Source organism: Pezoporus occidentalis, unplaced genomic scaffold (assembly GCF_034315485.1).
Source record: "Pezoporus occidentalis ecotype Australia unplaced genomic scaffold, CSIRO_AGI_Poc_V1 ctg340, whole genome shotgun sequence".
NCBI lineage: Eukaryota > Metazoa > Chordata > Aves > Psittaciformes > Psittacidae > Pezoporus > Pezoporus occidentalis.
Genome location: NW_026915377.1, coordinates 1 through 140,663, shown reverse-complemented (window position 1 = coordinate 140,663; position 140,663 = coordinate 1). Strand labels below are relative to the sequence as shown.

The 140,663-nt window shown below is 50.2% G+C and overlaps 5 protein-coding genes and 1 long non-coding RNA gene across 19 annotated transcripts in view; 1 reads left to right on the top strand and 5 right to left on the bottom strand.

Moving 5' to 3' along the window:
• Positions 1 to 37,374, bottom strand: part of TSPOAP1 (TSPO associated protein 1) — a 66,223-nt gene extending 28,849 nt beyond the window's left edge. For 5 of the 13 annotated variants that reach the window (XM_062629702.1, XM_062629703.1, XM_062629709.1 and 2 more), the window contains exons 1-14: positions 36,637 to 37,370; positions 22,972 to 23,079; positions 21,169 to 21,297; positions 19,273 to 19,449; positions 15,807 to 16,085; positions 12,223 to 12,330; positions 11,285 to 11,368; positions 9,807 to 9,896; positions 8,080 to 8,202; positions 7,718 to 7,822; positions 7,308 to 7,358; positions 5,892 to 5,912; positions 2,222 to 2,405; positions 1,683 to 1,903 (exon numbers count right to left, since the gene is read on the bottom strand). In XM_062629702.1, the coding sequence (XP_062485686.1) occupies positions 1,683 to 1,903; positions 2,222 to 2,405; positions 5,892 to 5,912; positions 7,308 to 7,358; positions 7,718 to 7,822; positions 8,080 to 8,202; positions 9,807 to 9,896; positions 11,285 to 11,368; positions 12,223 to 12,330; positions 15,807 to 16,085; positions 19,273 to 19,449; positions 21,169 to 21,297; positions 22,972 to 23,079; positions 36,637 to 36,930 (1,974 nt within the window). In that variant the 5' untranslated portion in view covers positions 36,931 to 37,370. Of the gene's footprint in view, positions 1 to 1,682; positions 1,904 to 2,221; positions 2,406 to 5,891; positions 5,913 to 7,307; positions 7,359 to 7,717; positions 7,823 to 8,079; positions 8,203 to 9,806; positions 9,897 to 11,284; positions 11,369 to 12,222; positions 12,331 to 15,806; positions 16,086 to 19,272; positions 19,450 to 21,168; positions 21,298 to 22,971; positions 23,080 to 36,636 lie in introns of all 13 variants that reach the window. The other 8 variants (XM_062629708.1, XM_062629711.1, XM_062629704.1 and 5 more) reach the window with 6 other exon arrangements.
• A 5,806-nt stretch (positions 37,375 to 43,180) lies between these two features.
• Positions 43,181 to 45,548, bottom strand: LOC134169286 (uncharacterized). The gene is made up of 2 exons (XR_009966852.1): positions 44,136 to 45,548; positions 43,181 to 43,725 (listed from the first exon to the last, which is right to left on the bottom strand). It is a non-coding gene; the product is annotated as an uncharacterized LOC134169286 (long non-coding RNA).
• Positions 45,549 to 54,680: 9,132 nt separating this feature from the next.
• Positions 54,681 to 112,599, bottom strand: SUPT4H1 (SPT4 homolog, DSIF elongation factor subunit). Its single transcript, XM_062629701.1, has 6 exons — positions 112,596 to 112,599; positions 56,267 to 56,335; positions 55,912 to 56,018; positions 55,780 to 55,835; positions 55,532 to 55,585; positions 54,681 to 55,097 (listed from the first exon to the last, which is right to left on the bottom strand). Exons 2-6 carry the CDS (start codon positions 56,333 to 56,335, stop codon positions 55,030 to 55,032), a joined length of 354 nt encoding a protein of 117 aa, XP_062485685.1. The 5' UTR covers positions 112,596 to 112,599; the 3' UTR covers positions 54,681 to 55,029.
• Positions 58,739 to 113,420, bottom strand: RNF43 (ring finger protein 43). Of its 2 annotated transcripts, XR_009966851.1 has the most exons (10): positions 112,466 to 113,420; positions 75,656 to 75,778; positions 71,204 to 71,278; positions 69,946 to 70,077; positions 69,317 to 69,418; positions 68,498 to 68,653; positions 67,641 to 67,743; positions 65,700 to 67,238; positions 59,286 to 59,651; positions 58,739 to 59,060 (listed from the first exon to the last, which is right to left on the bottom strand). XR_009966851.1 is itself a non-coding variant. In XM_062629700.1 (9 exons), the coding sequence occupies exons 1-9, from the start codon at positions 112,700 to 112,702 to the stop codon at positions 59,608 to 59,610; spliced, it is 2,511 nt and encodes an 836-aa protein (XP_062485684.1). In that variant the 5' UTR covers positions 112,703 to 113,420; the 3' UTR covers positions 59,199 to 59,607. The 2 variants fall into 2 exon arrangements, 1 of the variants encoding a protein (XP_062485684.1); XM_062629700.1 differs by lacking the exon at positions 58,739 to 59,060 and having other exon boundaries at positions 59,199 to 59,651.
• Positions 113,421 to 117,528: 4,108 nt separating this feature from the next.
• Positions 117,529 to 125,658, bottom strand: LOC134169281 (heat shock factor protein 5-like). Its single transcript, XM_062629696.1, is given in 8 exon segments — positions 117,529 to 117,706; positions 118,748 to 118,895; positions 118,898 to 118,939; positions 119,576 to 119,717; positions 119,804 to 120,154; positions 121,795 to 121,889; positions 123,695 to 124,054; positions 125,093 to 125,658. Coding segments are annotated over 8 exon segments (1,818 nt in total). The 5' UTR covers positions 125,595 to 125,658.
• A 5,920-nt stretch (positions 125,659 to 131,578) lies between these two features.
• On the top strand, positions 131,579 to 134,339 carry LOC134169297 (acrosin-like). Its single transcript, XM_062629731.1, has 4 exons — positions 131,579 to 131,888; positions 132,381 to 132,646; positions 133,035 to 133,183; positions 133,800 to 134,339. Exons 1-4 carry the CDS (start codon positions 131,710 to 131,712, stop codon positions 134,337 to 134,339), a joined length of 1,134 nt encoding a protein of 377 aa, XP_062485715.1. The 5' UTR covers positions 131,579 to 131,709.
• Positions 134,340 to 140,663: the final 6,324 nt, after the last annotated feature.

The following is a 140,663-nucleotide window of genomic DNA, read 5'->3' as shown; positions in this document are numbered from 1 at the left end:
TCTGAGCTCATGTACAGTGCCAATCTGGCCACTGGGCTATGGGCCATCTTGGAAGAATGACTTTTAAGGTGAAGAAGCAGTAATAAGAAACATCAGCTCCAACTTACAGCTTCAGGACTTCCAGTCAGACATTAGGAAAAATTCCTTGCCCAGGGGTAATGCAGCCTTGGGACAGGTACCCACTGTGGCAGGGAACTCAGAGCCTCTGCCAGGCTAAGCCACAGCCACCCTGACCTAGTGTCGGTGACAGCCCCACTGGAGTAGGATATTGGACTAGAGACTCAGGAAACTGCTTTTATCCTACATACCCCTAACTCAGTATACTCTGTCTCTAAGCACTTTTGTTGAGGCACCTCCCCTCCAGCAGCTGAACATACTTCAATATAATGTTTATGTACTTTCAAAACACTAGAAACTTTTAGTAGCCTGATATGCTGGTTTTAGTTGGCATAGAGTTAATTTTCTTCCTAGTAGCTGGTACAGTGCTGTGCTTTGGATTTAGGATGACAATAATGTTGATCACAAATGTTTTACTTGTTGCTAAGCCATGTTTACACTCAGTCAAGGACTTTCAATTCCTCTCACCGTCTCACCAGTGAGGAGGCTGGGTGGGCACAAGAAGCTGGAAAGGACACAGCCAGGACAGCTGATCCTGACTGACCCAAGGGATATTTCAGACCATATGGATCATGGTCAGCATATAAAGCTGGGGGAAGAAGAAGAAAAGGGGAGGGGGAACATTCAAAGTGGTGGCATTTGTCTTCCTAAGTCACAATTACGCATGATGGAGCCCTGCTCTCATGGAGGTGGCTGAACACCTGCCTGCCTATGGGAAGTGCTGAAGGAATTCCTTGTTTTGCTTTGATCACGAATGGCTTTTGATTTGTCTATTAAACTGTCTTTGTCTAAGCCCATGAGTTTTCTCACTATTACTCTTCCAATTATCTCCCTTATCCTGATTTGGGGGGAAATGAGCACTCACAAAAAACATCCAAGTGCAAAAGGTGCCTCCCATGCCATCACACCCAGCCCCACTCACAGCACTGCTTTACCCTAAACTGTCACATCAAGTGACACACAGCAGAGGGTATGAAAGTCTACCTAAGGGAACCCTACAGTATTCCACAAATGCTCCTGGGGAGCAACAACAACATAGGAGATGTTGGTGACACAAGTAAAGCCTATTACTTTCATCTCTCTGCTTGCACAAACTCAGCATCTTTTCATGATTGCTTTTATCAGTAAAACATAAAAGCACCAGCAAAAAAGTCTGAGCCCCTCACTTACAGCTCAAGGCCAAAAATAGTCTGGACACAGCTCCTCAGCATGCTAAAATTGACAGTCTGTAGTCTTTGTGTGTTTTAATGGCAGCAGAGATGTCACAAGGAAGCTTAGCAAGAGCTTTTCTGTACCACCCATCAATCGACCTCCCCTCCCCACTCCCTCTCCAAGCTCCCAGCTCTCTGTCTAGCCAGTTGTTTCCTCCTTGGAGCACAGCAATACATTCAAATGAGCAATACAGACATGGGCTTCCAAGGCCTTTTATATTTTTTCCTACAGCTCTTCTCTTATTTTTCCCATTCTCTTCAGGCAGCCAGGAGGGAATGAATACATTACTGGTGCTCTCAGCCATTCCTTTGTGGTTAGAAAGCACAGGCCATGGAGGGAACTCCCATACTGACCTCTGGAGTTGGGCAGGATTTTGGGCTGTTCTGCATGGATTCTGATTTTGAAGAGTTTGACTGAGATTCCACTTTCTTGGCTTGCCTCTGAGAACTGGCAGCAGCAACTGGGGAGCCAACAGTGGTATCAGGCGCCTGACGCGCTGACTGCAACTCATCAGTCTCTTCATTGTGAACCTTCTTTGTGCTCTGGTGAGTGAACACTCCAGGAACAGTTGATTCTGCAATAAAACAATCCATCCACTACTTTTAGCTACAGGCAGAATACAAGATCAGCAGTGAGCATCACCACAAGCAAACACTCTTTAGAGCAGCTGATGTGTCTAAAAATGTGACTTATTTGAAAGTGCAACACACAGGACACCCTGGGCTCTTTGGTGAGAGAATGCCAACTTCTCTTTATGACTTCAAAAGAAACCAAAGCTATTTATAAGAGAGAGAGACAGCGATCCCAAAAGTGAATTAAACATTTGCATTATTTCCTGTATACTTTCCAGCTAACCAAAAACCAACTCATTTCCAGCATCTCCAGCAATTACCCTTCTCGAAGTGGGGCTGTGGGGTAGAGCTGCACAGAGCAAGAGGAAGCTCAGAAGTAACCAAGGTCGAGGTGAGCAGGTCGATTTTTCCTGTTTGAAGCCGGAACTGTTTGAGTTCCTGAGACAGGAGGCTGAACTGCTCTGTCTGGCTGCGACACTGCTCTTCTAGATCCTTCACCCGGGCCTGACAGGAAAAACACAAGTAGAGTCACAAACATATATCATGAGTGAGGCTCCAAACAGCATTTGTCTTTACTGCATCTTTTCAGCGGATCTCAGACTCCAAGAAGCCAGAGGTGAGCTCTGCCTAGGACCGGTCATTAGGCAATTGCAGCTCTGCACCTATAGTGTCTTTGAAAACCTGAGACTCCTCAGCCATGAGGAGACTGACTACAGACTTGAAATGCTGGCTTTGAACTTCGATATCCTATCGAAGCCCTGCACAGGACCAGACGACAGAAGTAAAAGATGAATAAGCCTTGAAAAGAAGATTGAAAAGGCTTTGTACATTTACTGGAGAGTCAAAATCATGCCTCTAAAAGGAACTGCTTTCCCAATGCCCTATCTCATCCATCACTCCAGAGGCTTCAGCAAGCTCCCAAAACCTTCCCCTGGCCGCCCCACCATTCTGGGCAGGATGCTTGATTGTCTCTCAAGATCCTGGCTCTCCAGGCACCAGGAAGAGCAGAGAGCATCAGCACCTGGCCCATACTGCAGAACATTTCTTTGCTGCAGGCAGCCCACACACTTTGCCACCAGGTCCTACAGGGATCATATGCTCCAGGAACGATACATCTCAGCAAGATGAGATGCAGGGGAGCCTTGGGAAATACTATGGAGAGGGAAGGACATGTTCCTACTAGAGAATCATTTGTATTTTCTAGTGTTCTCTTTCTACCATCTCTAGATCTCCTCCTCCCAAAATATTGCCGAGTCCTGCCTCTCTATACACATCCCCACATACTCCCCAAGTGCAGGCATATCAATTCCCAGAGAATGCAATTGCTCCTTTCCCTCTTCTCACTGTCCCACCAGGCAACAGCTTACCCTGTCTTCCCAGACAGATATCCTGCACAGACCCTGCTCATGCACCTCAGCTAACAAGTAAACAAAAAGCATTAGTGCTGGATGGGAATGTATCATCTCATCAGTCATTCTTCAACTGAGACAACATTTCATTCAGCATTAATGCATCTGGCTGAGGTGCATACTCTGCCTCGCAGGAAATGACATTTGTTCCCCTTTTTCTCTTTGGACTGAGATCACAGCAGGCTTTGCAGTCACTCATCACTGCATAGGTAAGAAGCATAGAAACACACAGCTGCATTGTGCTCTTCAAAATTTTCCATTCTGCAAAATGTGTTTAAAGTGTCTTTTTCTCCTTCCAACTCAAAAATAAAACATGCCATGTTAGATTGTGAGGGACAAAGTCTGGGTTTGAGGCAGCTCTAAAAATAACACATATGACCTGGAAAACACTTTCTCTCTAGTCTAGAGTACAACAAAGCCTTTCTAACTCACTCCCAACTGACCTACGAGGGTGCATCTTTATTTTATTGTGACGTATCTGTTTGAAACATGTCAGCTTATTGCTTGTTTTCTTCACTACTAGCTACATGCTCTCAGTCTCTAAAGGAAGCCCCGTGAAGTCTCTGAAGTCTGGCAAGAAGTAACTGTCTTGAAATTGAAAGAAAGTATCAGATGCCATGAGCAGCTTCCAAAAGTCTCTGCATTCTCCACTTACTCAACTCCTTATTCACCGAGTCGCATTGTACAGGATTTCTCTGCAACCATGAGTGCTTAAATTTACTTAGTTAGGATCTTTCACATAAATGCTTCTCCCCTATGCATTTCATCTTAATAGAGAAAAGGAACCATGAACAGCCAGAATAGTTGCACTGCATCAAAGCAGGGCTTCCTCTAGACCAACACCTGTTGCCAGATTCCACCTTGGGATGCAGCCTATGACAAGACACAGGCAGAGAAATGCTGCACGACTGGAGAGGTTTTCCCATCTTGTCTAGAGACCTGAGCCAGCAGATGCATCTGGATATTGTGTTTAATAGCATCATAATAGTACCTGGGTTCCCTAAACGCATTAATCACAGTTTTAATCCATTTATATTGGTGGCCAAGCCGATAGGCTGGATAACCCACAATTTAATGCTGAGATACCCCATTAGTCTTTTAGATCTTGTGTTATTCAAAACAATGTACAAACATCCCTTAAGTATTACTGCTACATCACACACGTGTACTTCTAGTGGACTACTTGCAGAGGTTCACACACAACTGAGCAAGCAGCAAGTTTCCAGGACAGGGGTAGGAGGCAGGAGGATCAGGAGGAGGAGCCTAGGGACATTGCCAGGAGCTTCAGGGAACCAGCAGGAATCAAGCCCCAGACACAGAAGAGACAGGAGACTTTTGTGTCTATGTCCAACCCAAAAGGGCAAGAAAGAGGAGCCTCACACCAGCTCAGACTGAGTAGCATGATTACCAGAAGAGGCTGCAAGAGCAGGGCGCAGAGCTTGGTGGGATCAGTTCAGTCACCAATTCAGGAGCTTGCTCTGATTCTCCACACCAAGCTAGATCCAACCACTAGCTCAGCCCTGTCTTCTCTCCTTGGCTGCCCTATTACACTTCCCCTACATGTGACAGCCCCCAGCCAGATGTCCATTGTTACCTTTCTCCAAATCTTCTGCTGTATGTTTTTGAGACCAGAGAATCATGATGTTTCTAGGAGAGACCTCTATGGGACTGCAGTACAAACTCCTGCTCAAAGCAGGGCTAACATGAGAAGGATCAGAGGAACATCTGTAACTCCACATAGATGTGAGTGCTACTTCTTCGGGATGTGGATATACCCTAATAATGTCTTCAGGCTGTTTCAAATTCTTTTCCTAAATGTTCCCAACACAGCACTTGCTTTTTTGACCAAACTTGTGCATAAGGTTGTACTGCATTTCCTGCCCCAAGAGGTAGTTCAGAGCCTGTGTGTGTTCAATCATGGATGCCTCTCCTCCACGTGCACAGTGTTACCTTGACATTTAATCTTCCCATGGCTCCTTGCAGTCAGATCTAACAGTGACTGCAGAAGCAGTTTTCTATCAGCTGTGAGCACCAGCACTTCCATATAAGCTTTCCAAATCATTTGGGACCAGGCCAGACAACACAGCTCCCACACTACAACTTCATCAGTTACTACCTCTTCTGTGAAAACTATTACTCCCAGTCTTTGCTTCCCATCTTCCAACCAATTCCATCCAAAGCCAGCAAGACCTCTCTTTTTCTCCACAACATTTACATTTGCAGTATTGCCATTGCTTTTGGGTTTTGAAGGAAACACTTCACTCTTGAGCTGTAAGTACTTTCCAAAAGACCTTTAAATGTATGTAACACATGGAGAAAGGGCACAGTTGGAGAAGTCTTAAAATGTGGAAGTGTCAACAAAATAAAGCTCCTAAATCTAATTGGTCAAGAAAGCAAAGCATCTAAAGAGAAAAGCAGCTGCTCCATCAAACTCAGCAGGAGCTCCTTTAATTACATTTCTTTCTTGGCGATGACACTCTTGCAATCTTTTCCAGAGTATTGTTAAAACAAGAACATCAAGCAACTGTCAAAGTTAGGACATAGGAGAAAAACGTCCTGTTTGACAGGATTATAGCAGTACCTGCATGCAATCCAAAGTACTCTGGTAGCAATAAGAAAAGCAAAGAGAAATATAAACCCATATCAGCAGTTACACTAGCCAAAACTCAATAATAATGCAAAGTATTGAGTTTAGTAACTCAAAGACAACCCAACCCTCAGTTTGAATGCAATTGTTTTCTCTCTGGCTTACAATGTGTGCCTTGTTCCATACTGAGATTCCCACTTCATTCCCAGAAGCATCTACTTGCTAAACAAAAGCCAAATTCCACATACCAAATACACAAATAAGAAAGCCATGCACTTTTTGAGGGCCTCCAAATCATGGTATGCTTTGAGCCAAAGCACAACATCCTTTGAGTGGCAGCGATAAATTTCAAGCCCTCTTTTCCCAGCACATTTCAAGCACCCACAGAATCAACAGAACGGACACCTGGTGTCCAGACCTTTCCCCAGGCCTGAGACCAAGCAGTGCTGAGAACCAAGCCACAGCTAAAAAACTGGCTTTGACATTATTTCAAGCAGGTAACAGCCTGCTAAGTCATGCACCTTGCTCCTGGTGAGACAACAAACAGCAAAGTTGAGCCAACCCCCCTAATTTTGCCCAACACTGATATTCTGGAATGACTGTGATTATAGTTAAGTTGCATAAATAAATGTTTCTTCACATTAAACTAGCTTTTAATGTCTCTTTCTTTGGTCTTCTTGGTCTCATTGACTTATAAAGCATCTCTGTACCAGTAACATGAACTCAAGAATATTTAACTGATGAGGCCCTTGCAGAATACTACCAGTCTCTGAAACACAAAACGACTGTCCCTTTCTTCCTTTGCACAGGTAGATGTATACTTTAAACCTAAGTAGCTTCTCCAATCTTTCAATGAATTAGTTCAGAAAACATTTGGCAAGCATCAAACCTCCCTTCTCTTAAAGGCTGCTAAACATCAACTGATGTAAGAGCAGCACCCACATCAGCTCTGATCCTGTCTCTGCAGCCAAAGGCAGATGTCCCAGAAAGGATATAGCAGTGGGGCAACACATCATGTCACTTCCCCATGAAATTCACACAGCCTGCAACAATTTCAATCCCATTCAGTAGGAACCAAGCAGTACTGGGTTCTACAGTCAGGCCCCCCTCAAAGGAGATGCTATTTGCAGCCATAGAGCAATCTACTCCAACAAGAACACCTACCGACTTGCTCAACTCTCCTGGGCTCCAAACAGCCACAGCACAGCAGTAAACGCAGGCAATGCAGCCTGCCATCTCTGACTGTAAGTTCCCAGTAGAGACAGGGCCATGGCCTCCTCAGCATAGGATTTCACGGGCCAGGGGTTGTACAGCAAGGCATTCTGCTCAGGCTCAGATTAAGAACTGACACTAAGAACAAAAGATACCAAATCTGCAGCCATTAATCCATCTCATTTTCTTCTGTCTTACCTCTAGAAGCTGTACTGCTCCTTCATGTTCTCTTTTTGCCTCTGCCTGCGCCTAAGAAGAAATAAGAAAGGGAGTAAATAGGGAAGCAGACTACCTAAGTTCACTTCTACTATCATCACCAGCTTGACAGATCATTATAGATTTAGAACAGTGTACAGACTGAAAGTGTCCTTGGTCTTTGGATAAACAGCAGCGAGAGACCAGAACTGCCACTGAAGAGAGAAACCCTTCATTTTGCTCAAGTATCGGAGTTTGCCTAGACACAAACACGCTTCCCTGGTTTACTTTATCCTGTAAACTCACATATACCTCCTCCATATGTTGTACTTCCAAAGAAACAGGGTGCAGGACTCCCATCACTTTCCAAGGATTCAGAGAGTAAAACCTCCATTCCCTTACATACTGCATACCTGCTGCAACCGTCTGACTTCATCTTGCTTCTCCTGCAGGACTAGCAGTGCTTCCTTGTGCTCGACTTCCAACTGCTGTCTCCGCTCAGCCACATTTCTCATGTGCTGCAGAACAAGTCACAGACAGCAGAACGGTGACAATACTGTAACACTGCCCTGTGTCCTATCACCACACATGAACTCAAAGCATGGTCTGTACTTCATGTCATCATCAAGCAGAGGAGAAAGTAAGAAACTCTTACCACAAACCAAAGCAACAGCCAAAGCAAATCCTTAAATCAGTGATGGCCACCTTATTTCCCCTCCCACTCAAATTGCTGAAGTGTCCAAACAGTCCTTCCAGCCATGTGGGTCCTACTGACCTTCAGCACCTGCTCTAGATTCTCCAGCTTGCTTTGCAGTCCTTGATTTGTCTGAATTACTGAATCCCGTTCCTTAGTAACCAAAACCACCTGCAATTTCAGGTCAGCATTCTCAGCTTCAACCTGAAGAGAAAGGATTTTCATTTAGCACAGTATTCACATGTAATCAGTCATAGGTATTCCTGGTATAAATAATGAAGGACAATTTATTTCTGTATCTCAGTAGGTTGTTTTGCAGACCTGATTTCTACTTGTCATGATACCAAAACCACGAACCTCCTCTCCCCGTGGCTTTCACTCAGAACAAATAGACAAGCAGTTGTATCAGTCCTCAGTGTGACAAACACTTGATTTGCACTAAACTCATCTCCCCTCCTCATTTGCAAGGAAGAAGGAACTGGTATATGAACAGGCTACAGACTGAAGTGATATGACCAAAGCACAAAGGTCTAAAAGCTTTTTTAATCCTGGATTGTAGGGTTAAATGTAGAGAACAGTACAGGAAGCTCAGCAGCCTGCTGAAATCATGTTGAACTTTTCCACTTACTGCAGGAAATTCCAGCAACTTATTTTGGTTCTAAAGTGCACTCTGGCTTGATGACTATTAGCAATGCAGATTATCAAGAGAAGACAAACATTTCTACTGAGAACAAACAGTTATTAAATATGTGGGAAACCTTATGCATGGCGGCAACATTGACACACGGGACAGACAAGTGGCTTTCTCGTTCTTGCGGATTACATTTGTACAGAGAAGGAGCTGGGCACAGAAATCCATGGAGTACCAACTCTTCCATCATTCTTACATGCAACATGTTCCTAGAACACAATCCTCCAAGGTGCAACCACCCTCCCCTGAAATCTGCTCTGCTAACTGAACACTGCAAATATCCTGCCTTTGTCCTAAGGCCTGAAGCTTCTGTGGTTTCCATCTGAATTGCGGGGGGGGGTTCCCCTTCCACATCAGCCACCAAAACCCCTATTCCAGCATGACAAACAATGTCAGAGGTGACTGAGGATTTTCAAACACACTGTAAGAACCTTCAGTTCTTAAAAAGGGCCTATAAGAAAGATGGGGAGAGATTTTTAGCAGGGCCTGTTGTGATAGGACAAGAGGTGATGGTTTCAAACTAAAACAGGGGAGATCAAGACTGGATGTGAGGAAGAAATTCTTTACAGTGAAGGTGGTAAAACACTGGCATAGGTTGCCCAGAGAGGTGATGGATGCACCATCCCTAGGGACATTCAAGGCCAGGCTGGATGTGGTTCTGGGAAACCTGATCTAGTTGAAGATGTTCCTCATCATGGCAGGGGGGTTGGACTAGATGAGCTCTGAAGGTGCCTTTCAACCCAAACCATTCTATGATTCTAGATGTTTGCACTACCTGCAGTGATAGGTTCTGCTGTGACCAGTGTATCCTGCTCCCTACCAACCACCTTCTATCTTTGGTTATGAACTAATGAACAAGTTACGACAGGTAAACCCAAGCATGAACTTAAGTAAGGACAAAGCACCTCACTCAAGCCTTGGGAAACTCTAATAAAAACAGGTCAGTAGCTGCTCCGCTTGCAGTTACGATGCAGTAGTGCAGTTGCACAGGACAGAGGTAGGCATATGACCACTACTCAGCTGGCAACTTGAACACCTAAACTGCCAGCAAGTTCTCCTCAGCACAGTTTCACAGAAGCCAATGCTTCATCTGACAAACAAGGACACTGATTGTTACCTGTCCTGCCCATCCAGCCTTTTCGTTCAGCTGCAAGTTCTCTTCAGCCAGTCGTGCATTTTCACTCTGTACCTCCTGCAGCTGGATCTCCTGTTCAGAAAGAGCAGGCATTACCACACCACGGACCTCAGATTAACTCCCCCAAAACTCAGCAGGGCAGCTCCACTATTCCTGTTGACTGATGGTACAAGATGCGAATGAGATGCTGCTTGAGGGGTAGAAGCCAAAAACATGCAGCACTTCGGAAGCAGGCACCAGCCCTGTGGCAGACCATCTTTCAAGTTTCTTCTCTTTTTATGTAGCCTCAAAGCCTAGATAGAGAAAGACCTTTCCTTGTCTCCTTCACAGCTCCAGTGCCACATTATTTACATCTCCACCTACAAAAACTGATCAGTTTTCTCAGTTGGTTCAAGATCAATCTTCCTGACAGATTTCAGTTAAGGAAGGAATATTATTTGGAAGAACAATGCAAAAGAGAGTTCTAAGCTGCAAACTCCAGAGTTTTAAATGCCTGGCTCTGACACCAGGGTCCACTCTGGAGTTCAGCAATAAGAGCTAGCTATCCCTCTTGCCTTAGAGAATGTTGTCTCTGAGCAGACAGGAGAGACATTGACTGATTTTGTCAGGTCCAGTCCATCTGCAGCAGCTTTGTACAGCATTAGAGGAATTCAACAGTTGCATGATTACACGACTCCACATATTCACACATACATTTCCCCATCCCGATGTTTTACAGATCACCAAATATTGTCTGGCTATCCCAAGAGCTAATTCCCTGTGTGCACAGCCTACATCCCAGTAAGTTGGTCCCTTCTTGACCTTGAAAAGGTAGTGTTCCTTAAATGCTCCACTCTAACCCAGGCAATGACACCAAGCTATGCACAATGAACTGCACATGATCTGAGCTGTGCATTAGAACTGACCTGAATTGAGATTTGAGCAAGACATAAAATATCTACTCAGAAGGTAAGTATGCTTGGCTTAAACTATACATTATCACAATTACTCACGCCACCAGTGCTGCTCAGCAAAGTAGAAAAGAAGGGAGAAATTCAGATGCTGTGATATGACGTACAAAACCTCCACGACATTAAACAGAGGTGAGATTTCATCCAACAAATAAGATGCATGAGCAAAAGGCTGTTGGTTTGTGCAATTACCATCTCAAGATGCAGAAATCTTTCGTTACTTGTCTGGAGTGCTTGTGAAAATGTCAAGTGTCTCCTTGAGCTCGCAAAGGCCATGGAGCTCCATCCAGTCATTTCTGCAGCTATACTCAAGCCACAGCTAGCTGACAGACTAAACAAACAATTCCAGCCTCAAGGGCTGGAGCCTAGAGTTTGTGACACTGTTCAAATTAAGAGAAAGGCTGGTGGCTCCTTATTAAGATAAACTGAAGAGAACCCAAGAGAGGCACACAACAACCTGGCTCCTCTTCTACCATCACTCTCACAGCAGCAGTCAATAAGAACACTTACCAGTTCTTTGCATCTTTTATGCTTTTTCCTCACTTCATGCTCAAGGTTTTCACATTTTTTACGCTTTTTCTTTAGTTCAAATTCCTGCATGAAACAGGCATAAGTATATTAACAAGTCACATTCTTGAAGTGTGTGAGAAATTCAAGCCCAGTTTCTCAGCCCCAATGATGCATTAACCAGTTTCATTTTCTTTAGAAAAACTTTGTGGCAAGCAGAAACAATATAAAAACCCAGGGAGATTTTTTAAAAGCCCAAAAACTTTTCCAGTGAAGCAGCTCTTCCCCTCCTCCCCCGAGCCTTTCGTCTTCTGGAAACAGTTCTGCATTTCCCATTTGCACAGATTGCTCCTATTTTGTATGGAACAGTGTGGAGAACAGGATGCAGGGGACAAGAAGACAGAGCTGTGCAAAATATCCAGCCTGAAACGCCAGCTGTGCTATCATAGCTCCTACTTTAATCCAACTGACATCTAACAGAGAGCAGACATCCCTCTGGTTATGTACCTTTAACTGCAGTTTCGTGCTACCACTCTTGGTTCCTCAGATAGATACAAACTGCCAAACCTCCTTGTGTCCTAGTCTGCTGGAATAATTCACACAGGACATATTCCCCACATAACATCTGTCCCAGGTCAGCCATACCTGTTCCCAGTTCAAGTGAGGCTAAACCAAACACAGCACAAAATCTACTGGCATGTTTCCCTCTCATTTTAGTGTGACATACTCCTCCGCCAGGCCAGTACCTGGAGATGCCACCTAGCAACTCTCTCCATGCAGATGGCCTGTGCTTTCTCAAGGACTCCCCAGGCTTCCCACTTCTGCAGCGCTCCTGCACCTAGAAAGACTTCACTCCCCAAGCTCTCTGCCTGGATTGCATAGGTGAAAACCCCAAGGGAAAGTAGAGCACTCCTTCACCCAAACCCAGGCTCACCACTCACCAGCTGCTGTATCTGTTGGCTGCTCTCTTGGTCTGTTATTGCATTTCTGGGAGGGAAATTTTCATGTCCTTCAGAAGCAGGTCCCAGCGGTTGCACACTTGGTTCCACCTGGAAAGCAAGATGCAGAGAGCTTGGGGACAGCCAGGACTGTAGAGAACATCATGCACAGAGAGGGAGAAGAGGGTCTCTTGACAGTACCACCAGAGAGCACAACGCTCCGCAGAAAAACCTCTGCACTGGACATGAAGAAAGGTAAAAACCATGCTAGGGATAATCTCTCAGCCACCATAGGTCTGTGCTGGGAGTTTTCAGGAGCCCAGCACAGATCAACGCAGCTTGATTAAACCACTCACATGCTACAGTGGGCTCTGGAAAGCTCTCAGATCCAAGTTTCCACTTGTGCCTCACCTAACGCCTCTCACAGCCCTCTCCGAAACAATAAAGAAGATGGATTCAGTCCTCTGAATTTTCACTCTCAATTGGTATTTGACTTAACATTGTCAAAAGGGCTGTGATAAACTTTTCAACCCTGAATTTAAAGTTATTTTTGATGAATAGATTTTAGGGAGAGGTGACCTTTAGGATTGCCAAAGCCAACTTGCACAGAGAGCAAGCAGCAGGATTTGGTGACTCCACTTCAGCCTTTAACCTCAGTTGAGCTCTCTGCCCAGCTTAGTCTAATTGCTATTTATCAGCCAGAAAATCTTCTGACAATGAGGACAGACTCTCCTGAACCAGACAAATAAAGAGCATCCATGAGAAACACCATAATGCAGGCTCCTGCACAACAGAACCTGCAGAGTCAGTTGAAAATCAAAGTATGGAAGGGCTGTCCAAGGAAGACCAGTGCACAGCAAAGAAAGGTCAAAAAATCAGAAGTCTGTGCGTCCCTCTTCGTCATGGAGGAATTTGGAACAGGAACTTGGAACACTGGCACAGGGTGCCCAGAGAAGCTGTGGCTGCCCCATCCCTGGCAGTGCTCAAGGCCAGGTTGGACAGGCTTGGAGCAACCTGCTCTAGTGGAAGGTGTCTCTGCCCATGGCAGAGGGCTGGAACTGGATGAGCTTTAAGGTCCCTTACAAATTTAACCATTCTAGGGTTCCTTGATTCTATGAATTTGGAGGGTCAGGGGCCACCAGGGTAGAAATCTCAGACTATGAAGAATATAGCTGAGGATCTCTCTCAAACTGAATTGTCTATAAGAATTGTGGAGGCCAACAATATAAACAGTAACGAATCACCAAGATTAGGTAATATTCACCCAAGGGTTCAAAAACCCCCTTCAGCATGAACTGAATCCCTCACTTCAGCAGTATGTGACTCAAGGCATGCAGTGTGTCACCTCTGTGACACTGCCTTAATATGAAGCAAATGAAAGGTGGCAAATACGAAGAGTACTCCAGTGGAGATCAGCGGAAACACATCTGACATGTGTTCCAGGCAAGCTGATAGAAATCACAACAAAGATTAGGCAGATACTTAAAAAATACCCCAAACAAAAGTATAGTGGGGAACTAGAACCCACACTCACAAATCTGTAAAGAGTTGTTAGCAGACAACTGGGTGAGGGAGACCCAGATCAGTACAGTCTACCTGAGTGCGCTGAACACATGCAGCTACAGTGGTCCAAAAGGCTTCTGCAGACACTGAGCCACCACAGGAGGAGGGGGGAGGTTTTCTATCCGGTAAATTCCTAGTAAAAACGAAAGGACTAGCGAAAAGGCAGCAGGAACCATGCTCTGCATGTACTGATAGCACAAAGAGCCAAACGATGAAGAGGGCCTCATGACACAGAGCTTACAGAAGGCCATCAGACAAATGATGTTTTAATAGAACCCAGTGCTTAGACAAAAAGGCACAGAGATCTAATGGGAGAGAAAACTTCATTATGCCACCATATAAATCAGTGATACTGCGCCCGGGATACTGTGAGCAGCACTGCTTCCCCAGCACAAAAAAAAAAGTACAGAGAAAATGGACACCGGGAGGAAACAAAGATGATAAACCCTGAAAAATCGGAGAGGCTGTAAAGAAACAGCAACTAAAACAAAACACGGCTGAGAGGGGCCTGTAAACTGGGAGTGGCTTGGGAAGGACAAACAAGGAATGAATATTTAACATGCCTTCTATAAGAGCAACGCATGAGCACAGCTGGTGGGTCCTCATACAGGCAACAGCCGTGAGAGTGCCCCGGAACACTGTCATTACCGAGAGCTTCGTAAAGCAACGGGGTGAACCGATACCAGACAAACGTTATCGGCAGCCAGCGGACGCCCCACCCCGGCTCAGGAATCCAGGGACTGCCGGAGCTGGACGGAAGCGGGTGCACCGAGGCCCAGCCTCACGCACCGCCCGCCGGGCAGCCCGGCCCGCCGCAGCGCCTAAGGCCTCCGCCGATCCCGCACCCCGCTAGCGGAGTGCCCTTGCCGAGGCGCCCACCGGGACCGGCCCAGACCTCGGCCCCCGAGGAGGGCAGAACCCGGCGGCCGACCCCGGCCCTCTCCTCATGGAGGATCCCGCCCCGAGAGCCGAGGACCAGCCCCGCTGCCCGACCCCGCCAGCAGCGGAGGCCCCGGCGGGCCTGTCTCGTCAGGCAGAGAGCGGCCCGGCCCGGCCCCGCCCCGCCGCGACAAAGCCGCTCTCAGGAGTACCTCAACCCGCCCGGCTCGGCTCGGCCGTAGCGGAGGCCGCGGCCATCTCTGTCCCTGCTCCCGTCCTGTCCCGACCCGTCCGGGGGAGGAGCACCCGGCCTCACCTGCCGACTGCCCGGCCCGCGGCGGGAAGGCGGTGCCCGCTGACGGCCGGATTTGCCGGGCGGTACCATTGCACTGCGGAGGGGCGGCTGGGCTCAGACACCGGGGCCGGGAGCGCCGCGGCTCTGCTCTGCAGCGCGGCCTGGCCAGAGGCCTGCCCCGCCTCGGGGATTCGCCTCGGTTGGTGCTATCCCGCCGGGAGAAGCGGAGGACGGCGGTGGGGCCGTGCCTGCCGCGGGCTGGAGCACACAGAGCAGCAGGAATCCCTGGCACCGTGGCCATGGGTGCCCACTGGGGGCCAACGTCCAAACCTCAGCAAACAGCCAGGACGCATGTGTTCAGCCAATGCAGGCAAATAGCGGTGTTGCCCTGTTCCCCTGGAAAACAGCACAAAGGCTCAAGTTAGGGACGGTGAGGAGGACTGAACCCTGGCATGGCTCGGTGTCACTGTATGAGTGGGCTGCCAGTGGCATCTGTGTCCCACTCGATGAGACCTGGCCCTAGAAGTTTAGAAACCAGCACAGCACCTATTCATAGAATCCCAGGCTGGTTTGTGTTGAAAGGGACCTTAAAGCTCATTCAGTGCCAACCCCTTGCGTGGGCAGGGACACCTTCCACTAGAGCAGCTTGTTCCAAACCCCATCCTTGGACACTGCCAGGGATGGGGCAGCCACAGCTTCTCTGGGCACCCTGTGACAGTGCCTCAGCACCCTCACAGAGAAGAACTTCCAGATATCTAATTCACAGTGGTGGAAACCATAGTGCTCACGTACTCTAGGTAGTAATAGTAACTAAGTAATTAAATAACAAAAACTTAGATTGCTGACCCACTTGTCTCACCTCCCTGGATGCTCCCCCTTTTAGTGCTGGGTCTCCCAGGCGGGCCTCCTTGGGTAGAGGTGAACCTTTGCTGCAGGTATTTAGCATTGGTACGGGCAGTCCCAAGTGTGTGTCAGCACTCGGCAAAACACCAACTGAACTGGCTTGAGAAGAACGCAGACACTCCTTGAAGTTCTTCAGCGCGATCTGTCTCTGCAGCCGCAACACCTCCCTCTGGGACTCCCGCAGCAGCCGGTCAAACTCAGTGACATTCAGACAGTGAGGGTCATCCTGCCAGAAATGCAAACATGACATCGTGTTGCTGACCAGCTCTAGAAGGTGGAATGGGTCAGGGGGGTGAATTCACATCCATACCCCAAAAGCCTTTCTGAGGAGAGACTGGTGAAAACCAGGTAAAGTGGTATGTAAAGATTTCTGTTTCCTGGGTCTTCAAAGCCTCAAAAGCACATTATTCCTCCAACCTGTGGTGCTTTTGTACCTATAGCTGCACAAAGCAAAAAGGCTTTTCTAAATGTGTGCTTTCTTGGGGCTTGCCAGCAGAGAGCGTGCCGGGATAATGTAAATTCATTTCCCAGCCTAACCCGAGCCTTAACTGTTTTACCGCCTTGATGTGGGCGCTGGCATTCTCTGCAGCCCTAACGGTGGTTGAGGCTTTGAATGCTGGAAAGAATGAAGAACATCTGGGATTTGTTCAGTTGTCACTCAGGATAACGTTTGCTTTTCAAACATTCCTGATTCCTAACTTCTTCAGAGACAGCCTGTGGGAATGGGTGCCTAGCACAAGGGGTCACTCCCATCCACTCTGGACCCCAAACCAGCAGCTTTTGAAGGAAACCAGTGCAATCTTACTCCCACAAAACCAGTAAGAATATGTCACCAGCTTTTAATTTGAAGAACTGTTTAATTCTTCAAAGGTTTTCAAATTGCAGGAAGCTGAAGAAACACGTACCTGCATGTCCATACAGACGTACAAAAGCTGATTGTGAAAACCTGTCTTTACAAATATGCTGCTGGAGGAGACATTGCTCATTCCCCTGGAAAGCTCCTAAGCCAGTGAATTCAATGCACAGTTGGTATCCAGGGCAAATTTAATCTGCTTCCCTGTTCACTTCTTATTCACCCTAAAAATAATGTGTGCTTTATAAATACAATTTGTGTAGAAAACCATGGTTGCTCTCATGCTACAAGGGGGAAACTGAGGCAGCATTAATGGGAACTGACTACAGATTCAAGAAGTGAGCATCTGGGCCTCCAATGTGCCAGACCTGCATTGAGAGTACCAGTGTAGTAGTTCTTTAAAACAAAATTTGCTGTGGCTCTGTATAAAATCTCCCTTCCCCCACCAGAAAAGGCAGCTATTCCCAACAGACAGCGTCAGAAGCCTGGGGGAACAAGAGAGTAGAAAAAAGGCTCAGTCCTGTGCTCACAGTTTCTATTATACACATCCCCTGCAGCTGCCTTGCTGTTCCCTGCAATCCCTCGCTTCCAAGAGTCCACGCTGCAAGAAATTGCAGCCTGGTTTTAGGGAAGCTGGGGTTTAGTTGGAAGCCCATCATGAGACTGTGATCTCAGGAAATCATTTTACCCTATCCTAAGAGCCCTGACTTTGCAAAACAAGGCCAATGCAGAGTGTCCGACCTGCCACTGGAAAGGAGTAGATTCATTTCATAGCTACTGAGAAATCTGTGCTGATTTAAATATCCTAGATTCAAACTGATTTGGTTGCAAGCTCTGAGTGTGCACATATCTCTGCATATAACCCCCTTCAGTGGCGTAATGCCTTTTGCACGCTGCAGACAGATTAGGGGAATTTTGAATTTTAACTAGCTGGAAATTAAAATTTAATGAGCAGTTGCTTGAGAGAAAACTGGGGAAAAAAAAAAACAGATCAGACAGAACAATCTGCTCTTCCTGCTCTCTTCTCTGCAAATTCCCGTCATGCTTCCAGTTTCTGCCTTGGCAGCTACACAAGTGGACTATCTCACCTTGTGAGCCAAGGTGGTCACCCAGGCCCCAGGAAGGCAGTGGCTAAATTCCTCAACCCTGAGGATTGCCCCCAGGTGTATTTCCTTGGCTGGTAATGAATCTTGCTCACCTGCTTTTGTCACATTCCTCTACAATTTGTCACCTGTCCCTGGCAGATTCAGACTGCCCAGCAAGCTCTGCTATGAAAATCAGAGTGCTTTGGAAAGCTCTCCCTCTGGGGGAGGTGTGTATGGGGGAGGGGGTGGTCTGCAATGAGAAATCAAAGGAACAGGAAGGAAATTTCTTCTTGCTGACACCATAGAGCATGGTCAGACCTGGATAACTTTCTCCTGTGATTTAATGCCAGAAATGATCAGTGTCAGCTCTGTACAAACAGCGAACAACACCCAGTCATTCTTGTCCTGACTAGATCTAGGTTAGGGAAAGGCTGAGAATCTACCTTTAAACCCACAGTTAAAATGAACATATGGGGAGCTCAGGGGCTTTCTGCGAGGAAGTATTTGCCACCTAAAGATCATGTAAGATGGGGAGGTAGAAATGTAAGCATTCAGCTCACCTGGGTGCAGGAATGTAGGATTGCATTTGACTACATCTGCATTAGCAAAACAGAGGGAAACCAGTGTCAGCCCCAGTGTTACTGAGCTGCTTCTGAGAGTTTAACTGATCTCAACTGAAAACTTCCAGCTCCTGAGCAAAAGATGTGCCTGATATACCCAGAACAGGTTACTTTAGTTGAGTGGGAATTGTTTCACCTAGCTTCAGATGTCTGTAGAGGCTCCTTTCAGAGTCATTGCAGAGAAGTGCTTTGAGGGAGTGGCATGTCTGACCAGTTTCAGACATCTGTCTTGGGATGAGCTTAATTATCCCTTTTATCTCACCATTTATATCAGCTAGTCTTGTGCTGGTGCTGAGGGGAATGTGGGTTACCACCTCGGATGCAGGAACCCACCCCTGTATAATGATTTGCACCCTTGGTCGCAGTCATACAAGGATGCACCAAGTTATCACCAGCCTCGTGATGGCTGTGAGCTCTCAGAAAGCTGCAGGTTAAGACACAGGATTTAGACTGGTGCTTGAGAATGTGCTGGGTTACTTTCCAAAGACAGACTTTAAAAGGAGGTCCTGGGTTTGCATCTTGCTTGAAGCTCTGCAGTGTGAAAAGCCATCCTGCATCTGTGGCTTCTTGGGGTTTTCCAGGGGAAGAGTTTTAATCACTGCTGAAAATGGCAGCTCAGACCCATGAATTCTTAGAGGGACAACTGGGGTATCCCCGGCACTCTGTTCTGGAGGGGTCTGGGCACTGTCTTTGCTGCACACTCACACAGTGTGCCCCATCCAACTCACGTATCTCTGGTTTCAGTCTGCACTTGGTACTAATTACCCTCACACCACTCCCTGGAGCCTGGTTCCTATCACTGTTGTTGCGCTGCTTGTCCCCAGCCACTGAGTGATGCCCCAGAAAGTGTCTCACCTTCCCTGCGAAGAGTTTAGCCTGCAGCTCCCGGCACTCCTGCTGCAGAGCGTCAATCTGCTTGTCTTTTGCCAGGAGAGCACTGGCCTGCTCTGTCAGGTCCTTGGCACGCTGCTGGGCAAATGCTTTTTTGCACAGCTCCAGGCTGGAGCCCTTCAGAGGCACTGGAGCAGTTACCTGCACCGGAGAGAGCAGAAGGGAGAAAGCCACATGCATTGATGTTCATTAACCACCACACCGTCACCTCAACAGCCATCAGGCAGGGAGACGAAACTGCCAAGAAACTCAGCCTAGCCCCAAAGGACAGACAAGCAGAGAGAGGAGCAGAGGAGACCTGTGGAAAAGTGGGAGGAAAGAGGAAGGGCTCGGCAGAGAAGTGGGTCAGAGAAGAGGTGGAAAGGAAAAGGTGCTCAGCAGATGAGGCCAATGGGTATAGTCAGAATGGGGGGGCTACAGGCAGGGCAACAGTGGGTGGTGTGAGGAGACAAAAATGAGATGAAGGAGGAGAGACAGGAGGAGGCAGCAGAGGAGGAGGGGAGGATGCAAGGAAAGATGAGCATGGGAGCAAGGATGGAGGTGGTCAAACCAGGAAGAAAAAAGGAGCTTCTGTGGTTTTCCAGACAGCTGGAAAGAAGGGTTCAGCATGAATGGGTGGAAGACACAGGCAAAAGCAGAGGCAAGAGAGAGTCCAGCAAGGACCAGCAGAGTCTGGGGAGGACTGGGAGATGTTCAGCAAGAGAAGGAGTTGAGAGTCACATGCTCCCTGCGAGGGAGGGAAGAGGAAGGATGGCAGTGGGCTTCAGGGGGCAGCAGGACAGACAGGGACAGGCAGCAGGCTGGGCGCAGGCTTTGGGGCTGCCTGGCCACAGTCTCTCTGGGCATGGAGCTGCCTTGTCCTGCCTCTAGCCTACCCTCCACGAGCCTTATCCATCCAAGTGCTTTCTGTTCTTGGGAGACCTGGGCCAGCACAGGAGCCCAGCCAGTTGGTACCCCCAGGGCTCAGACCATCACCACCCCAAAGCTTCACTCAGGGAAAAAATAAACCAGTATTTGTATGGCTGCTGGAGGTCTGCATAGCTGTTGGATGTATAGCAGATGATTTCTCTTAACATAGTGTCTGACAAGTCCATCTGGCAGCAACTGCTGCCCTGCAAGTACCACAACCCCATGATAGATGGGCAGCATGGTGCCTGGGGACAGAGAGGGCAGGCAGTGCTAGGAAAATCACCTACCTTGTCTTTAGCAAAGCTTTCACTTCCTCCTTTCTACCCTAAGGGGCTTAAATGCTCCACCACAGTCACTGTTTCCAGCTTACTACACCTTACTCTGCAACAATCCATCTTTAGTGAGTCCATGCAAGTTCTTGTGCCCAAGATCCCACATGCTGCAGCCATCTCCCACCACTCCTGCATGGTGTCAGATAACAAGCTGCTCTTGGGTTGGAGAGAGAAAAAACAATGCAGCTTGCACAGCAATGCAGGCAAGGTATGGATGGCGCAGAGCAGTCTCTCACCCCTTCCTGTTTTGCTTTACCACACTCCTTATTCAAGCACTGCCTGTTTCATTTTTGGTAAAGTCAGATGAATTATTTTCACAACTTGCCTAAGGAAAGCTGAACTGATTACCTTAAACTAACACCTTAGGGGAAGGTCAGCACTTTTACAGCCAGAAACCAAGAAGGAGGAAATTGCTCAAAGCCAGCTCCTCAAGCGCGACCAGAAGCATCTGTCGATGGCTGGGGTTTGTGATTCTTGCCCTGCTAATGTGCAAAGCATGTTTGCTGCAGGTTTAAGGGAAGGGAACAGACAAGGCCTTCCTAGCTCAACAGTGGCAAGTCCCCGTGATAAGGTGCTTTCCTAGCTTAGCTTCCCAGTAGCAGCAAGCCTCTGCGCTCACCACTTTGAGGTTTGCCTCCTGGAGTTTGCGGGCTCTCTCCTCCAGGCGCTTGGCGATCACCGCCAGCTCCGCGTTCTTCCTTTTCAGGTGCTTCACCTTCTCCTCTGTCTGGGGGAAGCAGCTCCTGCGCTAGAGAGCAGAAGGAGAGGTTTGAGGTGAAGCCCCAGCTGTAAGGGGAAGTCAAGGTCCTTGGCCCTGCCTAACCTGCTCTGGGCCCACAAGCTTTTCCCAGCCAGGGCTTGGCCTGTTCTCCTGTAACTATCCCAACCGTTAAACACCAACCTCTCCTATTGTTGTCTCCCCAGTCACTGAAACCTGTGTTTTTCCTGGTATTTTTATTAATGTGACCTCTTGATCCCTGTGAGATGTCTCTCACCCCACCCCACTCCATCCCGCTTGGTCCCTTATCCATCCATAACATGCTTGTTGTAGGCTCTGCCTTTGCTGTCTGGGACTCAGCATCTGTCTATTCTGACCAGCCAACCTTTGGGCTTTCTCTTCCAAAATCATCCTAGTTCATTTCTCTGGAGTTACAGGACTCAACACATCACTCAATATTTGTGCTGCACAACCACTGCAAGCTTGGCCATCATCCTTTCTCTCATGACACCAAAGCATGAGTGGGGGAATGGGAGGAAGCAGCTTAGGACTTCCTGATGTTTGCAAAGAAAATTTCCTTTTTCTTCTTATTGATTCTGCTTGCTCTTAATCCCCTTTTATTTGTTATGTGTCTGTTTCAATAAGCTACCGCTTGCTGATGGCTCGTTCGCTCAAGGTCATACCCACATTTGTTGTGATGTCTTTTCACATCAGCAAAAATGTCAGGTCAGCCAAGCTTTCCAAGGACTTTTCTCCCTACTCCTGTGACATCCCACTTACAGGCGCTTGCTGCTTTCACCGCTTTCCTTCAGCTGGAAGACTGAGGCTGATTTTTGAGAGCAAGTTGTGATGAGAGCTTACACGATACTGCTTTTCTCAGATCCTGATAAGTGATAAGGGTAACCTGCAGCAGGTAGGTCAGACTGGATTTATGCTTCTGGTGCAAGAAAATTATCTAAAAGACACATGTTGAATTTGGTGATATAAATCTGAAATGTTGAGCAATCAAATTTTCAGGGATCCGGGGTGGCTGCATCCCCACACCATGGGGCTGCACAAGGGGTTGATGCTCTGCAGGAAGGATGCAAGACAGGAATGTCCCCTTTTTGTTTGTCCTGAGAGTTCTAGCTGCCCACCAGGGAGGGGGCAGCGGGGCAGAACAGGTGGCCCACACCATGGCAGCCTTGGCTTTGTATGCAGCAGGGCAGCAGTTGGGTGCTGAGCTCCTGTGGGAGCAGAGGGCAGTGCTGCACTGTCACCCAAAGCTGAGGCTGAGTGAATCAGTGTTTCTGCTTTTCTAAATAAAGAGGAAACAGCAGACACTTCCCCCTGCCCTGCCATCAGCTCACTGCCTTGCTCTCTGCCTGCTCTCACAGGCGGCTTTCTTAAAGCCTCTGGTAGCCTTAAAGCCTCTGGTAGTTTACAACAGCATGTAGCACCGGCCACAGATGGGAAAGAGCAGCTCCGCTCTGTGCCACAAGGAAGAGCTCCTGCTTGAGCCATTGACGGGTGCAATGTGAAGGCTCCCAGGGGAACCAAAGCACCCAGGCCCCCTTTCCCTCTGGCCCTGCCCAGCCCATCCCATGTGCCGGCATCTCTCGGAGCTGGCAGCACACAACAGCTCGCCCCAGCCAGGACTCCCTCCCCATGGAGCATCTCGTGCCGGCAGCCGGCCCAGGGCCTGGGGCTGCATCCTCTGCTCACCAGCAAGCTGTTCTCCTCGGCCAGGCTGGAGCAGCGGTGCCGCAGGTCCTCCAGCGCGCTCAGCAGCTGCGTGTTCTGGCTCACGAGGAAACCATAGTCAGCTCCGCTCTGCAAAACAGTGTGGGAGATGCAAGGCAAGGCCCCGGGCAAGGGGGACAGGGACACCCACCCTTGGCAGCAAGCCCAGCCAGGCTGTGGGGGGAAGCTGGCAAGGTCGGGGTGCATGCAGCGAAGGGGTAGGGTAGGACATGGAGGCTGATTTCAGGAGGGAACAAGGGGCTGCATGTACTTTGGAGCACTAAAGGCCTTTAGGGCTGGGCTACATCACTTGTGGGTGACAGTTACCATCTCCATAGCATTAAAGATGCTTTCAGCTTGCACCTGAGGAAAAAGCCCAAGCCCTCAGGTCATCCTCAGCCACTTGTGCCTATTTAACAGGCTGGAGAGGTGGGACCATGTGAAACTCATGAAGTTCAACAAGGTCAAGTGCAAGGTCCTACCCCTGGCTGGGGCCAGTCCCAAGCACAAACACAAACACAAACACAAACACAAACACAAACACAAACACAAACACAAACACAAACACAGGCTGGGGGATACTGGATGGAGCAGCCCTGAGGAGAAGCACTTGGGTCTGGTTGGCAAGAAGCTCCCCGTGCACTGACTGCGTGTGCTGGTTTGCACCTCCAGAGTGTGAGCAGCAGCTCAGAGAGGGGATTCTCCCCCTCTGCTGCACTCTGCCCCCCCCCCGAGTCCTGATCCAACTCTAGGGACCCCCTTTTCCCCTTTTGACAAGGGCCTGTAGGGACAGGCCATGGGGAATGGCTTTAACCTGCCAGAGGGGAGACTGAGATGAGCTCTTAGGCAGAAGCTCTTCCCTGTGAGGGTGCTGAGGCGCTGGCACAGGGTGCCCAGAGAAGCTGTGGCTGCCCCATCCCTGGCAGTGTTCAAGGCCAGGTTGGACACAGGGGCTTGGAGCAAGCTGCTCTAGTGGAAGGTGTCCCTGCCCGTGGCAGGGGGTTGGAACTGGATGAATTTTAGGGCCCCTTCCAACCGAAACCAGGCTCTCATTCTATGATCTAAACTAGCTCCAGTTAAACACTAGCAGAGCTAGCAAGAGCCAGGCAGGCAGAACACAAGCCGTGACACTCCAGACTCATGTGCTGCTCTCCATGGCTCAGGGACTCAGCAGCCTGCAGCACTGCTCAGCTTTTGGAGGTGATGAGAGCACCTTGCCTGCTTTCCCATGCCACAACCCAGGTTTAGCCTAGGAGTCAGGCCCTAGGCTCTGCCCTCTCTATGTCTGTGTCTTCTCTGCTTGGGAAGAAGGCAACACACCAGATTTTGCAAAACACCATCTTAATTTTGTCACATCAAAAGCAGCAGCAGCTCTGTTGAGAGCTCACTTGTATATAGTCTTGTGGTTACTGCTTCCTGCTCAGAGCAGCTCGCCACAGGCTCACTGCTGAAGCAGGCTCCCAGAAAGTATTTTTGTGCCTTAGCAAAGCTTGTAGCCAAGCTATTGCTTCACAGCTGCCATGTGGCAGCACAAGCTGCTCATCCCAGGGAGACCCAGGCAGATGTTCCCAGTGCTCAACAAGTCTTTGCTGGTGCAGCCAAACAGCCATGACCTTCCCGGTGCCCAGCTCTGCTCCTGCAGTATGCAAGTCAAGGCTATGAGAGAAAGATCCCTCAGCTACTGAAGAAATGCTGCCCAAGTTTCTCGATAGCAGGAAGCTGGACAGGCAGTTCACAGCACTTGGGTGCTGGTAAGCTCTAGGAGGTCTGAGCCTAGCTGAAACTCGCTACACTTTTGAACAATACTGTATTTTGGCTTCTAAATCATGTCCATTGGGGAAATAGGGCAGGAGACCAATGCTACAAAGTCCACCCCATTGAATCCCCCAAGCATGGCTGCCATGACCATGCCATGCCTCTCCCAGCCTCTCCCACCTTTATGGAAAAACCTTGGCAAAGCAGGGAGGGAAAACACAACTGAAGGAGGCTGAAAACAGAAGAAACCCCTCAGAAGCTAACACCCAGCCCTGCCCACCAGCCTCACATGGTGTCCCAGGTCCCACCAGACCTCTAAAACACCAGGAGGGGATATTAGGTGCCATGAGCTGTTAGGCCTTTGGCAAGTGGTTTCTAGGTGTCCATCCTGCAGAAATCCCAGAGTTTGAGAAAACTGGAGTGACAAGCCCCATGGAAAGAGATCATGCTGCTTTCCACTTGTGGGAAATCAGCATTATTTTCCCTCTATTCTCTTTTTCCCTGCCTCGGGCACACAGGCACAGTTGCTGCCACAGCACCCCAGCAGCTGGGTGCTCTCCAATGACTCAGGGCTGCTCCTGAGGGTGGTTAGGGCAGACACAGGAACCAAAGAACTCCCCAAACTCAACAACCTGTAGGCATCCAAATGCTCCCTTGGGAGCCACACACCCTCCCTGGTGCAGTGCTCAGAGACCCAGTATGAGATCCTGCAGTATTGGTCCCATCCCTGCAGGAACAGTGCAGTGTCCTAGAGAGTATTTCCCCCATTGGCAGCTCCAGGAACAGCCAAGTGCTTCTTCGGGCTGGGCACCTATGCAAGGGATGCTGTGGGTGCTGATGGGGGGACAGAGCAGGGTGGGTATATGGGGGGGATGGGGGGACAGGGCAGGGTGGGTATATGAGGAGGGGGTCCTTCCAGCATCTCCTGTGCTGTGTGTGACAGCACCTTAGGCTGTTTCACTGCCACTCCCAGAGCCAAGCAGGCAGCCCCTGGAATGAAGTCAAGATGCATTATTTCCATCTCCTTGATGCTGCTGAGAGGCCTCAAGCTTCCTGTCCGTGGTTCCTTGCACTGAGACAGGCCGAGCAAACTTAGCAAGTAACTTCTGTGCTTGGGGTAGGAGCTTGAGAGCTTTTACAGAGGAGGTGATGTGCTCCTGCCTCTCCACATCAGGCAGGCAGGACATCAGGCAGGCAGGACTCTGACATCCTCAGTCTCATGTTTCTGAAGGGGTCAATTGGCACTTCCAGCATGGCAGGGGGATCTTTTGGGGACCTACATTCAAATTTCTGCATTTGAAAAACCATTTCTGTAGCTATAAAACAACATCATCAGCAGGCAGGATGCAAAGACTCACAAGCTCTCACCCCAACCCCAGCAGGCCACTCGCAGCCAGTTCAGCCCAGGTTTTGTGCCAGGACTCAGAGCTCATGATGTAGCAAAGACTGGGATGTCCTTTCCAGTCCCCTGGGGGTTGCAGGCTGCCCGGGTGAGGTGCCGTGGAGCAGGAAAGTGTGGCTGTGTGCTCCAGGCTGGGACCAGGCATGTAACCAAGCCTCCCTGCTGGCAGCACATCCCACTGTTGGCCACAGCTCCTTGGGACTTTGCCTGGAGAGGCACAAGGGACGTCTGCAGCAAGAAGACATGGAGGCAGGAGATCCCTGCTGAGCCAGGATGTCTGTCCCACACTGGGACCTCACCACCCAGGGAAACTTTGCCAAACCTTCTCACCAGCACCAGCTGCATGGGCTGAACTGTCCTCCATGGCCACATAGAGCCCGGAACTGACAGACTATCTGGATGTCATCCCACACTCATTAAACATTCATTTCCTATAATGAAATAGCTTTTAATTTATTGACCACTCTGCTGTTCCTTAAGGTTCCCACTGCATGGTGCAGCCTGGCTGCAGGCCACGCTCGGTGCCCCCACAAATGGTGCTTTTTGAAAGGAGCTGGAGGAAATCATTAGGGAGAAGAGGCAAAGAGGCTTCCCCCAAAGATGGAGGCACGCAGAAGTGCCATCAGGAGCCAAAATCCAACAGCATCCCTCAGTCAGGGAGGTTTTCACTGAGCTGGAGACAGCAGGAGTTAAGGCTGAGCTGACACTAAGGGTCTCCAGGCAGCCACGTCTTCCAGAGCAGGAGCATCCTTGGCCACTGAATTAACCCAAGTGACATGTTCTCTGCCGACAGTGGGAAATGATCTAAAACCAGAGCAAGGCAGAAGAGCAGCAGGGTGCTGAGGGAGCAGACAGCACCTCCCCTGTGCAGCAGGCATATGGCTGAGAAGCATCCTACTAAAGGGAAATCGTCATCATCAGTCGCCTTTTTTGGCAGGTAGAGCCCAAAATACAGTATCTTCAGGATGCACTGAGAAGGAGCGAACAAAGAAAAGCCTCAGCGTGGCAGCTGCAAGAAAGCTGCTGCTTTCTCACCTCAACATTTCACAAAGCACCAGAGCTGCGGCAGCTCTTGCAGGGAGAGGTGCCCAGCCAGGCTGCTAAATGGGTCACGCAGCCAAAATCCCCCTGGAGCACCCAGCATCCAGCACAGCCTTTCAGGTCCTGTGGAAAACTTGCAGGAAGCCATTTGAGGGACAGTAAATCAAACGTTGGCAAGGACAGCCGCTGCCTGCAGCGCTGCACTGCAATGCGGCTGCCGGTGCCTCGCAGCATGGCCTGGCGCGGGCTGGCAGAGAGGGCTTTCCCCCACGCCAGCCCTGGGGAACATGCCAAAGCCTGAGCCAGCCTGGCTCCAAAATCCCTGTGGAGAGCCAGGCAGGGAGGAGGGGTTTACCTGGTGGCCCCATGGGCACGAGGTCCCTGGTGGCCTTGGAAACAGGTGGTCTCATCCGTGATTTTAAAACATCCAGAGTTTCAGGATGTATAGGATATACAAAATGTACAAACATACAGGATGTACAAAATGTCAACGTGTCCCTGCAGGGAGTCCACTGTCTGCAGCAGATATGGGTCCAGCTGCTGTGTTTGCTTAGCAAAAGCAGTCTCAAAACCACCCTCCTCCCTTTGCAGACACCTTGCAGACCTATTTCCTAGGTGAAACTACACCAGCTCTCCTGCTATCTTGGATCTATTAGACCCACCACTTCTCCATTTGAAATGATTGTCACCAAGCCTCCACCATGTCAAAGCCCTTTAGCTGCTCGTTCCAGCTGACTTTGGTAATTAGTTTCCTTAGTATCTCCATCCTCGACACCTGAAAATGAAACCTGTCACTGCCAATCCATTTTCTTCTCTTCCATCAGGTTTCAAGGGAATCAGCTCCCTCACAGAACAAACTCATTTTCCGTAGGCTGCTCTTCTGCAGTGCCCTCACTGCATGTCAAAAGCAAGACAAAAATAGCATCACCTCCTGTTCGGTCAGTGAGCAAGAGCAAATCCAGCCACTGCTGGCCCAGCGAGTGTGCCTCACACCGCGGCAAGCACCATCCCTGCAGAGGTACAAGGGATATTTCTGTTAAAGATATGGAAGAAGTACGAGGCATGCCTGGGATGCCGTTGGGGTTATTCTGCCACTCCTTCTATAGGCTGGCTGTGTCCCACAGTTCTGCTTCCTTCTTTTTGCACCAGGTTCCTGACTGCAGGCACTTCTCTGTTCTTCCGTTGACTTCATGGTACTTCCCCACCAGCTCCTCACCCCGTGAGCTGCAAACTCCCATTTCCATGAGTCAGCATTTTCTCCCGCTGCCTGTCCCTCTTCCAGTCTACTACTTGCCTTTATTTATGTGATTTCCTCCTTTGTCTGATTTTTATCACCCAATGAAACAAATTCGTGGAAGAAAACATCCATCCGAGGCCATTAACTTCAAAGATACAGCCTCCAGCATGGGGTATGCTGGCTCCACAAATTGCAAGATACCAAGAGAATATTCAGAGAAACATTCACTATGTATTTGCGCTCTCTTACACTTTCCCCAGGCTTCCTCTCCTGCATGCTTTCTGACCACTGACAGCTCTTCATGTGTTCCTCACAGTGTATCTAAAATGAGATCTGCAGCTAAAACTGGAGTCTCACAAATTCAGGTCCTCTCTATCTTTAAACCTCCTTATGGAAACACCATCATCAATCCCAGGAAAACAAGCCCAGCTACTTCAGGAGGAGAAAAATCAGCTCAGTAGCCCTGATTGCCCTGGCTCAGCTATCTTTCAATGAGCTCAGCTTCTCCAGCCTCCTAACCAGAGAGGAATGAATGTTCCTGCAAAACTGAGACAAGGAGTAATGTGAGTGGAAAATAAACTTTCAAGCAGAGGCAGAGCATCAGGTCTCCAAAATGCAAGGCTGCAGCCGGGTCCAGCATGTAACATGGTATTATTTCTCACCTTTACAGCAGATCTAGGGGTTTTGCAAGCAGAAGAGAGAAAATGACACTGCAATACCACACAGCTGCTGGAGAAGCAGCTCTGAACCGCTCCTGATGTACTGCGCACATGTTTCCTCATCTTTCACGATCAGACACAGAACAGGGCAGTCAGTGGAGAGGGACAGGGGATTTGGAGAAACCCTTTCCTTCCCCAGGGAGCAGTGCCCAGCACAGAGACTCACAGCAAGGGGTGCTCACAGGGATGGACCTGATGGGGACTCTAACGGAGTGCTGCTCAGGGTACAAGTGCTCATCTGGCTGACCAACTGCTGGTATCATCAGTCCTTGGCTTGCTCCTAGCCCAGCTTTGCAGTGTGGTGCAGAGACCTGTAACCCACACTCCTTCCAGCTGCCTATTTCCTGCCTAAAGCAGAAGCATGACAAAGTGCATGTGGCCCACACAGGCTTTCCCCAGCTGTGACCCAACCTCACTCCACGTTAAACACAAATGGTTTTGCCACCCCAGGATGTGTGCAGTCAGACACTGCTGCTGCCAGCTGCTGGGATAGGATCCATCCTTGGTTACCAGATAACCTGCAGCATGGGGTTATGCAAAGCAAGCTCCTGGAGTCTGACAACAGCATCACCTTCCTGCCCCTGGGCTGCTCTGTGAACCCTGGGCACCTTGTCGGGTCTTTTCCCACCTAACACCCTGTGAGAAAGATGTCTGCATTTCATAGGACAAGAAACACGTACAAAGCCTGTTCTGTCAACTACCACCTTAACACTGGTGTACAAGCTTCTCTCTTTTATCAGCTTTCAGAAAGATTTGGCCTAGCCCCCCTTCAGTAAAGCAGGACTGTACTCCATCCCCACCATGGTCAGGGAACATGAACAGTGTCTCTGTTTCGTTGCATGGAAGTGCATGAAAGCCAGGCTGTATATCACAAAACATAGTTTGGTTGTAAAATTCAGGTGCCAGGACAGCCATAGCAGATTTTTTTAGGTGCTGCTGAGGAAGTCACTGAACCTGCAGAGAAGTGGGCTCAAGCAACAGAATTTCCACTAGAAAAAACCAATACGTGGAAGAAGCAGGAAGTAAATGTGTTAACATCTTCAGTGCAAAACCAGAGAGACTTCGCAACCTCTGCTCCTTGTGTACTCATGCACACTGCCAATCATGTCAGCTAAAACAGGAGTATTGCCTTCTATAGACATTTTAAGGGCTTTTTGTTGTTTAGCTCTGAGCAAACGTTAGCCTGCAGCTCCCAGCACTGCAGGCTCAGGCCCAGTCAACCCCAAGGTCTTTGGGGAGCATCTGGACTCTTTTCAGATGCCGCAACAGATAATTCTATTTTATGAGCTTGCATAAGAAAGAAGAGTAACAACCCAAACTGGGGAAGAATGATAAAATTCAGCTCTTCCCAGGTTTGGTATTTTGATGGCTGGAGCTGGGGAGATTGTTCTCTGATATCTCATCTTTCTTGTAACAGAAACTCTAATCCAAAGAAACACTCCTTAGAAAGGCCTGAGACTGTGCTACTGATGAATGCACTTGGGAACCAAGCAGCTGTCCCTGAGCTGTGTGAGGGCTTCACCCTGGAAAGCCACTGAGCTGTGGTTCAGTAAATCCGCTCCCCATACAGAGGTGCCAGGGCTCTCTAACAGGATCATGGCTTGAGAAGTTAATACCGGGTTTCCTTCCCTCCCCAGAGCCCCAGCAACAATATTTGTAGTCTCGTAAATTTGCTTTATTGAGTGGAGGGACTGGATTACCTCCCATGTGCAGCTTTGAAGAGGCACATGTACTTCTCCACCTTGGAAGATACGTCAAGGAGCTGGAGTGACATTTTGTATGCACAGTTCAGTTTTTGCCCAGATATCTGCTTTGCTCTCCCCCACCTCTTCTTGTTTGCAAAATCACTTGCAGTTTCCCAGGGGCCAAGAGTATCCTTTCTGCTCGGTCACATTGGCTCAAAAACTGTTCTAGATGCCCAGGCTCAGGCATGCCAGGAACAGCATCCCTTGCCCCTCTCAGTGAAGAAAGAACTCATTTGTGGCAATTGCAGATTTTGTCCTGGACTGAGAAGCTCCAAATCTCCAATGGCTTTAACAATTAGCTAAAAGAGAGAGAGTCAAAACTAAGCCCTTGAACCTCTCACAAGGGCCGGAAGTGCTGTCAGTATGGAAATCATAGAACCATGGAATGGTTTGTGTTGGAAGGGTCCTTAAAGCTCATCCAGCTCCACCCCCTGCCACGGGCAGGGACACCTTCCACTAGAGCAGCTTGCTCCAAGCCGCTGTGTCCAACCTGGCCTTGAGCACTGCCAGGGATGGGGCAGCCACAGCTTCTCTGGGCACCCTGTGCCAGCGCCTCAGCACCCTCACAGGGAAGAGCTTCTGCCTAAGAGCTCATCTCAGTCTCCCCTCTGGCAGCTTAAAGCCATTCCCCTTGTCCTGTCCCTACAGGCCCTTGTCCAAAGCTCCTCTCCAGGTTTCTCATCGGCCCTTCTAAGCACTGGAAGCTGCTCTAAGGTTTCCTGGGGCCTTCTCTTCTCCAGGCTGTTTTCCATTGAATGGCAAGAGCAGTGGAAGAGTTAGTAATTGATGCCCAGAAAGGTATTTTCCCAAAACTGCTTAAGCAGATGGCTGGGATACAGAAAGCCTGCACCCACAGCAGGAGGAGGACAGCGAGGCTGCCAGCACTGCACATGACATTTTCCTCATGTTATTCCAGCAGGAAGGAAGGCTACAGCAACAGGACACCCAAAACAAGCAAGCAAAGATATTGGCAAGACCCCTCACCAAAAATTTACAGAGGGTGAAACGAGAAAGATGCTGAGGCGAAAGGTCACAGTGCCACAATGACCAAAACCAACGTGGTGTGGCAACCCTGTCCCAATAACAGTTAGTCATCACCAGTCCAGAGGAGCCAAGGACAGAGTGAGGAGGCAATGGCTCATCCTCCATGTCCCACCAAGTGACCTGGCCAATCCATTTGGACCTGTCTTTGTACAGAGAGTACAAGCTTTCTCAGAAAGACAGTTAAAATGAGAATTACCTTTCCCTTCAGACAGTCTCACTTTGCCTTTTCTTCCATTGATTCCTACAAACAAAGTCCCCCTGGCTCTCCACGGCAGGAGCTCTCTGTGCTTGGCTGTGCAGTCACAGTGCTTGCAGAAAACAGCACTAGGTCATTTGCATGAGGCTGAGCATTGCCAAGACAAGAAAAAATAATTTACTCAGATTTTGAGCAAGATGAAGGACGATCTTCTCCTAATTGGGATTGCAGGACATGGTGTCTGTAACAGCAAGAACTGGCTTCATTGCCCAGGAAGACCTTCTTGCCCTACTGTTATCTTTTAGTCTGCTGACCTACACTTTCTAGTCAAGGGCACAGCTCTACCTCAGACATTAATAGTTTTTCATCTTTGCTAATGGACAAATTGGAGCTCTGGAAAGACCACGAGTTCCTGCAAAAGGCACTGAGCTTATTAAGTGCAGCTTGGCCTGAACACTTGACATGGGGGATCTTTACCAGCATTTTATAATTCTTACTTGTCCTGGGTTCAGCAGTAGCAGCCAGTTTTCTCCTTCTTAGTAGCTGGTGCAGTGCTGTGGTTTTGACTTTCGGCCTGGTAGCAGCGCTGATAACACTGATGGTTTTAGTTACTGCTTAGTAATGTTTAATCTGACCAAGGACTTTCTGAGTCTCATGCTCTGCCAGGGAGGAGGGGAAGCCGGGAGGAAGCAGAGGCAGGACACCTGACCCAAACTAGGCAAAGAGGTATTCCATACCACAGCACATCATGCCCACTATAGAAACTGGGGGCAGCTACCCAGAAGGGTTAGATCGCTGCTCGGTTGTGCTGGGTATGGGTTGGTGGGTGGTGAGTGGTTGTATTCTCTTCCCTTGTTATTACCCTTATCATTGTTATTATTGGTGGTAGCAGCAGTGGTTTGTGTTATACCTTAGTTACTGGACTGCTCTTATCTCAACCCGTGGGAGTCACATTCTTTCCATTCTCATCCCCATCCCTCTGGGAGCAGGGAGAGGAGGAAGGGGGGGGGGAGTGAGAGAGAGAGCTGTGTGGCTGAGCTTAAACCATGACATTACTGTATCTTTATTTTGTGTTATTAAGCCCCACTGGGAGCAACAGGTTCTTTTGTGGATATTTAAATTCCTACTGACTGGTCTAAGCATTGGTTTAAGCATTTTTAGTTGGGTTTTATGGATTTATTGAATATTCTCAGCTCCGTATGACCTCAAGGGAAGCTGAGGCTTGGCTTTTAAGAAATTCAGATCCAAATCAACCTCTTGAGATTGAGAAGTAGTCATGATAGCCAGCTTTTAGCACCCAGAAGTGCTCCTTGCTTATGTGGTTCATGGAGCACCAGAACAGGGATGTGGTCAGTCCTTTCTGGAAGTGCAGCTGGCAGGCTGGGGGGAAGAGTAATCCTGGAAGGGAAGGATGCAGGGAATATGCAGAAAGTGAATGACCTTGCTCCTCTCCCTTCTCCAATTTAGGGTGCCAGAAGAGACCTTTCACTTCAGCAACCTGCTCCCAGACCATCCTGTGTTTCCAGGGCCAAAGCAGATCCCACTGGAGCAGCATTCCATAAGAGATGCAGACAACTGAGCTCTTGTGGGAGGTGCTCTAAAATCTGTCTGACAGCATTACAGGAACTTTCCAGCTTCCAGCCACACTGTATCTGTGCCACTTTAACCCCATTCTTTCTACACAGACATTTTTCTTCTTTGATATTCATTATTCTGACTGGGATCCTACGGCTGCAGTACCTGGAGATTCTCAGCAGGGAAGTAATTTCTTACCTGCTGTGTCCACATAGCGAATTTGGAAAGCAAGACCAGAGCAATTTCAAGAGCCCAGGACCAAGAATACATTTATGACAGCAAGCCACCAGGTAGCATCATTCAGTGGCAGCATAGTGGGACACATGACTCTGCAGAGGAGCTCTGCAGTGAATTGCAGGATACAGGGGCACACAACAAATGGATTGGAAGACATGGGCACAAGTTGCAGCAAGGGAATTTCCCACCAAAACTAAGGCAAACATCCCTCTCCACGAGAGCACTGCAGCCTCAGGACAGGGTTAGAGAGTGGAGGGATCCCAGCCCTTAGAGGTATTCCCACACCTGCCTGGTCAGGCCCTGGGCAACCTGCTCCAGCTCTGGAGCCAGCCCAGCTCGGGACAGGGGTAGAATGGGAGGCTCGCCCAGCCCATCTCTCAGACTCCAGAGTTCCCCTTGCCAGTTCCAAATGGGAGAGGGACAACAGCTCTCAACCCTGTGCACTCAGGAGGGACCTGAGCAAGAAAGCAGAGATTAACCTGACCTATGGATAGTCTGAATTTCTGCCTATGGACTGTCCCTGAGGGAATGGCAGAGTGATAGTGGCATAGGCTGGGACACGCAGCAAGAGCTTCATCATAAAATCAACATCTTTAATCAATTCTGTCAGCAACGAGCCCTCAGGAGGCTCTTCCCTGAGCTAGGAGATTACACCCTGGAGACAGCTGTCCTGTTTGCATAAGGTACCTCTGACATCCCAAGGACAAATGTCCTAAAGGAATCCCAGCTCCAGCAGCAGGACACCCAGTGCCTGCGTGTTCCAGGCTGGCCAGGAAGAGATGTGTTTTTGGAAGGCAGCTGTGTCAACATCCCCTTGTCCCCAGCTGTGACACAGCACCTTGCTTCCCATGAAGTGGGTTTGAGGATGTGGCTTCAAGGATGTGGCTTCCACAGCTCAGCAACACTTGTCCTGCTGGGGCCAGCAGCACTGTGGTCCCTCCTGGGCCTTTCACATCACTAAAGCCACTTGATTTCAGGAGACGATGCTGGGAATTTCTTTTTCTTTTCCAGGAAAAGACAAGTTACCCTTTCTGGGGATCAACATCAGTCCTAAGGATGGCACTGCCATGGTACCACCAGCACTACCACCGTAATATCACGGTACTACTGTGTCACTACCACAATACATCAGAATACCACCAGGTACCACAGCACCATCGCTCTGACAGCATTGCTGCTCTTGATACACCATCAGTACCATCAAGTACTACCTTGGTGCTACCCTGGTGGACTGGTACTGTGATAATCTCCCCATGCTGCTGCCAAAACCCCATGGGAGTGGGAAGGGAAATATTAGTCACCCATCAAGCCAGGACCCTCCAGGATCATGGGGAAACACACAAAGCAGTCTAAGGAACAAGGCAAAGTGGATGGCAGGTGCTCAGCAGTCACCAACGTGGAAACCAAGTGCGATCCTCACACACTCCACCACCACCCATCTGAGATCAGATAGAGCTGTTGCATGGCCCCCACCCCACAGCAGCACCCACAGACACCCCTTTGAACCAGCCACCTGTTCCCAGCCATTCCCAGCCTTCCCACGTAGGCTTCCCCAACAAGGCACAGTCCTACCCATCCCCTGTCAGCTGGCTCTCAGGAACAGAAAGAAGACAGTGTTTGACACAACTGATTTGACTCTCAGGATGGAGAGAAAAGAGGGTTGGGACAAGAAATCCTTCCCATTCTGCTGCCCCATTTTTTGACTGGGGTGTTTCTGGAATGGCCAGAGGCTGTGGTCAGGGGCAGACTGAGGACTGTGTGGTTCTGTGGAGCCTTTCCCTGAGCATCACGATGAGCAGCCCCTCAAAAAAGCCCTATGAGAAACTGTGCTGGAGTGGAACCATTTTCACTGGGTGGGTTTCCAGCAGTGCTGTTTCTCCTGTGGGAAGGTCCAGCTTGCCCTCCAGCCAGGCTCAGCAGCACACCACAGGCTTGGCTCACAAACTTCCTCTGAAAGCCGGATCAGCTCTGCTCAGCTCTTCTCCCCCATGCTCAATAACAAGCCAAGAGCTGTCCCTTAAAAGGAGCTGCTCCAGGGGATCCCAGGAAGATGGCTGATTTTACCCGTGGGAAAGGAGGGCAGGCTGTCCTAAGCAGGGCGAGCTGATGAACTTTTGTGGCTTGGGTCAAAGAGGTGAAACCCTGAAAGAGCCTTTTGTGCTGTTTTAAGAGAGGTGCTGCAAGGGGCCAAGCATTGCATTGCCTCGAGGTACCCCGGTGCTGTCTGCATGGACAGGTCCCCCCGCAGTGGAGATGCCTCAAGCCCTCCTGGGCTACCCTGAGCGAGTATGGGATGCTCTGGAAGGGGGTGGCAGTGAATCGTCCTTGCAGAGCCATTGATGCTGCCGAAGTGAGGAGACACCGCAGGGAGGGCTCGGTGCTGGTGCAAGGGCTGTCTGTAGCAGGTGGGCTCTGCCCTGTCAGAGCTCCGGCGAGACCTGGACCAACTCCAGCTCCAGCCGGGTGGAGGCAGCTGGAGACCCCCGCGGAAGGGCAGCAGAGGCGGCAGCCCCTTTCCTCTCGTGGCAGAAGCTCTGGCAGCTCCCCACGGGGAAGGTGCTGGGGGTGGCTCAGCCCCAGCCGTTCCCATGCCCATCTCGTACCGAGGTTACATCCCCCCGATGCCTCGACGCCTCTCACCCTCAAACGCTCCCACCCGCACCCCGCCTGCCAGCAGCCCCCCGGAGCCACCTTACCTGGGGGTGTCTGTCTGTCCGGTCACCTCCGAGCCCGTCCATCGCCCTCAGCGGCCTAACGAGCTCCGGTGGGGAACGAACTCGCTGCGGGTCCGGCGGGGGGCTGCGGAGGGTCTCTGGGGACTCCTCCTGGGGCCGGGGTTCTGCGGGCCCCTCCGGCTCCGGGGACAGCCGGCAGCTCGCCCTGTCGCTGTCCCCCCTCACGCTTTCACTCGTGCCCGGGTCCGGGCCGGCGGGGACGGCATCGCCCGGGGCAGGGTCAGCGCTGGGCTCCCCGAGCTCCGGGTCCTGCATGGCAGGGACAGGGCTCTGGGCTCACTCAGTCGCGGCGGGAGCTCCCCGTGGCTGCGGGAGCCGGCACGAAAAACGCGAAGGCATCAAAGCAGCGGCGGCGGGAGCAGCCCGGGCCGCACTCCCTCCCTGCGAGGACGGAGGCGGCGGCAGCGGCGGCGGCAGCAGCAGCAGCAGCATCCCTGCGCCGGGGGAGGCTCCATCCCCGCTGGTTCCACCGGCTCGGATCGCAGCCCCCCCCCCGCCCCGTACACCGTACAAAGGCTGCTGCCCGCTGCCCTCAGCCCCCCGCCGCCCCCGGCCCCATTCCCGCCTCCCGCCGGACCGGGATGACGTAGCGGAGGGGCCGGGGGAGCTGCCGGCCCCTCACCGTAGCCTCGGGCAGCCCCCGGCGCAGACGCCGCCGACTCATCAATATTAAACTGGGCCCGGTACCGGGCGGGGGGGGGGGGAGACATCACCGCGCCCCCGGCCTCCAATAGCGGCAGCTCTGCCGGTTTCCATGGCAACGGTGCGGGAACGGGGCCCGCTGCCCGCTGGCTGCGGCGGGGGGAGGTGGGGAGCACCCCGGGGTCCTCGGTGTCCCGCACCCCAGGGCAGGGGAAGCCTCGGGACAGGACCGGCCCCACGGGTGCTCGGCTCTGCCTGAGGATGTTCGGCTTTGCCCCAGGTGATGCTTGCCTCTGCCCCAGGTGATGCTCTCCTCTGCCCCAGGGGATGCTTGGCTCTGCCTGGGTGTAATCGGCTCTGTTCCGGGATGCTCGGCTCTGCCCCGGGGCTGTTCGTCTCTGCCCCAAGGATGCTCAGCTCCCACACTTTCCCTCCGAGGGACCCAAAACTCAGCCTCCCACAACACAGCATGCTAGAAACAACGTGCTGCTGAGCCCACAGGCAGGGCTCGGCCTGCAGCGGCTGTGGTGGACAAGAGGCAGAGGGGAACAAGGAGTCGGTATGATCCAGAGAGACAAGAGCTGACAGCATAAGGCTATAGGAAAACAGGGCACTGCCACCTCCAAGTGGTGCACAGAGCAAGCAGTCATGTGCGCTCTCCCCCTGCCTCATTGTGTCTTTGATGAAGATCACCTCATTCATCAGGCCACGGTGTTCAGCAATGCTCAAGCAAAAGCCACCAGGCCACCCTAGGGGACATCCACCTGCCCCTGGTCCCCAGCCCTGTTCAAAGCTTAACCCAAGCAAGGTTTGATGATCCCAAAACCACAAGGGGCACACACCTCACACCACTGCTGGCAGAGGGGCATTTTCTGCCTCCCCCACGTCCTAGATGTGACAGCAACCTCCAGCCCCACTGCCGGTGCCTCCCCACCGCTGGGGGTGCATTTGGCATTTCACAGCGTGTTGCTCCCTTTGTGTTCATGGCTCCTGCACCAGGAGAGCCTGCTCTGGGCCTCCTGCTCTACGGGGGTGCTGTGCAGGGCACCTTCCATGCCCCCATCAGACACCACTTTGTGAGCACCTCCAAGAGCATCGTCAGCATATCCAGATGTGTACTGTGCAGATGTGTCAGCTCTTGAAATGGATGCCACTGGCTATGTGTTGTGTGTTAGAGACAGCACAGGCAAATCACCACTGAGACAGTTATTTCTCACGGCTGCTGCAAAAGGTGTAGGTGACCCACTTAGATGGAATCCTGTGCTGAGAGGGGTATCACCGGGTCTGTTTCCCATCTCACAGCATGCAGGAGTCTGCCACCCCACCCAAATCCCACCTCTCTGAGCCATCCATTTTTAAGAGCTGGGGGGAAACCCCAAGCTGGTGATGAGCAGTGAATGCAGCCAACAAACCAAAGGGAATATTCCAGAAAACTGATCCCACCTACCTGTGTTTTATGGTACCTGTGTACCTTCAAAACACCAGCTTCCTCTTCCCCTCCAGAACCAGCTCAGGATAAGTCCCACCACCTCCTGCTGCTGGGTTCCCCCCAGTCCCTGCCCATGACTGTCCTGCCATCCCCCCCAGGAGACACCAGGCAGGATCTCCGGGTGCTGCACAGTGTGGAACCAGGCCCAGGTGCTGCTCACTCGCTGACAAGACAGAACAAGTGGGTTTAATTAGCAGGAGGCGAGAGCCAGCAGTAGGAAGGGAAATGCGCTGCTGATAAGATCGCACGGTTGCAAGCAGTGTGCGCGCTGCTCACAGCGCGGCCTCCTTGGAAACCCTGCTCCAACACGTCTGCTTTGGCACTTCCACTGCCACGTGCTGCTCACTGTCTCTGCTCATCTCACCTAGGACATGCTGCCACCACAGCCCCCAGGTAGCTTTCTGCTTCTGCTCCTCGCCAGTGCCAGACCTATGTGGTTCCATGGCATTCCCAAGATCTGCTGCCCTGGAGAAAGAGGAGCCACCTGAGCAAAGCCAGGCACAATTTTGGATCTCCCACCACTGAAGGCCCCAGTTAGGTAAGGAATGTCCATCAGCCCTAGGGAGGGGATGTCCCCTGGGGCCCTGAGCTTGGGAAACTGGAGATGCTTAACTCCTTGACAGCTATTTAGCCAGCTGCATAAGTCAAGGCTGCACAGCATCCTTAGAAAGGAGAAAAGAGAAATTCATCTGGGCTATAAACAAAGACTCAGTGAATCAGGAGCTCCCTGAGTTTCAAGTCAACAAAGTCTTTATGAGAATTATGGGAATGGGTGCTGCAGGCACCCCCAGTCCTCCAAGTCACCCGGGGATCTTCTGTGGGGCTGTTCCATGTAGAGGAAATGGGCCAAAGCACTTCCTAGAAAGACCCTTGAGGCTCTCCCAGGACTTGGGAACCTACAGGCTCAGGGAAAAGATGTGATGATATAAAGCCATCAGTGAAACATGGGTAATTTCGGAGAGCTCAAGATCAACAGCTCAAGTCTGGGAGTATGAAAAAGGATAGCAGCAGAGCCCTCCAGCAGCACCCACTGCTCTCCAAAGGCCCCCAGGAAGCCAGGCCTGTGTATGGTGGTGCAGGGACAGGGGTGCAGTGCGTGGTCCCCAGATCCTCCTGCCCTTTTCAGCTGGGGAGCAGCAATGATTGGGCTGCTGTACATTGGGCAACAAATGAGAAGCTAAGTGTGATCCCAGCACCACAGGGTCCTCACAAACCACGGAGCCATCCCATGGCTTTTGAGCAGGACACTGATAACAGGGTCCCTTGGCAGCCTGGCGTGGTTCCATCTGGAATAGAGTTAACTGTCTTCCCAGCAGCTGGTGCAGCGCTGTGTTTGGGTTTCAGTCTGAGAACAGTGCTGATAACACGCCCATGGTTTAGTTGTTGCTCAGTAGCACTTGCCCTGATCAAAGACTTTTTCTCATGCTCTGCTGGGGCTGAGGGGCATGGGAAGCCGTTAGGAAGCAGTGAAAAGACACCTGACCCAAACTAGCCAAAGGGGTATTCCATCCCACAGCACATCATGCTTGGTATATGAACTGAGGGGACTTACCTGGGAGGGACCAGAAGCTGCTCAGGTTGGGCTGGCCATCAGTGGTGAGTGACTGCATTGTGCATCACTTGTTTCTTCTCAGGGGGGCAGGGTTTTATTATCCCTTTCTCTCTCTCTTTATTTTCTATCACTATTATGTTTTACTTTGATTTCCATCATTAAATTGTTCTTATCTCAACCCATGGGTTTTATCTTTTTTCTAGCTCTCCTCCGCATCCCACTGGAGAGTAGGGGGAATTAACAAGCAGCTGCATTTAGTCGCTGGTACTTTGGTTGCCAGCTGGGTTTAAATCAGAACATAGCCCCAGAAAACATAAGATGAATCAGGACCAGGGACCCCAGCCAGAAGCAAGAGGAGATAGAGCCAGGACTATGGACAAGGCTACAGCATATATATGGGATCCTTTTGGGGTGGGAGGCCAGAGACAAGCTATGTGCAATGTGGATCTGGGGTCCATCCCGAAGATATGGCTGGAGACAAGCTTACAATATCAATTCAGAGGCCACCTAGGAGACAAGACCAAACAGAGGTTTACCTACATCAAAGCTCAGCCAAGGACAGAAGGCCCAGTCCTGAGCTTAAAAAACGCCTCTGGCCTCAAGCAGCAGGTCCAGAAGGTGAGGCTGCTCAGGGAAATTAAGAGCAATTAGTGCCTGCTGGGTCCTGCTGAGCTCCCCCCGGCTCTGGGGGTGGCATTGCTAGGGACTGAGGGGGCTTGTGAGAGCTCCACTGTGGTCTCAGCTGGGGCAGGAGGGGTGAGGACCAGCACCCCAGGGCCATGCCAGCCCTGGGGGTCCTGCTCATGGGTGTTTGGGGGGTGACTTGTATCAGGCCTCATGAGCACCCCCTGATTGGGGTAACTGGTGGGTGCCAACACGTTTCCACTTCCTTTCCAGCAGATCCCTGGGGGTGGCCCCAGCCAGACACCCCTCCGGCCACTGTGCATGAGTGAGCTCATGCTGGCGACCACAGAAACCTCCAGCAACACAAGTGGGTGCCTGCTCCCCACCTCCATGCAACCACCTCATGGTCAGGGGCTTGATCTGACACGTCCTGGTGTGGCTCAAGGCCACGTGCCCGCACTCCTCTTCCCCCTGGTCCTGCCACCCCCAGCAGCAGTGGCTGCTGGTGGGATCGTGCTGTGGAGCAGTGCAGGGACCGAGCCCTGGTTAAAAATAGCCTGGCAGAAAAGGGGATGTGGTGGGCTGGCCCTGCCAGGGTGATGGTGCAGCCTCAGCCACAGTGGCCCGGCACAGCACGGCGTGAAAACACCACTGCATACTCTGGGGCTGGGGCAGGAGAGTCTGGTTCACACCCCTCATGCCGGCAGAACCTGACTGGGTGCCTGTAGCCCTGCCTGTAGCACTGGGACAGGCATCCACATCTTCCTCAGCACTCAGAAGGATCCCAGTCCCAGTCGCTGCCCTGCTCAGGGCATTTCTGGGCATGCAAAGCAGCAGCGACCTGGGACAGCCCAGCCCACTCACTTCTGCCCCATCAAACAGGGGCAAGGACAAGTAAGCCGAGGTCCTTCAGAGACCAGGGGCTCCCCCCAGTAGGCAGAGGACACGTTTCCCTGTGGGAACCTGACAAAAAGCGTTAAGTCCAGAGGGAGGGCACTGAAAAATGGGGTTGTGGCTTGTTTCTTTTCTGTTAAAGAAAAGGAAGAAAGTAGCAGTTTCTGTTCTGCTCTCAGCAAGAAACATGTTTCAAGCGTGTTTCTGCTCTCAGCAAGAAACATCTCTCTTGGCAGTGAGCTTCCAGTGGCTGTAACATCCGTAACCGCAGTATAGTCCTTGATCAAAACCACTCTGTGTTTGTCCTTCCCAACACCTGAATATTCATTATTAGGAAGTGAACTTTCAAAACTTCCGCATGTGAAAACCTTGGACTTGCTTTTCCTTGGCAGCAAAGCAGGAGCTGCTCAGGGCCCTCTCACAGGCTGCTGGGGCTTGGTGGGGGGACGGATGGACGGACGGACAGGGGGTGTTAGCTATTTTCATTTTTACTGTGTAGAAGTTTGCCTCCTTGTGACCATGGCGACAGTTTTGGTTTGATGGTCTTTTCCCTCCCCATCCCCTTTGAACAGTCACACTGCCAGGGAATGGGGGAAAGCTGGGACAGCAAAGAGAAGCAAAACACCCTCCAGTCCTTTCTGCCAGCCTGAGGAGGGGTCAAAGGGAAAGAAAAATACCACGAACTCAATGAAGCCACCCACAGGCAAGACCAGCACACGGTGCTCTACAAAATGGGGAAACTTTCCATCAAGCTTTGGGCTTACAAGAGGGAGGGAAAAAAAAAAAAAAAGTGTGCTTTTATTATTTTTTCCTACTAATTTTAGCTGCCCTCTCCCACGGGAGGAGATGGGGAGTGACCGTGTTTGGGAGCTGATGTCTGGGGACAGGGACCCTCCTCCTGTGTCCCTGGAAGCTGGGCTGGTTTCAGACACAATCCCCCCAGGAAGGAGGAGCCCTGGGTGTGGAGCTGGGGGCAGACACGGGCCACGGGAGGGACTCCTCACTCCATGTGGAGACCATGGCTGGGGCTGCCGCAGGACACGCAGCTGTGCCAGCGCGCCCTGGGGGGGCTGAAGGTGAGAGACCCCTGTGGATGGGCTGAGATTTGCCGGCTCCTCTTGAGCTGTTTCCACCCGCACCCATGATCTCACCAAGGGTTTCCCAGGGCTCTGAGCATGGTCTGCAGCAGTGTGCACGCTCCGTGTGTGTGTTGCTGCCAGACAGCCCAGTGGACCACGGCCCCAGGCACTGCACGTGTCTTCCCTGGGTTTGATTTCCCAGGAGCAGAGTAGAAGGTCCACAAGTCAACACCGAAAGAGTTTTATTCAGCAGCTGCCCACCCTGCTGCACCCAGCAGTCATTTGGCAGCACAAAGCCACTCAGGAGCCCCTGTCCACCTCCCATCCCTCTCCGCGTTGCACGTGGCCATCACCACCCATCTCTTCCCAGGGCTTTGCCACACAGAAAATGAAGGTGGGGGTAGGGGGAAACTGGGAGTTGGAGGCTTTGCTGCCTACCTGGCCTCCCAGAACGGTGCTTGCTCCAACCCAACAGGCCCCTCCACCGCGCACGTGGGGCACCAGGCCATAGGGCCCCTCTTCCCATGTGGCACAGCCCATCCTCCTCTCTTGGACAGCCTGCGATGGGCCCGTGGGTCGCGGCAGTGCTCTCTTCTCCGTAGCCCACAGTACACTCATCCATAAAGTAGGAAACACTACACCCTGCAGTGCTGTTTAGTAGTGCTTTCTACTTTATGGGTGACTGCACTGTCTCTCAGTCCGTGTCCGGCAGTCGCTCTCCTCCAGCGATGTGCTCACTTCCGCCCGCGCGGGGCCACGTCCCACACCCCCTGTGTCCCACGCGGGCCCCCCTCAGTGTCAGCACGGCCAGGGATGCAAATCACAGGGGACACGGAGCCTCTGCAGCATCACCTCCTGCCTTGGGGAGCTATGCCAGGCATGGGCACCGTCCTCGTCCCCACAGGGGAGATACTTCTTTGTGCTCCCTTGTCTCCACTAAAACCCCATCCTGGGCACAGGGGACATCCTCACCTTGTCCCCATGGGCAACACTGTACTTTATACCTCGTTGTCCCACCTCAAGCCCTATCCTGGGCACAAGGGAATTCCTCACCTTGTCCCCAACGCAGAGAACCCACCTAATACCCCATCCTGGTCACAGGGGACAGCTTTGACTTGTCCCAAAAGGAAGGACCCCCCCTCAGACCCCATTCTAGTCATAGGAGTAAGTTTGCACTTACCTCCAAAGAGAGGAATCCACCTAATAATACTCCATTCGGGTCATAGGAGACCACTTTGACTTGTCCCCAAGCAGGTGACTCCACCTCAGACCCCATTCTGATCATAGAGAACCCAATTGCCTTGTCCCTGCTGGTGGGGACCCTTTCAGACCTCATCCAGGGTACGGAGGTCGTGTTTGCTATGCCCCCATGTGAGGCTTCACCCCATACCCTTTCATAGAGGACCCCTTTGCTTTGTTCCCATGCCGGAATCCCACCCTGAACTCCATTGTTGCCTTTCAAACCGCAGAGGATCCCATGAGGACCCCCTCATCTGGATCCCAAAAGTGAGATCCCATCTCAAACTCCACCACTGTCCCTCTAATCCCACCTGCATCACAAAGACTCCCCTTGCCATGTCCCCATGATGGGACCTAACTTAACTGACACCCTGGTCACAGAGGACTCTTTTGCCTTGTCTCCATGGTGGGCATCCTACAGAAAACCCCATTGCCATCACCCTTGAAATGCCCCCATGGGGGACTAGGTGTCATCCCTGCCTCCTTATCCCAAGAACACTTTGCCTCACCCCCCTGCCCCTGAAGCCACAGGAGCTCCGTGGCTGGCGGCTCCCCATGGGACTCCACCTTGCCCCATCTGCCAGTCACATGGAGACACTTTCCATGCTCCCACTGCCCTTCAGGCCATGCGCTGGGGGTCAATCGGGGGTCCCTGCACCCAAAGCCACATGGACCCTCACCCCGCCAGCCTCACCTTGTCTGCACCGCCAGCCTCCATGTCACCCAGTCTTGTCCCCACTGCCACTGAAAACCCCCTGGGTGTCACTTCTGCTTCGGGTGCTTCCTGCCTCCACCCACCCGCCAGTGTGGTGCCTCCTCCCCCCGGCACCCCCCTCCTGGGATGGGGCACCCCCTTACCTGTCGTCGGCCCCCAGCACCCGCTGCCCCCCCCCACAGTGGAATCGGGGCCATGGCCACCAAACCCCAGGAGGCCCCGTGCTGCTCCTTGAGAGCCATGTGGGCACCTTGGATGGGTCCCCCCATTACCAGGTCAGGGCACAGGTGGCCCACGCTGGGTGCTGGTGGCACATGCCAGGTGCTGGTGGTGCATGCTGGGTGCCGGTGGTGTATGCCAGATGCCGGTGGCCCACGCTGGGTGCTGGTGGCACATGCCCGGTGCCGGTGTGGTGAGGTGCTGCATGGAGTGATGGTGGCGGCGGCCAGAGAGCAATGGGCCCCTGTCCGTCGTGGGGCTGCTTTTAACCCCATCCTGCCCACGTGGCCCCAACCACAGGAAGAGCCGTAGCTGCTGAGGAGATAACGGTGCATGGTCCCACCCAGCACCACCCCGCAGCCTGACCGCAGCCAGCCCAGCGAGGGGCGAGGGGTGGCTGCTGCCGAGCACCGGAAGCCGTTGCAGAGCAGCCGATTGTGCTCTCCTGGGCCTTGCTGCTGAGGGCGACAAACATGTTTGTGCAAAACACAAAGAGCAAAAAGGGCTGTTTGCGCAGGGCGACAGGAACCAAATCCACCCCCTCCCAGCTGCGTGGGGGCTGGGATGGCCACGGGGCTCCACCATTGCCCCTCGCGCCATCCTGGTGGTGGGACCTGCACAGGAGTGAGACATTCCTAACCACAGAGAGAGCTTACGGAGGGGTCTGCAGGATTCAGGGTGCCGCCCAGTATAGGGGCAAAGGAGGTGGGGACATGGGTGCCAATGGACTGTGAGCCCTAAACGTGATCTTTCGGAAACACGTTGCCCAAGAGGCGTTCTGGAGCCTCTTACCCACTCCATGCTCTGCAACACTAGACTTCCCCCCGCCCCGGGCAGCTCTAACGGCTGACAGGGATGTGAGGCCCCGGGAAGTAAAGCAAAGGCCAGGTTCGCAGGGTTTGCATGCCGGCTTGCAGTAGCCAGCACTGCTCGATGGCACAGGGGCTGGAGCTCCTGTGTGTCATGGAGCAGGGGGTTTGCACAGCCAGCACTGCACTGCATGCTGGAAGCATGCCCTGCCACAGTGCCAGGTGAAGCTGCCCATGAAACTAGTCTAAAAACTACGAGCTAAAGCACAAAAGGTGACTTTAAATGGGATTGCATCTGCCTGTGCAATTGTTTTCATGTGGCTTTGCAAATGGCTCTTTTTTTTAGGCCAAAATTATTCACACTCCACATTGACAAGCTGGACGGAAATGTAAAAAAAAAATAAACCTATGGTGAGGTTTGCAGAAGGCAGCGGAAGAGCAACGTCAAAAATAACCGAGCAGCAGCACAGTCAGAAGTGATTTGACTTGAGCAGCACATGAGCTGGTAGAGGGGGCTTTGGTGGAAAGGGAGCTGGTTGGGAAATTCTTTTCAAACGGAGATTGAACTGCTCAAAAAGTTTCACTGGGAGAAAACAGCCCCAGACCGTAAGTGGCTGGAGTGAGCCTGTCCGCCTGCCCAGCTGGCCCCAGTGGTCTGCCCTGTCTCCCATCCTTTGCTGGTTCCCCAAGCCAGTGAGAAGTTCAGCAGGGAAATCTAAGCAGGTGATGTCTCCACAGGGTCCTTTGCTGGTGCAGCTCTGACTCAGGAGAGCATCCCTCTGCTTCTGCTTGCGGCAAGCAGCTCCTCACCAGCGGCAGAGGCCACCACATGCACATGTGGAGCTGACCCAAATGCCTTCTGAGCTCCCTGAATTATCCCTCCTGACGACACCTGCAATTGTGAACATCAGTCTGGATGTGTGAGCAGGTTGTTCCCAAACCAGATACTCCCCTGAGACAGCAGCCCAAGTCCAGTGTAGCGGGCAGGTCCCCAGTGGTACTGGGTGCTACCACAGGGTGTCAGAGGTGCAGAGGTACAGGCAACCATGCACCTACAGCAGAGACAAGGAGCCTTTCTGGGGGCAGACGGAGGAAGCTTTAGTCCCAGAGGTGCTGCTGGGGACTTTCCAAGTGCTCTGGGTTCAAGGCCACATTTCTCGTAGCGTGACTTGCTTCAACAAGCCAGCCCCTGCTTGAGAGAGCTGGGGGCAGGGGGTGGAGGTGAGAAAAGGCACATTTGATGCTAACCACATTGCAAAGCAAGATGATGTGTTTCTTAATGGAGGCAGCTGGGAGACACTGCTGCGGAGAGACGGATGTCATGGGCAGGGTGAAGCACGTGGCCAGCGCTGGGGATGCTGCAGGGAAGGAGCTGTGCCCTCCCAAAATGGGCTCTCAGCAGAGCACTGCCCACCCAGCAAGGAGCCGAGGAGGTGTGTGGGATGGCCACTGGCGCCTTCCCAGCAGGGAAGTGGAGGGAGGCAATGCTTCCCCTTTCCCTGGCCCAGCACAAGCAAGGGGACATGACATTCTGGGCGTCCCAGGCTGGTTTCCTTCTGCCAGCAGCAGCCACTCACTGCCTGCACCACCTCTCGGAGAGGAGGAAATCAGCAGATCTGGTTCTTCAGGTCTCTAAGTCTCCAACTGATGATGAACTTCCCACATCCCCCGGCCATTGGTTAATTTTACCAACTGGCAAACGAGGCTGCAGGAATTTCTACCCCCAGTGCTTGGCCTGGTCAAAGGAGCTCCTTGTGTTGGGGACACAGAGGTGTTTTGAAGCTCAGGGAGGCTGCTCTGGCTGTGTTTTCTCCCCGAGGACCTTGTGAGAGCTTCTGGTCCCTAGAATGCTCCTGAGACCCCTCTTCAGACCCTGGCCATCTGCTTTGCATCACCTGAGGACTTGCAGGTGGATCCCCAGGGTGCTGGTTGCTGCTGTTCCCAAGGGTGCTGCTCCCCAACCCACCAGCACTCCTTAAAACAAACCCTCTCTCACCATGGCACTGCTCCCCTGGCTCTACCCTCCCCTGCTCTTCTCTCGGGTCATGCAGATGCAGGTTGGACACCTGCAGCATCCCGGCACCCGGGTGTGCCACTCAGTTTTTGCTCTGTATTGAGCACCGGGGATGCACTGCTGCTGCTGCTCCACAGGACCCAGGCTCCCCCCTGCCCAGCGGGACATGGGCTGTTGCTTTTCCAATAACTCTCCCAGTATCAATGGGCACAGGGGAGTGGGAGCTGGGGGCTTGGGGGGCAGCAAGAGCGCCAGCCCCGGCACAGGGGCAGGGGGAAGGGCCCTTGTCAGGCTGCACAGCCCAGGCGCTGCGAAAGCCCTGATATTTCTTATCGCCCCTTGCAGCAACTTCCCCTCCTCGCCTGCGGTCGCAGGGCTCGCTGCACGCAGGGGAAGTGGTGGCCAGGCCGGCCGCCTTCAGCCCTGTGCCGTGCTGAAAGGAGATGAACCCCTGCCAGTGGTCCCAGCTCTGTGCCGGGCAGGGAGCTGCCTGCTGCCCAGCCATGCCTGTGCAGCTTCCATCTATCCGGCTCCTCAGGGGCCTGAGAGCTGTGCTGGAGGAGGAGGAGGGAGGGGGTGGTCTCACCTGAAGCCTCCCTGAGTCCCCTTCACTGGCTAGTGGGAATGGGATTCTGCTAGCCACTTGCTCCACAGACAGCCAGCAGCGCCTCCTGGTCATCATTCTGCCAGACCCCAACAGAGCTACGGTCATGTCACTGTTAACACTGAACACTAATGACTGCATTCCCAACATATGCCACCACGTTCCCTCTAAGAAGAGGGGACAGAGGCGCACAGATGGGCACAGTTCCCTCTGCTTTGCAGCGCAATGGGTGTCCTCAAGAAAAGACCCCTGGGGCAGAAGGCTCCAATCTGGTGGTGCTCCTGGAGAGCATGGGGAGGGCTACTACTGCTGCCCCAAAGAAATCGGGGGTGCCCAAAAGCTCCTGAGAGTTTTTTGGATGTTCAGATCATTGCCACCATCCTGCTAGGCACAAGGAAGCGCTGCTGGCACAGCCAAGGGTCACCTCTGCACCCAAGCAGGAATGGGGCTGAGCCCCGTTTCCCTGCCAGGCGCCGGGACGCGCTCCCAGCCTGATCCCGCTGCCTGCGCCCTGCCCGTCCCCAGGGAGCGCCGCTGCCGGCAGGGCCGTTACAAGTGAGTCAACCAGAAACTGGCGGTGAGGCGGGCGGCAGCCGAGTGAGCGTGAGGGGAAACCTCAGCGAGGCCGAGCGCCGCGGGGGGCGGGCGCGCACGGGACCAAATTTAGACAGAGCGCGATCTGACCAAATATAGACACAGCGCGGCCCGGCTGCGCCAATGGCGGGCGCGGGGCCGTTGGCTGCCACGCACGGGGCCCGTCACATCCCGTGTCACCTGCTGCAGCGAGCTCACAGGTGGGGGCAGGGGAGGACACGGGTTGGGGCCCGGCACCAGCGCTGCGGCACAGACCGCGACTCCCGCTCTCCCCTTTCCCGCCTTGACCCAAGGGTTGTGCAACGGCACACGGTGGGTGCCAGGGCGGGCCCATTTGGGATGGAGAATCATGGAATCCCAGGCGGGTTTGGGCTAAAGGGACCTTAAAGCTCCTCCAGCCCCAACCCCTGCCACGGGCAGGGACACCTTCCACTGGAGCAGCTTGCTCCAAGCCCCTGTGTCCAACCTGGCCTTGAACACTGCCAGGGATGGGGCAGCCACAGCTTCTCTGGGCACCCTGTGCCAGCGCCTCAGCACCCTCACAGGGAAGAGCTTCTGCCTAAGAGCTCATCTCAGTCTCCCCTCAGGCAGCTTAAAGCCACTTCCTCTTGTAACTCAACAGCAATATGGGGAACGGATGAAGCTGTGCTCTGGACCTTCTGGTGCAGGATGGACTCAGGAGATGTGGGGCTGAGCTTTGTAGTGACAGTCCCTCCTTCCCCAGAAGTGCCTGCTCCCACAGTGGGACAAGGCATGAGGATCTCTGAGGTCCAGAGACCCTGAGGACCCAGGGACAGGCACCAAGGGCTGCCAGGAACATCTTTCCAAACCTGGCAATGATGGCCGCTTTCCAGACCAGCCAGGCCAGGTGGTGCTGGGAGAGCAGCATCGAAGGCCCAGCCTGGCCAAGGGGCTGGTTCCTGTAGCCACCAGCACAGGCTGACACCTTGCCCCATACCATGCACCTCAGCTGTTTGGGGTCTCCCAGAGGAGGTGCAATGTCCTCACCCAGCATGTGTCCAGGACTCTGCTTGGATTCTCAGCAACTCTTCTGCCACTGTCCACACAGGAGGACCATTCCCTCCAGGGGAAAAACCCAGCACCTACTTTGGGAAGAGCCTGGGTGACGTACATCTGGCCAAAAGGAGGAAGGACGAGTACCACTCAGGATGCAGCAGGAGGCCCTGGTAGAGCTGGGGACAAAGCAGATACCACCAGGTTCTCAAATCCGTCCTTTGACTTCATCTGTGGTCTCACTTTGCCATTTGCCACAAGGAACCATGCACCCCCCGCAACCTCCACCGTCAGGATGAGACCCTACTCTGTCCCACCAACCCCTGGCATCTCCCCTTCCCATGAAGCAGAACTGCAGGAGCAGACCAGGGAGGTGAGAGGGCTCAGCCCAGAGGAGGTTTGGGACCCTCCAACAGCTTCTTGTGTCCCCCCAGATGCTAAGACCCCAACTCTGTCAGCATATCAGTGGGTTTAGACGTATCCACCATGAAGCAGCTTAGGGCCGCTTTGCAGGCAGCACTGAACTTGCAGGGGGTGACAGCACCATCTTCACGTGCTCTTTGCAGGCCTGCTTCAGGAACCAACAGCCCACCAGTCTGTCTGTCCCTCTCAAAGCAAAGCCTCCTCCTTCCCTTGTAATTCCTGACAGGCAAACAGCCAGAGGACCCATCATACATCAGAGCTCCCTGTTTTCCCTGCAGATCCCCTCAGCCGGGAACACGTCTCCATTCTTTGCCTACCATTGCTAGAACACCAGGAACCCCTTGGGACGGTGCACGAGGCAGACGTGCCCCACTTCTGCCATGCTTTGAAAGCCTTCATAATTACCTGCACCTCCGAAACCTGTACCCACCCCCTCTGCAGCCCATCCAAACGGCTGCTACTGAAAGCTGGCCATGGGCCCCCTCCTCTTCCCACCACATCAGACACAATCAGGTGCCTTGGTAGCTTCTCCCCATGGGTGCTGACGCAGAGGTGATGGGCAGGGTGGGCCGCCATTAACGGCATGCACTATGGCTTTGCCATCCTCGCTCCAGCAGTGCTTCCCCCCAGCCCTGGGCTGGCAGCACAGGGACCAGGTCATTTTTCCCTGCACCTCAACCTTGCCAAGGTCTCTTCAGCCAGCTTCCAAGGAAAGCAGGGGTTTGTTTTAGTTTATCCCCCCAGCACCTACCCCCAAGGGTCTCCGCACCCCTGCGGTCACCAGCCCCCCTGGCACACAGGGAAGATCTGAGGCTGTGCACTGGAAGGCAGTGAGGCAGCCCCTGAGAGCAGATTTAGGATGAAGCAGCCCTGATGCTGCTGCAGTCAACCCTGGGCAGCACCTCTGCCACGGCATGCACAGAGCACCCGTGGGAGCACAACTGGGGGTGTCACCACACCTCAGCCACTGTCCCCAGGCACTGCTACGCATCCCCCTCCATCTGCGGGCCAGCGTGGCCAAGCTGCAAGACAAAGGCTCATGGCAGGCGGTGGGAGCAGCGTGCAGGGACAGAGCCTCGGGGCCCCCCGTGCAGGTGGGGAGGGCTCAGACAGGCATTTCCCAGCAGCGGCAGCAGCTGCTCTGCGTGGAAGCACCCAGTGCGCTGCGGTTTGGGAAAGTCATTTTTCTCACCCGGAGGCAGAGCCGAGGTATCGGTTCTCAAAACCCGCACCAAGAAAACCCACTGGCTCGTGCTTCCTGCCTGCGCTGCCCGGGGCTGCCCTGGCCGCGGTGCCAACCCTGCAGGGCTTCCAGGCCTGGCTCAAACATTTTAACGTCATTTTGGTGCAGGGGGAGGAGCCGTCTTCAACTGACTCAGATCCACAACTCCCTGCCCTGTTGACGCTTTCTCTCCTGATGACAGCCCAGGCTGCCACTGCACATCTTTTCTATTCCTTCAACGTGAGAGCTCCCTGCCCTACTTTTCTCAGCAAATAAAGATCCAGATCCGTTTGCTTTTTTGCTGCTACAAACTGCTGGCAGCCCCAGGGCTCAAGTCTAACTGAAATGCTCATTTTAGGGTGCTTTGCAGAGGTCCAACGCTCAGCTCTGGCAGCCTGGAAGCAATGAATCACTTGGGTGGCGTGGGCAGGGAGATGTGGTGCGTGTGTGGGTGAGCGAGCAAGCTTGCAGGGAAGAGGCTCACTGATTCAGCCCTATCAGAGGCACCCAGTGCTCAGAAGCACTGTGAGCTGCTTGCAGGCAGAGGAGGTGCAGCTCTCTCTGAAAGCCCACCAGGGCTCAGCCTGTTTGCCTTGATGTTCTGCCTCTTGCACTTTCACTGCAGCACCCCAGTCTGAACTCTATATAACCTGGAGTAGTTGTGATTCCTTCCAAGGGGTGAGGTCCCAGCAGGCTTTAGAAGCCCCTTCACCTTCTATGAGAGGCACAATGACAATGTACACTGCTCCCTGGGGACAACTAAGCAAAGTTCCCAGCGCTGGGCAGTAACTGCATTACTGCAAGACTGCAGCTCCCCAGGAAGGGAGACATGAACCACTGTGCCTGCAGACTCACACCCAGCCAAGCCAAACAAGCCCACCCTGCACAGGTCCTGAACGGAGCCCTCTCGTCACCTCCTCTGCACCATGCGGCCAGGGGACCAGCTGACCTGGGACTGTGGAAAGAGTCGCAATGTGCCTCCAGTCCTGGAACAGCTCCAGCGTGTCCATGCCAATCCCTGGAGCCAGGGAAGGGGGACACAGCCGGGTAAGCCAGAGGGAGGGCATGGCACTGTGAAATACAGCAGAAAAAGCACATGAGCCTCAGGTCTGTCCTGCTCCGGTCCATCTCCAGCAGCTTCCCCTCATCACCAGCCTCCAGCCATGCTCCACGAAGCCGTGCTGCCACCCCGTGGCACTTAAAAGGTGAGGCTTCGAAGCTGGCCATGGCCAGGGTCGTTGCTCTCTGTCATATAATAATGACGAATCATACATTCGTCATTTAAGAGTTTGACGAATAACAGAATCACAGAATGGTTTGGGTGGGAAGAGATTTTAAAGCTCATCCAATTCCAAGCCCCTGCCACAGGCAGGGACACCTTCCACTAGAGCAGGCTGCTCCAAACCCCATCCAACCTGGCCTTGAACACTGGAATGGAAGGGTGATCTGCCCCCACAATCCTTCCAACTTGGCTGTAGCCAAAGCAACACTCAAGATCCATCTCCCCTCAGCTGTAAAAAATACTGCCTATCCCATCCTCCTTGATCCCTTTCATTCTGAACCTTGTCAGCTCTCATCAACCTCACACAATTAGACAGCACTGGCTGCAGCTTTCTTGGACACTTCTGCTGGAAATGAACACAGCCTGGGGGATCCCAGCTCACCCTGTGCTTCTCACAGCACAGCCAATCCAAAATACCCTCAAGGGCCCAGATGTCTGTGCCTAAAATGTCTAAATCAGAGCATCCTGGAGTCAGTCACACCTTTCTCCCCCAGACCTGACCTACCAGGGTCATCTCCTGCCCAGGCTCTGCAACCAAGGAAGCCTGGAGGGTAAGCATCAGGTAACTCAAGTGCTTTGGATGTTCACCAGGGGTGTGTGAAAATCAGATCCCTCCTCTCCCCAGAGGATGTGAACCTGCTGGTCCATCTTTCCCAGAGGAGACTGTAACCCCCAGGCCAGGAGCATAAGCACCCTTGGTTCTTCCACAAAAGGCAGTCAGCTCCTGGAGATGTCTGCTGGACCTCAAAAGCCCACCACCAACTTGACTTAGTCCTGGTCTGCATCCAGCAAATACTCTTCACTGCAACTCCCCAGGAGAAATGTGGTTTAAGGCATCTTTCCCTGCAGTCTTTTGTCTCAACTAGCACTGTGACCCCACACAGCATCCCTATGTTCACATCAGTCTTCTCTACCCACACATCTGCTCCAAACCCCTGCAGGAAGCTGGGTTCAAGTGCTTGGGGCTCTTTTCTGGGCTAACTCTACAAACCACAGCAGGACAGAGAACACATCACCTCGGTGCTGCTGACACTCACTTTGCAACAGCAACGCTCCCTTGATGCAGCTGCTTTCATGCCACATCAGATGGTGCTTCCACCATCTGATTCCAGCCACTGTATTTCACCAGATAGTGATTTTCCACTATTTGTCTACAAAAAAAACAAAATTGAGCTTTCCAGCTACAGAATTATCTCAGGGGGGAAAAGATTATTTCAGAGAGCTACTGATATAGATTGCTTATCTAAGGGCAGAGTCCTTTGTGATCAGCCGGCTTCCACATCCCCTGCACCAGACCACGCAGGCCCAGAGCGCCAAGACCTCTAGATAACCTACACATGAAATACTTAGCATCATCTACCTACTCCATCCAGCAGTGAGCTGTAAGACACAACCCACTAGTCTGCTCATTCCTACAGTGAGGCACTCCGCAGTTCAGCCAGGGCAGGATCTCCCTCCCCAGGCAGAAGTGTCATCCATGGTGTAAGAAGTGACGGCAACTGTAGACTCCAAACAGTCTGGCAGGTGTAGGGGGTGAGTGTGAAACCCCCACTCCCTGCAGTGGGTGAAACTAGTGACTAGAGATTCAGCTCTGAGCAGACAGTGCATTTTATTGAAGTATAAACACAGCTATATCCCAGCCCTTCTCTTTTCCATGCCACCAGTAAAAAATCTGGTGCATCACCATTAAGCACTGCTTCCCCAGACCCATTCATGCCATCCCCCTCGACAAGGGTCAAAGAAAATATCTACAGTCTGTGTGGGCCCACAGTGGTACAACAGAGGCCAGAAGTACTGAGAGAAGCTGAGCCAGGAAGCTCCCTCCACATCAGGCTCTCCTTCCCACATGCTAAAGCTAAAAGGTTTTGGAGCAGTGCCCCACATGCCTGGTGCCACTCCAAACATATCTGGGGAATCCTCCAGGCAGCACAAGAGCACTTTAGGTTTTTATAGCTGTGTCTCGGGACTTGTAAGCCACGCCACGGCTCTTCAGCTCTCTGACGATCCCTGCAGCAAGGAGAAAAACACACTTCAGTATTCCATAGGGATGAAGAGCCCTGAAAAAATCCGGCTGCTCTGTCATGTAGCCTTCACACAGTTTATCCCTGGTACCACAGGGATAGCAGCATCTTTAATGTCAGCTTCTGGCAGGTGTTGTGCTGAAAGACTGCTGGGAGAAACCCCACCTGCATAACCCTGAGAGCACCTCCCATTCAGCATCTCTTTGTGGCACCCTTGCTCATCCCTTCACCCACGCTGCAAGTGCTCTGTTTGCAATACACAGTATTCACTGAACATCCTGATTTTGTCACACAGCACAGCACAATGCTCTGCCCAGTTTGACACCTTCAAAACAACAGCCCCAGCACCTCCTGCACAGAACAATCCCTCAGCTGCCACCTGCGCAGGAGCCTCCCCCATAACACGAGCTGCAGCGTTACCTTGAGGCAGCCGGCCGGTCACTGACACTGCGTACACACCCGGCTTGAAGTTACCTGGGGGAAAGAGAACACTGAGGGGTAGCTGCACGGCAGCAGCCAGGTGGGGCAGCATCCTGGGAGCCTCTGACAGCGCTGATGCCCCCTCATGGGGAGCAGAGACACCCTCTGCAGCCCCAAAAGCAACTCCCGCTGCCCCAGAGAAGGGTTTGCTGAGGAGAAGGGATCTCCGCCCCCAGAAACCCACTCACTGATCCGCTGCCACTTGGAGACCCAGCTGTCCTCAGGGCTCATCATCGCGATGATCCTGTGGGACGGACAGGAGTGAGAGGACGCTCTGCAGCCGAGTGACACCCCGCTGACCACGGGTCGGGCCCACTCACCCGTCGAAGGAGGAGCTGGTACAGTCATAGACCATCTCCCGGTTGCCCTTCATCTGCAGGTACGCATCGCAGTTGTCGCAGCCGTCGTACTCGAACTGGTCGATGGTCTGAGGGGACAGAGGCGTCAGCGCGGGGCCTGGCCGGGACCGGGAAGGGCCGGAGCGAGGGAAGGGGAGGGCTGCGCCGGGCCAGGCCGCAGTAACCAGGCAAAGCTGGCTGGGTAAAGGGAGGGAGCCCCGGGACGGAGAAACGCCCGCGGGCCGAGAGAGGCCCCAGCCCGGCGGCAGGAGGGGAGCAGGGCCCGGGCCCGGGCCGGGGCAGGGGGTGCGGAGCACGGTGCCAGCGCCGGCCGCACCTTGACGAGGGAGCACAGCAGGCAGGCGCGGAGGTGCCGCAGGTCCTTGGGGACGGTCTCCAGCGCCATGCCGCCACGGCGAGCCCCGCGCAGGCGCAGAGCGGGGCTGGGCGCGGAGGACGGGCGGTCCTAGCGCCGGTCACGGCCGGGGCCACCGCGCGGGGGGGGGGGTCGAGGGGTTTGGCAACGGAGCGCGGTGCAAAGAACAAAAGCAGGCGAGCAGACCGGGTACGTGGATAAATATATTAGTAAATAAATATATTTCTGAGCACATCAGCATATTCACACATCTTTTATCGGACATAAATACACAAGTTTGCATAGATATAAAACGTATTCTTCCTTTTTCCTTTCTCTTTTTTTTTTGGGGGGGGGGGGGAGGGGTGGTGTCATAATTTATTCCCAAGCCCCAGAGCCAGGCCGGGCTCAGGAAATGACAACCAGTGACAAAAATCAAACCTATATTCACATTTCCAAAGGATCTGAACATCACAGAACGGAGCAAAGGCTCTGTGTGGGAAGGGGGGAGGTCCAGCCAGCCCGGGCCACAGCACCCACCCCGGTGGGGTAGGAGGCCCTGGGAGGGTGGCAGTCCCTGGGGAATGGCTGCACTTCGGGTTAAGATAGAGGGAGTTTGGGATGCTCTGGCTTCCATCGGTTTTCAGGTGGGACTTTGGAGGCAATGAAGAAAAACGAGCTCTGCTTCATTGCAGTGAGGCTGAAGAAATTCCATGACGGAGCCCAAGGGTCCTGAGCACTTGAATGCATCACCCTGAAGTGACAGGGGCAGGAACTGAAAGGAGCCTTTTCTCAGATACTGCTTCTTCCCTTCCAGGCAGCCAAGGATGGAAGTCCATCTACTGAAGAGGACCTTAAAAACCACCTTCCTGGAGAGTTCCTCCCTCTCCTCCCATCCAAGAACCCACAGAGGCAGACCTGCATGCTCTCATTCGGCTCAGAATCTAGAATGGCTTTCTGTATGAAAAGGAGCAGCAGCATAATGTCAGGAAAGGAAAACAGGAAAGGAAAAGCAGGCATTGCCCTGCACAGCCCTATAATACTGCAGTAGGGAGTGGAAAGAGTGCATTAGTGCTGACCACTTTCTCCAAGCAGCTTGAGGCCTCCTGCAGGTTCCAAGCCCTCTGTTTTCTGAAGGATAAGGAGGGAAAGAGGAGGACTTTTAGACTGCAGACTAGATGCCCATTCTTTGAGGCAGTGAAATGCACCCCTGGAGGTTCGCAGCCTTCTGTTAAAGAAACCAGTGGGAGCACCTGGACTTTGCAACCCTCCTTCCTATGAAGTCATCTGAGTCCTCCAGGATGGTCACGGATGTAGGGAGCTGGTTGACATGGACAACATGCACAGGAAGCTGAACAGGGAGAATCTACATATGCTCCTGTTTTGTTGTTTGGTTTTTGGTTTTTGGTTTTTTCCTCTAGCTTAAGACAGACATCCCTGCAAGGGAGAAAGAAATCTGAGCTTCTGTCTTCTGCCTGCTTTGTAGGACAAGCAAGAAGAGCCTCGAAAGATTAAAATATTGTTCTCCTGGCTTCTTTGATGAAAGAAATTCAACTCTTCCCTAGACTGAAAGGTCCTGCAGTGGTTTGGTCACAGAAGAAATGAACATTAACAAGGGAATAATGTTTTGTTTTAAACAGTGCTATTGCCTGACTTCAGATCATTTGAATGTCAGTGACTGATTAGCAGCTGGGACAAAGATGCCTTTTTCAAAGAAGGGCAGCAAACCCCACAAAAAGCCTTTCTCACCAATGAAGGAAGGCAGAGGTAGGATCATCCTGAACTGGAACTACATAACCCACACTCTCTCTTGTACTGGAGAAGCAGCTGCTGCTTTAAAGAAAGACACAGAAAGGTTACTGAGTACTCAGCAGTCTGTCCCTACATGGGGTTTCAAACTGTCAGGAGTTACCTTCAGCTGCAGTGTTGCATCCTCACCAGTGCCCAGAGTATTAACTCTGGGAACGCTGGGTGCCACAGAAATGGGCACTTCATGTGGGAATCTGCCCAATTCTTTGGCCTGAATGGTCATTGAGGGCAATAAAATCAATACTCGAATTCCCTGCTGAATGAAAACTGATTAGATTCTGTAAGTTTTTCATTTGGGCAGGCTTTATTTTACTTGAATGCCCCCAAATTAGGAGATGTAGGAAATGAGAACTAGTGACATTAAAAAAAAACCCTCCGCAACTGGGAGAGAAAAAAACCTAGTAATAAACCAAGAACTTAGTGATTGATCAAGTTTTCTCTCTCCATTCAAAAAATATTAGGAAAGCCAGCAGAGTATTTTGAAAAATTTCTTTGCAGGATCATTTCAGGTGTCTTAGAAATACAATTAAGGCTGGGTGATGCTCAGCACTTATTATGGATACTTTTGCTGGGAATTTTGCTCTGTCTTGAGGCAATGAGAGAGGAAGGACAGAAGCAAGAGCCACATCAAGGCAAATGTGGGAGCATCTCAGGTTTGAAATATGCTCAACAAATGAGTTGCTCTTAACAGAGCCAGCCATCACACCTATCTTGAGAGCAGGTGGAGGAAAGTGAGAGACTTGTACACATTGCCAGATGAGATTGCTCTTCCCACTGCAACAGGAAGAGTCTAACCCAGCTCCTTCCCAGAAATACTGATCTTGTCCCTGTGTCTTCACCTCACCTGCTGCTGGCAAAACCCAGCAAATGGCTGAGATGGCGTCAGCTGAGGGACAATGAAGTGATCAAAAGTGGTGAGAGCTGTTGGTTTCCAAAAAAGCCAGAAGCAGCACCTTGCAGGGCAGACCTGTGGGTGATGAGATGGAGAATAGCTTGTTCCTGTGTCTGAAATAAGAGTGGAAAAGCTAAATTAAGAAGTCTGGCTTTTGACAAGTGAGGAAATTAAGTCAGGAGCTACCAGGCCACAGAAAGTCATTTCTGCAGCTTTTGGTCTTGAAGGTTTGTTTATTTTTGAAGTGCTTAGCAAAACCTTCCATGGCATGAACATGCCGAAATAGTAGCTTGCACTCACTGCGCGAGCTCTCCAGCTGGTGACTCCCAACTCTGATCTCTGAGCCAGCTGGCCCACACAGATGGATGCTATAGGATGAAGATGGTCTGCCTCTGCCTTCAAAGGAGAAGGGGACCTGGAGAACACAGCACCGTGTTTGTGTGACCATCGCAAATGGGGAACATGTGAAGAGACCACAAGTGCTTATTCACAGTCTGCACCCTGGCATGGGCTGTGCAGGTCAGGGCTGTGCAGAGAGCCAGATGTGAGCTCCTCGACGGCTGGTACACTGAACATCTTTGTCCACTCCAGCTCTCCAGTAAGGAAGCAGGCCAGTGTTCTATTAAACTGAGTGTTCACGGACATCCTGGACCTCCTCTTCAGATCCTGCGTTCAAAGAAAAGGAGAAAGAAAAATGCTCACCTAGCTGAACATTCCCAGGCTCTGCAGCCATGACCCTGCAATACAGAGAACAGATGCTGCAGCGAAAGCCACTAAGTTTCTCACAGTATTTTGGAGGGACTTTCCTGGCCACCTCCCCAATCAGTTTGTTTCTGAAAGCTAAAGCACAATAAAATGTTAAGATAAAATGTCAAGCTAGTCTTTAAGTATTTCAGAAGATACAGGCTAAGCACAGTGCACCTCAGAGTTCACACTGGTACTAGATGTTTGCTTTTGAGGCTTTTTGATGCTTGCTCTTCAAGGAAAAGCTGTACAGCCATTTAAAAAATCAGTAGCAACAGAATGTAACACCAATTCGTATTCTCACAGTGGCATGGCAGCACCTATCAGGGACAGCGAACAACAGAAACTCCACACAACAAAAGCAGACTGCAAGTGCTGTGTGCATGCAGGAGAGGGATGGCACGTGCATTTCAGAGTGTACTAGAAGTTGCAGAGATTGCTTGTGAGTCTCAAACAAGCCAAACCCAATGAGTGGTGTTCGGCCATAAATGCCAACCCCTCAGGCCCAGCCAGCAAGGACTGCAGCTCATGCTCTTCACCAGCCCCTTCTGCCTGATGAACTGTCAACAGGCAAGTGCTGAGCAGGTCACTTTGAAATATTCAGCATACTGCAACTGCCTAGAAATGGCGCACCCTGAGTTACTGCTTCAGTTAGGCCCTTTCTCTCTCAGTGACCAAGTGTTGATACACACACCACAGTCCTTTTCCCAGGTATCTCTCAAGCCTGCCCAGGGCAATCACGCAGGGCCAGTGTAGCCCAGTAAAGGCATACAGGTATTATTTTTGCACATATCCCTTTTCCTGAATGTTCTCAAGATCAAAAGGAGACAAATGTGCATACAGGTATTCATAGAGAGCAATTCAAAACAGCTTTCCAGAACAGTCAGCAAATTCTTCTTTTTTATAAATGACCAGCTGGAGGAACAGGACCTGTGAAAATTAAATCTATGGGAAGAAAAGAAACAACTGATATTCTGCTTTGAGAAGGAAATGCACAGACACAGTGGTATACACATACATACATGTGCAGCATGGCCAAAGTACCAGGAGACAGAGTTTGAGCATATCTGGCATTTGTGTCACTGGTACATTGAATAAGCCATTGCCAACTGTTTCTCACATACACCAGCTTATGTGCAACACAAAAGAGACTGTACAGCTTCGATCACTCTGCGATCAGATGCCCTGAGGCACCCAAACAGCATTATTAAAATGTTTTTCTGAAAATCATGCCTGTGTGAGTGTCCCCTGTTAGCCAAAAAGAAAGAGAGGTTATAAAAAGGTCTTGGATTGGGAGTGGTGGTACAGCCTCAGCTGCTGAACTGGCCATCGAGACCCACACAGGGCAATGAACTGAAGGAGCACACCTTAGGGATACAACAGAAGTCTTGTTCTCTGGATACCATATTTTACTGGTAGGTCTTTTTCTGCCCTTTAATCCCTTTTCCCCTCTGTAGTAAGGATCAAAGACATGACATGAAAGGAAATAGCTAAGAGGATGAGTAGGGGATGGAGGAGAGGGGGAGATGCTGACAACATGCTGCAGGAGGTGAGATTTCCCAGAGAGAGAAATCAAGAAACTTCATCTGCCTGTGCTGGGAGTAATCTAGCTGTTCTGGGACCAGTTCTGTGCACGCCAGGGTGGTTTAGGAAGCCATCTAGCTGTAACTCGCTGCTAGTTGTCTGACTTCTCCTTAAAGGTTCCATTCAGCATTGCTTGAGGATTGATTCTTCAGTGAAACAACTCCCAGGTACAGTCTCCCAGGCAAGAGAGCCAGGGATGTATCTTTATGCAAACCCCACCAGGAAAAGGTGGTGAAGGTGCTCAAGGAAGCAGGATAAACTCCAAGATCATGCAAGCATCATCGGGATCATCTGCAGAGCCCTGGCAATGGCTATGGACAGCGTTATTCCCTGTAATGCCAGTGCATGGCACTGCCTGCACAAGTGGAGCTTCTCCAGGGGCCATGGACCAAGACTCAGCCTCACCTTGCAGCTGGGTGAGGTAAGCACATACCTGGAGGGTGCTGCATCCCATAGGAGCACCCTCAGCTTCTGGAAACCCTGGTTTAGGGACTTCCTGAGCCAGAGAGTATATTTGCATCTCTGCATTTGATAGCTCTTGATCTAGGCTCTTGAACCTATTTTATTTCTGGCACCTATGTCCTCTGGGCAATAAGCACCAGTTTCACCACACACCATGTTATTACATTATTGGGTGTTTTAAAACTTCTGGTTCCCATTTGATGCCACCTCTTTGTTATAAGCACTGGCGAATCTCTTTTATCTGCCTTCTCTCCTGATTTCATATCCTCCCTTTCATATCCTCTGCGAATCATCTTTTTTCCCCACATGAAAGTGTCTATATCCTTTCTTGTGACTGTACTCGATACCTTTCTGCACTTCTCCCAAGTCTGCTACACCCTTCTTCGAGAAGTGCCGGGCAGTGGCAGGTGCTAGCTGTGAAAGCTCTGCACACTTACACAGCTGCATGATGGCACTTGCTGCTTGTTCCCCATTTGTTCCCAGCTAGTTCCTAACAATAATTCAATTTTTACTCAGAAGCAGTTTTGCTTGTGTGTGGCATTTTGTGCTACTTACACGTGATTTCATCCACCACTCTTATTGCCTGAGCAACAGGAGATAGTTTATACCCACTTTATAACCAAACTTTATAACCAGTTTTAAAGCTGCCAATGCTGAAGGATCTTGTCTTTTATAAACTACTTTATAAACTATCTCTTCTCCTTGTGCAGGATATTTATGAACTTGCTGAAAGGTGCAGACAGTTGGAGAACTCCACTTTCTTCCTTCTCTGAGTAACTCTCTTCCATTAAGAATGATCTGCACTTTGTCTCCTATTTTTTAGTGAGTTATTTACCTATGAGAGTACCTTCCCTTTTATCCTTTGAGAGCTTCATTCCCCTAAAAGATCGGCAAGGCGTTATCTCTCTCTACAAAAGCTGTGTTGCCTCCTCCCCTGGTTTTCACATTTAGCCATGTACCTACAAGTCAGACCCTGTATTTGAATTTTTAACAATTTGCTAGGCAGGAAAGTCAGGCTCATCATTCTGTGGCTTCAGCTGTTTCAAGCTGATATTGCCCTCAGCTATTCCTTCTGGCTCTGGGCATGGGTAACAGACTGCATGCTTGTGGGTTAGCAGTTCTGTGCTTGAGCCCCTGCATGATGCCCACGTGGGCGCCCTGTAGCCCCAGCGATTCATTACTATCTGCTTTACTGATGCATTTCAGAAATGCTCAAACTAATGATTTGATTTATGAGGGATCCTCTGCCCCATGTTCCAGGGTGAGAGCCTCTTCAAGCACTTCCACGCTGATCACTAATGCAATAAATTCAGTTTACCCTTCTGCTATGCAGTTACAGCCCTTGCCATCCCTCTTAGACCTTTGTTACTTCATGGACCTGCAGAGCCACTGGCAGCTTTCCTGCTTCTAAAGGAGTTCAAACTGTTTGCATTCCTAGTCTTTCTCACAAGCTGTTCATAGCAATCTTCCCTGCCCTGCCTCACTGCGGCTCCACGCTCAGCTTTGCTGTTTTCCGATTTCTTTGTCTAGCCACGCCTTTACTTTGGAAGAACAGCTTCTTGCTTCTAATTTCCCCTTCTATTGCTTGGCCAGTCCTTTTCTGGGGCTTTAAGTGATCCTTGTGCCCAAAATCATCTTACTCTTTTGACTGCTTCTTTTAGTACTATTTGAAAAAGGGTCTCATGTATATGTAGGATCCTTTTTTGCAGCCTGTGCTAGCGCAATGCATTAGAACCCTAACATCATACTTCTCTTACTTAGGCACAATTGGGGGTTTTTGTGTCACCTGTCATTGGACTTTACACTCTCCTTAACACAGTGTCCCTCCCATGCCACCAGAAGAGACACATTCTTCTCTGTAATTTCACCTGGAAATTACAGGTGCCCACTGTTTGTTTTAAGCTGGGTTTCTAAGAGGTTTATGTCAAAATTTTACTTTAAAGCTGGGCTTTCTAATTCATCTACTTACATTTTTAGCCTTACAACATTTATCTAGAGGCATGTATTTATGCATTTCTTCTTGGTCTCCTTGTCTATTTTTGTGTCCTGCTTACATGGGACTGTCTACTGAGATGGTTTTTTGCTCTTTTAGCTTGTTCTCTATTGATTTACATCCAGCAACTCTGAGGTTGTGTTATGTCAACCAAAGTGTTTTCAGCTTGACAGCTTTTCTGCATAAGCTCTGCTCCTGCTCTCTTCAACTGTCCTCGGTTCCTAATAAAGTTAAATCCTTCCTTTCTGTGTCTTCCTTTCTCAATCTTACAAGGAGATTCTGATTCTCTGGCTGGTCCTGAAAGCATTCACAGAAGCTACTGCAATCAAATAGACTCAGAGTTGCAATGTCCTTTCCAACACACTTGCAATGTCCTTCTAGCTCCTGGAAAAGGGAGGGAATGAAGGCTGTGTGTGCTTGCACACTAGCACTGGCTCTGGGTGGATGCCAAGAGAGCTTTTCCCTACCATGCCATCAGGAGATGGGGACATCTGGGCCACTGGGGTTCTCTACAAAGAGGTGGAGCCATCATACCAGGGACCTTTGCCATGCCTTGGACACTGCAGCACCCCGCACCCTGTGTGAGGTGGAGACTCCAGCTCTGGTGGCCTGGGGAGTCCTCCCAGTTTTATTTTTAAATGGGAGCTCAAAGCAACTCCTGAGCAGCCTGCCCCTCATGCCAGGGGCTCTCTCCATGTGGAGGTCGCTTGCTGTGACCCTGGGAGGGCTGTGTCCTGGCAATATCACTGCCCACTGTCTGCAACTCAGGGGACATCAGTACTCAGAGCTACCTGCAAACCAGGGAGATACCTCTAAACTGCTGCCTCCTTAGCTCTCCAAATGGCAGCATCCCTCCAGGCTCTTTGAAGAACTCATCTGCAGTGTCAGGCACTTCTGTGCCTGGGAAAAAACCTCTGTTCCTGGGAGTCTGGGAGCGCGGAGTGCTGCAGGCAGCCAGGACAGGGCTCCATCCAGCCTCCCCCGTTCTCTGCTGCCTTCTCACAGGCGCTCCAGCACCAGGAGCCTGGGTGTGGTGGAGGGCTGGATAGACGAGCATGGGGAGGAAGTTATTATCTGCGTGGCACAATGGGCACAGTGAGTCATGAATTTAAGGCCAGCATTTTAACAGAAATTAGGCAGCTCGATCTGTATTTGGTACCTAAATCAAAACGATTTGCCCGAGGAGCTACAATGAGTCAGTGGCAGGGTGAGGAAAGGAGCCAGGCTCTGCTTGCAGCCAGAACCTGCCCATGCTGACTCGCAGGTTGCTGTGTTCAGAGCAGCATGAGAGAGCAAGACCTGGGAGCTAAACTCAGGCTCTTTGAAAGAGCCTGGTCTCAAATGCATTTCCCCTCTCAGAGATGTGCAGCAGTTAGGCAAAGGGCCAAACTTTAATTATGTCCGATTTCCAAACGATGCTAAAAAGCAACTCCCACACAACAGAGGCAGGTGAGAGGTGAGGCATGTGCAAATCCATAAACTCATTTAGTCTGTTTTCCTACTACCACTGGCAATGCACACTTCCTTATTGATTCAGTTAGCGAGGGTTGGCTAAAACAGCTAGAGCACAATAAGCCTTGACTGTGCCAGTGAGACATCCAGACTAATGTAAGGACACTGAGAAACATGCTCCCACCCCTTCATTTGGGAGATATTCCAGCTGCTAGAGATGCTTAGTTCAAAATAGCCACATTATTCCTCATGTGTATTATTTTAGGATGAAACTGCAGGGTTTGGTGCCCTCATTAACAGCCTTGCTAATCATTCAGGCCATGATTTTCAGACAGGTGACCTCTGAAACGCTTCTGTTGTCAGTGGTCCTGTAGGAAAGCCCACCATGAAGGTATCAGGTTTACTGGCAGCCAGAGTACCTTCAGCAAACCACCCTCATTCACTTGCTTGCTGCAAGAAGAGGCCAACAGCAGACTTACCCTGACTACCCTGCTGAGACGGGCAGTGAAGTTGAAGACTCAGACTGTGTCTGGGGGTGCCTGTCCCTGAGAAATCAGCAGGAACCGTGTGGTTTCCCTCCCATCCTGACAACCCCTCCTCCTGCTTTTTCAGCTCTGAGCCAGACTGCGGCACTAAACACTTCCAGAGCGGCCGAGAGCCTGAGCTGCAGGACAGGGGAGCGCTTGTGGGGATCAGGGGCTGGGCTTCAGGTGAGCAGCAGTAGCCAGCAGGATGTCTGTGAGGAACATGAGCATCGCAAGCTTTGGGCAAGGCTGAGTCCTCGGGCAGAAGAGCGGGGCTGGGCTCCAGGGGACATTTTCTTTTCCTTCGGTGGTGACGGCTCTGTGAGCTGTGTTTTGGGGGCAGTGGGACAGGGGATGTCCCAGATGCTTCCAATTGTCTTTTGGCATCTTTACTGAAGTCCAACCTGCTTGGAGAAGCGGAAGGGATATGAGGGGACTCCCGGCCTTGCTGGGAACAGGCTGGCTGTCCCGCCAGAGCTGCTTCCTGCAGCACAGTGCTGCTGTCTGGAGGCTGCTGACAGTGATAGCTTTTCTCAGTTCTCTTTTGTGTCCGAGCACTGTGGAAGCCAACCTTGGCCCCTGTGTACCGGGATTTGCGCTGCCCAGGCCCTTGCCCTGCCCACCCCGGGGTACACTCCGCATTTCTTCTGTAGTGGTGGTGCTGGTGGTGGTGGTAGTGGACGTGGCTGAGCACCTGGGGCTTCGCCGGACCAGCACCCCCAGGCACCATCAAGTCCAAGGACCTGGGCCGCATGTCCCTTGGTGGCAGCGGCTGCTCCTGGCCATTGTCTGTGGCAGGGCCCTCTGAGCTGCAGTACACAAAGGGGTCGTAATCGCTGCTGAGGGAGCTGCGGAAAGTGGAGCAGCTGCCATGGATGCCCTGCAGACTGACATCTGTGCAGTTCAACATGGAGTCACTGGAGGAACCGTGGCAAGGCCCCGAGCTGGAGTCACTGCCTGGCCCATCTGCCAGGTACCCGCTGTGCTCCGTGAGATAGCTTTCTCCAGAGCCACTGCTGTTGTGCTGGTGCCCGTGGGCAACCCCCCGGCGAAGGGCAGGCGCCCGGTGCTGCTTCTGCACCAGGGCTGCCTTGAGCCCCAGGCAGGGGGGCTGGGGCTGGGGCTGGAGAGAACAAGTCCTGTGGGATGGCAGCGTCTGCCCGCATGCCGAGGGGTTGGGATGCTGCTGGCCCAGCAAGCCCGGGGCCAGAGGAGAAGAGTGGCCACAGGCAAGCAGGGAGGTGGCTGGCCTGTAAGGCATGTAGTGGATAGTGCCAAAATCCAACTGGGAGAGCTCCAGAGAGTGAAAGAAGGGGTTGCCATGGGCTTGCTCCGGGGGAAAGTTCCTGAGGTTCCTCTGAGGATAAGCATGTGGGAGGTGGTAAAGGGCATGTCCTGGGTGCTGTCGGAAGAGGTGGAGTCGCCGTCCGGGTTCCATGTCCTGTGGGGCCATCCTGGAGCCAGCAGCCGTGGCCTGGTCCACCGAGTCTCTGGCTGTGGAGAGAGAAGGGAGCATCCAGCACAAGTCTCACAGCCCAGCTGCAGTAGCCCCTGCATCAGCGAGCCTTCACTGCAACCCCACATCCCACCATGCCCTGCAACCCCTCACTGCCACCACCAAACTGCCTTGATGGTCCTGCACACACAGCACCTGCCCTGCTGCCCTGATGCTCAGATCCCACCTCCCTTTCCCACAAGTCCCAGGACTGAAACCTCCTCCTCTCAGTGCAGGTCCCAGCCCAAGCCCTGTACACTGGCGGTGTTCACATGCACAGGGACCCCTCTCCATGCACCCACCACCCTATACACCCACAAGTGCTCCTGCTGATGCACCATGTGCATCACCCAAGAGTATATGGACCCTTTGGGCACAACCCTGCTGTGTCTGAGCCCTACCAAGGATATTGAACATGCAAAGTGGACATGTGTGGTGCTGCTGCAGCCAGGGGTCAACGCACTCCCGGTGAAACTCGTGGGAGCACGAGATGATCCTCAGGTCCTAGAGAGGTGGAAAGAGGAAGAGGAGTGTGAGCAAGGAGAACCATGTCCCAAGGGCTGGATGGGTTCCTCTTGGTGGAAGTGAGCTCTGTAGGATAGAAAGATGGCTAACTGTGAGCGGGCTTCAGCCCAGCTTTGCATGGAGGAGGCTGTGCAGCAGCCTGGCAGTTCTGGTTCTGCTCACTGCATCCAGCACTGCATCCAGCCACCTCCAGAGAGGTGGCTGCCCTTGGGAATAGCAGGGGGACTGCCCCGCTGCTGCAATATGGATGTATATGGGCATTTTCATAGAATCATAGAATCACAGACTAGTTTGGGTTGCAAGGGACCTTAAATCTCATCCAGTCCCAACCCCCTGCCACAGGCAGGGACCCCTTCCACTGGAGCAGCTTGCCCCAGGCCTCGTCCAACCTGGCCTTGAACACTGCCAGGGATGGGGCAGCCACAGCTTCTCTGGGCACCCTGTGCCAGCGCCTCAGCACCTCATTTTACCCTACAGCAACAGCTGGAGAACTGTCTTCGAGAAGCCTGAGTCTGCAGGCAAGTGACTTCAAAAGGGGCAGGGCTGTTTTGGCCAAGGCGCTGGCAAAACTCCTCTGATGCCCATCCTGCCCCAGCCTCCAGGAGCTGCTGAAGGAAACATTCCAAGTGCCTCCTGCCCCTACCACACTGCTCAGCCCCCGCCGCAGCTCCCACATGCCTGCAGCCAGCCTGCTCAGTGCTGTGGCTCAGCAGCAGCCATGCCTGCAGCCTACCTGGCCTTCGCTGAACTCCTCCAGGCAGATGGCACAGACCGGGGCTGAGCTGCAGGTACTGGCCGAGTCCCACCGTGCTGCTGGCCGGCACCTCGCCTGGAACTTACGCGTGGCCAGCTGCCCGATGGCCTGCATGGTCTGCTGCTGCAGGGAGTCCTGCACCGGAGAGAGGAGGTGTGAAGGAGAGGCTCAGCCCCACACTGCCCTGCTTCCCACTGCCCTTCCGTTTGCAAAATGGCATCATCAGGAATTTGGGGGTGATAATCGTTTTTCCAGAGGTGACTTTCTGTCTAACCTGACTTAGCCAGAGTAGGCTTTGTCACCAGCAGGAGACATCTGGCCATGGACAGTCAAAATCAGCGGTGCTGAATTTTTGAGCCCCAAAGGCTTGTCCTTCTATAGGACCAACAGGGTATTGTCAAATCTGGAAATACATCTGACTCTGAAAAGACAATTATTTAATTTGTTAGTTTCTATTAAAAATACTAAGTCTTCTGCTCTCTACCTGTACAGACAATACTGTTAAAATCGAGAGCTAGAGGGCCAGCTCTGCAGCTTTGGGTGCTGGGCCAAGCTCTGAAAGGTTCTGGGACTGCAGGCTGCAGTGCTGGTGGGGCAGCAGGAGGAAAGCAAGGCTACCGCACAAGGAAAGCAGCCAGCCCATCTCAGGTTCACTCTTCTCATTCCTGGGCTGCTCCTGCTTCATGTGGCCTCATCTTCAGTTCACACAGAGGTGTATTTCCCCTCCCACACTGTGCCCATTCTTGCCTTTCCTGTGTTTCCATTGGCTCAAACACAGCTGCTCCATGAGGTCCCTACCTGAGTCCTGTTCAGTTGGCACTTTGTGCGCACCACAAAAATTAAGATGATAACGACCACGGTGCTGACCACCGTGAGGAGGATCCACACGTCGTAGTCTGGCTGTGGGACAGAACAGGAAGAAATTACTCGTGTGCGGCAGGGGTGGGAGTCAGAAGCTAGGCAGGGGAATCCCTGTCTCTTCCTGACCATCAGCCTTTGAATACATGATCCCTGGCCAAGCTCTGTCTCATATGCTCTTTACAGGTAAAAGAAAAAGGTTTCAGTCTTTTCTGTGCATTCCAGCAGGAATGGAATTTCTCTGTCTTGCAGCATCACACCTCTCTAGAGGTCACGGTCTAAAGGTAGCACAAGATGAAAAAATCAAGCCTTGGTCTCACCTGAAGAGACAGAGAACCCCCTCACCTCACTCATGACAATTAAAGTAAGGGAAGAGAAGAAGCTGAAAGCACTTCTGAGCCTTTATTTGTGGCATGCCATCTGAATGCTGCAGACAGGCAGCTACTGCAAAAGGCTGTGATCTCTGTCCCTGGGGAGGAAAGCTCAGCATCTCTGGGGAAGTCCTATTCCATGGCACAGCAGCTTGGGAGGGAGGATACAGAAGGCAGTGGGAATGGTGTGTTTCTCACCCAAGATGGTGGCTCCTTGACCTCTATCTTCACATGGGCCTCTCTGTTCTTGTTCACGACACCCATGAGAAGCTCAGCATCGTGACCTCTGATCAGAACCACAGGCTGACTCAGACCTCTGGGCTTTCTCAGCTGTAAAGAAACAAACAGAGTAAGAGGTGGTCCAGAACAGCCCAAAGCAAGGACTATCCCAGCTCCCAAGGCACGTCTGGTTCCTCCTGATGCTTCTTGCACACACTTTAGATACCAACTGACCCCCGCAACTTGCCTTTCTCCTCTCTGATGAAACCAGATGGAAGCTCTTCTTCTTCCAGCAGCTTTTCAGCAAGGTTTTCTTAATAACCTCCAGTGGTGCCTCCTACGTGCATAACTGGTCACTGTTCAGTGTGTTTCTGACCATACCAGCAGCTTTCCACCATGGTCCAGACAGCCTGGCATGGGCTGGCTCAGCCAGTGCCTCAGTCTCCCCTCTGCTCCACACTGACTGAGTGAGGGTGTCCATCTGACACAGGCCACTTCCCATACCCTTACTGAGCAATCTCAGCATCCCCTCACCTGCACTCACTGTTGTATTTCTCTGGCATCAGAATTTTAGTTCTAAGTATACAAAAGAATGACAACAGATTAATCCAGTGAGCAGGAGTCAGCCCAGAGGTTGGATAAGATCAAACATCAGCTCCCCTACCTGTCCTCTTATCTAGTGCTGGATGCTTTTCATCATCCCTTGATTATTTCGAGGTTGGAACCTATTTCTTTCCAGAGATGACAGCAGTGTTGGTGGAAGAGACCTCTGGAGGTCTTTAAACTAATGTTAAGCTTGCAGTAAGAGCATCACCACCAGCACAGCAGGGTGGCCGTGACTTTGGCTTGAACATTTCAGAAATCACCTTTCCCCTATGGTACACCAGGGCTGGCTGTACTAGCTGGGATAGGTAATCTGTGACTTATCAAGAGGAAGCATCCAGCTCCTGGCAGAAAAGCTCAATTGACCAGACAATGTCCTTCAAGAGCAGCAAGATGCTGTTCGCAAGCTGCTGGCATGTGCTCTGGGGACACCTGGATGTGCTATGGAGTGAGTGAAAGAGTAAAGCCCTGTCTGTGCATGGATGAGCTCTTACAGCTAACATCCGAAACAGCCTGCAGTGTCCTCCTGGAACCTCCCACTGCATGTCAGTGGCTGGTAGGTCCTGACTCGGGCTCATTTTGGGTTGGGACAGAGGCACTGTGGTTTAGCTGTTATTATCAGTGGAGTTTGTACCTGATCAGCAGCACTTTCATCATCGGTAATGTCAAAAAGGATCGCACGAGCTCCACGCTCCCCCGCCAGCTTTGCCTGTCCAAAAGAACAGAAGCTTCAGTGGACATTTGTACCTCTGCATTAACATCTACCATTTGGATATGTATCTGCCTCCCCGTCTCTTCATGGGGGAAAGAAGCACCTACCTGCTGCTTAGATTGAGAAAACACTTTATACCCTGGTTTCTGTACTTGTGTCGAGCTGCAGTGCCTGCTCCTGCTACAGCCCTGAAGCTCATGGACAGTTTCCCCCTGTAGTTGTGGAGGCAAATTACTTGGTGGGCTTGCAGTGCACACCAAATTCCCCAGCTGTCTGTCCCCTTTGCTTCAGAGTTGGATTTGCTGGGGAGGGATCTGCAGCCCCATTAGCCCTGTTGACCCCTGTGCATCCCTCGCATCCCAGGACAGCAGGAACCTCTTCAGGTCCCCACTGCTCATCATAGCTGCATCAACCATGGGCTGTCTATGGGCTTGACTCCCACACATATTGTTCTCCCCAGTCCCTGTCCCCCACAGGTACCAGGGAGAAGCTCAGGCAATGCCTGGACTGTGGGTCTGATCTAGGATTAGGAACGGAGTGGCTTTTCACAGCCCACCGGCTGCTGTGTTCTGAGAACAGCGTTGAGACCCACCCAAATGAATATACATGCCACCCTGGTGAGGTCAAAGCACAGCGCCTGGAGGACCTTGTGGGGTCACCCACGTCCTCCCACCAAGCCCTTTGAGCCCTCCAGGCAGGCAAAGACAGCCCTTGGAGATGGGAACGTGAACAGAAAGCAGGGCTGGGCCACTCTTACTCATGCGGAGCCCTTTGATCTGCACGTCCCTGAGCGCCTGTGCAAACAGGAGCTGCCGGAGCCGCTGCCGCAGCTCAGCCTCAACATTGCCAAACCCCAGCTTGGGGCCAGAGGTCAGTGCCGCCGCTTCCCAGCTGCGGTATCAAACACAGGGCACCAGCGGAGCGGAGGGAAGGGGCATTCCCAGCAGCGGTGGAGTGGGTTCAGCTCCATCCCTCACTCGCAGGTGCTGGTCACCTCCACGTGCCTCATCAGGGAGAAGATGGGTGCCTCAGTCTGGGGACAGGGATGGGGATGTGCATGGAGCTGCAGATGGTCAGGAAGAGCAGGGAGGACAGGCTGAAGGCTCTGAGTCACTGAATGGATTTGACACTCTTGGGTATACCAGATGGGGAAGCTGGAGAAGTGGGACCACAGGCTAGGGGCAGGGACCAGAGACTGGGGTCCTGCCTGGGATCAAAGAAGCCTCGGTGTTTGTGAGCCCTGAAGAAGAAACAGCACTTTCAGATATTGACTTACACCCACTGGAGCCAGTCAAGCTTTGATGAACAGTGAACAGCTCTACAAAGATTTGATCCTACTAAAGACACCAACAATAGGAAAAAGAACAACTGAGAATGGACAACTGACTCTTCCCAACATCCTTCTGACTCCTGCTGCAAAGGACACAGCTTTTGTTCAAGCTATCAAGCCTGCTTAATGCAACAGTTTTCTGAGTGCTTGCTGCCTTTCATCAGTTCTCTCCAGCCACATGCAGAGCTGCCCTCCCTTTCTGAGGACTGAAACACTTTTGGTACAAACGTGTATTTCGAGGGTGACTGAGGAGGTTGCAGTAGCCTGTCAATCAGACTGGCAACCAATGGTTTGCTCAGGGAAAAAATTCACACACCCCCAAAATTACAAACTATGCACCAGAAAGAAAAATAAATCACTTTGAAGTGTGATCAGGTGGAGTTCTCCTGCTGGGCTGGACGCAGCACTGCTTGGCTGGGTGACAGCTAAAGCAGAGGTTATGATAACACTTTTCACATGGCTATTTTTATCATCAATACAGCACTGCAATTCAATATGCAAAGCTCCACCGCAAAAACACGTCAGGAAAACAAGGCTCTAACGAGCACCAGCCACATCCTACAGCTTCATCCCTGCTCCTGAGGAGAAGTGCTGTCCAGGGATTCTGAGGAAGAGATCTGTATGATGTTGAAGGAAAGGAGCTTGGCTTCGGGAGGATGGAGAAGCATCCAGACAGCAACTGCAGGGGGATGGAGGAACCAAGGTACAAGGCAGGGCCCAGGGATGTGGCCAGCTTAAGAAGCATCTGCCTGTATTTCATGGCTAACCTAGTCCTGTTTCATAGAACCACAGAATGGTTTAGGTTGGAAGGAGCCCTAAAGATCATCCAGCTCCAATACCCCTGCCATGGTCAGGGACACCTTCCACTAGACCAGAATGTGACCACTGGCAGGGAGAAGAGCTGTGAGCCTCCCTGGGTGAGGTCTTGGAGTCGGATATAGTAACTACAGGCAGGATGGCATCTGATGTCATGCCTAGTTGGACCTCAAAATCCATTGCTGGATTTGGCTCTGGTAATAAAGCAATGATGACTAAAGGCCAGTGAACTGTCACTGTACCATGGCAATGAACTGAGGGGTTTATTTTCTTTGTGTGGGTTCATGGTCCTGGAGAAGGGATCAAGGCTAGTGAGGATGACCACAGTGCAGCAATGCACCATGACTTGTCCTCCCTGTGCTGACCTTTCTCAGCTGACCCTAGTGCAGGGTGCCCAGAGAAGCTGCGGCTGCCCCATCCCTGGCAGTGTTCAAGGCCAGGTTGGACACAGGGGCTTGGAGCAAGCTGCTCTAGTGGAAGGGGTCCCTGCCCGTGGCAGGGGATTGGAACTGGAAGAGCTTTGAGGTCCCTTCCAACCCAAACCAGTCTGTGATTCTGTGATTCTCTGGTCCCTGGCCTCAGTAACGTTCTGGTACTTCCTGCACCATGATTAGCAACTCAAAGATAAAGGTCAAAACTAGCATAACAGCTTCTAACCTTTAAGGTTCTCAAGTGGAAGATGAGCGCTGGATGCTGCTCCTTCCTTCTGTTCAAGACCCTCCACAGCACTTGCACTGACCAAACCAGCTGTTGCTGCTGCCAACCCCAGCACCCTCCCCTGCGAGATGAGACCATTATAATGTGATGGTCACATCTAGATGGACCTGGGACAGCTGGAGTACCCAGCTGTGCTCCCTAAGGACACCTTGCTCTCATTCCTGTCACAAGACACACTGGAAGCCCCTGGGTTCACACTTCAAACTCCTCATCCTCGTGCACTTACACCCACAGTGGGACCAGGCTGATTTCCAGGTCTGGGTAACTGGCAGCAGTTCCCTAACTCCGGCACACTGGTTGTGCTGACAGCTGGTATCAGTTCCAGAGCAGCAGCAAGCCAAACTTGGGCTTCCACCCTGGTCCAGAAAGGGATAGGCACTGCTGTCTGCCATGCAGATGGGGGAAGCAGCCTCGAGGTGGCCTACCCATAGCAGCATCACATCCCTTCCCTTGCTTTTGTAGCCACAACCTCTGCATAAAAAAAAAAAAAAAAAAAAGAAACCAACTAAAAAACCCCCAAACTGCTGTGCAGGAGCAACTGCTTGGAGTGAGTTCCACCTGCCCTGTTCAGCCCTGCTGCAGGGAGGATGGAAAAGGACCCTGTCCCCATCCCCAGCACATCACTACCAGCAGAAGGCAGACACCAGGAGCAGGATCACCTGAATGCATCCAGATAAAGCCAAGAAGAGCTATGCAAGTTGGGTTTTTTTTCATGTTTGTACAGTGCTGGTGGAAAATAACACAACATTTAGTACAGAGACAGTAACAAGTAAAAGCTAATGCTAGCCTTATCCACACAACTTTATCAGAGACACAAAGATTTTAAGGCTTAAAAAATGACCCTCGTTCCTACCTGACTTCCTTATTACCAGAGAATTGCACCAGTGACCTCAGCTTTCGACACAGTGACTGCTGTGTCACTGAGGTACCTCTTTCACAGGAGACCTGATCTGAAGACCTCTGAGATCTCCCATGCCTTTGCAGGGCAGATGGTTGCCCATGTTGTTAACAAGTCACATCCCACCACTAGTTCATCTCGTTTGCTTTTGGCCCGATTGCTCAGTGCTGATTCTTTACATGCCTCATCCAGTGAAGTATCACAGTACTGGTTTTGAAGACAGAGCTACAGAAGGTGTCTTCTGTGACCAGGTTTTCCCACAGGTCAGAGGACACCAAGAAGCACAAATCCCCTCAACAGACAAGCAAGCAGTGCGAGACTGCAAAAGAGGAGGGGCGCAAGGCTGCCAGGCAGCTGGGATGCTGGGGTCAGGTCTGAGCATCCTAGAGCAGTCAGGTTAAGGAAAACTCCACAGCTTTTACAAAGCCAGGCAGTCCAAAAGATAAAGAGGGACGGGTATTGGGGATGGCTCCCACAGCATCTCTCCCAGAGCGCCCCCCCTGCCAAGGATCTCTATCCTTGTCCTTTTCTCCACCTTCCAACAGCTCTTTCCTACCCTCCTGCTCTTACTCTTTCCTGCACCACGGGTTTCCGTTCCCACATTTGTACCTACCTTGTTTGCCAGCGACAGGCAGGGGTTGGGATCCCGATCCGGCTGTTCAAGCTTGACAATGGTGATGAATCCCGATTCGGTGTGCTCATCCTCGCTGGTGTTGCACAGGGACAGCGGGTGGGACTGAGGGACACAAGCAAAGGGACACTCAGACCTTGGGGCTTAGCACTGCAAAGGGTGGCTCAAGCCCGTCACTCACTGTACCATAGCTACCTGCCCAGAGGGTGCAGGACACCCCTGTAGTGGGCATCACCACTGCTGCTGCATCCCATGGCCCTGTCTAAGAGTCACTGAGGCTCTGAATGCCACAAAAAAGCAAGTCACTGTCCAAGTTTTGGTCCACCAGGACAATGTCATAGAATCCTAAAAATGTTTTGGATTGGACAGGATCTTAAAGATCATCTAGTTCCAACTTCCATGTCACAGAGAAAGGTGCAGTTTCTAACCTGGCCTGCACTTGTGTCTGGCTTTGCCCCAGTCACAGATATTCAGAGCTAGAGCAGCCCAGGAGAGCACAGTCCTTGCCTTCTGGGATGGAGCATCCGGATAGCACAGGTCTTGCTGCTGCAAGGACTGCCACCAACCTTGGACCACAAGCCCTGCTGGCAGCCAGCATGCTCCCTGCCAGGGCCTGGGCAAGGTGAAGGGACCACAACAAAAGCAAACTTCTGTTGCCTTCAAAGCTTCAGCACTCCTTGTTTCTCAGCCACCAAACTCGACAACTTGAAGATAAACTTGCAGACAAGCCAAGGGAAGGAGTGAAAAAAATGAAAGCAGGTAGAGAAGTACCAGGAATGAGAAGGGAGAAGAAAAGATTCCAGTAAACATATCCCCAGTGAGTCCTGGAGAAATGCTCATCAGGTTGAGCCCAACTGCTGGGAAGCTGAGACAAGACGGGGTCAAGGCACCAGGTCTGGGCGCACCCACCCTGCAGAGCACCCTGCAGGAAGGGATATGGTGCCCCAGTATGTCACTTGGACACGAGCTGAGGGGCTCACTCCTGTTGGAGGCAGGCAGTTGGGGTTTTGGTGGTCAAGGCCCCTTGTGGTGAGCCTGTCCCGGTGTGGAGCAGAGCTCAGAGGGGCAGCACCACTGCCCTTGGCTGCACCTCATTCCTGTGCATTCACCCTCATTACGACGTCCACTGAGCACTGCTCTGGTCCATGTCTGGAAGAGTGAGCAACTGCCTCTGATTCTTCAGTCCAGCGGTGGAAGGATGGCGCGTTGGATGGCAGTGTTGGTGCTGCATGGCAGGATGTTGAAGCAAACTGCATATCAGATGTTGGCTCCCTCCTGGGGGGTCCCATCACCTTGTATGAGGCCTCCCCAGCTCTTCTTAACACAGTTACCTGGCTTCCTGCTCTGTGACTATGTTGTGGTGTATGAAGCACACAGGTTATGGTACAGAAAAGCCTGTAAATACTGAGGCTGCTGGACAGCTGTTGTTACTGCTTTGATGCACGGAAGTGTGAGAAACAAGCAAGAAAGCTCAACATCATAAATCAGGAGGATTAAGGCAGGCTTTATGTCCGGTGTCCATCCAGAAGCATGCCCAGAAGGCTTGCCCACCCTGCATGTAATCCTGCAACAGCATCCCAGTGTTACGCAAAAAAGGCTATTGTCTTGGCAGATTTAAAACCAGGGGAAGGAACTGCCAGAGCAGCCCAAGGACACTCCTCGACCTCCATCCACACTCGCCGCTGCTGTCCCAGGGGCTGTGAGGCTGTGTTGGGCCCTTGCTCAGGCTGCTGAGGCTGCTCCTCAGCATGGAGCCAGGGCACACAGAGGCACAGGGCTGGCAGGAGCTGGGCAGGCTCAGAAAGAGACAGATCATGTTTCCTCCCCTCTGCCAGCTGCTTACTGCAGAAATCCAGCTGTGGGGGAGAGGGAAAACAGGGCTTATTTCACCTAACTGCAGACATGCTGATGTCACCTTTTAATGTCTGAGTGGGTCGCAAGAACAAGTCCTTCAAGGAGGATGACTCACCCAGGCTGTTTTTAGTCACATCCTTCAGGAGGAGATGCACCATGCCCATTTCTTGCTGCTAACAATGGAGTGTAGGCAATTCACTCAGATGTAGCCATCTATATGGAAGCCTTCAAAAGCTGAAGCAGACGAGCAGCACCTATGCTCACTCAGAGATGCAAAGTGTCCTTGCTGGGCACACAGAGAGAGAGCTCTGCCTGTTGGAGCTGCTGCAGCCAGAGGCCAGGGTGGACAATGCTAAAGTTAACTGGGGCTGCATGCCAGAGCTGGTCCTGTGCAGGTTGGAGCATCCTGCCCTGCATCCCTATACCAGCCCAGAGCCACTGCCCCAGGGATGTGGGATGCTGGTCTTCACCCCAACACCCCCAGCAAAGCCCTAGGGCTGCAGCCAGAGTGGGGTTCTCAGCCGGGTCCTGCCCTCTGGGCCCCCTCTCTGCCCCTGTCTGGCCAAGGTGCCCCTGCGGCCTGGCCAGGGCTCAGTGGAGGCCCCTGCAGAGACCACAGCTTCATTACCCAGTCCCAAGCAGCCCCATACTGGCTGCTGCCTGCACTGACCCACAGGACCAAGGTATCCGGCGCTGCAAATTGCAGAGATTGCCCCTTCAAGCGGGCAATCTTTAATGGTTGTACCCATCAAACGATGCAGGGCACAGCCATGCTGCTGGCAGACTGTGGGTGGGTTTGCGCAGCCTGTGCTATGGCACAACCTGGCACCAGTTCCAAAGGTGCAAGCAGCCTGGCACTGGGAGATCAGGAGGCACTACAAAATCACAGCGTTACATTTTGCTCATTGCAGGGGGGTTGGAGCAGATGAGCTTTGAAGGCCCCTTCCAACCCAAACTGTTCTGTGATTCTGTGATTTGTTGTAGCACTAAGTCCTGGGCTGCAAAACAAGAGCTCTTAAAAGTGAGTTAAAATGGTGAGGATTAAATAACCCCAACATACCCACGACCACAGACATTTGCAAATTGCCCAGGTTTTGAGGCAGGGAACACCTACAGTCACAAGGGAGTAAAGAAAAAGCCCAGGCTCTCACTACCTCAGGAACTTGGAGACCTATGTGTAAGAGATGGCACCATGAGCACGAGCTAAGACATAACCTGTTACACTTTAAACACTGCACAGAGTAGCTGGGCATCAATGAACTGCTGCGTGCCTTTGACTGGCAGTCCCCCATCCACCTTCCTCTTGGGGACTCCCTCTCTCATCCATACTGATATTTGAAGAAAAATCTCATAGTGCTATAGAACTTAGATTTCAGACTCAAAGACACTGGAGAGGGTGCGATCGTACCAAGCCAAGCACCATTAACTCTAGAAATTCAGGTTTCCAGGGAAACAATTCAATCTGTTATGCCCTGGGAGCACTAAGAGAAGGCTCCCAAGTAACCCTGTGCTTCACACAAGTAACAGCAGGCACTGCCCCACCAAGACCAACACAGCATTGGAGTGCCCATGATCCCACTGGCTTTACCAAGCAATGTCGTTACTTTTATACTGTTTGCTGGACTGGGAGGTCTCCGGCTTTTGGTTAATATATCATTTTAATAATGGCAGAAAAAAACACAAAACAGGAAATGCAAAGAGTGTCTCTCGTGATCCTTCCAATACTGCAGAGATAACCCTCCTGCCGGCGTTACCCAGCCTTCGCCGGGCTGCTCCCTGAGGAGCCTAGGCTACCAGTGCTGCTTGGAGGTGTGTCCAACCCTGGGTGGGAATGTCTTGGGGTGCTGTGACATTGCTGGGGCAGTGTGTGACAGACCTGTGTGCTGAGCATGGAGCAACCCCTCTGTGACAAGGATTGCAGGGCCTGATCACAGCATTAATGACAAACACTGGGGATAAAAGCAACAAGCTAAGCTGCTGCAGCCCCAAATGAGCGTCAGAGCACATATAAAATGCTGGCAGCTGTTCCAGTTGGTAAATCTGGAGAAGACTTGCTGATGGATGCACCAAAGCCTTCCCTTTGGTTATCTATTAAGATTGGGCATCGTGGTCTTCTCCTCATCCCTCTGGGACACCCACCCTCCCTGACCAAGCAAGCGTCCTTTGCCTCAGGCATTCCTGCCAGGGCACAACTGCACCCACCAAGGGCAAGGCAGGAGGCTGGGGGAAACAGCCATGCAGATCCCTGCCAGCAGAAACCCTTCCCATGTAGGCAGCTGCCCAGGGACCTCAGCCGGAGCAGTGACACCCTCGTTACCTGTGACCAGTCCCTCATCAGACACTAATCATCTCTGGAGGATGAGTGCAGGTGCCTTCCTCAGCACCCTGTACCACATGGCCAGGGGCAGCTCAGGAGGATTCCTCTTTGCCCAAGTGACACACCTCGTCCACCCAAGTGACATGCTCCACTCACCCCTGCTCCTCTCTTCCTAGCACCGTCTCCTCCCATTTGGTGCTACACAGGATGTGGGAAGGTCCCAGGGAAAGCCAGGCAAAGAGAGGTGTTGGGTTCTCACTTGGGGGCTTCATTTATAAAACAGTAGAAAAACAAAGATGACCCTGAGAGGTCACCAAGCCCAAAGGCAGGATCAGCCAGACCCAACACATTCCTCAGAGACACTCGCTCAACCTGTTTCTGAGACCTCCAAAAAGGAGCCTGCTCACTCCTGGCAGGGCTGCCTTCTCCTCACACCCGGAAGTATTTCCCAACACCTCATCTGAATGGGGTTTGCTGCAGTTTAAACATATTAATTCTCACTGAATTGACTATGCCCATGGAAAAGAGAGAATCTGCTGCCCCCTCCCCTCAGAACCATTTAAACATCTCTGTTCCCAAAAGCCTTAAGGGACAAAGGCTGAAAAGCAAAGCCCCTGACAGCCTCTCAGTTCTCTCTGTAAGAGAACCCAGAGTATTTCACGCCCTTTCTTCGTGGGGGATGAGTTAAAGGATTGATTTGGTTTGAAGTGGCAGTAAAATTTTTATAAGCAACCAATAAAATTAAGCATGAAAAAGAGAGGAAGAGAACAGGAAAAGAGAGTGTTCACCAAAAGGCTCCAGAAAAACCATGCCCTAAACTGGTGAACTGTTAAGACCAACATATAACGCATCACTAAATTGACACCACCACCAGAAAAATAGCAGGTAGCAAATACCACGCTGAATATGAAGTTGAGAGCGAGGCAGCGAATGGCAGGTCAATAATCCTGACTTAAAAACTGGGGAAAACCCAGTGTGATGAACAGAGGAAAGAACGAACAGTGCTTTGGAAAAGGAGAGTGATGCTTCACACACCTACAGGACTCCTCAAAGCAGTCAGCAAGTGTGGGAATAAAGGTAGTTCAGTTCACATAATAGTCTGGTATTTCCTCTTCTGTTCTCCTACGAGGTCAAGGCTATGGACAATGACAGAGCATCCTGTAGTACTTCCCAGGGTCATCTCCAGGACTAAGGAGAGCAAAATGCAAGCCAGCCTTTGCAATGGAGTGAACTTACCAGGACAGTCACAGAAGTAAACTCTGTTGTCCTAATATTCACAAAGGACATGGATAACAAGAGGAATAGTGAAGTGGATGAGTTTTTCAGTAATACATAAATATTCAAGTTGGTAAATATTAAAAGTGGCTGCAAAGGACTCATGTGATACTGAGTAATGCACTGACAGAAGATGTTAAAAAAGGGAAATATTATAAAATATAGCTAGCTATCTGACAGAGGGATGAGTTATCGGCTGGCTGTTAATGAACAGGAAAGATCCTGGCAGCATTGCAGTGAGTTTTATGGAAAGCACTGTTGAATCACCCAAAGCAAAAGGCAACCAGACTGTTGGGCATTTCTGTTAAAAAATCAGTGAAAAAAAGAAAATCTACTAGAGAAGGCTGCAATGTGTCAACATCTTGAATACTACTTGAAGTCCTGCTCACTCCACCTTAAGCAGAGGGCACTATTTCTGCACAAGAAAAGATTAAGTGAACAAGAATTTTTCAGCTTAGTACAGAAGGGATATGCTAGAGCTACATAAAAATCGCTAACAATATGGAGAATTCCTGGAACAAGAGACCAGGAAGAGCTGTTCAATGCAAAGATGCAAACACTGGCCCAGCTCAGGCAATCCCTGAGCACAGCACAGTTCTGTCCTGGGTCTGGTGCAACCATGTGGGCACTCACCAGGCAGCTCCACAGGCTACACCCCACCACTGGAAGCCTTTTGCCACAAACATCTGTGCTAGAAACCAAGTATTTGAATAAAGCTGAAGTTCGTGGTCAGTGCCAGAGCACCAAGAGAGTGTTCTCCACCCTGCAGGCTCCTGCAGGTCATTAGCAGTGCCAGCTAATGATGGAGACAGCTGAGTGACTTCTGATCGTGCCCCAGCACCGGCTCTCCTGCCCTTCCTCTTACGTCAGCAGCTTGAATCCCACACAAGACTTTGAGGGAATACTCAAGTGTGCAGGGCTGAGAGAAGCATACAATGATCTTATTCAGGACAGCAGCCTCCCCACTGCTGCAGCTCATGCCAGGGCCATTTTGCATGTGTCAGTGGTGCTGCAGTCTGCAGTGGATGGAAATGCCATCCTTCTTAGATGAGCTACACGACAGATCAAGAAGGAGCCTGTGGGCAGTGAGGAGATAAGCAATGAGACTAAGGCACAGCGAGGAGGGGCCTTTTGTGGGTATGCAGCATCTCAGGCATCACTGTGCCACGCCTGCTTGTTGGTCAGAGGTGCTCACCCCCCACTGACATGCTCACTTCACTCAGTTGTGCCATGTCATTGTCACAGAGTATGAGCTCATGAGGGCAGAATACGGACCTTTCTTTATTCATGGATATCAATGCCTGGCTCAATACATCCTCTTTCCTGCTGGAAGTAAGGCTCTCCATTAAACAAATGATACTCCTTCATAGGATCAAGTGGAAGTACTCTACTACCCTCCTCCCCATCTTTGTTGCTAACACTGACCTGTGATAGAATTGATGCAGGAAGGATCAGGGCAGATGGACCAACTCTAGTGCTCAAACTGCATTAACATTTTTATTCCTATATGTCAGGTCTTCCCAGTTTACCTTAACCCTTCAAATCCATCAGCTCAACAGATGCCTTTTTTACACCAAGGTCACAATGCTATGCAGCTGTCGCTCTACTCACAGACATAGCAGTAGGAATGAGGGGATGCAACCAAAGGCCCAGGAGATGCTGCTCAGAGGCTGGCATGCAGCTACAGTGGGGCTGGAAGATGCTCTAGGATGCTGCTGGAAGTACATAGGACAATGAGGAGGGATGAGGCAGAGAGGTGAAGTGGATATTAACTGTGAAGAAGACGGAAATGGCTGCTTGGAAGGGAATGGCAGTGTTTCAAGAGGCCTGAGGAAAAAATGCAGCTTCCATGACTCTTGGGCATGAAGCTTAGCCATCAGGATATGGGCTTTTTAATTTAACCTGCATAAAGTTTCAAGAGCTGTTATAACAGCAAACACACCTTACCCACATGTGAGTCACAGACAAACACGTTCACTGATAAAAAACGCATTATTCTTAGAGAGACCCAGGTCCTACCTCAACGTGCAAATAGCTCAGACAACCATCCAAGTCCCCCAAAGGAGTGGCAAGAGGTGGGAGAGGAGACAAAGGATCTACAAGCTGCCAGTGCAATACCCCTATGCTTGTTCCCTTACACATGCTCAAGAGCCTCACTATCTTTGGGCCATCTCAAGGGTCAGCAGTGCCTGAGGGTTTGATACAACAAATCAGTCCCCAGTCAATAAATGCATCTCCTCCTCCTTTTCATTATAAAGCTGGTGAGCTACAAAGGGAGGTGCTGAGCCCCAAGTGGGATGTTTATTTGATTATATCGTGTGCAGGATTAGATGGTTTAGGCGAAGTCTGGGTCTTTTCCATCCATCGCACAAGCATGGCCACGGTGTCAGAGAAAACTGCCACTGCACACATCACTGTCCTACTGAGAGCTCTGCTGAGGTTTGCTGGTCTTGGGACAGAGGGCTACAACACATGGGAAGCAAGCGTCATTTCTTCTAGCACAGCTACCATTTCCAACAACGTTTCTGATAGCTCCATCACGATGTCTGGTTAAGCTCTCTCTCTCTGGTCCACACATCCATTTTGGAATATCAAAGGCAAAGGGAGTTCTCTGGTCAGCCCTGACTCACACCACTGAACGAAAGTAAAGGCAAGCTGGCCCAAGTCATGGGAAAACAGCTCATGCTCCTGCTGCAAGCAGCCTGGATTCAAACCCAATGAACAGTATCCAGCCCATGTCAAGCTGCTCACCTCACACACCTTAGAGTGCTCAACTCATCCTCAGTCTTGTGGACAGTGTGGCAGTCTCCATACTTCAAGGCCCTCTTACACAACGACCATCTGCACTGTGCTGACAGTGCTTTGGAGGTTAAAACTATTCCACAAAACTCACACAAGTCTTGCCCCTCAGCAACAGCTTAAAGCACTGGCAAAACTGGGCAGGCAGCACAGCAGCCCAACAGCATCCTTTTTACCACTCAAAGCACAAAGCTGCACTGTCACTTGGGGCCAACTCAGGGATGGCACAGGCAATATGAGGTCTTCCACAACTGATATGTCAAACACCATCATAGGAGACAGCACTGACTCTGCAGTGGTGGGCCAGACACAAAAACTCACCCAAACTCACGTAACTCTACCGCAGAGACTGAAGTAGTGTTTCCTCAACCAGCAACTTTCTATACTGGGTTTCAAAGTTGAAGCCTTGAGGGTGGATGTCAGAAGGAGCATTCTTGCACTTCCAGAAAGTAGGTAACAGAGCTTAGTAGAGCAAAGACTGACAAGCAAATTCTCCTTGGGGCAGATCAGACCATAAACTGAGAGATTATGTCAAACTGAGAGAGCTTGGCTTGTTCAGCCTGGAGAATGCTTCGGGGAAACCTTAGAGCAGCTTCCAGTGGTTAGAGGGGCTGACAAGAAACCTGGAGAGGGGCTTTGGACAAGGGTCTGTAGGGACAGGCCAAGGGGCATGGCTTTAACCTGCCAGAGGGGAGACTGAGATGAGCTCTCAGGCAGAAGCTCTGCCCTGTGAGGGTGCTGAGGCGCTGGCACAGGGTGCCCAGAGAAGCTGTGGCTGCCCCATCCCTGGCAGTGTTCAAGGTCAGGTTGGACACAGGGGCTTGGAGCAAGCTGCTCTGGTGGAAAGTGTCCCTGCCCGTGGCAGTGGAACTGGAGGAGCTTTAAGGTTCTTTCTAATCCAAACCAGTCTATAAGTCTATAATTTCTTCTGAAGTGTCACACAACTCCAAGAGGGCTGAACTGCCCTGGTAGAAGACCATAGGGCTCTCCTGATGTTGACATGGACTGGGGAATGCTCTAGAACTCTGCTGAAGATGAAGCTCAGCAGCAGTGTTAGCTCCACTGCTGCTTGGAGACTGCAGTACCCTGATGCAGACCTGCACCATCACTGTGGCCATTTCTGGAGGAACCAGCAATGGTCCAGGGCAGACTTACCTGGTCCTGAGTGAAATAGGGGCATTTGTCACGCCTGCACATGAACCCAGGCTCAGCAAGGAAAGACTACAGGCAGGAGATGGGGCTGGCTGAGCCTTCCCGGCTGGTGCTGTGCCGGGGGAACATCGCTGATCCCCTCCCCCTTGAATATCCCTGGGCTCCACCGCCTTGGCCAGGTGCAGAACAAAAGGAAACGAATGATCTAGTTATTGCTCCAGCGCCAAAGGTTTGAAGGTCAGCACGGCGCTCATTGTATGGCCAAGCATTGCCTGCGCTGCCCTGCCTCAGCCCTGCAGCCAGTGCCGGCTCCGCAGGGGCCCGTACTGTACGGCTGGCTTCTGCGCGGGGAGATGAAAGGCTTCTCTCTAATGTAATAACTGACGGCCTCTTCAGTGCCGTTTGAACTGTTTACAGACTGAGTTAACGATTACAGGCAATGTGTACCTTGGCTGCTGCCCAAAATTCTTACCCGCCCGTCAGATATTATCAAAGAGCCCTTCACTGCTGGCCTGGAGTCCTTCCAAAACACAGCGCCAAAACGCCGGCATAGAGGGGCCTTCGGCACTCCATCCTGAAACCCAAGTTAGAAAGTCACAGATCTGCTCTGACAAGGTGTGCTGGGGACCGGCTGCCAGAGACACCGGAACTCCCAAGAGGTCCCCAAAGACCTTCGTGCCCCAAGGTCCATGCAGAGTGGGCTCTTCCCTGCAGGACATCACCTAGGGCTTTGCCTGTGCTGGTTCCCAGACCTCATTAGAGGACACCACACAGCCCACAGGCTCTGGCTACCCAGATTTCCCTCCCTACACGAGGTCACTGCCATCCATAGCTTATTCTTTACATGTAGCCTGGGTGGTTGCGTTAATGCTGGTGGTTACACAGCTTAAAGCTACTCCTGCCAAAAGTGTTTTCAATACCCTCATGCCTAAGAGTGTGGACAAGAACAAACCAGGTGGTGGGAGATTAGATAAAATCACTTCCATTGTTATTTGTAGCTGGGAAAATGCAGGTGTAGGTATAAGGTCTAGCTAGAACTGGGTTAGAAAACAAGCCCCAGCTCTGTGGGGCAAACTGCACCAAGTCTGGAAATCCCGCTGAAACGAAGGGATGAAATCAAGAACTGGCAAGCTGCTCTAATTACAGCTGAGTAACACAGAGCCACATTCAAGCAGCACTGAGGCTACAGAGCAAACTGCTTCCGAGGCAGGAAATACCTCAGCTGCAGAGCAGGACTCCTGCCTGGGGAAGAACAGCGAGAGCAGAAGCCAGGCTCTGCTTCCAGGAGCCAGACTCCTGGAATTTTCTGTCAGAGGGAACTTCCTAAATACATCTAGATAAAAGAAAAATCCAAGTTTCCATTTCAGGTAGAAACATGCCTCATGGACCATCAATCCCCTTCATCACCAAACTTTAGGCTGTAAAATGCTAGCTCTGCCAACCAAGCTACCATGGTTTCAAGATATCTGCAGAGGTTAAAAAACCTCTGCTCCAGTCCAGTCTGGGTCTTAAAACTCCCAGCTCCATCAGCATCACAAACTACTGCACCCCATGCCTACCAGGAGTCTGCAGCAGCACTGGTATGCCATCACCCAAAAGCTCCTTGTAGAAAAGGCCACCAGTAAAAATATAAAACTTTATGTTCAAATTTTCCTCCTGTGTTCCCAAACCACATCTTTTTGTCCTGGAAGGAAAAAAAAAAGGCAAAAGAAGGCAAAAGTGTCTCTTTTGCAGGCTGACAAGGGATGGAGTTTTCAAGGGATGCTCTCCAGAGGACGGATGCCTTCACATGGTGCCGGTGGTGCGCCTGAAACATGATGCAGGTCCGAGGCATAAGGGTGAAGTCTGAATAGCTAAAGGAATAAATGACTTGCTTTTTAATCACATACCACACTGGCTTCCCATTGCTTTATTGCTCAGATGTGGGGTTTTTAACTATGGATGGGATGAAGGAGTAGCTGGTGAAGGACAGAAGTATTTCTCTTGCTGGATGTTGTAGTATTGCCAGGAGACAGAACTGTAGATGCAAATACATTTGCTGTGATTTGATTCAATAAAACTTGCTAGTACAGTGCAGCAGACTACAAAAATTGGTTCCTCCTACGCTTACTTGCTAAGACATGAGTTCAGGCCCTCTGGGATCCGCAATTCCCTGGCTGCTATCAATGACATCACTGACATCTAAGGAGCTGCAGGAATGCCAAGAATGCAGCTCTGTGCTCCTGGGGATGCTGAGCTCATCAGCTGCTACCAGAGGCAAGAGAAAGATGGGGTGTCTGCATCGCAGTCCTGCCTCATTACAGCCTTCCCCTCCAATGGACACCCTCTGCACTTCTTAAAGCCACACAACACATGGTCACAGGGGTTTTTCGTACCTTTCCAGCATTACTGGAGTTACTGATCTGGAGGACATAGGCAGAGCACATTGGGCAGCCTGAAGGACATCACAAACATGCCTCATTCTTTTTGCCCATTTATACTTTCTTCCACAATATCCTTTGCAAATGAACTCCACAAAGGATTTCAGCTAAGTCAACAACTTTTTTTGACTGAAGATATTCTTACAGGAGACTTACAAGACTGATCTCTATTAGTTGGCAGATGCACCTTGGACTATCACTTATCCTTGCTATGTGTAACCAGGCTTGGATCCTGGGAGTCCAGCCACTGGAGATACCACAGACGTTCAAAGTGCTGGGCTGGCACGCTGAAAGGAGCTTAAAACAGGTGAGCATAAAACACTTCCCCTTAGTTTCAGCCTGTTGGGAGCATTCATCACCAAAAGGCATGTCTCCACGTGGAGGTTCTTAGGGATGAGGATGACACAGCTCTTGGCCTAGTATGTGAGAAGCTGAGGCTAAAAAGGTGCAGAAATTTCCATTTTCAGCCACCTCTGCTGCATTGTTCAGAGCAGCAGGGAGTGCTGAACACACAGGACCAAGGGCAAAGAGGCAGAAAGTGAAATAACTTCCCTGCTTAACAGAAGTGACCAAGCAGATTACCTCCTCTTTACTCAAGCCCACCCAGTAATTTGACCAGACAATGCTTTAAAATGGTAAAGGCTGACTGAGCTCTAACAGCTTTGTTTTGCTCTGCAAAGGGGAAGGGAGCCATTCACAGGCCATTTGTTTGAGGCAGTGAAAGCAGGCAACTTGCAACATGACCTCCACTGGAGGATCCAGCTCTCATCAGCCCCGTCTCCTCCAGAAGGGACAGAGATTACAAGGACATCCAGAGTTACAGGAGTCAGGACTAAAACAACTTCAGTGAGGAGAAAAGCCCTCCTGTCTCGCTCTCTCATCTCTGATTATTGCAGATCAGGGGACACAATGGACAGAGCTGCCAGCCTGACACCTGCCAATGCTTCTCTTGTTCTGCTTTTTTCTAACAGTGATGTCAGATGTCAGTCCCTGACAGGGGAAGGCTGCTGCACTGTCCTGAGCTTCTGATATGGCTGCTCAGTGGTAAAACTACACTGCATTATGTACAAGCAGCCCATGCAGACTCTGGTTCCAAGGCTTGACTATCTTTTCTTCTGGTTCTGAAGGGTGGAGGTGGTTGTTGCAATCACAGGTCCTCCCTACCTGCTGCTTTACATCTTGCTGTGCTCCCCCTCACTGAGGCAGGATATTTGATCAGGAGCTGTAGTACACAGCCATGCTGGAAGCACCCAGGACACATTTTTTTATGTTGCATCTCATCCCTTCACATCATAAGACTGTACTTCTGCCCTGATGGCCTGCAAAAAGGGCAGGTGCCCATCTCCCGGGGAAGGAGAGAGCTTGTTCTCAGAGCTCCCATTGCCAGAGCCACGCCTGGTCCACACAGTATGAATTTGCAGTTCTCTTTGCCGAAAGCAAACTTTCCACACAGCTGGGCCCTGCTGACATTGATGTTACCACGTGGAAGCTGCTCAAGTGTCTCTTCAGGACTATCTGCTGACTCTGGAAGGGACAGTCCTTCATTACAGCTCAGCTGATTTCTCCCCCAGTGCTATTCAGGTGATTTTCCCACCAATAGTCCCTAATGTTACGCTGAACAATGTGCGCTTACACTGCCCAATACACCAAGCTCTTGGACTTCTCATGCAACACTGTCAACTGAGTGCGCAAAAAGTACAAAAAGCCATCACAGCCAAAACCTTAGAGCCGGCAGAGTACTGCTTCCATGGTTTCTGTTGTATTAGGAATCAGTGCAGAACTTGAGAAAACTGGGATAAATCATTAACAAGTCATTATTGTTCACAGGTATTTTGGCACGAAACCATTGAGGTCAACTTGGACAAACTGCTGTGGAGTAGTGGGGGTGGGACTTTTCCTGGAGAAATTCTCCTCTAATACCAAAAAATACTCTGAAAGTGACCTTCCTTGCTGAATCTAATCCACAAGAGGAGTGCCACAGCCCTGCCTTCCTGCTCTGCCTGGCTTGAGCTTGCTTCCTATGCCTGTGATCAAGTCCTTATGCCTGCACAGTGAGTGACAGCACTGTTAATCACCAGCACCCCTCACAGCGTGGGCACCCTCACAGCCTAAAAAGCATTTCTCATTTACCAATCCTATACTCTCACAACTTCCATCAATCACTTCGGCTACTGGGGGCTGGGGAATTCCCAAACCCTGCTGCTTCTCCTTGAGCTCTGCCCAAGGATGGCTGTTTCTCATTCTTTGGAAGCCTGCAGAGATGCCACTTCTGTACAACTGTATCAATCATTCCTCCCATCCCCAGCAAAAATCAGCATCTTAGTGGGCAATACAATGCTCCTGCACATGTGCGCAGGGAGGGGGTAGGAATCCATAAGCCATTTGCTCCCATGGCCATTGCTGCTGGCAGGCAGCTGAGCAGCCATCGAGCACTCTCCATGGCTAATACTGTGGAGGCTGATCCATCCTCACAGCTTCTAGCACTGCCAGACACTCCAACTCCATGAAACATTATTTATTCTTCTTGTCATTCAGTTTCCTGCTTCGGTGGCCAGCTGGCCACTGACCCCATTGCTATTTAGCTGTTGTAAATCAAGTGCCAAAGGACACTTCCAGAGCATCATAATGTGGCAATTCCTCCAGCTATGTGGATGTGGTCATTTTAAAATTAAGTAAGCAAACAGTTCTGACACAAAGAACTCAAAGGCTGGTGTGTGGTGTTCAGTGTGTGCTCCTGGCTAGGAGAGATGACAACAAGATGGGGCTGCCCTTATAGCCCTAAAAATCTCTTCCAGAATGCCACGGAGCCAGCGCATCTGCTCAGCCTGTGGCGTGCACAGCCAGCTCTGGATGGCTTCGTGGGGATTTTGTTTTTGCTAAGGAAAAGTACTTTCAACTTTGACATTTAAAAACCGCCTTTCGTAAGCACAAAAATATTCCTTTTTCAAATGCACCAGCTTCTGGACACACTCCTGGAAGCAAAGAAATCCACTCAGGTAACAGAGTCCAGCTCCTGAGCCCACGCCCCCATACTTCACTAAAAAATACTGACTCCACCCCAGAGCCAGGCAGGGACATTTGTGCCGCAATGGGAAGAAACCGCTACTCCCCAACAGCCTCAAGTATGGCCACATAACTCTGAACAGTTTTTCTGCCCAGCCTGGGTTGCCAGCCCCAACCATCCCCACATGTCCTGAGCGTGGAGGCTGTACCTCTGCCTTGAAGCTCTTCCTTCTGACAGCAGCACCACCCTACCCCATCTCCATTCCAAAACCACTGCTGGAATGGCTGAGCACCAGCTTTTTCTGAGCTTTGAGAAAGCTTTGCTCTAAGAGGCTGAAAACATACATGTAATCTCAGTATGAAAGGACGAAGAAATGAACAGTTACAAGCTTCAAGGTAGGGTTCTGAGCCCTGGGCCACAAACGAGGCTGTAATACACACAGAAATAGTGGAAATCGGACTCGGAAGCATTTAATATTTCCATCACTTGAGACTGCAGGGCATCTCTCTGTGATAAAAATGGCAAATTCTCCATCTCCTGTTACTGATCATTTGCCACAGTGATGGCAGCCGGGTCACTGCTCCAGGAGACATGGTGGCAGCCGTGTTTCAGAGCTGGTAGAAGCCTGCCCGCTGACCATGCACTCTGCGCTGCTGAGGACAGGAATGCTGCCTGGCCCTGCCGGCTGTGTGCCATGAGCACTCCCAATATCTCCCTGGCAGGGACAAACTAAAATCTGTTGGCCATTCACATCTGAAAAACATCGCACTGCAAAACCCACAGAGTGTGTTTTCTGCAAAGAGAAAACTTCATTCTCTCCCCAGGTTGTCCCACAGCTTTTGAACTTGATGTTGATGAGACCTCCACAGGGTCTCACAACATCCCAATTCTATGCAGAAGACAAGACTCATGGACTGGTTTGGGTTAGAAGGGGCAATAAAGCTCTTCCAGTTCCAACCCCATGCCATGGGCAGGGACACCTTCCACTAGACCAGGTTGCTCCAAGCCCCTGTGTCCAACCTGGCCTTGAACACTGCCAGGGCTGCCACCAAGTAGAGTTCAAACAAGACTGTTTTTTTTCCCTGGAATGATGACCAACAGCGTCCAAAGAAAATCCTTCTGCATTTGACATGGTCCTATTGACTGTGAGGTACAGCCCGAATTACAGTCAACATTTCAAGGGTCCTCATGTGATGGAGCACACAACAGAAACACTAGAGTCCATCAGAGAAGCTGCAGGAGTAGCAGGCTTCTCAGCCTAACAGAGCCTGTACCAGGGATCCTACAACACTTTCCTTCTAGGGACAGTTTCTTTCCTGGCATCTTGTCTGATTACTCCCACTCCCAGAGCTTCATTGACTCTGCAGTACCCCAAAATTCACCCAGCCCTGTCCCAGTAGGGCTGTGCCACCATCTGCCATCCCCTGCTTCCACAGCTTCCAGGCTCCATTTCCCTGGTCCTTCAAAACCCCTTTCATATACCTCAGGACTGGGCATGAACATCAAGTTGATTATAAAACCATTTCTTTTGTTGATAGAAAATTCTTTGCAGGGCGTGAACAGCAAGAGAAAGAAAGGACTCCTCTGAACTGCGAGCTGGCTGGAAAGCCCCGGAGGGCAAGAATCCGATCCCTCGGCTTTGAGGAGCACAGGCCTGTCTGTACAGGCTGCAGGAGCAGCCAGCCCAGGAGAGCTTTGTGTGTGCAACGCCGACAATAACACACACCAGCCCTCTCCTTGCCAGTGCAACACGCGATGTTCAGCAGCAGCCTCCAGTTTCTGCACCACACAAGGAAAATGGCTTCGCTCCTCCTGTTTGCACCCCTGGACAGACCTACACCTCCTCGCCCCATTAACCCCCTTCCGCAGAGGCAAATGGCTTCCCCAGCATCTCCCAACCTGCCTGCCCTGTGCAGGCTCCCCTGCCTCCCTCCCCACCCCCAGGCACACTTCACATTATCCACCCAAAAGTAAGTCCTCTCTGCTGCTCAAAGCCTCCCTGTGCATCCTCCCAGAGCTGCTGAGGAGGAAGAAACCCTCCACCTACTGACCACAGAACCTCATCAAGGACACTCACCCATCTAGTGAACATCAATACCCCACCAAATCACGCTGCTGCTTGCAGCAACTGCTGCATGCAATGAATCTGCAGATGCCACCAAATAATCTGTGACTGTCTAAATCCACGCTTGTAAAACTAAATCCTGAGGATCATAAAGCACCACTGTTTTGCAAACTGGGCAGAACACGTTCCTTAGGAGCAAGTAAGTTGTTAATCAGTGCTGGGCTGGAGAAGCCAAGCTTCACAGGTTTTGTGGTTTTCAGCCCTATGAAGAAGCATCATTCCTGTACTTTTCAGAATAGGCACAGACTTGGGCAGTCAGTCCTGCTCTGGATCAGCCCAGTGTTTTTCCCATTATGACCAAAGTCCTTCAAAGAGTACACATTTCAGAAAAATAACAAATACAGACAAAAAAAGCCCCATCAACAACGCAGAAATCTTTAAGAGCGGGTTTAAAAGTCCCCCTGAAGATCTCTACATTGTGAGCAATAGCAACACCACTAGCCCACCAGTGTCTCTCAACACAGTATGCTGCCACAAGCAGTCCAAGCAGGGACAGACCCAACCCAGTACCATTTCTATCCCACATCCAGAAAAACTCCTGGGTGTGTTGACTGCTCTTAAATGTGTTTTGTTTCTCCCCCCCCCCCCCCCCCTTACCGCTTCACTATCTGGTTTTTGCAGTCTCTCATGCAGAGGTACTAGCTAACACACAAACCAAAAGCAGCATCCCATCGGTGCTGCTGCTCACTATGTTCAGTCCTAACCTCTGAGGAAGGAGAAAGCAAAGCCAATGGAAAGGAGCTGAAATTTTCCATTCCTGGACCACAGCATTGCAATTGGTCTGCAGTTCCCTTTACCCCCTTCATCCCCTGTGGGTTCCAGGTGGTAGCATGGTCCTCACCAAAGCTGGGCAAGTGCAACCACAGCTGCTCTCTGGTTGTTCCTGCTGGCAGACCCCTGGGTTGGGCTCTGCTTTTCCCAGCACCCTCCAGCCCTGGGAGGGCCACTACAGACATTCGTGGGGGGGATTTTCCCACAGGCCAGTTACGGCTTCTTCCACTGTGCCCATCCCTTTATCAAGGAACACTCTGTGCTCATTCCAGCTCCCCTGCCACAGCCTCCCTGATCCTCTGGCAAAGAATGCCCATGAATTAGCACAGCTTTGAGCTACCCTGGGTTCTGCTAGAAAGCCAAGGGGGAAGGAGACCATGAGCTGTCCCCCTCTCCCCGTCACACCATGGCTGAAGAAATGCTCCTGCTTGTTTCCTGCCCTCCTGGCTTCACCAAAAAGCCTGTCTGGTACCTCCCATGCCATCCCCAGCACTGCCTTGGCTTGCGGCTGCTCCTCACCGCCCATCGGCTGGGACTGGCAGGAGGCAGAGGGGACTGGGCAGGGAATGGCAGCAAGGGACAGTGTGCTCGGGGAAGCTCAGCTAAAGTCTGATTAGGAATGTGACGGGAGCCGAGAAGAAAGCGCAGGGTGTGGAAAAACAGGGAGGAGAAAGATTGTTTTGGAGGAGAAAAGGTCCAGAGCTCTGGGCAGTTTCATTAAAGGAATATTAAGTAAATGAGTCAGAGCTTGTGGTGCCTGAGGCTCGGGAAAGCTGCTGCTGGTGTGAAGGGATGGCAAGGGAAAACGAGGTTCATGGCATGCTGTCTGCATATGAAATTCAACCATAACAAAACAAGAGGAAACATGTTGCCTGCCTAATACTTTTATTAACATTTGCAGAGATTAAGTACTGCAGACGTTCGATCAGTGCCTTTGTCTGCCCTGATTCAAGCTCTGCCTCTGCCTCACTCTGAGCTATCGACTTCAGTGAGTGCTTTCCAATTCACTGCCCTTTCAAAAGGCAACACAGAGCACTGGGCACCTCCCATCAAGCAGCACCCACCACACCACATTGCTCTTTTAGAGTCTAAAAATGAATTGTGTGTCAGGCTTCATGCATGTGTAGCTGGAATCTAGATATAAAATTTATTTTTTAATTCCTTCACCTAAAATATAGGTTATTGCCCCGATACCCACCATCCAAGAATGCTATGTGTATCAACAAATGTGTATCTTATGTGTGCACACATATATACATACGTATCTGTATGGGTATATATACAGATATACACATCTATGTGTATGTATACAAATATTTATCCAGCTAGATATCTTGGAAACACAAAATCCAAGCCTGAAGTTAAGATGGGAAAATGCCTGCTTTTGAATTAGAATATTAATTTCATAAGCACCTGGGAAATTCAAGGCAAGGAAGTTCATCCAGAGGATGCTGTAAGATTAGAGATACAGGAATAATACAATAGACTGTACTAATATTCATTTAACTGTATGAAAGAGTTCCAAAGATCTATACTGAAATTCCATGCCTCTATGGGGAAAAAAAGTACTAAAGCTATGGACTGACCACCCATCCACGGTGATGCCAGAGACCAGGAAAGGCAAAGGACAGTTAGGAAGGTGACAAAAGTGGCAAAGCACAGTATTAACAGGTGACTTCAAGCAGCATCATACAGACAGGCAAATGCTGGATTGAGGTCTGACCAAAAGGCAGCTTTAGATATCCTTAATGACTTCTTTACCTCCAAAGTAGATGCAATCCTGCACAGAATACAGAGGGTTTGGCTGAAGATAGATGATTTCTGTAAGAGTGACCATTACATATTCAAATTGCCCTATTCATGGGAAAGGAAAATAAAAGTAAATAAATAAAACAAAAGTCTCCAACCATTTAAAAGAAAAAAAAAAAAATCAATCTAAGAATAAAGAAAGTAGTCAGAAAGGTATTCTAGAAAACAAATGAGAAGGTAAAATGTTTCTGGGTGATACAGAAATTGTTTAGAGATCAACTGCTAGGGGTTCAGAGTAAGCCTACACCATTGAGCAAAGGACCCCAGCTGGACCCCAAAGGCCCAACAGTGAACAATAAGGAAAGGAGAATACAAAAAGCAACCTTTGAAAAGTGGAACTTGCATCTAAATGATGAGAGCAGAAGAGACTGTAATCCTGGTACGTTAACAAGCCCAGTCCTAAGAGAAAAACATGCTCAGAGCTTACAAACAACGCTTTTTTCAACACATCAGAGGCAGGAAGCCTGTTAGTGCCTTTGTGTGGCAACAACACAGGGGATGAAAGATGCACTTGAAAAACATCTGCAGAAAAAGCTCAATGAATTGTTTCCACTGTGGTTCCCTCCAGAGGCAGTCAGGAAGTGCCCACACAGAGCGTGTCACCATATTCATCCAGTACCATGAAAAGGGTAAATTCATGAGGTGACAAAATCTGCAGATGAAACTATTTGGGGGTTTTTAATTATCCAATCTCAAGCTGATTGTGAAGACCTGCATGAAGGATCTCAGTCTGCTCAGCATGTGGCTGAATGAGAGACAAGGTGCCAACAGCTCCCACCTCCTCCCATGCTCCTGGCCACTTGTTCCCTACTGCTCAGCCCATCCTTGACTTCTCCATGAGCCCATTCAGCTTATGAAAACATCAGAAAATGAACCTAGCAAATTAAGTTAAGTATTTTCTGTGTTTTTTTCCCTGAGTTGGGCAGGTTGGGGAAAGGGTCTCACAAGGACTGGGGCCACAGCAAGTGAAAGATGAGCTATGACATGGAAAAAGCAGGATTGAGAGGAAAGCAGTAATCAGGGGAAAAAGAGAAGAGCAAGTCTTCTTCCTCTCAGCAGCAAGCAGCCATCATTTTATATTAGCTGTACATGTAACTGCAGCTTGAATGGCTACAGGGTAAAAGGACAGCTGAAATTCAGCACCAGTGAGTGCAAAGGGATGTGCCTGGGAAAGAGTCATTCAAACCCTCAGGACAAGATGACAGGCTTTAAAATAGCTGCTTAAACTTGGAGAAGATCCTGGAATCATTCAGGAACATTTTCTGAAAACTATTTGTGTGTACTGCATACATACATCAAAAAAGGAAAATGACGTTAGGAATGTATGGGAACGAGGACGAGGAAATACTGTCTGTGATACACTTATAGCCCAACAGACCATTCAGTAGTGGGTCACCCTATAGCAAAATGGAAAACTATAAAAAAGTACACAGGTAGAAAAAGTAGACAGGTAGCAAGAAGGTGTGGAATGGCTTGTGTATAGGAAGAGCAGGGGATGCTCCACCCAGCAGAGGATAGTGCCTTGTAAAATTGTGAACATTGTAAATAATACAAATATAGAGCCATTATTCACTGTTCCTCACAGTGGCAGGATGAAGGGGGCACCTCAAACTGCTGCCAAGTAAACAAAAATAACTCTTTTCACAGGCCCTGACTAATGAAAGATGATGTGGAGGTGGAAAAGCTCCTGAAAGCCATGTGGGCAAGATCCAGCCTGGCCAACAATCCGATTGTCCTGATGGTCACTTCTGTCTGGGTGCCCCCAAAGCCACTGACTGTGGAGGTTTGGGAGGCCATGCCCACCTTGAGCTTTCTCTCCTACTGGGCTTCTCCTCCTAACTGCAAGTACCTATGTACGTAGTTCATGTGCTGCTGAGCCTCCCTTTACAGACAAACCCCAAAACACATTCAGGGGAAAGGAAAATTAAAAAAAAAAATAAATAAAACAAAAGTCTCCAAGCATCTAAAAAAAAAAAAAAAAAAAAATCAACCTAAGAATAAAGAAAGTAGTCAGAAAAATATTCTAGAAAACAAATGAGAAGGCAAAAGGTTTCTGGGTGATACAGAAATGGTTTAGAGATCAGCTGCTAGGAGTTCAGAGTAAGCCTACACCATTGAGCAAAGGACCCCAGCTGGACCCCAAAGGCCCAACAGTGGACAATAAAGAAGAATACCAGAAGGAAAAACTTTTGAAACTGTGCCCTAATAATACCACTGTGCCCTTATAATACCTGGTTCGTTTGCCCTGTGATAGACACCTACTCTGTACTACAGCAGTTGACCCCAAGAAGTCCCAGTCCTTTACAGTGATTTTCCACAAAAAGGGTAAAACTCATCCACACAGAAGATAATGTGTTGGAGGGACCAAGTCTAACAATATGGACTGGATTCCCTGAAGAAATAAGCATCATCACAGATCTTACTTTTCACTTCTAGGTAAAGACACCCTTGACTTCATGTTCTCCAATAAATGGAAGAAAACTGTTATTTTAAAACCAGCAAAGTAAGTTACTCTTGTACACAAAAATCCTGATCCTAAAGAGATGACGACAAAACAAACAATTTCTGAACATGGGTACCCATGCTGCTCAGTGTGCTGATACCAGAGGTTCTAACACTCTACAATGCGGAAGAACTTACACAGAATTAAACTCTTGACTTGGACTTTCATGCTTCCTTTAAATCTGGCTCCAGGCTTTGATGTCAAATAAACCAATCATGCAGTTTTGTAAGGCTGGAATTATCTTTGGTATCTCTGTGGGAGGCCCTAGAAGAGATGCAGCACAGCCACTCTTCTACTGTCCTCAGACTGGTTTGACTCATTCGTGTTAACCTCCATTTCCAGCATATTTGTGAGGTCGCTGGACACCTCAGAAGAGTGAAGATGCAGTACAATGATCTGTATTTGCTTGGCTCCAGAGAGTATTACGCCTGTTTAAACATCAAACAAACACTGTCCAAGTAAGACTGAAACAGTATTACCAGGCAATAAGAAGAAAGAAAAGAGGTATTATCAACATGACTTTTGTTCAGCTATCCAAATTTACAACCTTGGTTTCTCATTTGAGCCTGAAACTTCCAGTCAATAATGGGCAAAAGTACATTGCATTCTTATGCTACTGCAAGGAAGCCATCTCCTCACTCCTCCATGAAACTGCATTGTGGCTATCTAGGTATTTTTTTATCAGGCAAGATCACTACAGTGAGATCTGAGGATGCAGAATATACTTGCTTAGTTCATTTTAAGAACTGAATTTATCACATCTAGCTTCATGAGACAAAATTATATCTCTTAGTTTATTTAATGTAGAACTTTAATTATTGCATTAGTCATAAATTCCTTTACGGTTCAATGTTAAACCTATTTCTTTTTCTACGCTGCTCTGCAGCCAGTCAGAACAGTGGCAAACACTGAGTTTGTAGCACTCAGATTGAATTTTAGGCAGGCTAAATTATTTCAACTGAAAGAACTTCAAAAACCTGAAAGAAACATAATTCCCACCTCAATGTTTGATGATGTCAAATTTCTAGGCATCTGGTAAGCATCTCTGTTTACACAGGCTGTCTGCGGGGAGTGAGTTCAGAGAAATCAGTGCTGTTTTTTCCATCTGATGCTCTGAGGACATTTTAATGAATTACCTGAGCTGATAATATGATTAAGTGAGGGCTCTATGCATTGGTATACTCGGGCTGTACACACAGATCTTGTAACATACATGAACAGAAGAGCACAGGAAATCAGTCACTAAAGAAGGCAATTACTGAAATGAAGGGGAAATACACTGAGAGATGCTTATCTTGTTAAAACATGGTGGAAAACAAAGCAAAACAGTGAAACTAAGAGAAACCCAGGGATATCAGCTTACAGGTGCAGCCCGAGTGGAAATAACAGATTTTCACTGTAAATATATCTGAAAGATGGTTGAAGTCTTGAAATTACTCTGAACTCTGGCAAAACTCAACTGAATATCAAAATTTAAAGATGAAAGAGAAATTACTTTGAAATTCAAAGTTCTCCCCCTCCCCCAGGCTCATGGATATCTTCTGTGCAGAAACCAGCACCAGAGCCACCCACTTCAAACAAGGTATCTTTTTTCAATAATTTTCTTGTGTTAAAAACTGTATGATTTCTATGTTGCAAGACTTATCGCTGTAGCAGTTACAGAAAAAATAACATATATGACTTCCAAGCTTGGTGAACACCTCTCTCACATAGGCTTTGCATCAACCAAGCATAACAAAAAGAATAACTTCTACACAGCACTCAATAAACATGATATTTCAGTTAGTTCTTTACACCAGTACATTTCATTTCTCAAACAAAGAGAGAAGAGACTATTTGGTAGAGATGCACTTTCTTAATGAACAATTCAGGTATGTGTAACAGCCAGCCTCCAAACACACGGACAAGACTCTACACACTTAAGTATCCACAGGTGAAGAATAAATCAGAATAGCATTCAACATGCATATACATTATTCTGTTTTCTTCACCCTGCTCTAATCACTTAAGCTTAATCACTTAAATGGAACCAAAATTAGGTAATTTAAGAACTACCTATTTAACTGGAAAAGTCACTCAAATGGAGAAACTTCAATTACTTCTTTCTGGCAGTCTTGCTGTAGATAACACAAAGACGTGCACTATCATGAATACGGTCAAAAACAGAGCTTGCCATCAACTGTGATGCCTTGGCCCCATGGGAACAATGGACATTTTACTACATCCAGATACAGTCACAGACACCAATATAATACAAAAACAAAGAGCTCAGAAAATACTCAAAGGATGAGGGACTCGGGCCCTTGAAAGCACTGACTCTGAAAACCACCAAAGGTCAATGAAAGGATGGTATCATGATGAAATAACAAATGAACATAAGCTGCCAGTGTGATATTGTGGTCAAAAGGTCAAATGTGATCCTCTGAGTACAATTTAGACTGAAGAGATTGAAGATCACAGGAACTGTTGTCCTGGATCAAAGGAAGTCCTTAACATATGCCCAAACTATGGTCTGGTTTCCCCACCAGGACACAGACAAGTTACGATTCAACATAAAGTCATCTTAAATCTCCTTCAATTTTTTGCTTACATAAACACATCCCCAGAAAATCCCAAAAGTGTCAGTGGCTTTTCACCTGGGCTCTAGTGGACTTGTCCAGTTCTACATAAACTTTAGAGAAGCACAGGGATATTCACAAACCAGCTACACTTCTTCATCCTACCTACTTAAACCCATCATACAGATGCTTAACTAGAGTTTATAAGGTATTAAAAAAAATCTCTCAAAGTTCTTAACATGGTCAACAGAATTAAATAAATATAAGGAAGTTTGCCTTCACGGAAACATCAGGTTTCTCAATACTGGCATTCATCTTGTTTACTCAGAACTGTTTGTCCATCCCTAAATACCACCAGCTTAATTTCTCCTTTTTCCCCCTCACTTCGTAAGTCATGGCACAAGGGTCAGATTACTGCTATGGAAGAATTAAAAATGTTTACCATCATTTAGCAGTCTTTTTGGAGATGCACGTTGTCAGTATGCATGTATTCAGAACGGTAAGCATGGATAAACTCTTCCCTATGGGCCTACCACTCATCCCAGCCACAAGTCTTTAGTGGAAGGAGAGTGAACAGTTGATGTGGATTTATACTATACATCTCAAACCAGCCCAATTACTATCATGTTATCTTCTTTTCTTCTTCAAAGGACAACCCACATACCTATTCAGGAGGTGAGTAACTCCAAGCAGTAATTCCCAATCTCCCTCCCTCCACGAGTGGGAAGGGCATTTCAAGCATTTTAGAGTAGTCCACAAACCACAATCTGCCTATTTTGGCATCATTCCTGGAAGCATCTGCAATGGTATAGAGTTCAATGGAACTCCACACCAGCTTTGCAGAAGGCAAGAATGGAGACATCCCCTGGAGAGACTCTTATACAACTTGACCTTTGATGGAATGTACTGATGGCCAGAGGCACCAACACTTAGGCAGTATCATAACATCTCCTGATACAATGTTATGCAATTACCAGTATCAGTGCACCGCTTTATCTCCCAGTTGATGTTACAAATGAAGAGGCCACCTGACAGGTTTGCTTCTGTGCAGATGGGAAGGAGATGGCCTGCTTGACATCAGACATCTTGAGGGCACATACCACTTTGTCCATAGAGGTCTGGGGTTAGCTGGCAAGGAAAAGAAGGGCTATTTTCTGGCTCCAACAAGACTTAGATATGACCTCAGGAAAGTATGTAAGAAACCTTATCTGGGAAGAGGGAATAAAGACACTGGATGCTAGATATTTAGCAGTGGGGCTTTCTCACCCTCTGGCAGAACTTCCTGCTACCAGGAAGGACACATTTAAGAACACAGAATAATAAATAAGCTGCCACAAGTTCATGTTATTGTGCTGGGGGATGGTGAGACCCTGCTTAAGGTCCCATGCTGGGATGGAGATCAACACTCATTTACCAAAGTTCCACATGGTATTTTAGGACCACAGGGTCAGAGAAAATTGTAAATCAGATGGACAGAAATAGTTACTCAGATATCTGCATTGATGTAATCGATACACTGCTGTTCACTAGTCCCAGTGAACAATCCAGAATCACTGAAACACAGGACTGTGTAGGGACAAGAGGTCTAAGACAAGAGACTTCTGTGAACAGCAACCATTATCTAGCATCAAAATTGAGAAGCAGAAGTTCAGAGGAGGGACTGGAGCAGATGTCTTGCCTTCTGCGCAAGTCAGTCTGGAAGGATGGGCATGCTTCTCTGGAAACTCTGGATTTAGCATATCCTCAGCCTCTCCCGGCCACCATGAGGTCTGCAGGAGCACCTCTAATGCCTGCTGCCTGATCTTGCAGTAGGCTTTGGGGGGAAGAAGGATTAGACAGTATCAGTTAATTCCTCAGACTACAGAATTGAGAATGCGGTTACCAGGAATCCAAGAAACAGGCTAGCCAATGGGATACACAGCCAGTACTTGTTGGCACCTGAGGAAGTCAATTCTGCAAACCCCTGAGCTTCTGTGAACTGTTCCTTCCGATGTTATCCCACATTTCCCATTTGCAGTCTGTCAGCTAAAACAGTATTCCTGATGCTGAGGTCCGACCAGGCACACTGGATTCCCTGGCTCCGTGGTTTCTGACAAAAAAGATGGGACCTCAGGATGTCTCACTTGATATCACCTGAACATGAAGACCTTAACGTGCAAATAGCAAGGATGGCAAGGGAAGGGATTGAAACTATTTTTGACTTAAGACCAGGTGGGGTAAGAATTTTATGTCCCAGAACTAATGAACTGGTTTATTTTTTTGATATCTTTAAGTAACACAGATCTTTCTAAAAAGCATACTTATGGACATTCACTGCATATTTAGGGGTTTCATTAAATTACTTGTGTAGGGTAATTCAGCTGACAGCCATAAGATTATAGCTTGAGGGTTTGGGGTTTTCTTGTTTGTTTTGCTGGAGTATTAAGATGTCTGGCAGAGTCCTTTCTGTTTCAAGGCAAACGTTGATTATGGTGGGACTCAATGACCTTTAAAGTCTTTTCCAACCTAAATGATTCTATGATTCTACATCAACTGGTTTTCTTGCTGAGCAAATACCTCATGTTCACAGTTTACCATGATTCACTCCCTAGGCAAGGAAAGAGGCTTATATACCAACATATCTATAAAAGAAAATACTTTCTCTAATAGAGAGGCTCTTATTTCCACCACAGGAATATCTGACTGTTATTGAGATACAGTTATTATAAAGAGAAGCTAACTCCCAAGAGCATGTACTCTACCCAAGCACTCTGGGAGGTATCAAAGATGAAGGCTCTGTTGCCTACAATATGCACAATGCATGGGAATGTGAGGAGGCATGAAGAGATATCCAGTGCTAGCAAGCAGTCTCCCACCACAACGGTATCTTGTGACAGAGGTCCTAGAAAAGGTCAGGAAATTGCCAAGTTGAACAGTGTACATCTCATTGCTCCCTAGCACTGACTGGGTGCGGTGGCACTGGCCCCATCTGGGTGCCTATAGGAATGGGTGGAAGGACTAAGATCCTTTGGTTATATTCTGGGATCTGATGCACAGGAGCAGGATGTTGCAAGGTGCACTCGAAGGTTCAGATACACACAACTGATAATGGTTTTGTCACAGGTTCTAGAATTCAGTATTGGCTAATGTTGTTGGAGAGGAATGATACTCCTGATGATTGCACACAGCATTGGGGATAGGATTCCTAAAGAATGTAAGCAGGACCTGAGCTCTTCTGTGAGTTAAAAACATGATGCATCTTACTAGTCTGCACCCTTAAAGTTTACAGCCTTGAAGAAAGTCTTCCATAAAGGCAGTTACCTGTTTAGGAAGGCTAGATTTCTAAAGGCAGACTGGATGTGCGGCCTACAGGACAATTCTTGCCATTCTGGAAGGCAATTTACAGTTGGGACAATGTCATCCCAGTATTAGGAGAAATAATCTCAATTGAGCACTTAATCTAATTACAGATTAGGTGCTCTGAAGGAGATAATGGAAAGACCAGATGATCACAGAGAAGAATGGAGGAGAGCAAAGTATTGAAGGCAAACAATGCCAGGCGGCAGCCTAAACCATTTTGTGCACCAGTAGTGATCAAGAAGACCACATACAGAAAAATAACAAGAATAAAAATTGTTCTGACCAAAAAGAAAGATGAAAATGGTAAAAGGTAAAGGAAAAAAGAAACTTGGGAGAGTAGATGAGCGGAAAAGAACAGCTGAGTGGAGCTGTATGACTTAGGGCATCTTACACTTATATGAATGAGGTCAGATGTAATAGAGGATAATGGGGAGGACAGAGACATTTCTGTGGCCCTAGGGAACTGTTTGGACAGAAGTCTCTGTCGCTGACATCTGGGGACCTATGTGCACCTCCAGCATGGCTGCAAATGAGGACTACTGTTCAGATAAGGCATTTATGGAACAAAGGAGTACCTGAGGTAATTCTTTCTTGTATCTTCAGGATCTCTCTGAGGTTCCACTTCTTTTGGAATAAAACTGTCTCAGTAAGTAAAAGTTATTAAGATAATTTTGCAAGTAACATGATCCAAGGCTGAAGCAGTAACAGCTATACTTCATCCACTAGCTCTCTTACTACTCAACAAAAATAGTTAACCCAGGGTTTCTGAAGTTGTATTTCTAGGCAGGATGGTGGTCTAAAGAGGCTGACTTGCTAGCCGTTGACCTCTGATTCAAACTGACACCCAGGAAGTCACAGGAATTGCTGCAATGCACTCTTTCTTATTTGACTTTCATATCTTACTTTCATGTTCCTTATATTTTAGCAATCCTACAGGATCCTGCACAAAATTCAACTAATGAAAGAACCAACATCCTGAATTCACACCTTTAGTTGTCTCTTCTGCTCTACTATGGGGCAATCACCCTAAATCCTTTTTCAAACAGTGTCTTTCCTGCACCTGCTCTGCAGTGCTATCGGGCTTTTTGGCCTTTGTAAGAAAAACTGCTTCACATCTGCAGTAGGACTGAAGTGCTCTTTATTTTTGATATCTGGATCAAATTCAATCCCAGTCTTTCTCTCCATGTTTCCGCAGTGTCTGTATCCCTTCTACAGCAACACACCAGTCATCTTGAGCAAATCTGTGTAGCTGAACAAAGAACCCAGGGAACAACAGCTGCTGAAGTGCTTTAGAAGTAGGAAATCTAATTGCTGTTCTTTCATGTCATGTTCAACTAGAATTCCCATACCTTTTGTCAAAACAACAGCAAATTATATCCCCAAACTGGTTTACTCACATTTGAAATCAACATGTCATAACTGAAGCTGGTAAAAAAAACATTATAAACTGGAGTTTATAAACATAAAATGGAGTTTATGGACAGAGGAATTAATTCAGCTCCCAAGTTGGAATTCCTGCGTGTGACAATCCATTACATTTCTACCACTATCCTGATACTAAGCACAGCAATATACATCAGATTAACCCATTTGATCACTGGAGACCAAATTAATGGGATGGAGAACAAAAGAGAGATCAAAGGGCCACTAATGCCCTTAACTAGCTCCTTCAGGATCAGGGAAGTGACAAGGTGAGAATACATCCCTTGATCTAGGCCGATGATTCATGTCTCAAGCTGCAGAGGAAGAGGAAACACACCCAAAATGTCACATAATTTGAACAGAGTGGCTGCAGGGGGGAATACAATCTTCCCCTTAAATCTGACAACCTGCACAGAAGTGACCAATACAACCTAAGCATATTCCAGATAATACCCTCTCTACTATCTTTGGACACTGACCTGTATGTTTTAGCACCTGCTTTTGAGGTAATGCCCCTAAAAACAAAAGGTGAAGAGGTCCCAAGAGTACTCTTGGCCACCTCCTGCCTGATCCATGTTGGCAGCAAGCCCAAAGCTCCGAAGCATGAGATATGATTACAATTCCTTAATGCAGACCGAAAGCGTTATGGCCAAATGAAAGGCAGTACAACAATGCTACAATGCTTCCTGTTCTTTACAGATAGTGAAATAAGGGGAAAATAAACAGACATTAAAAGTAAATATTAAAATCTCAGAACTCAAAGACAGAAGAGACCACCGTGACCACCCGTGCCATGTGTGCCTGCTTTATACCCTGTCCTCCTCTCTGTAGCTAATCTCAAGACCTAGAATGGATGGAAGGGTGATAAAATATGAACATACATTGCTGAAGTGTGATATATACCCAGGTACTGAGGTTTGGCTTTTAACTGTGCTTTGTTTATAAACCAAAATTCCATATACCTGACTCTTGGCGACTGCTGCAACACAAGGTTTTGCACTGTAGTGACAGGACAAGGGGTTACGGGTTAAAACTCAAACAGGGGAAGTTTAGGTTGGATAGAAGAAGGAAATTCTTTCCTGTCAGGGTGGTGAGGCACTGGAATGGGTTGCCCAGGGAGGTTGTGAATGCTCCATCCCTGGCAGTGTTCAAGGCCAGGTTGGACGAGGCCTTGGGTGATATAATTTAGTGTGAGGTGTCCCTGCCCACAGCAGGGGGGTTGGACCTAGATGATCTTAAGGTCCTTTCCAACCCTAACTATTCTATGATTCTATGATTCTAAGACACTGAAGACAGAGAGATCTGAAGATCAAACTCCACTGCACCTTTTCCATGGCGCTTATTTACCTTTTTTGACTTTTAATTTAATACTTGCTTGTTTTCAGACTAAGTAAGATTTTGGGAGAAGTCCAGAGAAAGATGTCAGGAATATCTGAGAGCTCTATGCATGGAAAAATACAGAGAGAGAATACATAATGCCTATCAAACCTTCAGTTCTATGGGGGGCACACAACAAGAAGTCATTTCTCCAATTGTCCAGAACTCTTTCACCCGTAAGTCCAGCCTGGCTACCGCCAACAGGAGAGACTGAGGCTCATTTCCCTTCTCCTGTAATCTCATCCCTCTGCTAGCTTATCTTTGGGAAATATCCACTTGCTCCCTGGATATATTCCAGGATGGGTGTGTGTGGCCAGAAGTCCTCTGTTGACTGTTGCTCACTCCAGCCCTGTTGATTTACCCTGCTGATCATGTATTTTTGCTCTGCTGCAGATGGGTTTGTTTCTCCTATTTATGTTTTCCCCATGTAACTACTTGGACCTCCAGATCCATGACCTTTATGGTACCAAAAATCTTCAAGTCAGAATGGGTCTATGCCTACACGTCTCATAAATAATTCTACTGGCACGATGACCAGCGCCAGATGGGGCACTGGGGAGATGGAAGATTTAGGTTTAAAGTCCTTCCAACTCCTCCTTAAACAGAGAACAGTTTCCCATGACACATTTTCTTTTGATCAGGAAAGGAGAAGACACACCACACAAAGCTCCAACTCAGCCTCCGCATGTAATCAAAAAACGAATGGAAGGTCAGAAAGCTTCTAAGCTCAGCTTTTTCTAGCAGCTAACTCTAGCTGAGACTCCCTACTCTGCACCTGGATTTTAATGGTTCACCTTTCAGATACACTTAAATCCTATCCTAATACTAATACCATGCCAGTCATAGAATCCCAGACTGGTTTGGGTAGGAAGTGACCTTAAAGCTCATCCAGCCCCAACCCCCTGCCACAGACAGGGACCCCTTCCACCAGAGCAGCTTGCTCCAAGCCCCTGTGTCCAACCTGGCCTTGAACACTGCCAGGGATGGGGCAGCCACAGCTTCTCTGGGCACCCTGTGCCAGAGCCTCAGCACCCTCACAGGGAAGAACTGCATTAATCTCCACTGCAGGTTACACTAAATACAATGCCAGTCCTACACTAATACTATACATCCATTTCTTCAAAGAACTGTTTGTCCAAAATGATTTCTTGAACCCTACCAATGTATCTGTATTGGGTTACTACTGCCTTTTTGAGACAATGCTTTCTATTTTTCCATATGCTTTTCCTGTCCTGAGTAGTACCTATGCCACATCTAAAGATATTTTTCTTTAAGCTGTAAGAGCCATTAATCTTGCTGCTGCACTTTAGTGCAATTTCCTGTTCTAAAGGTTAGTGTCAGAATTCCACTTTTTGATACTTGGGCAAAGAATTTTATTACGCTGCAGTCAAATAGAAGGGGCTCAGTTGTTGCCAGCTTTTGAGTCAGTTCTTGCACACTGCTTAACACAAAGTCAAGAATATGTTTCTGTGTACCCTAGTACTAGCTGTTCCAAGAGGCAGAAATTGCTTCTTTGAACTTACTCTTATTGTGCTATCGGACCAGTTTATTCACAGGTAATTTAAGTCTCCATTATCATTTAGTTAGACTTTACCACTTCTTTGATCTCTGTCAACATTATGCACTCCACATCCCTTTGTTGATCCAGGAGCTAGTAGTATAGAAGACTACTAATATATTTACTTTCTTATGGGCTGGGAGTGTTACCCTCTATAAGCAGTTAAGGAGGTGATTATAATTCTCCAACAGCATTGTGCATTGCCACATTGGAAACACTCTCCATTTCCAGGATGATCATGTGGGGTTCACTGCAACTATTTCAAGGGTTAATTAACACTGTTCTGAATACACACATGCTTCTCTTCCGGATATAGCTATGTCTGATTTTCAGTTTCTGAGTCGCACACACCTAAACAGTGATGATTTGGGATCCTCCCATAATTCCCACTCATTCCACCATAAATAGAAGATTGATTTTAAAAAATAAGTTTTAGAAATCATTCATTTCTTTGGGGAGGAGAGGAAAGAGGCTAATCCTTGCTTTTGCCATTCGGAGCCTTTAGGAGCTTGTTCTGTGTTCACAAGGGTTTTCCCTGCAGAAATAAGTTGAAACAATGTGCTCAGTGGGTAAGTGAAAGTTTACTTTCTCCTACAATCACCCATAGAACTGTAAAGATTATACAGAAATGAAGCAGTGTTGTGGAACTTGTGATAAAATAATGTAATTTGGGAACACTGGTTCTATACTTTTGCCTGATAAATAAGACTGTTCTGCTGTTCTACGTATCTACGTGTTTTTTCTACACATAGGCATGTAAGGTGATCTGTGATTGAGTATCACTTTGCCTTTATAGATAAACTCAAACTGCTGTATTTACTATCTCTTTTTAACATCATTTTTTGCAAATTTTCCCAAACTTTAAACATTGCTTCTAGAATACTATCCCTAGAACTAGAGACTGTAATGATCCCAGCCACACTGCACATGCTAACAGCATCACCCTTCCATTGCATACAAGATTGGGGCTATATTCACTGAAATGAAGAGATACTAATGCTCACTTTCAATGATGTATGCTTGCATGTGCACTTTACTAAAATAAACTGTAAGTGCTGAACTATTTCTCAAATAAGAAGGTTTTTTCATCCACAATTACATTTGCATGTGAATTCTGTTGCAATTCGAACTGGATAAATCTTCCATCTCTTTCTTTCAAGTCTCTACAGTGGCTCACTCCTTTTCTTTCCAAGATGTTCCTTATTTTCCCATCTATCTTCAAACCAACAGCTCTCTCCAGTACTAACTGGAGACTGAGGCATGGGCAAGAAGGAAACCAAGATTCATTCCTCAAAAACCAGCTGACAGAACAGCATAAAGATCAGAAGGAGAGGCTGTGAAAATTTCATTATTCATCATCTTAAAGGGAGTTGATCTGCAAATGACTCTAGGAACTGCAATTCAGAGGGCATGGTGAGTCCTTCACTGCTCAGGGGCTGCCCGCTATCAGTAAGATCTAAACATGTTTTTTCCAACCTACTTGTCTGAAAGGTTTGGCTCTTCCATGTTACTACAGGGACATTTTCTTCCCTTGGACTTTTTTCAGAAGCCCAAGCTATTGCAGAGGGCTCAGCAGAGATCTAAAGCTCCAGCTATTTGGAAATTGGCGACTAGTTCACCACACTACTTTTCCCATTTTAAGCAATAGTTAATGCTCAGAGCATGTACTATCTGAACAAGCCTGAGCTCTGAACAAACTTGAAGATGATTTCTGTAAGAAGTCTAAGGTGTTGGTTTTTTGACCTATAAAGCCTTAAGTGGCTCTGCCTACTTGAGAAATTCCTCTGCCTTTGCATCATCCCGCATGGAGTGGAGTGCCAGAGGTAACGCTGCCTGGGTTGAACTGGAAGGGGCAGGCAGCAGGCAGGTCCTGGGCAGCGCTGCAGATCCACCTGCTCACCCACCACTGCAAAACTGGAAATCCAGAGACCTCCCAGCAGAATTGGCCACAGCAGTGAGGGGTGCGAGGAGGAGCTCGACACAGGGATTCTTTTGATATAGGTAAAGAAGGTACTTTTAAAGTTAGCTTCTAAGAAAAGAACACACTGTGATCAAAGTCCATCTCTATAGATGATCCCAGAGAGCACAGCAGAGAGAAATGAAACCAAGAAAGTGTTCTGGTAGAAGGACGTTTGGTTGAGGTTCCATTATTTCCATGCAGGATTTTCTGTATTACATGAAGAATGCATTTCTAAAAATATATTGACCAGAACACTCTGAAGATAATTATAAGTTAAAGAGAACTTCACTTGAATATAGGGCTAACACTTATCCTTAAGCAATCCTATTATACCACTGAAATAAGAGAGCACTCTTCCAAAACCAGGACTGGATCACCCACTCTGCTTTGCTAAGCTCAGCTCTGCAGTTTCTATTCTCCTGTGAATGGCAGGAGAATTGATGGCATCTTACAGACACAACCAAGAAGACCTATCCAAAAATGGTTTAAGACCAAGACTTCTCAACTCATTAACCTCAAAGATAATCACATTACATATCTGAATGGCATATAAAGAACCAATTGTGCAGGTAGGTGTGAACAGGCAGGTGAGAGTTCCAATGACATTAAAGTTGAGCACATGGCTTAAAATTTTTGCAAGACTGGGATGCTGACGACCAGATGTAAAATGAGATGTCCCAATAAAACCTAATTAACTCAGGTGTATTTAATATCCAACTACTTAAATGCAAACTAAAAATAGTTCCTCCCGTTAACTTCTTACTTATCTTGCACCCCAGTGCAGAATTAGAAACTACACCATACGACATACACAAGAGGTCACAGGTACACTTGACTAAGCCTTCCCAGAACACCGTGCCTGGCACCAGACAAACATCCTGCTGCAGCAGGCACAGCCTGACCCCCCGATCCCAACATTGCTATCTGAAACCAGACCCGAGTGATTTTCTGCACTGGATTCAGTGGGATATGGAATAGGAATGATCACCTATGCACGCACAGTGGTGGAACCAAGGCCTAAAAACATATACAGTGCAGGTTAGTATCTGTGTACACAAACTCAGCAGATTAGATTAGCGTTTCCCCAGCCCTCTCATACTGAGGATGAGTTTTAAAGCACAAAGTCCATTTGTAAATCCAACACTACTCAGGGCTCAGCACTCAAAATGCCTCATTTGTGTTGCTGCAACAGCCAGTGAGACAAAAATCCCACCATGTAGCACTGGATTTGGTTAAAAACATCCACACATCCCACAACCCAAGTTATCACCTTCTCCTTTCAAAAAGGTCCACGCTCTACACTTTGTGCTCAGTTGCAACACCACTGTAGTTTTTGTAAGGAATAAATATTGACTTTCCTGGACGTTGCCTCACGACCGAACAGGACCTTGAGTATATTTGGCTAAGATTTTTCTTCTAGCCTGGCAATATAGTTTTACAGCACAGCTTTTGTTCTGAGTAGTTAAAAAGGCGTGGAAAAAACAGGCTTTATAAATGACACACATTGCCCGCTCCCATTTGCAGACAGGTGACCATGCTCTAAAGCTGACTTGACTGTATTCCTTACGAGACTATACCCAATTTCTTACCTTCATTTAAATTTCCCAGCTACAAATTTGATTAAAATTACAACATTCCACATTTGGGAAGTGAAGACTGGGAAAAGCTATGTAAAAATGAAGATTCCATATTAACACAGGCTATTCTGTTGGGTTTTGTTTTCAAGAATAAAGCACACAACTGCCAAGCAAATTCCCAACAGAAACAAGAGAGAACGCACCAGGTCTCAAGAAACCAAACTCAAAACTTGTCACAGGCAGGAGGCTGGTCTGTTCACGACCAGCTCAGTGCTGTCTTTTGGCAGCATTTGCACCTCACGGCAGGATGGTCAGATGCTCTCTCCTTAGCACAGGTCAGAAACCAGCATTAATTTCACTTATAAAAACATTTGGTGCTGACATCATGGGAACTGCTCTATGGGCACAATTCAACATTCAGGTACAGGCAGTACAAAAGACAACAATGAGCAGGGTCAATAACTGAGGTGGGCAAAGCCTGGCTGTGTATTTTAGCTGTACCACAAGCCCAGCTACCAGCAGAAGTGTGCAGAAAAACTGATGGATTTCACACCAAATAAAATGTTATAAAATCCTGGTTTCTGTCAGGTGCTCAGTGTCCCACCTGTGTCTCGATACACTCAGGGTTAGAACATCAAGTAAGATATGCAGTAACCTGTGAGGAATCAACCGACCATATCCAAAATTCAACTCTGACACAAGCGCACCTACAGACCGAGACCAAACGAAGAAGCAGCCTTATGCATCATCCCGTCCCCCTCACAGGAGCAAGCACGGCTTGGGGGGCAGGAACACAAAGGAACAACACACACAGGTGGACAATTCATGTGAGAAATGCCTACTTGCTGCAGTTGGAAAATAAAACCAAACGCCTTGAGCCAAGAGCTGAAACAGCAAGAACAGAAAAAGGGAGAGAGGACCAGAGAAGGACAGTGGGGCAGATGGAGCTGGATTGCATACGGCTGCTCTTACCTGCAGCAGTTTTCCTTCGGCTGGAGTCACCTCAGCAACGTTTGCAAACTCCCCTTCCAGCACAATGGGCTCCACCTTCAGGGGGATCACTCTAATGATGGCTTTCTGCGCTGCCGACCTCTCCGACTCGACCGCCGCCGCTAGCGCCAGCCCTGTACGGCCAAGCCCTGCGTGCAGGGTCGCCATGAGCAGCCACGGCCAGAGGACAGCCAGCTGCAGCGGGGGGCCAGCACTCATGCTACCAGCTGCAGCAGCGGGCTCCGGCCACACATACCGCTCGGGAACGCGTCCTCACCCTGCGGCGGGCTCCAGCCGTCGGCAAAGCTTGTCGGGGTTCCGAGCGTGTGTCCCAGCGACAGGGAGGCAGGAGACACAGGAAAGAGGGGCTCAGTCACCGCCAGCGTTGCTCACCAGGACACTGCTCCGGGTCTCGCCATCACTGCTTCTCTTCCTTGGTGCCACGTGCTCAAAGGCCCGCTGGGAGCTCAAAGGCATATTTTAAACCAACAAACTGGCTAAAAAAAAAAAAAGAATATATATCCTAAATTGTGAGTCCCTCCCCCAGCACAGAAATCAGGAAAGATCAGAGGAACAGGTTGCAAGAAATCAGTTCAGATACACAGGAACACCGGGGAGCATGAGGAACTTGTCAGTCCCACAGAGATGAAATACGGGGAGGTGTCGCCGCAGACATGGTGCTCTCGTGTCTCCTGACCAAGTGTTAGGAAGATCCACAGGTCCAAAATGTCTATCCCAAACAACCTTGTGAGACCTCTCAGCTTCTTGCCAGCATTTCCCACAGAGGCAGCTCAAGCTCTCTGCCTTCGCTGTCGTTGGCAGTTACCAGTCTTCTTCCCAGAAACAATGCAGGAGGGATTTCTTGGACTTACAGTGAAAAGAACATTTCCTCTGGTACTGTTCTCTCGCACACGCAGCTGATCACTTCCATCCTTCTACTGCCTTCATTCAAATTTGGAGCTCAACATTACCTCTCTCCTGGTAATCCACATCCAGACGCAGAGTGAAGTTACTCAGAATAATCAATAAAGCACAGAGCTTCTCTTCATAGCTTCAAGTTCCCAGGAAAAAAAAAAGGCCCCCAAAACACTTCAAAAGTTTAGATGCCAAATACGTATGAAGCACAAGGTGACAGTATATCTGGTTCCTCTCCCACTAGTTCTGTGCAGCCACTTCCAAACGCACATGAAGAACCCGATTAAAGGCCCCACAGAATAAAAAATGAAGTTCCCTGGTCTGTGAGCAGGTCCCACGAAACGTTTCGAGGAGGAAACTTCATGGCTGGCACGATTCGCGCAGATGATGTTGTCAATTAAAGCAAATTACAGCGATTGCTGCAAAGGGGAGAAAAAAAGGGATTGGAAAGAAAAAGGAAAGAGAAAAGCTCCTCCAACCTGTTGGGCTGCTGCCGGCTGGAGGGCAGCCGGGGCCGGGAAACGCTGCTGTAAATCCCGGGCAAAAGCGATTTGCAGTAGCTTGAGAAAAGCGCGTGGGTCTGGTGATGGTCTTAAATTCACAGAGAAAAACGAAAAGCTGTGGTATTTCTACTAAAGGCGAGTGTTCAGAGCAGGGCGAGGGCTGGTCTCCGTCGGCCGGCAGCAGGCAGGCAGGTAAGTGCGAGTGGAGCTCCGCAGCCCCAGAGAGGCTCCAGCGAGACCCAAGGGGAACGCTGCTGCCGACAGCGAGCTCCGGGGCCGGCCCGGCTGGAGGCGACGTGTCCGCAGGCAGCCGCCGAGCCGAGGACGGAGCCGAAGCGGCTCGGGAAGGCTCGTGCAGCGCGCCGGGTGCTGCTCCCGCCGCAGGACGCGGCTGCGGGCGCGCGGCGGAGGACGGCGGCCGGGCTGGGCCGGGAGCGGCGGCGGGGCGGGCTGCGGGCCCGGCGGGGGCTGCGGCCGCCGGACACCGGCTCCGCGGAGGCCGCTCCTCGGCCGAGCGCGGGGCGGGGGCGGAGCGGCGGGGCCCGCGGGGCGGTGGCGGCCGCGCTCTCCTACCTGGGACACACAGCGAGGGTGGAGCCGCCGCGGCCGGGGCCTCGGGCTCCCCCTCCCGCCGCACCGCCCGCCTGCAGCGCGGCCCCGGCCCGGGCCCGGCGGCTGAGGGGGACCCCGCGCCGGGGCAGCCTCACCCGCACCTTCCACCGGAGCAGCTTGCTCCAAGCCCCCGTGTCCAACCTGGCCTTGAACACTGCCAGGGATGGGGCAGCCACAGCTTCTCTGGGCACCCTGTGCCAGCGCCTCAGCACCCTCACAGGGAAGAGCTTCTGCCCGAGAGCTCATCTCAGTCTCCCCTCTGGCAGCTTAAAGCCATTCCCCTTGGCCTGTCCCTACAGGCTCTTCTTTAAAGGACACTCCAACTTTCTTATCGGTCCCTTCAGGCATTTGGAAGGCTGCTATGAGGTTTCTGTAGCACCTGTCTAATATGAACACTGACCTGAACTGTAGTACTAGTTTACCAGAGCATCTGCTTAATTACAAGATCTTTGGGGGCTTTAAATTCATGACAGGCTTTCTAGAAGATTCTTTCCAGCTCAACCACAAACTGTAACTTCCCAACATGTCCCTTGGCACATCAAGCTAAGCACGATGGTCCCCATCCATCTTTCTGCAGCGCAGAACACAACCATTAAAGTAGCAGACAAAATCTGGTATAAATGTGGAGGTCAAGAGCTGGTGCTTCCTGTCCGAGTCCTTCCCTGGGAAAGAAAAATCCCTTTTTGGGTCATTGCAGGCGAGGCTGGAAGAGGCTGGTGTCCCAGGCAGCTGCGTGTTTGCTGGGAAGAGCGTGTGGGGCCTCGGCGTAGGAGACCATAGCACAGGGGGCTGCGTGTCCTACCTTTCACTCTGATTTGTGACATGGAATATTAAATCCCTAAAGTACCTTCGTCAAGGGGAGAGGCAGCAAGTGCCAGCAGCCTGGGAAACACCATGAGAAGAATTCAGCACAAACAAAAGGATGGGTCCCAAACACAGCAGCACTAATATAGAGATTTTATTTCGACTGCATTGAGTTGTACAGCACATTTTGTTTGTCACAATGCTATGGAACTGATTTTAGAGGTTTTTGGCCAGCACATTGTGACGCTGAACTCACGAGAGCTAAAAGCAGTTTGGACTAACGGCCTGAACGAAAGGGCCAGGAGTACCTAGTTTCTGGCTTCCCCATCGCATGCAGTCACTCCAACACGTGCAAAACAGGAGCAAATCCAGTTTCTTCTGCCAGCCCAATGGGCACTCTCCCATGTCTGGCAATGACTGCACGGTAGAAGGCAGGGAAGAATCTGAAGCAAGGTGCCTTCTCTTCCCAAAGCCATCTTGGTTGTTCCCAGTATGGAAAAGAAGCAGAGTCCAAGGAAGTACAGGGTCTTCAGATGATGCTGGCTTTGCTTGCACTATTGGGATGTACAAAACCAGAGGCTGACATATCAAAGTGCAGGCAAGGGTTGTTATTACACTCCCTCCCACAGAGATGACAAACCATTAGCAAAGAATTTGGGAGATCACAACAGCATCAAGTACTTTGCCTGGTTAGTAGAAGCAAACATCCTCACACGTCCTCCCCACACACACAAAGTCTCAGCTCTTGAGGTGCAGAATTTATCAGACATTTTCATTTAGCTGGAGCACACCTCTGCATTTCTGCAGAGAAATCCCCACTTTGAAACTCTTCTTCCTCATTAACACCACAGATCTCTTAGAAAGGAGGTGGGACGGGAGCTCTCCAAGGGATCTAGGGATTAAAAGCCCACCCAAAGCCCACCTTCTTCCTAAACCTTTTTTCTTTCTAACCCCACTTCCTCTTCCTCAGAGTGAGTTGGGATTCCGGCTCTCTGGTTTCAAGAAGCAGAGAGGCAGTTACAAGTTGGCAACTCTGAACTTTGACCACTGTACAGGAAACAAAAAAAGTCAAATTCAAGAGGCATTTTAGGTAGCGCTGGGGTAAGTCGGAGAGATCGTTTCCACCACTGAACAGATGCACGTGTCCTGTTGATCACTGCAGCCTGGCTATACCTGCTGAAGTGAAAAGCACAGAGCGCAGTGTCTGTGTGAGCCAGTGTCCTTCCCCATCCCCATTTTGGTATCGATGCTTCATTCTCCCTTCTTCGGGTTACATTAAGTGCACAGAAATATATAGCAGCATTTGAACTGAAACCCTCACATACACCAGACAGCACATTCCCGGAGGTAAAACAACACATTATGGCCTGTACCCTCAAGGTATCAAGTTTTCAGGATAAAGAGCAGTAGGAAGTGGAGAACTGAGGGCAGAAGAGGGGAGGAGGAACAACAGAGGTACATGAGTTCTGTTTCCGTGCCAGGAGAGGATCAGAGTGCCATTCCTGATAGCACCAGGCTGTGACATGAGCGCAGACAAGCAGACGGGCAGAGCAGAACTGAAAAGCCAACCTCCCATCTCCCCGCAGTGCTGGGGGCAGGGGCAGAGTCAAGTGCGTTCACCAGTTCCAGCGGAGCATGGAAACGGGCAAGATCTGGTGGGCCCGTTTTCAGCCACGGTGAATTTCTCTTCAACGCACGAGAGAAGATCCCTTAGTGATGGCTGATGAGTCTTATTCACCGAGCTGATCGCAAATCACACTCACGGAAAGAGAATCCACAGAGCTGCTCCGGCCTGAGGCCCTTCCACCGCCCATGGCACCACTGGAGCCTGCCCTCTTCCTCCTCACACAGCAGCCAACCTTCGCAGTGGGAGTTGGTTCTAAACATGCCTTTCTATTGCTTTCGGGGCACTTTGAATGGGCATTATCTGTGAAAACATTGTTTTCCAGCCCACAAAAGAAAGAGGTTGCAATCCCCTCTTTAGCCCTAGCTTGTCAAGGCTACAATGGTACCAGCGTGGGGACACACACACCATACTCTCTAATCTGAGCTCCTCTGCTCCAGACTGATAGTTAAGACTGCTGAAGACAATGCATTCAAGCTTGGTGTTCAAGCCTTGCATCAAAGGCCTTCACAATGACAGTGGAGGCAGTCACCCGTCAAACCCACGAGAGGAAAGGCTGGGCTTAGACAGGTCCCTTGTGCTGGCATTCAGCTGGAAGCTGTGGCGATGGGCTTCTTCAGATGTTGGCTCATGAGCTCCCTGGCACGAGAGACTTGGATGTGGTCATAACAGGAGTTACAAACGAGGACAGGGTCATACAACTGTTGATCAGGGATGGGCAACTTCAGGTGGCAGCAAGCAGCACAAAACACGTTCCCACAGTTCCTGTTGAGGAGCAAAAACAACCCGTGAAAAGAGAGCTGGGAACACCACAGCAAGTCCTTATCAAGTACAAAAGATGCAGTTCAGGGGTGAAATACCAGCCTTACTCATGGCTTGTCGACATGCTTCTTAAAGTACACGCTGTGGTCTCCGGTGCAAGCTAACTGGCTAGCACGAAGGAGGGACTAATGGGCATTACCACCCAGGAGAAGGATTGAAGGCCTTAGGCTATAAATAACAAAATTATGAATAAAGCTATAAATAAGATATAAATTTCTGAAGAAAGCTATAAATAAGATACAAATTTATTACTAAAGCTATAAATATCATTTAAATTTATGAATAAAGCTATAAATAACATAAAATTTATGAATAAAGCTATAAATAACAGAAATTTATTAATAAAGCTATAAATTTTATGAATAAAGCTATAAATAACATATAAATTTATAAATAAAGCTATAAATAAGATAAATTTATGACTAAAGCTATAAATAACATATTAATTTATAAATAACGCTATAAATAAAGCTATAAATAACACCTATATTTATAAATAAAGCTATAAATAACATAAAATTTATGAATAAAGCTATAAATAACATACAAATTTATGAATAAAGCTATAAATAACATACAAATTTATGAATAAAGCTATAAATAAAATAAATTAATAAAGCTACACGTAACAAAGGTATGAATAAAGCTATAACACAAATTTATACATAAAGCTATAAATAACATACAAAGTTATGAAAAAAGTTAAAATAACATATTTATGAATAAAGCTATAAATAAGATACAAATTTATGAATAAAGCTATAAAGAACATATAAATTCATTAATAAAGCTATAAATATCATAAAATTATGAATAAAGCTATAAATAAGATATAAATTTCTGAAGAAAGCCATAAATAAGATCCAAATTATTTCTAAAGCTATAAATATCATATAAATTTATGAATAAAGCTATAAATAACATACAGATTTAGGAATAAAGCTAGAAATAACACATAAATTGAGGAATAGAGCTATCAAGGACATAAGAGTTAGGAAACAGAAGAGAAGAGGTGTGACCCTGAACCCAGGCTCCAGCTCTGTGCCGAGCGCTGCTGCCGGACTCGCAGGAGGGAACCAGCCGGCAGCTCCTCCACGTGTTCGCACGCTCCTCACTCTGGCGTCTTCCTCCAGAAGCAGCCCCGCTTACAGGCTCCACCTTCCGGCTCCTGGGGATCTAGGAAGCAAACAACACCGAGGAAGTGGCAGGCTTTGCCTACGGCTCAGCTGGCAGCACGCACAGCAACTCTGCTGCCATCAGGGACAGTCCAATCTGGCCAAAGGCGGCCTGCGACTTGAAAATCTGAGCGTGTTTTTCTCCTGTCTTTCAGCACACGTATCAGCAGGCTGCTGTGACATTTATTGAGTGATCTGAGCCACAAAGGTTGCACTCGGGCACTCACTTGGGCAGCGTGGTGGGGTTTTCCCCTCTTACTTCAACAGTCACCTCATTAGTCAGAGTTCCCTTTGTGGCACTGTCACCCTCCAGCAAACATACCCACAGCCTGCATCTCACTGCTGTGTACTGTGACGTGCAGGGCTCTGACACAACTCCCACAACTTCAGCGTTTATTGACTGATAGAATTTATTCCCTGGTCCACCTAGGAGTCCTCACCACCAGCTTACGTATAGAAGCGTGTCGGCAAGTACGCCGAGAGCTCCTACGAGTGCAAGAGTTGAACTGAAGGCCCAGTGAGGTACTTACACTGCAGACAATAACTCAGCTCTTGTGATCTCCCCTTCCCGCAAGAGTTTCAGAGCAGCTGTCTTGGCCACCTCTAAAAAAGGCAGGCTCTCTTAGCAGGGACTTACCCTGCTGTGAGCTGTGTCTTCTCTTCCTGCACTGAGGTTTTGCAGGGGACCCTGGCTCTTCTGCAGCTTTCTTCACTGCCTCGGTTCCTGAAGTGAGCTCTCTCTCTTCCCTCGCAGATCCACATTTAACACTCTCACTCTCCTTTAAATAAACACACCAACAAATGAAAGAAACCCAAAGACCACTCAATAGTTTCCTGGGGAGTTTTACCTCCATTTAGCACTTACTTGCTCTGCACTGAACAGCTCATCCACAGCAAACATTTCAGATGGCTGAGCTGGGTTCTGATCCAGCTGTTCTTCAGGGGCTCCCTGTGTGCTCACAGAGTCTTGCGCTGTTTCAGCAGCAGCAGCGCTTTCTATGGCCGCATTGATGTAGCTTTCCAACAGCTCTCCATCCCAGCTTTCTGCAGGCTCCGGTGTCACTACATCAGCGCTGTGCGATGCATACATCTCACTGAGAAACTGAAGCACATCTTCATAACTTAATTCCGGCAACACCTCCTCCTCCTCAGATGCATGATGTGCCCCATCAGAGGGCAGGCATTCAGCTGCAGAAGGTGGCTGCAATTCAGGACTCTGCGAGAAACAAAACACAGGGAATTTCCAGATCAAAAAATCACAGCCATTTTCAGTCAGGGCTGATGGATTTTACTGCTTCTGAGGACTGCAAGTGCTTACTGATGGTCAGTACGTAAGCAGGGCAGGATGATCAATGCTGTAGCTGGCTGCATCCCTCAGCAGGACCTTGGGGAAGTGTCTGCCCCAGGGCACACACAAGGTAAGCTGATTATTGGCCAGAGCTCAGTGAGATCCACAGGCAAAGCACTGTCTTCTGTACCACCTGCACAGCCCCTGCCACCCTGCTCCAGGAGAAATGATCGAGGCTACGCTAAGGCTCGGAAACCTCAAGCCCTTTTGATCCCTTCTGTACACTGCTCGTGTTGTCCTGCTCAGAGGCAGCCAGGCACTGACCTGGCACCACTGGTTTACACCCCTGCTTGCCTTTGGGCTGCTCACACGCAGGGGACCTTCCACCAAGCTCTGCCCAGATGCGCCAGCAGCTTTTGAGTGCCAGTTCCCTGGCTGCGGCCGCATAATCCAAGCAACCACTAACCAGGACGTGGTTAACCAGGAAGTTACCAGGCCACTTCCTGGTTAAGTAACCAGTCCATCTCTTCTGACTCCATGGACTTGCTTCTCAAAGGAAGACCCTTTCGACGGTGTATTGCTATTACCTTTCAACCTAGCCACACCACCACCCCGTGGCGACTCCTTTGGGACCATGTGCTATCCCAGACACTGATCTCAGCCTTCTGACATCAGAACTGATGCCATTGTGACTTCCCATCACTCACACCGATCCTCATGTGCTGGAGGGAAAAGCAGCTCACAATGGAAGTGAGAGGACAAAGACGCACTGCGTGAAAAATAAATACCAGCCTATCAATGGCACGACTGGCTGTTGGCTATTTCCAGCCTTACAGCAACGTTACCCTGGCCATAACCTGCCCAGCTCGGGTAAGCTCATATGAAAACAGAAAAACATGCAAAAAGGACAAAAGGTTGGTATTTGCAAGACGAGAAACTGGATGAGCAGGCTTGCACAGGTCAACCCTTTCTCAACACACACCACCAGAGCGTGCTTTGCTTATACCCTGTGAGGAAAAAAGTATCTCCATGCTGCTGGAATGCAAAAGGAAGCCCTGGCATTTTTACTGAGGTTCGTTTGCTATTTGATAAACCGTGCCACCCAATAAGGTGTAATTTCCACCAGAATTCTAGAAAGCATTGACAGGAAGCACTGGAGCTCTCCTAGATAGGATAGCTCTGAGCTGGGGCCAATTCCAAAAGTCAGCTTGGTTCTTCTCATGCGTCCAATGAAACTCAGGACTGCCACAAGCTGTCTGGGGCACAGGAGCGGAGCTCATTCCCAGTATTAATTACAACGTTAAAGAATCCCATTTTGTGCAGGCAAGGACTTTCTTCAAAGATAAATGGAGACTCGTGAACTAAAGCGAATGAATTACGGTGAAGTCAAGCACAACAGTTTCACAGGAAAAAACACTCCGCCGATGAGGACACCCACTATGCCGCTGCCCCGCAACCTTACCTGCATTACAGCACTGCCCCTTTCATGTTTCAAAGCAAGCCCAGAACCCTGCGGTCCATGCATGGGGTCTCCTCCCTTCCCCCTGCTCTCTGTGCGCTGCACTCACCTGCACAAAGACGCAGTCGGTGGACGCCGCAGCCGCAGCACTGGCGCTGACAGTCAGAGGCCCTCCCTGGGCAGGGGGTGAACACTGCGGGGTGCCTGCAAAATTCAGACGCAGGGATCAGACTGCCAGAACTGGTGCCCAGGGTGTACAGTTCTATCGCCTACTTGCATTAAACACTGCAGTAACCACTCCGTAAGCTCACTCCTTGAAATGGAGTATGACCTCCCCGCTGATTGTAAGACTGAGTTCTCCACCTTAAAACATATTTCTTCTAAACTGTGTAGACAAAGATCAAACATACGTATTGTAGAATTAACCAACACACACACACACACACACACACACACACACACACACACACAGATGCACAGGAAGGGCTCCTGCATGTTCACACACGCACACACACTGGAATGAAAATGGGATCTTATTCCAAAGAGCAGCTCTGTAGATGAAGCAGTTTCTGCGGGTCTCAGGTTTTGGTGACACGCAGAGAGAACTTACAAGGAAAGGCACTACTGGCAGGACAGAGAATCTTTAAAATTTGCAGTCCTTCTGGGCGAGAGAGAAATCCCCCATGAAATCAAATCTAGGCCAGTGTTCACAGTAATTAAATGGTACAAGTGTGACTTGAGGCGGCCACGTGATCAGATCCGTTTCTTTGCAATGCCTGACACCTAAGCGGGATTCCTCACCAGACACTTGCTATGATAACCAATATGGATTTTAATACCTATACCTAGGGCCCTTTTTCATACGAAACCGAGGAACTTTTGTCCAGTTTGGAGCAACAAACACAAGAGCTAAACAACAGGGAGCGAGCTCGTGGACATCCTTCCACAGCAGCACGAGACACGCGTCTGACTCCTGTTACCTCAAAAGCTCGTTCTGAGCAACCTTAGGATGAAATCTGGACATCTTTCAGAAGAACACCCTGTGACCTGCAAACATATTACAGTTCTGGATTGTGCCAAAAATCGAATGACACCTGGGCTTCAGTCCCTGGGAACGCCAAAGGATGTTGACAAAGCCAAGGAAACCACCAAAGAAACCTAAAGGGCTACTGTAAAAACAGTGCAAGAGAGCAAAGGAGAGAACTGGCTGTGACCTGCTGGAGTGATCCTAAGGAAACAAACACGTAGTACAAAGAGCCTAGCTCCTAAGAGAAGAAAAGGAAGAACACAAAGGGAAAAAGCGCTTGTGAAACAGGAGGCAAGTGTAAAACACAAAGTCCAGAACACAGGCTATAAAAAGCTACAAGTAAAGTAGAAATTGCACAACTCTTGCACTTAGTAGAGCTTATAGTGAAAGCAGCTCGTGAATCAAACGCGCTGTAATGCCTGTACCTCAAGGGGAGGAGAACAAACATAACCGTGTAGCAGCCCAGACTGGTGACCAATTCTGAACGGGTCCAAAGTGCAGAAGGGTGCACAGAAAGAATGGTCTGCACCCACAACACCTTTTCTTGGGGGTTTTTGCCAGCTGCAGCAGTGCCTGATCCAACAGCAAGAAAAACTGCACCTGTGGAAATCCCACTGATGGGCTCGGCCAGCAAAGGCAAAGGGGCCAATTCATTTGTAATACTTCAAGTCTTCCAGCTGAATCAAGATTCCACACACACCTGCTTCACCCACACCCTTTTGTCCTTCCCTGCTCATTGCAGAGAAGGCATTTCTAAGCTCTTCTGTCTCTGATACAGTTCATCTCATCAGAGCCAGAAGAAATGAGCAGCTAGAGCACATTCTGCCACTGGCTGGTAGCAAGTAACGGACAGGGAACACACGTCTCACTGGGAGCACACACGTCAGATACACACACGCAGTGACAGAGCACTGAGGAAAAACATTTCATGCATCACTTTGCAGGAACTTCTCGAGCAGCAAGCGGAGAACTTTTGCCGTACGTGTTGGATCCGGGCCTTGCAAGCGCTGCCCTGGAGACGCGCAGCTGCCCCGTTCTGGAAGGGCAGCACCAGCCGGAGCGCCTCGCTGAAGCGGCAGAAGCGAGCACACGGTCTGCAGAGTGTACGTGACCTCTGTGCAGCACTTGTGGAGGACGGGAAAGGGAGCCCCTTGGCCTGGGAAAGCTGGGGAAGCCCCGTGCCCTGGCAGCGACCCAACAGAACCCTGCCGTGGTCTGGAAGGCTGCTGGCAAGTTGTTGCCTGGAAAGCAGGGGGGTCCTGGCACGAGGCCGCTCTGTTGGAGGGCGGAAAGCAGCTGTCTGGACGGCAAGGTTGAGGAGCCTGTCCTGCGGTCACCAGTCCTGCAAAACAAAGGGAAACAAGGACTAAGGGAAGGAGTTTTCACTAGCCCTGAAAGGCAGGATGAGGAGCCAAGGCTCCACAACGTTCCCTGGGAAGACCACCTTTGCTCCAATATTCTTCATCCACAAACAGACTCTATTCTTACACCTAAACATACAGTAACTGCTGCAGCACTACCACCTGAACACGCAGGAACATGAGTGCTGTGCCAACACACAGCCATCCCTGGAGCATTCAGTCTCCTGAAACCCTCAGGAGCAAGTGATCGCTACTGAGAAATGTGCGATTATAAATCAAAATGGGCAGGAGCTGACTAAAGCGGCACAAGCCATTTAGGGAGTGCTGCGCGTTACATCAGGCAGTTAGGTAAAATAAAGGGGGAATGGTGAAGCACGCCTCTACCAAACTCCAGTGCTGCCAGCACACAGGCAGCCAAGGCAAGGGCAATGTCCAAATCCTAAACGTGACCCTGAGAGCACGTGATCACAAGTCCTTCAGTTTGTCAAGGAAAACAAAACCAAAGCCAGCTTGTTTTCCAGGTAGCTCAAGCGGTTGAGTCTGAAAAAGCTCAGGCTTTGCCGTTTTGTTACTTCCAAGATATTCCCTTTAACCTTCCCTGGTTTCCCCTCTCAGTCGGTGACGGTTTCATGAAATGGTACTTGCCCTCATACGGTTTACCCGTCGCTTCCCAGAGATCTAACGACAGCTTATGGAGCAACCCTCCAAGGAGAAGTAACGTTCACCCGGTAGGGCTGCGCCAGCTCCACAGAGCCAGGGTGAGGGTGTTCTTAACTGCAGCCCCCGACAGAGGCTGTCTTGCAGCCGAGGGGCAGACGGAACCACACGCGGACCGCGCTCCCCGTGCCTGCGGGCAGCACATCTCCCTGCACGGACGACAACGGCTTTCCCGCAGCGGCGGAGCCGAGCGGCCGCCAGCAAGGTCAGGCAAGCCTGCTGCCTGCGGGGGTGCCGATCTACAAACCCCGCAGCACCCAGTGCTTCTCGGGGCCCCGCAGCCCGGAGCCACCCCAGCTCACCGGGCCTGGCAGCCTCGCCGAGCGTCGAGGGCGGGAGCTGGGAGCGCTGGGCCGGGCGGCTGGGCAGCTCCAGGCCGGCCGCCAGCTTCGCCTTGTTGGCCCTCGTCAGGCGCTTGAGGAGCACCAGGAGGTCGGGGCGGTCGCGGCGGAAATGGGGGCTGTGGAAGTGGAGCAGGGCCCCCGCGGAGCTGCCGCCATCGCCGGCCGCCGGGTCCTGCAGGGGCCCGGGGCCCGGCCCCAGCTTGCGGAACCCGTAGAGGTTCAGCTGGCGGATGAAGCTGGCGAAGTTCCTGGTCTTGAAGACCTCGCCGCCCAGGGCCGCCCCGTCGCCGGCCGCCTCCGCGCCCAGCAGCTCTCGCTCGAAGAGCCGCTGGTCGATGAGCAGCCCCTCGCCGCGGGCATCCCAGCGCACGGAGCCGCAGCGCGGGCTGTTCACCAGCTGCCAGAGCTTGGCCGGGAAGTGGCTGGGATTGACAGCGCCGGGCAGCCGCTGGCCCTCCATGGCGCTCCCCGACAACGGACGCACCGACCGCTCTCGCTCCAGCGGCCGCCGGGCAACGCCCGGCCCCGTCCCAGGGCAGGACGCGCAGAGCAGCCACCGCCTCCAGCGCTGTCGAGCCACGAAAACCAACTCCGCCGGCAACGTGAATTTTCTCTGCTCCTCTCTTCAGCGCTTTGCTCAGCGCAACCTTCTAAACCAATAAATAGCTTCTCATGACAGAGACCATCAAATTGAAAGGGAGTTATTCCAGCTCCACACTGGTGTAAAACACCAGCAGCTGTCCCGTCCCACGGAGCGGCTGCCGAGGCGGGAGCTGGTGTAGGCAGCCATCCTCTGGGCTGTCTGGGACTGAGAATGGGAAAAGAAATGCTGGTCTGGCCATTCCGCCGGCACCACACTGGTTCCTAGGTCTGTGCTCACCCGGCGGAGCAGGCAGCCCGCGCCCCAAAGGCGGCTCCTGGGGTTTTAACCCCTCCAGTTCCTCCCGACAAGGTGCCAAAGGGGCGGTTGCCTTCGTGTCTGTCTGGGCTCTTAAGGGTTGCTCCCGCGATTCCACCCGTTCCCGGCTGTGCTCGGTGGGTCTGTCCATGCCACCTCGCTGGGCTACCCCTAGTAAAGGTGCGGCCTCGGCGTTTCGTCACCCGCACTCAATTGTAAGCCGCCGCGGCGCCATCGGTGTTTTCAGAGGTCAGAGAGGGCAATTGCCGGGAGAACGGGCACGGGTGATAACGCCTCTTCCCCAGATCCATCACCCCCCCGTCAGTTCCCTGCTGTGCGGCAGCCGCCGAGGGGAATTGTCCTGCATTAGTGACCTGCGAGGGTGGCACAAGGATGGACACTTCTGGTAATGGAATTGGGTTTGGTCCCGATTCCCGAGTCCACTCTACAATTGCAGTCAGCATCGATAAGGGCCATTCTCCATCGCCTCGTCCAGCAAAACAAAGTGTTCCATGGGGGAGTTCCCACGTCCTGCCGTAGAGCAGATCAAACCCCAGGGTGCTCCTATGAGCAGCACAACCGGTACTTGAACACCAGTTAGTTTCTGCTCCCCGGGAGCCATAAGGCAACTTCTGCAGTGGGACACTCTTGGATCGTTCCCTCAGTTCCCCGAACGTTCCTTTTACGGTGAACTGGCTTTCTATCTAGATCGTTTGGTGGTCGATTAGTAATTCCTGATGTCTACGCCCCTGCGTCATTTAGGAAGTCTGCAGATGATCTCCTGGGTCCTGTCAGCATGGAGATCACGGGCTCCTGATGTTTAGCAAAGATCCGTTGCATTGCGCACCCTGCCGGGCAGGGCGGCTCACTGCCCGCCCCGGGGATGCCACTTTTTGGTCGCGGTATTAGCGAAGTCAAATAAAGCCCGTTCTGGGGCCGAGGGCACGGATTTAGAATGAACGATTTGCTTTCTTTTGGGCGCGTGTGTGGATCTGACGTTTTCGTGGCCGCTGGAGCTCCTCTGGCCGGATCGATCGCGGCGAGCGCTGGTGCTCTCTCCTCCATTGTTGCCTGCTGGCTGCCATTCCCACGGATGCAGCGAGATCCCCGAACTCCGCAGGTTAATCCCAAGAGGGTCCCCTCACTCCTGCAGGTCTGTACCACCGCCCCAGGAAGCGGCTCGTGTGGTCAATGGAGAGTTGTGGTTGCCCGCTGGGGTGGTTCAAAACTCTCTGGGATGCCAATAATCTCTCGCTTCTGCTCCCCTCGGGAACATTTGGTCTCCTCCTGGGAGGGCCACTCGCCACACACACTCCGACTTGGATTCCACTCGCCATCTGCAATATTTGTCCTGCAAATTTGACGCTTCAGCAGGAGCCCCTGGGATGGCGCGTGCAGCAGTACGGGCATCATCGCCTCCTCCTTTGCGGTTTCAGGTTTAATTCAGGGCCGCATAGGTATGGGTTCTGGGGCAAGATCACAACCAAAACCTTCATCCAGTTCCTCGTTACCATCACGGTGCCGGGTATCTCCAGCCCATATTGCGGGCTCTGCACAACGGATTCATTGCCGGATCTGTTCCGCTGAACCCGACCGCAGCACTCGGCTCCCCACATCCAATTGTTCCTGCTGAAAACCTGGCTCGGGTTGCAGCATTCTCAGGTTGTTGTTTCACTCCTGAGGTCACCAGCTCGTGCCCTCAAGTTTCCTCCGTTTTCTTCTGAAGTCAGGAGTTAGCCAAGTTTTCAACACTTGGTTTCCCGATTCCAAGGCAAGAGATTCTCCATCGACAGTTGTTTCGGGGGCAGGGACTATCTGATTGTCTTTTACGCGCAAGAGAAACGACCCTAGCACTGCACTATTCCTTTATCTTTCCCGTTTTACCTTTCCGCTGACTGCGAAACTGCTGTATCCGCTGACCACTTTATCGCCACCTCTCCAGCATTTTGGGGCCCCTTCTATTCCCGCCGGGGATGGTGCACACGCCCAACCCCGCAGCAGTTTCTCCCTGGCAATCCCGCGGGCGGTTACAACGACGTTTTCTGTTGCCTTCAGAGGTTCCACATTTGGCACAAAATCCCCGCTGGGATCCAGCCAGAGCGCTGAGATCAGAGGCGGGGGCCGGGCTGCGGGCTCCGCGCTGCGGGCTCCGCGGAGGCCGCTTCTCGGCCGGGTGGGGCGGCGGCCGCGCTCTCCTACCTGGGGCACACAGAGAGGGTGGAGCCTGAACCTAGTGCCTGACCATGTATTATGGCAGGGGGATCATTAAAGTCTCCTGTCAATCGCAAAAAATTCATAACAGATACAGCTTTCTGTGTCCTTGCTACCGGTGTAAGTCCTTCTTCCCCCGTTTTTTGTTTTTCCAATAGTTGTTTCAAAGTTTGATGTGTTCGTTCAATAATAGCTTGTCCTCCAGGAGAATAGTGTCAGTAGTAACATGGACATATTTCAGTTTCCCAAAAGAGGGTACATGAGTCACATCCATTTGCTAAAGCTGAAGAGGCTGGAGGCCTCGAGGGTTGACTCCAAGGCCTCTACCTACTGCTTGGCCTTGACAATCGTGACAAGATTAGTGATTTTTGTCATGATGTGATCTAAGGCCTCATACTGAGCTTTTGATAGAACTCTTTTTTGTTCTGCCTTTGACTCACCCTTTAAAAGGGGCATTGAGATCGGTCAGATCATCATTTGAGATTTGAGCTATTTTCGGGGATGTTGACCGGAGGAGCATGTGTTTGCACCATGATCCCAATGTTTCCAGTGTAGTCAGCATCAATTACACCGGGTAATACAAAGATTCCTTTCCTTGATGTTGATGATCGTCCCAGTAGCAAAGCACGTAACCCATGACCAAGAAGTCCATTTAATTGAGATGGAATACAGTGAACAGAAGTATCAGTTATGGTAAAATCTATTGCTGTTGCCACGTCAACTCCGGCATTCCCTGTGGTGGCGGAGGGGATGCAGTCCAGACACCCTGATTTTGTGTCATCGCGTGGGGTGGCATCGCACTCACATTCAAATTTCCCAACGGGGTTCTGTCTTTTTTAAACTTTGAATGACATTCAATTGTCTTGTGGCCAAATTTGTCACATTCAATACATTTGTCTGCAAAATCAGTAACACCACACTGAGGGGGGCGGGTTGCTGACCTGATTTTCTTTACAGTACGCTGCTTTTTAAAATGCCCCATCCGTCCACAGTTATAACATCTCATACCTTTAGTACCCCCAAGATCACCCTGACCTTGTTGTAGAAGGGGTTTAACAGCAGCGGCGAAGGCAGTAGCCATGTATCGAGCCTTTTCCTCTGCTGTGCCCACTTTAGAACATGCATCCATCATTTCTTGAAGACCAGCAGATTTTTGCAAAACCTGCAAAATACGCTTACAAGCTGGGTTAGCATTTTCCATAGCCAGAGACATAAGCATCGATTCTTTAGCATTAGATGCCAGATCAATATTCTTTTCAATAGCCTCTGTCAATCTGTCAATAAATTGCATATAGGGCTCAGTAGGTCCCTGCTTTACTGATGTGTATGAAGGATTAGGCTTTCCTGCTTCCGTCACAGCTTTCAGAGCAGCTAAAGCCAATTGCTGTGCTTGCTGTAAAACTTCAATTTTCATATGAGCTTGTACTCCATCAGGGTGAAATTGTCCCTTTCCCAATAACATTTCAGATGAAACACCGTGCAAAGGGTGATGAGGATTACACTCTGAATTCTCATCTGCAGCCCTTGCAGCAAGCTCCTCAAACCCACTTTTAAAATGTAGGAGCTGTGAAGGAGTTAATAAAATTGCAGCCACTCTGAGACAATCATTTGGAGTTAGAACATTACTAGAAAAGAAAGCAGATAACATTTGCTGTGTATATGAGGAAGACAACCCCTACTGAGTAATTGCTCCCTTAATTTCTTTCATGGCTTTCCAGTCCATAGGAGTCCAGACAGACTGTCCCTGAGAATTTATAATAACAGGGAATGCAGCGGGAACATCTATCGGTAAAATAGTACCGTCTATAACTGCATCCTGAATGCAGCCTCGCCATCTCATGGCACTCAGATTAGCTTTATTAGATGTAGGAGTCGGTGGTAACGGCACATCACACAGACTGATCTTATCTGTTTTTTTCTGTTTTTTTCTGGGGTTTGCTCCCTCTCCTCCCCCAATTTGTCCAGATGGTCCCGCAAGTCCTGCAATTGCTTATCTAAGGATTTTGTCCATTGCCCCCAGTTCCACTCATTTTGCAGCTCCAGTGGGAGCGATGCAAGCAGTGATGTATGTGGCGGAGGTGGGTATTTATTCGGAGTTACACTCTCTTCCTCAGGAGACTCCCACCCTGGCAAAAATTCTTGGAGATTAAGATTAGGGGCAGTAGCAGCATGAAAAGGGTTAACATCAGTTTGTTTTGGTTGCTCAGTAGCCACTACTGGCTCCCTAGTATCAGCTGGAACTACCACCGGTAAAGGCATTGTCGACACAGGATAGGGGAAAGGCGCAGGGTCCTCAAACATTCGTACCGTACTGCGTGCTGGTTTTTGACCAGAATATTTTATGCTCAAAACAGACGAGACTACCATGGCTGTAGCACCGGGTGCTGAATCTAATGTAGGTGCCGAGCCCTGCTGTTGTGAAGGCGAGTCAGAGAGAGCTGTAAAAACGGATTTTGCCACCTTCATTACGGCTAGAGTCCCTTTTAGTAGTAACCAGGGGGCAGAAAGAGACTTCGCCTCCTTAAACCGAAGAGTAACTTGATCCCACAGGCATGCCCCAATTTTTCTCCAAGTCCCGAGATCAAAAGCTTCATTAACCCCCTGGATCAGCTCTTTTTCTTTACCCAGAGCAACAATCTTTTTAACAGATTATCGTCATATTCTATCCCTCTCACTGAGAGGATATGCTGGAAGAGCTTAAGGATAACCATTTTTTTTTTTCCCATCCTAACCGTCTTCCAGACCCCGTTGGCTGTTACTTTATTTGCACTGCACAGTGTCTTCCGGGCTCACTAGGTTTCGTTCCGAGGCGTCTACCTCCCGATCCTGGTCCTGCCGGATCGAACCCAGCTGACGTCCCTGAGGCTCCGTGGTTTCCACTTTCTTCGGTGCCACACACTTTAATTCCTTCAGTTTCAATATGAAAAATATGGGGGGTCCCTGTTCGGGTACCAATTGCTGCAGAATATATACGGACTCAGTCAGAGATCAATATGATCAGACAAAAAGCCGTTTATTACAAAGCCTTAACCCCTTAAATACTATTTCTTACATGCACTTACAGTGATTTGGCATATTATGATTGGATACATGTCTTGAAGAGCCTTTGCAACTAGGATATAATTGTTTAAGCACAGGTGTGGGAACTTGACCTCGAAAGCTTGCCAACAGTCCACAGTTCTCATTACCTCAGTGAATTCCATCTTCTTCTTATCTTGCTTGCTTAAGCTTCCTCGGGCCTCTCATGGCCTTGCTGTATCTTTCAGGATTATTCAGAGTTTATGTACCAATTATCCATTCTCCTGTGAGAACACTGTCTCCACAGTGGGATGATGCTCATCTATGGGACACCCCATAGGGTCCCTTGTGCCTGCATCACCCAGTGGGGCGGGATGATGCTCGCCCTTCATCCCTAACCATCCAGTGTTGGGCTTCTGCTTCCAGAGGGACCTGTGGTACCCGTCCCATGGCTGATTCCTATGGGATGTCACACATCGTCGGGGGCGTGGATGTGCAGCAGGGCACCTGGCCATGGATGGTCAGCATGCAGTTCCCCACGGCCACCGGCTTCTCGCACATCTGCGGGGGGTCCCTCATCACCCTGCAATGGGTCCTCACGGCTGCTCACTGCTTCATCGGGCAAAAGTAAAGGGGAGAAGGGATTCCAGCCATAGGGAATAGCCAAGGAGCAGCTCCCATCTTGTCCCCTTCCCCATCCTGGATGCACTGGGAAGAGTGCTCAGGAGAAGGCTGCTTCCAGCTTGACAGTCCTTGAGCCTAAGGTGTGCTGGGGCAGTGCTTTCCTTTGGGCAGCAGCAGGAATGTGGCTCCTTCCCACCCCTCCATAGAATGGGATGGGATGGAATGGAATGGATCATGGAATGGGTTGGGTGGGAAAGGAGCTTGGGATCATCCACTTCCAAGCCCTTGCTTGGAAGGCAGGGATGCCTTCCATAGAGCAGCTTGCTCCAAGCTGACCTTGAGCACTGCCAGGGATGGAGCATCCAAACCTTCTCCATCCATCCCATCCCAGTGCCCCAGCTCCCTCATAGGGAATGCCTTCCTTATCTCCAACCTGCATTTCCTAGTCAGAACCCATCACCCCTTGTCCTATGGCTCCAATCCCTGCTCTTCCAGCTGCACCACGGATTGGTTCGTGATGGTCGGAATCACGGACCTGGCTTGGGCCAATTCCGAGACCCAGAAACGTTGGATCCAGAGGGTCGTGGTCCATGAATATTACACCAATGTCTCTGATGGCTTCAACATTGCCTTGGTGGAGCTGGACCAGCCGGTGCAGTGTGGGTACCACGTGCAACTCGCCTGCCTGCCCAATGCGGCACTCAGGGTATCCCAGGTCTCCGAGTGCTTCATCAGCGGATGGGGTGCGAAGGAGGCCAGAAGTGAGTGCCTGACGGCCCCGTTGGCCTTGGGATGCCGGGTCATGGATTCATGGAATAGGATGGAAGGGAGGGTAAAGCTCATCCAGGTCTACTGGATGTTGCTCCGACTGGGGATGGAGCATCTCAGCCTTCTCCATCCAACCCATCCCAGTCTCCCACCACTTCCTTCTCTCCAACTTGAACATCCCTGGTTCAGTTGGAACCCATCACCCCTTGTCCCATCGCTGAAGGTCCCTCCATGTCCTCCTTATGTTGAGGATGCAGAGCAAAGGGGATGCAACCCATGCCATGGGGTGGTGTTGATGGCTCCCATTGATCTTCTCAGCCCCAAATACCCCCATATCCGTCCCTTCTCCCCACAGTCCTGACCCTCTTTGTGTCCCCACAGCGGGGGCATCGTCCCCATCTGCCCTGCAGGAGGCCACGGTCCGCCTCATCGATGCCAAGCTCTGCAACAGCAGCCTATGGTACCGAGGGGCCATCAAGAGCCACAACCTGTGTGCTGGGTACCCGCAGGGTGGCATCGACACCTGCCAGGTAGGGATGTGCCACTGGGGCTCCCTTCTCCTCTCCCATCTGCAGGGCCTTGCTCTGCATCCCCCTTTATCCCAGCTTTGGAAGCACATCCAGCTCCTGCTCCATCATCCCTGCGCAGGGACCATAGAGGTTGGACCTTTAAGAGCATTGAGATTCCACCACTAAACCATGCCATGAGCATGGATTCATGGAATGAGTTAGGTTGGGAAGGAGCTTAAAGCATCCAGTTCTAAGCAAGGGGCAAGGATGCCTTCCATTAGACCAGGTTGCTCCAAGCCCCATCTATCCTTCTTCATCCTACCCATCCCAGTGTCCCACCACCCTCATAGGGAATAACTTCTTATCTCCAACCCAAGTCCCCTATTCCAGTGGGAACCCATCACCCCTCGTCTTATGGCTCCAATCCATGCTGAAGGTCCCTCTCCACACCCAAATGATGGAGAACCCTTCCATCCCCATAGGGTGACAGCGGTGGTCCCCTCCGGCATTGCCATGGTGACCCATCCCAATCCTCTTCCTCTCCCGTTCTCTTCCATAGGGTGACAGCAGTGGTCCCCTCTGCGTTGTCATGGCCACCCATCCCCATCCTCATCCCTTCTCTGTTTCTCCTCCATAGGGTGACAGTGGCGGTCCCCTCATGTGCCGGGACAACCATGCCAACTTTTTCTGGGTTGTGGGGCTGACGAGCTGGGGCCGTGGCTGCACCAGAGCCAAGCAATCGGGGGTCTACACCTCAACAAGGCACTTCCATGAGTGGATCCTCTACCATGTGGGGATGTTTCACTCCGCGGGAGCCTCCGTGACGCCCCCGGCATGGAGCCACCAGCACGTCTCGCATGCGCCCATCCAGCAGACGATGCCGGCTCCAACGGCCTCGAGCACCAGTGACATCTGCTCCTTCCCATACCGGGTGCTTGTGGAATTTGTCAGTCGGGTGCAGGAGTTGCTGCAGGCTCTAAGGGGGAAGAAGACTTGGGGAGCGGCATCGCTTGAAGTTGGCTTGAGCTTCAATAAAGTTGCCTTATTTTCCCATAGAGAGGATGCTTTGCATGCCTACCTCTTCTTCTGGTCCATGCGCAGGAATGGGGATGAGGGATGGAGGGCAAGGAAGGGTGGGAAGCGGGAACTGGGAATCAGGGAATCAACCAGTTTGTGAAAGACTTTCAGGAGCATCAAGTCCAGTCATTGCCCCACCATTAAAGCATGGCATGAAGAGGGGGGGTCCCCATAGGGTGGTGGGCGTCCCTATACTGGTGGAGGGGTCCCCCCTTATTTGCACCTTGTTTTGGCATCGCTGATGGTCCCCCGAGACGTCGAAGGCGAACTCATCCGGGAAGGCAAAGTCCCTGAGCTGGGAATCCAGGGCCTGCGCCAGTGCATCCGGATCCGGTGCATCCCGGCCCAGCTCCACCATGGTGGCAGCTGCAGGGATACAGGGATGACAGTGGGGAGATGGGGGTACCAAAGGGGTTCAATGGGGGGAATGCCAGCATCCACTGGGGGGCATTCCATGGAGAGGGTGCTATGGAGGGGTCCAAGCACCCATTGGGGGGGGTCCTATAAAAGTGTCCCATGGGGGGCATTCCATTGGGGGCCCATGGGGGATGCCAACATCAATTAGGGGAAGTCCCATGGGGGGATCTCATGGGGGGGTGGGGTCCCTACAACTATTGGGTGGGTCTAATGAGCAGTCCCAGCACCCATTGCGGGGGTTCTCATGGGGGGATGGGGTCCATTAGAGCTGTTCCAGCATCCATTAGGGAAGGTCTTATGGGGGGGCCTCATGTAGGGGTCCCAGCACCCATGGAGTGGATTCCATGAGGGGGGTCCCAGCACCCATTAAGGGAGGTCCCATGGGGGAGGTCCAAGCACCCATAATGGGAGGTCCCATAGAGGGGTCCCATGGGGGGGTACCAGTACCCACTGGGGGGGGTCCTATGGGAGAGACCATGGGAGGGGGTCACAGCACCCATTGGGAGGGGTCCCAACACCCATTGGGGGGGTCACATGGGGGGGTCCCAGCACACATTGGTGGGGGTCCAATAGGGAGGTTCCATGGGCCGGTCCCAGCACCCATTAGAGGGGGGCTTATGAAGGGGTCCCAGCACCCATTGTGGGGTTCCCAGCACTCATCGGGGGGTTTCATGGGGGGGATCCCATGAAGGGAGTCCCAGCAGCCATTATGGGAGTTTTTATGGGGGAGCCTCATGGGGGGGGGGTGTCAGCACCCACTGGGGGGGTTCCATGGAGGGTGTCCCATGGGGGGATCCCAGCACCCATTGAGGGGTTCCACGGGGGTGCTTCCATAGATTGGTCCCATGGGGGTTCCTAGCACCCATGGGTGCTATGGAGGAGGCTAGATGTGCGTCTCTGTTACCATCCACTCCCGTTCCTTCTTCTGCGTTGTTACACTCCCATTCCTTCTTTCTCTTTGTTAATCAAGTCTTCCCTTTGGTTGTTTTTTACAATATGATTTCCAGTTCCTATCCAAAAATGTACCTCCGTCTATACGATTGCTGGAGTATAGTACAGCTGCTGAGACTGCATTTTGGTACTTCCTGGCTATGTTGAGGAGTTTCTCAGAAAAATATAAGCCAAAAGAGACATAACACAACCCACTGGGAAAGCAGGAGTGTTGGTGGCAGTAGGCCAGGAGGCCCCTCTGAACAAGTCCCTCTGGTCCCTGAAAGCAGAGGCGTGGGATGTGCTCATGATGCCTTCACTGCTGCCATTGTCAGGGTTTTCTGATGTCCTCAAAGTAAGCACTGTGAAAGGTTAACCCAGGACTATGGTTTTCCTGAGTCTCTAAGGCTTTAGTCTGAGAAGTTTTCCTTGAAAAGTGATCGCAGTCTCTGTGTTTTGAGTCTTGTGCTTGGAGGAAGCATTTGCAGAAGTGTCACTGAGGAGTAGTCATGAGCACTGTCAAGAAGCTGTTGAAGACCGATGACATTTCAGTCCAAAAATTTACTCTGTGGATTTGAAGAAATCACAGCGAATGTTAGTGAAACTGGTTTTGCCAGGTTGTGTGGTTTGTTACCAGTGCACCGTAGAACAGACCTTGGTGAAAATAATTTAACCTTGTAAAATGTGAGGCAGTTGAGCTAACCCCAGTTTTAAAGGGAACTTGTATGTGCAGTGAAATTCCAGAAGCTGTCAAGTGTGAGGATCTGGGGTGCAAACTCCTCAGACTGTCCCTTCTTTACATCACAGGAGGTTTGTCAGGGGTAGGAGCAGATGCTATTATTATCATTCTGTTTCCTGACCAGTTGCTTTCGGGTTTCAGCCGTAAAAAGCTTTTGGTTGATTTTGGTGCCTCCTTCTGACCAGCTAGAAACAGGCAGCTTTCACAGTGTAGCGTTTGCCGATAATGATTTTGCAGGCAGTGCACACACAGTGTGCTCAGTGCGAGCGGAGGAGCCACAGTTTTTGCAGGGGCATTTTACAGACCTCACTTCTCGGAAGCAGGACTACAGATGCCTGTAACAGTGCCTGGGTTGTTTCAGCTTAAAACCGTGCTGTGAAAACACCTTCTCAAAAGTTAGCATTCTTTAGCTCACATACTTCTTTAGACCAAATCTTCTGGTTTTGGAGATGTCTTGGCATGAAACACCCAGGATCTGCTTGGGATTTGTTTGGTTGGTTTTCTTGTTTTGTTTTGTTTTGTGCTTGCAGTGTCACCAATCACAATAGTAGAATTTAAATATCAATATGTGCTGTCAGGTTTTGAAAGGTAGGATGTACAAGCACCCATAACCCTGATGTTACTTGTCTTATATCCACTTCCATAGGAACAAGATCACTCTGTTTCACTTCAACATTCTGAAATGTGCAAGCCCTGTAGTGTTAATAAACGTACAGCGCCCTACAACGCAGGTGAGTGAAGTACCGAGATAATGCATTCTCCCTGCATCTTAGTCATGGTGCTTAAGAAATAGACATAACTTTTGTTTGATTTAAAAATTTATATCCATCAAAAGGTAACATGGCTGGTTTATAGACCACCTGTAGCACACGGTCCCTGTAGCCTATGGTGGTCAGAAGAAATACACAGAAATGCACAAGATTGAGTGTTTTGGATAAGAGCTGACAAAAAAAACCCAAAACAGTCTGTTTAGCTGAATGCAGCAATTTGTAACTTATGAGTTCATCACAAGCAGATGTTGAGCAGTAATCAGTGCATGCAGAAAATACTTCTGATCGACATCTAGGGCTTTCCAAAGTAGACGTGTTCAAGAAGATGTGCATACCCCCAGTGACAGGAGTATTTGGGTATGATTACTGCCTGCGGCACTTTGCAAAGTGAAGATCTCGAAGGCTTGTTCTTGCCATGTTCCACAATTCGCAGTCCTTTGGCTGTGCTGCAGCATCCCATGTAGCTGTGAAATAAACCCAGTTGCTGAGCATGTGTGGGTTAACATCATCCTGCTGATGTTTTTCCATGAGACCATTTCACTGACCTGCTTTGTTGAACAATTGCACAGTTATGCTCATCTGTTCCATCTTCTGAGGCAACAACCTATGACATGGAGAGGTCAGAGTGTAAGCGGCGGCGAGGAGAAGCAGACAGGCCAACCCAATATGGTTGCCTTTTTATAATCATTAAGCACTGAGTCAAATAGTTCATCACCAAACTTTCGCCACTCACTCTTCTCAAATACTGTATTAGGATCTGCAAAAAAAATCTCTTAGCCTTCCCTACAGCCAGTAGACCTGCTAGCTGCTTTAGAGTCTCAGGCTCAATTCCCCGCTTTTATAAAAAGCACTGTAAAAAGTTCAGGGCTCAGTTCCCCGCTTTTATAAAAAGCACTGTAATAAGTCCAGGGCTACCTCTCGGTCCATTTTCATGGCCAGCCTTTTCCGGATCGTCTTCTTCTGGGTCGTCCTGTAACCTCGGTCTCCGGATCGGCCTCCCGACGCAGCAGTGTCTGGTTCGCCCCAGCGGCGGATTTTTTCGGTTAGTCCAAGCACCCGGGTCCGTCACGCCACCGCAGCAGCATTGCCCGCGCTTCCCGGCCGCTGCCGCCGGCGCCGCTCACTCGCCGTTCCGGGTCCCCGTCGACCGGGGCCCTGTATCCCGGGTCCCCGCTAGTCGGGGCCCTGTATTCGGGTCCCCGTCGACCGGGGCCCTGTATTCCGGGTCCCCGTCGACCGGGGCCCTGTATTCCGGGTCCCCGTTAAACTGGGGCCCTGTATCCGGGTCCCCGTTAAAACGGGGCCCTGTATTCCGGGTCCCCGTCGGCCGGGGCCCTGTATCCGGGTCCCCGCTAGTCGGGGCCCTGTATCCCAGGTCCCCGTCGGCCGGGGCCCTGTATCCCGGGTCCCCGCTAGTCGGGGCCCTGTATCCCGGGTCCCCGCTAGTCGGGGCCCTGTAATCCGGGTCCCCGCTAGTCGGGGCCCTGTAATTCGGGTCCCCAGTGACCAGGGCCCTGTAGTCCGTGTCCCTGTTCGGGCGCCATTTGTAAGCGGCGAGGAGAAGCAGACAGGCCAACCCAATATGCGTGATAAGCAACTTCTAGTTTATTTGTGACGCAGTTCACACATATATAGGAGTGGTATTCAGCCACTCCTTCTTGGCATAACAGTATTGGTTAGCCCCCACAGCTTCCTCCACATTCTCCTCCCAGGTCCGGTCTCCGGCCACCTGTGGGGGCCACCCCCTGCCTTGCTTGCACAGTCCTCCAGAACTCTATGGTTCTGCTCTTAGAGTCATTCTGCAACATCAGAGGACTTCGGTGAAGGGCTGCTCTGATCCAACTTTGCTGCCACAGTAATTGTACTGTGTAACTAAACTGCAGGTGACCAAGTATGGTCTTGGCCATGTTGATAACATTCAGTGAGGTCCGGTATTAATCTGGATGAGGGTTGTTACATGGTCACCAATTTTCTGATTCCAAATGTTAATTGTCTTTATTTGACTGTCATTTAAAAATGCTTCCCATTCCAGCTTGTCCTTACTCCTGATCCCTGGCCTTGATAGATGTTTCTGGCCTATCAGTTAGTGTGACCATATGGACTATTTGACACAGCTGAAGAGATGGAAATCTCCAGCAGGGAAGAGCAAGAACCCTCTTAACACTGACCAGCTGCTGTTGGAATGGAAACTGTCTCTGTCAGAAACAGGTTTGTTCCAGGAATCCCTGTCTGCTCACATGCAAACACTGACACCGTTACCCTGCAGTCTTTAGACTCTGTTACTGGAACAGTCCAGCCTGTTCAGAAATCCTGAGGTCATTGTGTGCGATGTGACTGGGGCTGTGGGCAAGTTGGCAGTGGTCACGAATCAAGTAAGGTGAAATACTTTTTGAAGGAGAGTTTGGGGGAGCAGAGCAGTTATTTTGTTTGTTTCCAAACGTACAACATCTCCAAAGCACAGAATGGTTTTGGCTGTTTGCTCCTGCAGATGGTTAATTCTCTGGTCTCTTGTGAAAAGCTCTTTTGATAATTTCTCTTTTGAGCTGCAAACAAGGTCTTTCATTCCTGTCCCGTTCCTATCAAACAGCAGGAGGGAAAAAAACAAGAACTGGTGTGGGAAGGGCTTCAGTTCTTGAGTAAGACACTGGATTTGCAAACTGTTATTACAGTTCACTGCATCCATAGACAGCGTGTTTCATTGCCTGTTTCACAGGTGGGAAGCCAAGGTCAGAGTAAAGTATATACTTGTTAGTTACCTCTTGTCCCAGCAAGACAAAACTTCTTTGTTCCTTGGCCTGTGGGTAGTGCGCAGGACTGTAGCACCCGTAGAATGACCTCTTGCAGCATCTGCCCTGTTCTGAGGATTAGTACAAGATCTTTTGGCAAAAGTCCCTCAGGTGAATCATGTATGATGGAATCCCTCGAGGTGAAGCACAGCTTCGTGCATGATGTCCTCTGGTGCTTGGATAGCAGAGCTTTGCAAAGCGTGTTTGGTTAGCACAGCTCTGGAAACAGTGAACAGCCTTCTGGAAAAGGCTGAAACTTGCTAAACAGATGGACTTCAGACTACGTGGGAGTGTTCAGGAGCACTAAGGAGTCAGACCGGCTGTACACTTGCATGGCTCCAGAGCCCAGCAGAGCCTTCAGGGCCAATGGGACAGCTGCTTCTCCATTCCATGAATCCTAACTTCTGAGTGGATGCTTCCGCCAAACCCCAGTCCTTGCCTGATTTCTCACATAGATCTGGTTTATAATGGCTGCACTTGAAGTGCTCAGAACTTCATTGCTGGCATGTGCACCCTTCCTGCTTTGTAACCAGGGAACATTCATCATTAGTCAGTAGTAAAGTCACTTCTGAGTGATTGACACAAAACCGTGGAGCTGTGCTTGACTGAAGAGACTGCGTAGAAGGGTTGAAGAACTTCAGCTGCACGAGACCTTTTCCAAATAAAGTTTTCCTTACAAATGTGCTAGAAGGACATGAGGTGTGCACTGTGAGAGCAGCGACTGCACCGCCTCACTCAGGACACAGCTGCTGAGGGAGCAGAGGAGGACCGAGCAGATGGTT

What these genes read in the sequence shown, in the direction of transcription:
- SUPT4H1 (XM_062629701.1), bottom strand. Translation starts at nt 56,335, where the DNA reads ATGGCGCTGGAGACCGTCCCCAAGGACCTGCGGCACCTCCGCGCCTGC. An exon ending in ACCAGCTCCTCCTTCGACGG is followed by an intron (nt 55,836 to 55,911) that starts GTGAGTGGGCCC and finishes TCCGTCCCACAG; the next exon opens with GATCATCGCGATGATGAGCC. An exon ending in GACCGGCCGGCTGCCTCAAG is followed by an intron (nt 55,098 to 55,531) that starts GTAACGCTGCAG and finishes TCCTTGCTGCAG; the next exon opens with GGATCGTCAGAGAGCTGAAG.
- RNF43 (XM_062629700.1), bottom strand. Translation starts at nt 112,702, where the DNA reads ATGAGTGCTGGCCCCCCGCTGCAGCTGGCTGTCCTCTGGCCGTGGCTG. An exon ending in GCCTGTCGCTGGCAAACAAG is followed by an intron (nt 71,279 to 75,655) that starts GTAGGTACAAAT and finishes TCTTTTGGACAG; the next exon opens with GCAAAGCTGGCGGGGGAGCG. An exon ending in GTCTCAGCAGGGTAGTCAGG is followed by an intron (nt 59,652 to 65,699) that starts GTAAGTCTGCTG and finishes CTTTGAACGCAG; the next exon opens with GATCTGAAGAGGAGGTCCAG.
- LOC134169297 (XM_062629731.1), top strand. Translation starts at nt 131,710, where the DNA reads ATGGCTGATTCCTATGGGATGTCACACATCGTCGGGGGCGTGGATGTG. An exon ending in GGGTGCGAAGGAGGCCAGAA is followed by an intron (nt 132,647 to 133,034) that starts GTGAGTGCCTGA and finishes GTGTCCCCACAG; the next exon opens with CGGGGGCATCGTCCCCATCT. An exon ending in GTGGCATCGACACCTGCCAG is followed by an intron (nt 133,184 to 133,799) that starts GTAGGGATGTGC and finishes TCTCCTCCATAG; the next exon opens with GGTGACAGTGGCGGTCCCCT.